Genomic DNA, 144,179 nt, shown 5'->3' on the forward strand with positions numbered 1-144,179 from the left:
GTGTTCTGTGACCCTGCAGGTGGAGACAAACATCAGCTGGGACCTTTCACTTTCTTCTTGGCTCTTGCCCATCATTTGCCATTATTGTTGTGCTGATCCTATTCTCAGCACTGTATATTTTTGAAAAGAACACTAAGCAGTGATGGTTCTGGTCACTTCTAAGGCAAGAAGAAATAGAGGGTTTGCTGCTTGTTGATTTCCAGAGCTGGTTTTTTTATTTCTTTCCAGCTCTGCACACACACAGTGCAGCAGTGCTAGGCACAGACAGTGCTGTGGAATTTGTTGCTGGTTGGGTATAAACAGCCTGTCCTGTGTATTGACCTAATGTAAACAGCCAGTAGCCTGTATAAACAACCAGCAGTTGAGCTCAGCCTAAATGAAACCCCAAAGCATGTTTGAGCAGCAAGAAATCAAATGTCAATACATGTATTTCTAACTTTGCAAGCTGTTGTTTCTGCTTGCCAGAGAGAATCATCGTTTTTGAAAATTTCTTGGAAGTTTGGCTTTGTGTTGTTTGTTTCTCCCAAAACAGGGCTGCCAGGGCATGAAGGAACAAAAGGAGCCTCAGAGGAAGCAGATTCAACCCCAAAATCACAAACGAAATTTCTGCAAGTTTCAAAACTTCGCGTTGGAAAAAATTAAGATAAAATTATGTTTTAGACCATATTTGTGTATATGAGTATCCATATCTTGAAGAACATCACTGCCCTGAAAAGTTGTTTTGTTTCTGGGAAAACTTCTCTTTCTTCAAGGCAGAAGTTTATCAGAAAGCAGCATCCATTCCAGAATTATGCACACCTCTTTTTTTTTACCTCTTTTGAGAGGCAGCTTTCTTTGAAAATCCCAGCCATTCTTACAGAAATGTATGAAATACTCTTTAAAATTCAGTTCAGAGATCAAGTTTAACCTTTACTGTAGATTTGACCACATGACTATTTTGCTGCTTTTCTCAGAGGGAGATATTGGACTGAGTTAAATTAAATGGAAATGGTGAAAGGGAAGGGAGGGGGTGAAAAGGGCAAACAGATAGAGTGGAAAGGGGGACCCTCATATAGATATACTTAGTAACAGCAGGGAAAAAATAAATAGATGCAGTTATTTTGTGTGGCTGAGAGAAACTACAGAAAGAAAACAAGCCTTTTATCTTGAAATAATCCATCTGACTTCAGCCCACCTTGGCAGATAGCTGCTTGCTCTCCAAGAAGGGAACCAGATGGTTCTCATATTTCTAATGGCTGCATATCTCCATGACAAACACCATCTCCGAGGTTAGCTGTTAGTGCTGGAAGCCTCATTGCTGTGTGTGAGGGGAGCAAGTGATTAAGGGAACATCAACACTTCCCTGTCTTTATTTTTTCCATTCTGTATTTTTGAGTGGGATTTTTTTTCACCTCCTGCTCTAAACTAGTCCAGAATAGGAAACATCCTCCCAGCACGGGCTGCACATTAGACACCCAGGCAGCATCTGCACCTTCATGGAGTGGATGGTGCTTTGAGGCTGGTTTGATGCCATTTAGCACTTTTCATTTCAACTGTACAGAGATGGTCCAGAGACAAGCTGGCTACTGCAACCATGTCTCTTGCAGGATGGTTGACTTCTTGCATCCACACCAAGAATGAAAAAATCAAGCAGAACTCAGCCTGAGGTGAACCCTGCTGGGCCATAATGCATTAGGTTTCTGTACTGCTGAACCATGTAATGAATCCCAGGGTTGGTGCTAATGCACAACTAGTGGCGATGTGCTAAATGGTTTAACTGCTCATAAAATGGTGCCTAGCCACCTGTCCAGCTTTTATTGGGCAAGGGAAGTTTAGCACTAGTAATAAAACCATACATATTAAGTTACAGTGGCTAGCTCTTTAGAAAAAGTAGAAAATAAAATTAGAAATTAATTAAAAGAATTATGTTACAAATAAGGTGTCAGAGTGGCAAGCAGGCTGATGCCTTCCCTCACTGTCCTGGACACAGGTTCTCATTTAGGTTTCACAGCAAATATGACCCCAAACTACTCTAAAGGTACCTGGAGCTCTCTTTAACTATTCATGGGAATTAATAAGAGTGAACATTAAGAACCCACTTACCCTGAAGCCCATCAGGGTAGCTGTACCATTCAGCCTTGCTTGGTGTAATAATGGTATTTTCATTACAAAAACAAGATTTTGCCTCTGTGATGTGTGAAATAAATGCTCTATGTGGCCTTTGGAAATAGAAAGCTATGACCATCCTACTTTATTTACATTTTCACAACATGGGAAGAAAAGTGCTCTAAAAAGAAACTAACTTGAATAATAACTGACTTAACCTGATTTTATCATATTCTTCACTTTGTGGCAAGAGATTTTTTTTAACCCAGAATTTCCAATGAGAGTTTTCAGCAGCATCTTGAATTTTAAATAAATGGATACAGAATTTATACAGCTATTTAAAAAAATATTACTGGTGTTCTAATTAGAATTTGTTTAAAGGGTGAACATACCATTAAGGAACTTTTCTATTATAGGAACACAGATTTCAGCCATGTGCAACAGTGTTAAAGGTTTTCTGTGGATGAAATCAATCCTTTTAAATGTCTCAGATGAACAGGGCTAGATTAATATATGTTTTATCAAGCTAAATTGTGAAACTGAAAAACTTTGAGTAATCAGCCTGGAATGATCTACTTTTACTCCTCATGTTTTATAGAAAGTCAGCATGACACTGTTTCCAAGTTTTACACCTGGGGTAGCCTTTGGGGACTATTTCAACCTGTAGTGAAGCTTCCTAACACACAGATGTCTTCCCACAGAGCCCAAGGGCTCTGAGGTGCAGAGCCCCAAGATGCAGGAGCAGGAGCTTGACCCCAAACCTCTTTGGAGCACAGGTGTGGCCATCACCCAGGGCAAAAAGTTAGCATAAATGATAAATTATTATGGGTAAAGATAATTTGCCATTGGCTTCTTGGGTTTGTGGGTGGATTACTGAACCCCAGCACTCATCTCAGTAGGATCAGTGCTTTGGCATGACTGAACAGAGACACTAAGGCCAGTCTGTCCAAGCTCACTGCAGGCTGGGGTGCTGTAATTCTCAGGTGTCCCTGGGATCTGGCAACACACGCATCACCCTAGTGATGCTCCTGGTTTCAAGAACTTTAAAATTAAAAATATTGCAATGACTAAGGAATGCATTCCACTAGAAACACAGGGGGTTGAAGATTTTCATCTCCATCTTGTGGAATAGGCTTTGTGGTTTTTTTGTGTTTGTCATTCCAACAGCTTTAGTGTGATGGATGTGCAGCAGAATGTAATGTAAAAGGAGAAGCTAAGTAACGTGAAATCAGGAATAACTGAAATTAAAGCCTGACTAGAAAAGCAAAACTTCCATAATTAAACTCATTTTGGTATGATGGATGTTTTTGATTTGAACAGACAGCTCTGTGAGCACACATCTGGGTAATACCAAACTACTGTCCAGAAAACATGTCAAATGCTTTAGATTAGGGATTATATTTTTAGTCTTTCCTTAGTTCCCTTGTTATACATATAATTTCAAGGCAATTGATTTGCCAGTTGCCATAAACCCTGTTTAAATATTCTCCATGTCTAACAATATTACCAAAGGGAAGCTGAGTACTGAAAACCACCCTGGCCCAGTGTGACCTTTTTCCCCTGGAGCGCCTGTAAAAAGCTGCTCTCACAGCAGCAGCACCTGGCTCTGGGGTGGACTTTGCTAGAGCAGTTGGATTTTTAACAATCCAAAGGGTTCAGATCTGGTCATGAACGTATTGTTTCAGAGGTTTCAATGACAGATCCAAATCTTGAAACTCTATCCTGAACATGATGCTTATCATATGGCAAAGGAGCAGAGACTTGTTTATTATTAATAGCAGCCCATATAAGCACAAGCCAAGGCCAGTCAGAGATGTTGCTCCCCACCCAGCATGGCTGCAGATGACATTTGCCTGCTGCTTTTCACATTATCATTATTCATACTCCTTCATTTCTCTCAGTTGGGAATGATGGACAGCAGCGGACAATGCACAAGGGCTCGGAGTGTGGATTTTAAAACATGTGGGAAGAATAGAAATGATATATCTATGGATACTCCCTCAGAGGTCTCAGCTCTAATACCACCAGGAGACACTCCAAGCAGTGTATCCTTTCTGCCAAGGAGGCTGAGGGAGGCAGAGATCGAGTTCTGAGCTTACACTCCTGGAGCCTCAGCAGGTTTTCCCTGGGCAGACACTCAGGGGGTCAGTACAAGTCTGGCCAATGTCACCAGCCTTCAGTGCATGGAAACAGAGATACATTTTGATCTAAAGATACACACACATATGGGTACATACATGCATGTACATATGATAAATCCATGGGTCTCCTTCTGGATAAAATATTGGTTTTCAAGCCCAGGCTTGACCCTTCTTGCTAGGCACTCTCCTTCATCCTCTGAGAGCCCAACAACTCCTCTGAAACATTTTTCTTCAAAGGACAGCATCTGAATGTGTACATATTTATGTCTCTCAATATGTATATTTATAGATGTCTCTGAGCCTCTCTCCATATAAATATATTTGAATTGTCTGAAGTGCTTACTGCCAGCTCTTTAGCTGATGTGCACCACCAACAGAGACAGTGGAAATAAATTCGTAGTATCTCATAAGGATCAGATCATTATACATGTAGCTACAAATTCATCTTACTGAATATTATTTTATAGGCCACCTATCACCTAATGATGATATATCTGAATAGATATAAAGCTTTGAGATAGTAAGGTTAAGCTACCACACTGAGGAATGCAGTATAAATCTAGATGGGTAGAAAAAACAGGATCAGATTAGTGATGTTTTACATCTTGTGGAAGACAGAAAAATATTCAACAGTAACTTCTAAAAAAGCTGTACAAAGTTTGAGGTTCAAAAACTGGCACCCCTTGCTCAATTGCCTGTCTTCTTTCAGCCTTTCTATTTATAAATGTTATTGTTGTGTTTGTCTTCATACTTTTAAGAATCTCTTTTATCCAGTGTGTTCATAAGATATTAACACAATGTGTTTAAAAACGTTTTATATTCTGGTATCCATAGGAATAGGTTGTTCTGATGGGTAATCATTTTGACCAAAGGAGGTAAATTAGAATTTGCAGAGCTGGAAAGATGCATCAAAAAATTGGGTGTTTTTGTAAACAGGCTCAGTGAAGATTTTGTACCTTAAAATTCCTTTTATTTATAGCCTGAGATTTGATTACACTGTTGGATACCAATTATTCCAAAAGTTAATGAGCTGCGTAATATCCCATAAAACAACAATCTCATGCAAAATATCTTAGTAAAGGAAACTGTAATTGGTGGGAAAAGTTTTTTTTTTCCCCTTTATTCCCTAAAATAAATGAAAGGAAATTATTTCAAAGCACTTTTTTAAAATAATACATAGTTAATAATTGACTATGCAAAACTGCTCAGCATGAGGTAGATCCTCTAAGGAATGGTAGAGTGAGGAGGAAAAAATCCTCAAAGCTGAACAGTGAATTACGTGCAGCAGAAGTTGTGGCTGGGGCTCCAAGGACTCTCCCAGGAAGAGTGGGAAGCTGTGTGGAAATGCTTTCCCCTTTCTCCCATGACCTTTTAGGCAGCAGGTCTCCAACAGCTGCAGCTCCTTCCTTCCTCTGAAAAGGAGCTACCATGTTCCCTACGTGACAGATTCAGACTGGAGTGCATCTGGCTGCTGCAGGACACGCCTTTGTCGTGCCCCAGGTGGAATGAAGTGCATCTGGGGCTCCATTTCCCCAGATTTCCTCCTGCCATGGGTGGCTCTGCACCTGCTGCCTGGCACTGGGGAGTAAACCCCATGGGCAGTGTCTGCACCCCAGCCCAGCAGCACTGGAAACAGGCTGCTCAGCATTTGTTTGGAGCACCTTACTCTGTATCTGGACAGGTTTAAGGTAGTAAATTCTACCAATCGTGGCTGCAGAGAAAAACCACCAGCTTTCTTCTCCGTGATAACTTATGGGAAGAAGCTTGAGCTGAAGATGGTCAGATGAACAGAATGTCTAGGCTAGAGAAAAGATAGTTTTTCCCATTCAAAAGGCACAGATCAAAATATTCTCTCAAACACCTAATTATTCTTCTTAAGGTAACATTTTGATTTGAAACATCTGCAGGTTCTTGAGACCTGAGTGAACCTGACATTCTCAGCCTTTGGCAACCGTGTTACGCCTGGCATGCATTTGTGCATGAGTGCCTTGGGGGAGAGGCAAGGAGGGCTGAGTGCATCCTGGTACAGAGGGATTCCTCTCCAAACTCTGCTGGGTGTAGAGCACCAGCCATGTCCCAGTGCCCTTGCTGGTGACAGTCTTGCTGTCCACACAGAGCAGGACTCGCTCCACAAGTTTGAAGAACCCATGTTATAGCTCCGAAAGGATTTCCACAGAGATCATTTCTGCCCTTTTACCCAAAGGAGGCTACCACCTCCCTTTACCTCTGCTAGGTGACAAATCCAGGCTGAAACCCATCTGGCTGCATTTCCTTCCAGAACAAAGCAGGTATCTTACCTACAGCATTCTCCTTTTCCAACGTCATGAAGATTTTCATTACAACCCAAAAAAACCCCAACCAAACAAAACCCCAACCCCACCCCCACAAAAAAAAACCCCTAAAACACAAAAACAACAAAAGCAATTAAACAACCCAAACAAAAACCCCAAATACTATAAATTAACAGCAAAACAAAAAAATTCTAACACGATAATTGAAAGCTCTACATAATAAAGACTTTTCTGAATAACTAACTAGATTATTCTCTGGTTAGCATAAAGTCATCCCTTTATCTATGGCTAGGTCTTTGTATAGAAATCTTTGAGGAGGAAAAGATATCTTCTCAACAAAAAAAAATGTTGTCAGCTCTTTAAGCTTTAGTGGGAACTGAAAATGTCAAGCTTATACCTGTTAGGCATTATTTAAATTGAAATATGGACCTTCCTCAATCTTCAAAGTACTGCACTTCAGGTGATAATGATGGATTAATGTTGAGAGAAAACGACCTAGCAGCCTGTTAGTTACTTTTTTCAATTGAGTGGGAGCACACCAAATTTTTCATCGATCTGCCAATTGGAGACAGCTGAGAAATGACGACTGTGCTCTACTACAGGGTTCGTACATAAATATTCACTGATGAGCACATTAAAATGTGGGAAAGCAGAGGAATAGTTTGTTTGAATTCTGCTGCCTTTAGTCTTGTGTTCAAGCAGCTATATATTTCTAAACAGTGAGGGTTTACAAGTTCAAAGAGCTGCCCCCTTCACAGTCAAGTTTCTTATAAGTTTCTTATAACATCACACAAATTCATTTTACAAGGCAACTCTGTTACTCCAAGATTAATTCAGTGCCCTTTAAACTGTGGGAGCTGTATTCAAATGTGGTTTAGATTAAAGTGATTTAGCATTATTCCAACATCCAGCAACACGAATGTATGTTTTCAATGGATGAATCTGAAATCAGCTGTTCTGCATTGTTAAGCCTCTTACAACAAGCTGTTTGGATTGCTGGCTGCTCAGCACCCCAAAGGGACAGATTAATCTCTGAACTCTGTGGCTGACTCGTATTTAGAGTTCTCAAGCGTCTGCTGCTCATCTGGGCAGCCCTCAGACAAATAGGACAATTTACAGGAATCAATACCAAGGAATTCCAGACATGAATTGGTGATAACTCCTGCCCTAGGCACAAGCAGAGACCATAGCTGCACCTTTTGCTTTCCAAGACCCACCCTTGAGGTTGTGGGGATCATCCTCCCCGAGCAGGGAAGAGCCATCTGGAGTACCAAGCACACACACTCTCACCAAAAAGTGAGGGCTTTGCCTGAAACATGGCATGTGCCAACGAGATGCCAGGAAGAACACATTTACTGGGAGTGCAGAAACGAGCCTGTGAATGCACTCTGTGAGACACCCCAGCAGCAGCAACAAAGCCTTCATAACATTGTTAGTCATAAGTAATAAAGTAGGAACAAAAGCCCCCTTTCATTCTGAAGGGAACAGTTAGCTTTTCCACTTCAGAGACCAGAGAGAGATGACTTTTGTTACCTGGAGCACTGAAATGTGCAGGAAATGGGGCTCTGTGGATCACTCAGGCATTAAGCCTGTGAACCTGAGATCTTTTCCAGAGAGACAAGTAAAAAGCATGAGAAAATAAATGTAATTCAATAATTCTGCAGAAGAGAAAAGCTTTGCCTCTGCTTGTCAGTGAAACACAACAGTAATAGCAGGTGCATGAAAAGCAAATTCACCACATGAATAAAGGAAAAGCAAGGACACTTCACTGATGTATTTGGGTCAAAATGTGAGAGGCAGTCCTTTAGATAATTCATAAACAAATTAACCAACCTGTTGACAAAGAAATAGTTTGAATTCAAGGAGGTTATTGTTTCAAATCATATTTATTACCTACTATCATTGTCTGCTTAGAAGAATTCCTGTTTACTAGAGCAAATGTGCACTACACAGCTGCACTCTGCAGTCCCTGTGAGTCAGAATGCACACCAGTTTGAGAATTCCAGAAAGAGATCTTTTCTGGAGGTGAGAGTTAGGGGCTTCCCCTGGGTAAGTCAGCAGTTTCACTGCTCTTGTTTTGAACCTGATGCCTTACAAAAGTTTGCTCACTGCAGACACAGGAGCTGGGACAAGGCTAATGCAGTCAGACAAAGGTGCTGGTGGCTCTGATGCAGCCTGCAATGAAATTCAGAGGCAAAATACCTGATCTACCAAAGCAGGTGGAGATGTGCTCCAATATCCAAGGCAAGGATTCCTTCTGTAGTCCTAGTTCAGCCTTTTCATGATCCAGTTCATAATTAATGGCAAACAATTTATAGTTATTAATACAAAATCAGTAGAAAATAAAAGGAGGAATGAATGTGACTTATCAGCTGGAGGGAGAAGTTTGGTACCCTGTTCCTTACTGTTATTTTTCCCAAATGATTTTTTTTTTTTCATGCAGAATGAGTGATTTCAAGTGAAATCAAGCTAAATGAAAAATACCCAAGCCATAGAAAAGACTCTCAGAATCACCAGGAGAAACCTTCTGGGGCTGATCAATGCTGAATTTCCAGAGTAGATCTCACCAGAACAGTGTGGGACAATCATTTTGGTAGGCTGGAGAAAGGTCACAATCTCAGTCAGTGATAAACTTGCCTCTGTGGCTGGGCCTGTGTTTGCATTTTTATTCTGATTTTTTACCATGACTTCCCCTCACCCCTCCCACCCCCAGGTCACTCCTCCAGCAGTTGCAACAGTAGGAGCATTTTTGTAGACCACCAAACTGTTCACAGCTGGTGCCTTATCACACAGATGCTTTCCCCACTTTTCCCATTGCTGTATTTAATGCAGCTTAAGTATAGAATTGGATATCTGCAATATACTTGGCTCTGACAAGTTTTGTAGCTCCCATGTTTTCAGCTGTCTGAGTTCTTTATGACATTACCACTTTCAAAAACCTTTGATTTCAAAATAAATGTGAAATATGGCTGGCGTAAATACTACCCTGCAACAATAAATAAAATCTGTGCAGCCATGACAATTTTGTTCCTCCCAGCTGTGTTGATATTCCTGTGGGGAGTTGAGCAGGCATAAGTCAGAATAGCCTTAAGGCAACTCTAACATGCACCTAGAACATGATGGGTCTCATGGCTGGCATAGGAACAGAGAATTTCAGGATTACCATAGTTACTGTTTACTCACCATCCCTGGCCCTACACAAAGCACAAATCATGAGGAACTACGGGTGAAAGCCAGAAACTTCAATATAGAATTAAATTATGGCTAGCAAGAAACAAGAATCAGAAGTTTGGCAATTAGTTCATCTTACATAATCTCCTCAAAGTCCAGCTGCTTAGCAGAATTATCCAAAGTAAACTGCTGTCGTATTCCTTCTTCTTAAAAAAAAAACCCAACTTTTTAAAAATAACCAAAAATAATCCCTGCATACAGACTTTGTTCCTAATTGGACTTGCATGTTTATTTTCACCCAAATAAAACTCTATTCAGTGAGAGGTTTGTCTTGGACACAGTTGTGAATTATGTACTTTTCTGTCATACATTTTAACTTATAGCACTATGTCACTCATTAAAAAATAGGCATTTGCCCTGTGCCTGAGACTTAAGTCCTTGATGTAATAACAAAATCAATATATTCTATTGCATGGAGGGCATGCAAACAAGAAGGAAATAGATTCTGAGTAAATGAATTTTTTTTTAAAGGCAAGTGTGGACAAAAGCAATGAGAAAAGTCTCAGACACATTATTCCCACTGCCCTAGATTGGCTTAGATTGTGTTACTCTTAAGTCTTAGGCTGACAAGGGGCTGGTGAACCTTGGAAGACCCAGGGCTTCTTTTAGCTTTGAATTTCAATTTGGAAGTGAAATCCGACGCTGAGCAAGTTTCACCTGGTTTCGGGTTTCCCTGGAGAAGAGGGAAACGCAGGTAGGGGTGGGGAGAGAATTCCAGGGAGAAAGGTGAGGGTGGGAGCAGCTTCCTGCAGCAAAGAGCACGGTCATGGCAGGGAAGCAAACCACCCCATCCTGTGTCAGAAAGCACAGCCAGATTCTGCCGATTTTCCCACAAATATTGTCTGCCCTGAAGCCTCATTCAAAAAGAAATTACGGGATGATGAAGTATTTGTCTGCTAGCAAGACAAATGCACAACAGCTGGAATGTGAGACCTGGCACCAGAGGGCTTTTGCCAGCAGGCCAAGGAAAAGTGTGCAAAGCAAGCAGGAATGAAATTACATGCCTTGCCTGTCCACACTGTGTGAGAGTGCAGGGCCAACTAACTGGAGTGACAGATCAGCAATTTGTCATTGTAAGGGAAGCAGTTTACAAAAGCATCAAAATCCTTGAAAGATGTGTAACACATTGATTGAATGCCCTGAATAACATCTTACCAGTTAAAAAAAAAAAAACAAAAAAACAAAAACAAACCAAAAAACCACCGAGATTTAATTATATACCCCTTCCCACAAAAAATCATTAAGCATTACAGCTGCTTCATTCCACCCTTCCCAATTACTGATTGTTATCAGCAGATTAAAATGCTTCCAGCTGAAAGACTAACTAACTGATTTCATGTTTTCTGCCTGTCCTGATCACAGGGAAGTCTAGAGCCTAGGGAAGCACAGTGGTGGGAAGGATTACTGGCAACGCTGTGTGATTCCCAATGAAAGAAAATGCATTCAGCTCTCTGTTCCACTCTCTCACATCCATGCACTCAAAAGCTGCAGTGCTGTCCTCAAACTGATAGTGCTCCTTTGTCACAAGCTCTCCTCCCCTCTGTTAAACACTTTCTCTCTTCTCTCCACATACATATCTACTCTTAGAAGAATTCAGTTGTAAACATGGAAGAGGTTGGGACCAAGCCCTGCTTTTGCACATATAAACACAAGGCAGTTTATGCTGCAGCTTCTCAGGGAACAAACTTGTGTTTATTACTATAGCACTAAAGCACTGTAGGAAGAGAATCACATCCCAGGGTCTCTGCACAACCAGCTACTGTTAGTTTTATTTTACATTTTCCAACCATTTTCCATATTTGACCACGTGAAAATCTTAATCACTGAATCAGACTAAATGCAGAGATGATACAGGTAAATTTTTCCTTCACTCTTCTCTCTACCCACTGTAAACTATCTGTGTATTTACAAAAATTATCTACAACTGTCTAATTGGATAAGAGTTCACAAATTCACACTTGAACAAAACTCCTTTCTGGCAGACATAGCACTGTGTATGTTTTGGACTAACATCTAGTTGTCTGCATGCTTTATAAGTATATATATATACACACACACATATCAGTCCAAAACATGCTCAGCCTGCATAAGAATATCATCCTGGTTTTAATTTTGAGGAATATGTTGTTCTATTTTTACTCTGGTTTCCTTCTCCTTTTTTTTCCCCTTTGTTTTTGAAACTGTTGCATTTATAACAGAACATCATCTTTTATAAAAAATGGGAAAGCTCTGCAAAAGAATACTCTGACTAAGTAAAACAAGCTTTTTATTTGAATGAAGGTCTGGTGCTTTATATACTTTAGTTCATGTAGCAGAAGGTCTGGTGAATGTGTGAAGCCAAGCATATATTTTGGTAGCTTAATATTGAAAAAGCCAGATTATTCATATATGTTGCATAGCTTTCATTGAAACAAGACCAATATTGCAATGATTCAGAATACAGTCCAAATCAATTATATACAGCCTGTCCAAACACATATATATCTGTATACACATATATAAAACAATATACATTCTTATACATGAATAAAATGGATGCTGGAATAATACTGATATGATTATTCTATATATCTGTCATTTCTGAGTTTTTCAAATTATACTGTTCAAAGCAGAGCCCAAACTTAGCCCAAACAAGAAAACACATCCTTTGACTTAAGATGTTAGTGGCACATGTTCAGTACAAGTACACATCCCTCCCAAAAATTTCCTGTTGTGCTTCAGTGCTTATCATGGGGCAGTGGGCATCCCATAAGGCTGTCCTGCTGGGGGATCAGACCACCATCAGATCACTTTCAGCAGTGTAAAAGTAGCCAGGGTCTTAGGATCCTAAGGGATCCAGGGCTCCTGAGAGCCCCAGCCCAGACATCAGCAGTGTGAGGACTGGGAGGGATGCAATGGTCTCCACAAAAAATGTACCCTGATGTACCCTGAGCACAGCTGAGGCACAGCAGCCTCACTGGTCTGCTGCCAATATTGTACAAACAAGGAAAATATTACTCCTGACACAGGTTCAATATAATCTAGAAAAAAAATCTTTAAAAAAAAGAAACAGCACAAAAAAATATAAACATTTAAAAGCCACTAGGTCTATATTTTGCCTGAAAAATAAATGTTATTTGCACTCCACTACAAGATGTCATCATGGCTGAGACACAGTACATAATGACAGAGTAACTCTGAGCTGTCATCAGAGATGATCCAAAATAAGCAGCACAATGTAAATCCACAAATAGAAAAATTAGGGCTTTCACTTACTTTTTTCCCCCCCCTCTGGACCTAGCCTAAAATTGGGCTGAAATTACCTTTATCAGCATGGCTTTGAAACCTGACTTAAACAGGTCAGTGGGAGTGAGGGGAAAGAGCAAGTCTCTCAGCATCCTTCACAGCCATTGCTCTGGGAAGGCAGCTGTTTTCAGCATGAGAGTGAAAACCAGGGAGAAGTCAAAGACCTCAAAACACCACATCTAGATCCTAATATTGCATGACAGAGTTTCAAAGCTGGATCAAAGGCAGGTCCTTGCTCACTGTCAGCCTTGGGTCCATCAGACCCACGAGGGTTTCATGGCCACACCAACCTTCACACCCACCCACTGCCCGTGGTCCCTGATGCCTCACAGGCACCAGCTACATCCAAGCCACTTCTGGGATGGGAGAACCTGTGAATGCAAAATAACTCTTTTACATCTATCTATGCCAAATGTTTTAAGTAGAAATGTCATGCAAGGACCTGAGGCCAAAATGTCAAGGGGCAATTTTTACAGTTTGGTAAGAGGTTGAATCCTGCTCATGATAAAATATGGTCCTGACCCTTAACTCCCACAAACTTCATGAGGAATTGAGTAACACATGCTGGAAAAAGTGGCAGTATCTTCTAATCAGATCCTAATGGGAGCTATTTTCTGGAAACTGCATTTAAATTCACCATAAATTCAGTTGCTGATAATACAAGGTATTTTCTTTTGTACATAGTAAAAGAGTGAAAGGTTACAAATTTGATGGTTTCCAGCCAAGCAACTCTTTTATACCTTTTCAGCTTTAAGGCTCCAGCTCTGCAGAGGCAAAGCATATGTTTAGCTTTATTGCATAGACTCCAATGTGGTTACTTACCATATCTAAAACTTAATCAATTAAATAAGGCTTTGCCTGGTTGAGATTAATTCCCACATATGTATTGTCTGGGACACAAAGTATAGTTTATTTTATGAGAAATGATTGCTATCTTAATTTGATGATTTAATTTTTTAAAATATTGACATATGTGCTTTTCAGTAAATGCAAAAATGCATCACAAGAACTTATTCTTCAGTTTTGGATTTTAGCCCTGCTAACATCAGCCATGCTACTTACATTTCCTAGTATAAGACAGGGAGGAACCAGATATAAGGCCTGAAATCTTAATTCATGTAACTGCCTGCAGTCATAGAGAAGCAAAGCACTAAAGATGAAACTTTAGTGGCGAGATCTTCTCAGCTGGATACACTGTGCTTTCTTTAAAAAAAAAAAAAAAAAAAAAAAAGTATTAAAAAAAACTATTCTTTTGCTTCCTGTGATTTTTTTTTAAAGTCTAAGTGGTGAAGCTATGCCTAATGTTTGTGTTTCATTTTGATATCACTTGGCTGTTTATTTTCATCATCCACTTCACTAGACTATTTTACCCCCCAAAAAAGGATGGTACATCAGCAGTTTTACCCCGCTCTAAAAGCAGTCAGAAGCCTGACAAAGGCAAAAAAAGATGCAAAGTACATCCAGATGACTTCTTCATCTGTCTGCCAGGTATCAGTCCTGGCATGGCACTGCCTCGAGGTGCTGTTGACCTGCACGAGCAGCAGGAGGAGGAAAAACAGGAAATCAGAGAAAAAGCAATGGCAGGGAAGCTCTTGGAGGATGACACAAATTTAAAAAGGGGTTGCAATAACCCTTAGAATTTTTTGGGCTCTTGTGCCTGCATGAGAAGAACCACTGGGAAATGCAGGTTTCAAAGGCAAGAATCACAGAATCCTAAATTCGTAGAATCATACAATCATAGAATGTTAAGGGCTTGGAATTGACCTTAAAAATCATCTAGTCCCAGCCTCCTCTTTCTTTGGGACACCTCCCACCAGACCAGGCTGCTCAAGGCCTTGTCCAACCTGGCCTTGAACACTTCCAGGGTTGGGCCATCCACAACTTCCATAGGTACCTCTAAAGCAAAGGAAGGCTACAGCTTGTGGATGCTCAGGGAAAATTCCACCATTAGGATTTTCCCAGGCTGAGGGCTTTCTCAGTCCCAGCTCAGGTTTTTTTGCCAGCCTTGAAGCTTTCTCAAAGGTAAACATAAAAAGATAAAAATTATAGCAAAAGATAAACACCTGCTGGATGCATGAGAGATGTGACAAGGGGTGTTAACTTTCCTTGCACAGATGAAATCAAGTCTTTCCTCACTTGCACTATGTAGAATATAAAGTGTGGTGATCTCTTTAATAAAGGGTTTTTGGTTTTTGCTTCTCTTCTGCAGGAAGGAAGTCTTGTTGCTGTTTTCTTTCACCACAGCACCATACAGCAACAATTGGAGGTTCCACTGAGATAGCAACAACAGTTCACCTTGGGAATAGCAAGAAGTATTTAATAGCCTGTGCCTGCTGGAGGCTGGATTAGAGGAGCTTCCTCAAGCTCCAGACAGCATCTGAAAGCTAAAGGAAGATTCCCAGAGGGGCACATAGCAGGGTTATGGTGTCCTGTGTCATCTCCTGCCAGCCCATTGTGGGCATGAAATCCCCCTCCAGGGCATGGTCTTTCACCAGCGTCCACCACCAAACCATCTTCTCTTGGGGATCAAAGCCCCAAGGAATTCCAGACCAACAGCAACTGGGCTTAGTCCTGGTATCCTAACATCTGACATTCACAGGGAAGGGTATTTACTTGTCCTAAACTGCAGTTTCAAACTCTAAGCAACCAAAGTGACCATGTTTATATGCCTGGACTTTCAAAACACAATACAGGCATGAACTTCTAGAAATTCTTGATTCCTACTGAGAATTTTAATATTTGTAAACAATAACAAAGGCTTATGAAGCAGTCCTGGAAAAAAAAGATGTTTCCAGGAGAGAGGAGGAGGTTAGGAGAGTTGACAAGCAGAGAGAAAACAGCTCCCAAAATCTTTCAGCAGAAATTAAATAAGTAAACAATAGTCTTTGATTTTTCTGGGATTTTGTGGAAAAAAAACCAAAAAATTATTTGGGTTTTTGTTTGGGCACAACAAAAAAATCCTCAACAACCTCCTAACATTTCCAGCTTTCACTTTTTTATTTCATGGAAACCTTAAAAAAATTATGTGCATACACTTCTTACAAAAAAGCATTCAAGTGAGAGCTTTGTCCATCTCTAGGGAGCATCCAGTAGATGTTTCATGTCCTTATTGCATAATGAAAAAGAATAAGTGCCAAATGTAATAAGTAAGCCCTGATTTTTGCAGGCAAAATCTTTTCTTGCCAAGTTTCACACTGGAACCAACTGCAGCTCCCTCATATATTTTCTTCCTGGGAATTTTTGCAAATTAGAAGAATAGAGTTTTCTTGCAAGTACCACCTGCTGGTTTTGCAGAAAACAGGAAAAACTCAAGTTTGACATATGACCTCCAAAAATTTTTCTTTTTATGAATAAAACAGAAAGCACTTCTCCAGCATCATCACATCCCAAGCCAATATAATTCTCAAAAAATTAGAGCATTTTTTCTTTTAACTGGAACACTCTTGGGGCTGATTCCACAAAAGCCACATGCAAGTGTTTGACAACTTTTGTCCCATACTTTCAGACAGAAGTCAAAAAAGAAGTATTTTTTCTTAATTATTTAAATGTGCTATAGGAATCAACATTTTAAAAATCCAATGTAATTACTTCTTTTACATGCTTGTACAACTAGCCAGTTGTGATAGTTAAGTTTAAAAAAAAAAAGATTAGCAGAGTGCTTAGGGTTTTCTCTTTATTATGTTAAAGCTTGGTTTAAATCTAGTAAGTGCCTTCATTTCTGGCACTCTAAAGTGGCTGCCAGAGCTCACAGCTCCCTGTAAATTTTCCTACGTATGGACACTGGCATCTGAAAGAAGAGCTGCAGTGTTTCTGCCTAACATATTAATCACCTATGCTGCTAGCAATTTATCTTTTCCAATGTCTACATAAAACAAATTAGTTGTAATGGCAACAAAAATAGCTATCAAGTATACAGCACTGTCCCACCCTGTGTTATTAAAGCCTCATTTTAACAACAGGAGAGCAGATCCTGCTGCTCTCACCTGCTCAGCTATTAGTTCCAATTTGTCTCCCAACGCTTGCCAACACACTGGGGCGTGTGAGCAGTCCCAGAAGACCTCTTTGGAAAATCTCACTCCATTCCCACACCTGACAATATTTCACTATACCTCAGGGTAATGTTAAACAATCTCTGCATTGTCCTGTGCCATCTGTTCAGCATTTTTGAGCAGAACTGCTGCGCGCTGGCGTCTCACGCGTTGTAACCAGTTTCTGTTATACCATACCATTCGTTTTTGTCATACTCCTTCCTCCTAATTAATTTCTTTTTCATCACTAGCCAGCACTGAGTATCACCAAATGCTCTGCATGACGCAGCCAGGAAGCTGAAGCAGTGGAGGGAGCGTTGCCTTCCCTTTATTACTGCCAGAAGCAGAATATTCCCAGCTCCTAGGTTGGACAGCCAGCCAGCATCACTTCCAACTGCTCCAAATAGAGGCACTGCTGCTGCCAGCTCAGCATGGACCGTCCCAGCCTGGCTGTGCCTTGTGACACGTCCAGCAGGGTGGCACTTCCAGCCAGCAGTCACCAGGCTAAAGCTTCTCCTGCCTGGGTTGGGCAGGGTTTGGTCCTCCTCTGGGGAGGACAGAGAGCCACGCTCCCTCCTGGCCCCATTAACAGCTGGCTCAGGGTCTTTAGCCCTGCCCTTAAGCACCAATAAATTACGTCAGCCTTCCCTGTCTGTAAAATGAGGATGCATATCCTTATTTGGGAAATAGTTTGGAGCTGGCAGTGAGGCTTTTGTGTAAGGGCTAAAACCATTACTATTGCACTTGCACTGCTCGAATTTGTCTCACAACTTAAATTTAAAATGTGTTTTATTTAAAACCTCCAAGCACTAAGACTTCTGTGAACAATAGTAGTGACTACTTTCCTTAATAATTCATACCTTCATATCATTTGGTATCCTAAATGAATGCATTTCTAGTGCCTGATGAATAAAAAGTTTTTATGCTAAGCTGAGATCAAAAGGCTTCTGGAAGAGATGGGAGTCCATCTGTAGTCATACTTGAATTCAAGAAAACCTTAATGTTAATTTTAAAAGCCTAAGGTTAATCTGGATATTTATGTATTGTTTATTCAGATCTAGAACAAATTATAAATTAACTGAAAATCCTATTGAATTTGCCTAATCGACATCCCAAACTGTAATTTTTGAAATCCTGGCCATATCCCAAACAAATAAGTTACTTTTTTTTTAGGGTTTGTTTTGTTTTGTTTTCATTTCTTTGCCTTCCCATACTGCTGCTCACTAACCTAAAGCCTGACCATGGCTATTTTTCCAAATGAGCACATGTGGTGACATCCATCTCCCGTAACCATTGACCTCGGCAAGTTAAGAAAACAAACGGTCTCCAAACCACACTGTGAAATACGGCTGCTAGGATGGCCAGCACATTCTTCTCATTTTTCATTAGCCTCTCCTGTAGCTGTCACAGGACAAATCATCCAGCAGGAAATGGCACCCAGCTCTCCATACAGCCAAGTCTGGTTATGCTTAAATCCATGGATAGTCTTTTTCCATAAAATCTCATGGTAGGAGTGTAAGATAGAGTGTTTGCCCTGGGCACATCCCAGTCCTGGCATTCAGAGGAAAGTGAGCAGATTTGGGGCAAAGGCTTCTGAAGGGTGTATCACCATTATCCCCCTGAGGCTGGCACCCTGCACTGCTCATGCTCACCCAGGAGCTAGGAATCACTTGGCCAACACTACCCTCAGTTCTAATGTGTGTCACATCCCTTGATCACCCCTTAGTGTTTTTTATCTCCCAGTCCCTAGCTCTGCACATGCATTACCATAGCATCAGGTGTCACATCTTTTCTTCCTCCCCAGCTTGGTACTGGGCTCTAAAGCACACACATTCTTTCACTTGCTGTGGTGCTCTCAAACTCTCCATCTCTCATAATTTAAAAAACATATAAACGTGGCGCTTAGAGACATGGCTTAGTGATGGAGTTGGCATTGGTTGGATCTCAAGGGTCTTTTCCAACCTAAATTATTCCATTTAGTGAACAACAAAGAGCAGTGAGAGGGAAGGAGCAGTTCCCTGGCAGGAGCACTGCAGGCAGCAAGGTGCACCAGCAGCTCACACCCTGCCCAGGGGCCCAACCAGGCACCACTGGGGGACAGATTTGGAGCCAGCCTAAATTACTCTGCAAGGACATAAAGGAGAACTCTGCTCACCTGCAATAGGAAGGTCAGCCTGTCCTGCAGTGTTGGATAAATGCAAAGGAACCCCCACAGATTTCAGCCACAGAGATGTCTTGCCTTGCTCCAAATAACAGAGATAACTCTGGTCTAGTGTGGCTCTGGGTACTTGTTAATTGAAGGCTTAACTGTGGCCTTAAGGCAAAAGGCTTGTGTTTGGAGTTTTTTGTGGAGATATTCATAAGGAATCTAGTGGAGTTTTTTTTTTAAAATCTGAACAGAGAGTGGCATTGTTGTTAGGTGAGTCCCACAGGAAATATCAAGACAGCAAGAAAGGATGGATCAGGGCCAGCCACTGTGGAAAATAAAGCACTTCATACCTAATGATTGTGAAGTTCACAGGCAGGATGGTTCCAGGAGCTGTACTTTTAATCCAATTCATAAGCTCAATGTAAGTGGTGGAAGGTAGGCTGTTGTTCAGATCCCTTTGAGGCCACCAGTTTATCCATAGTCAGAATTGTTTTATGCCTTGCTCAGAGTCAGGGACTAATATTCCCCTATCTGCCTGTGCTAACACTGGTGAGAGTCCTAGGTTATTAGAACTGCCACACAACTATACCTGTTCACAAGAAAAAAATGCTGAGCACAACATCATCACTATTTTAAAACATCTAACCTGAATAATGCTACTTCCACAACAAAATCCCATTTCCAGAAAATACTGCTGCCTGTTGGTTTGAAATGGAGAATTCATTTGACTGACATTAGGCTGCTCAGGACAATCAGGTGTCTGCATTTGTTTTTTATACCCAGGCTTATGAGACATGAAATGCATAAATGTGAATAATTCTGTGAAAACCCCCAGGAATAAAACATTTGTATTAGCCAACAGCATGTTTTAATAATTAGAGGACAGCAGCCAAGGAATAGCATAGTGGTATTCAGAATGTATCACAACCACTCTTTCATTCCTTTTTTCCTAAATCTCCCTTCCCCTCTCATTTCTGTCATGCTGCCTTCTCAGGACAGAAAGGAAGCATTTCTAAGCCTCTAACAGGTCCTGAGGAAAGCTCATCTCCAGCTTCCAAAGTGTCCTTCACTCTCCCCAGGTGGGAATGAGGATTCCTATGAAATGCAGCAAAATCAAATCACAGAGAAACATAACAGGCCCATTTCTGTGGGTTTGTGGGACTCCTCTTCCAGAGGCTTCTCAGAACCAGGGTAGAGAAAAGCCAAAGGATTCAAAAAATGTTGAATCAGTCTTAAAAAATTCAGGACGTTGGCCTAACTGCTCCAATGTCTCTAAGAAACAAAGCAAAGCAGCAACCATTTCTAGTTCTTTTATTTGCCTTCTAGTTTTTGTGCAATTTGTATTCACAAAGCACATTTAAGCTTTCCTCTTTAAGGTCTACATGTACTTAAAAATAAAAACAAGAATGAACAAAAATAAATCCCAAGAGAGGTTTTCATGTAATTATACATATCCAGGGACTAAGATTTTAAAAAACAGGAGAACATATGGATAGTCCAATAAAATTGTGAGCTGGCAGTAACCAGCATATAATTGTATGAAAAGAGAACATAAGCATCATTTACTTTTTATGAGGACTAATGGGCAGAATATTGGCATGTCAACAGGAGAAATCAGAGTTCTTCTTTCCCTTCTGTTGCAAAGCCAAAAGAAAATCATATTTTAATCCCTGCATGACTCATTATGCCCTTTCATTTCTTTTTATTTATTTGCTTGTATTGCAGTCTTCCTCAGGGTATGGGCTACCTCACTATGTGCCTTTACTATGTCAGCACACCAGGAAATCATTTGGAGTCAGATTTATCAACACTGCTTCATATTGCAATACCAGTACTCAGAATTAAAAAAAAAAAAAAAAAGCAAGAACAAAAAAACAAGCAAAACAAACAAATAAAAAACAAGCCACACACACAAAAAAAATCCCAACAACAACAAAAAACCCAACAAGAAAAAAATAATAACTAAAGTATGGTCCTCAGCTCCTTTTTCTCAGATTCCTGGCTGGGAGAAGCTCAGTGATAAGGAAGCCTGCACTGCAAACTGCAGAAAGTTCAAAGAGCCTGATGCAAAGCCATATTTACAACAACTCTAATCTACTTCTAATCCACCTTGCTCTGAAGACCACGACAGCATAACACAGCCTTCAGATAGCAAACAGTTACAACAATCCCTTGAGTTTTCAGAGCAACATGAGGTGCCAAAAATGCATTCAGCCCTGTGGAAAAGACCTTCACCCCTGGACAGAGCCCATCGGTGCACACCCTGTTAGCAGCTGCCAGCTCTCAGAAAATGACTTTCATCTGGCTGCAGAAAACACAGATGTAGAAGCAAGTCTGGCAGCCCCTCTCAGGGTTTTATTCACTGCAGCTTAAATGAGATAACCATCCATCACTGCACAGCACACACCAGCCCCAGGCTCCATCACACACAGCATCTGCCAAACTGAGAGGTGCTTTGAGCAGCCTACCCTTGCTGCTACCTTTTTATTAACTTTCAGGAAAATACTCATGCCTGGCACTTATTTACTTCTTGCCACAGTCTCCCTGATAACTGAGAGGGTTTTTTTCCTATTTATTTTTCTTTTATAGAATGGTCCTCAAAGTGTTCAGCTAATGTTTTCACTCATTATAAACCTCAAAGGATTGAAACTCAGCTCTTAGCACATGGAAGTAAATATAATGAGAGTAGAGAGAAAATAAGAAATTTTTGTTACTGCTGTCCTGAACAGTTGTTTAATAGTATTTGCCCTTCCTTTGCATGGCACCTGGGCAGCCCTTGAAAGAGGTGCCCACAGTGGGGCACTTGTCTCCTGTTCCTGAGCTGCCCCCAGCTCTGCATCTCACTGCCAGCTCCAACTGGACATCAGTGTTTCCTGCTCAAACAATTAAACAATTTGGCAGCTGTCTCTGATGCTTCCCTTGGGCTTTGCCCAGCATCACTTGTGACAGAGTGCTCAGGGACAGAGCTGCAGAGCCTGCCCAACAAACCTCAAGCTGCCTCTTGCTCACAGAGGTTGATGCCTTTTAGTCAGTGTCAGACCTTATTCTTGAAGCTGAGAGGGCTGAGAAAAGGCCAGAAAAATGCAAATTTTCTGGTAGGTGATGATAGCATGGAGAACTTGGTCCAGGAGATCCAATTTTCTTCTTGACAAAGTCAATAATGTCATCTTTGCCAAGCAGCCTGAAAAAAATGCTTTCATGACATGAACAGGCAAAACTATAAATTGCTACAACACTGGACTTCAAATTTCTGCATAATACTATCAATGCAACTCTGCCTTTTCTCAGTGAGGCAACTCTTTAACATAAGTAGAGGCAATGAATGCCCAACTGTTGGGTGTAATTTATTAATTGCCTAATTTGCCTGAAATGGAATGGTAAGATCAAGTCACACAGAGGAAACAGTCAGGATAGCAGCAAGAAATCTCTGAGTTCTGAGAAACTATTCACACCAGTGCCTTGGGTATTGACAGAGAAATCACTGAGGCTTGTTTAAAACAGAACTTGTTCAATAAACACACAAATAAAATTCTCTTGCAGGTGTCAGGGCTTATGCTCTTCCTCACTATCCTGATGCAGACAGAGGAGTTATTAGCTCATGACACACACCAGAAGATATTTAGTCAGCAAACATCTACCTTGCCACTATGAGTAGCTATTTTGAAGCATATCCTGATACCTTTTGTTTTCCCCTTGGAACATCAAGGGATTGTCCATAGTCCCGTATCCCAAATTTTAGGGGAGCCACCTTGAAAGAATGGAAGGTCTTTTTCATTTATCTTAACATAATCTATAGGTTACCAATAAATGCAGAATAAATAACTTATTCATAAGCTACAAGCACATATATTGTTCCTTCAACATTCATAATTCATAGAGGCAGATGAGCAGACATGAATCCTATGGATGACTAAGAAGCATTTGAGTTTGTGTGTGTGTGTGTGTATATATATATATATATATATATATATATATGTTCTGTCTTTGTAAGCTGATATTTTTGCATTTTGCAGTCTAGAGAGCTATTTTTTGAGCAACCTATGAAAGTAATCTGTCTTAAATAACCCCATGTTCATGAATGACTATTAGGACTTAGACAAACATTCTTCATAGTACTTACTCTGGCCTGGAATAATATTAATATTCTTATCTTCTTTCACACCATGTCATTCAAAAATTTCTTTACCTGTACACTGTCAGGGAAGGCATTTTTATTTTCCATGCACTAATTCCTTGGCTGCTATGTTCATTTTCTATAACCAAGTTCAATTTTCACCTGTCCAGAGAATAAATGGAGTCAATGAATGAGCATTTGACTGAGCCATTTGCCAGTGGATCCATGAAGGAGCAGCCTGTGGTGGGTAATAGTCTAATAATAAGGAATAAGGTATCTCTTTGTGTCATGGACTTTACACCCCCTGCCATTTTCTACCTCCTTAATTATACTTTAATCTTGCAATCAGGCACAATTGATAACTAATCCCTCTGGAGTGATAATAGATTTATGGCTCACTCTGAGAGATACCATGATGGAAAAGACCTAGGGACTCATGGGGAACATTCCATCTTGCACTAACAGGGAGAGTGGTAAACCAGGGGCAGGTAGATTTCCAATCTTTGTTCCTGTGGCTATCACCAGGTAGTAACAGCAATCATCACAAAGAAGATAGGACCCACTGAAGGTACATGAGAATTAAGCTCATTGTGAACTGGGATTGAATGGTTCAGATTCAGATGGAAATTAATGCAGGTTTTCAAGGCACAGCTATAGGTAAAGACCACAGTGAAATGGGATCAGTACACTTTAATACTGGCATGCAGGATGAACCAAACTTTTGATTGACAGCAGGGTTTATGCATTACACAGCTTCATCCTTCACTGTGGACCAACACAGAAAGGGTCATGGACTTGTTTCCTGTTGCCATAGTCAATGGATTAGGACACCAAAAAGAAGTAAAAAGAAAAAGGAGGTTTCCTGGCAATGCTCAGATCCTTGAAAAACCATCCCTCCAAATTTCTCTTTGATCTTAATTTTGTTTGCTTTATATGCTTTTGAAGGCTCTCTGATGTGACAAACCTCTATTCTGTGCTTGCATCCAGCTACAGCTTTGCAAAGAAAACCTTTGTTCTCCTCTCATATCAGAAGATTTGTGATTGCTGGTCTACCCCATTATTCATCTCTGAATGAAGTTATCAGACCTTATTCTTTCCTGGCTTCCTCTGATGTGCATCAGGAATATTTCCAAAGATACAACACTCTAATATTGAACTAAGCAAAAGGAGTCCCAGACCTTGCATGTTTCCTTGAAGCCACTTCAACATGAGGAAATGTTTTTTCTTCAGTTTTGATTGTCCTTCTGCAACGAATCTAAAACAAAAAATTGTTTTCCCAGGCAATTTGAGCTGGCATTCAGTTCCTACTCTACAGGGAGCTGTGGAGTGGGTAGGCAAGGTATTGTGTCACCACTGCAGATAAAAGGGTAAGAACATGGTAATATTTTTTTATATTGTTGGCTGTAAGATTTTACCGGTCTTAAAGCACCAGTGATTCAAAATGTCTTACATGCTGGCATTGCTCACTGCAATGCTCCCTAACTCATTCCTCTTGAACCACGCAGAGCAGATGACTGGAAGTGATTAAAGTCTTCATCTGCCCTCCAGCCCCAGTGGTGTCGTTCAGGCAAGAGGTTCTGAGCCCTTTCAAGCCCACCACACATTCCCCAAATTGGAGACTTTTAAGGAATAAACTCTCATTTCTAGCACAAAGCCACTGGATGCCAAGAATTGCCATTGTGCAAATGACATGCTCCAATACTCATTTCAGCATTCAGACCCCAAATCCCCCATTTCCTGTTGACTCTCATTGCTTAAGCTAATATCATTCAGCCTACTCTTTCAACTGGTTAGAAGGGCTTAGTCAAAACTCTCTGCAGTCAGAGGAACACACTGCACATGTGTAACAGTAGAAATTGTTGGCTCAGAGCATATTCATTTGTTGTGTGTAACGCAGTAATAAAAAACAAATGCAGAGACTTCATTTTATATATAATAAAAAATACAGCAATATTTTATGTGTCTCATTTTAGCAGCCTGTTTTTAAATAACAACCTTATTTTTTTCCAATTGCAAATCCTCAAACAGAGGAGCAAAACATAAAAGTATTTTTAGTTTATGGGCTAAACGTCCAGCCCAGCAGTTTGCTAGTAATATATGTATACTGATAATAACCACAACTAGCAGGGGATGCAAGGCAGCCTCAGTTATTTCTCTCTGCTCTGCAAGAACATGCTCCTCTCATTAAGAATTTAGATGTCAGCCAGGATTGCTAACTGCCTTGGTTCACACTTCCCTGAAGAGAAGCAAAATGGTAGATTGTTCTTTGAAATACCACAAAGCCTTTCTGGGCACCACAGCTCAACTCTTCAGGGAACTGAGGTAGCAGCACTGAAAGCTTAAAAAACAACTCTCTGAAGAAAAGGAATTAATCAAGAAGCAGGTTACTGTTGGAAATGTGTCATTTTGGAAAAGGTACAATTCTGAGCACACAGGATAGTTGGTCTTTATCCAGAGAATGGCAGTGATACCAAGGGGCCTCCTGAACTGGAAGAGACAGCTGAGAGGGGAGCTCCTAAGTGTGCCAGTGTCTGAAGGTGGGGTGCCAAAAGGATGGAAGCACTCAGTGCTGCTGGGCAATAGGACAATGGGCACAAAATGATGCACAGGAAGTTCCACCTGAACATGAGGAAGAATTTCCTTACTGTGCAGTGACAAGCACTGTAACAGATTGCCCAGAGAGGTTGTGGAGTCTCCCTCACTGGAGATACCCATGTACTGTGTGGGTGCAATCCTGTGCTGTGTGCTCTGGGATGACCCTGCTTGAGCAGGGAGGCTGGACCAGATGATCACTGTGGTGCCTTCCAGCCTGTCCAGGACATTTGTTTTTGTCTCCCAAGAGTCCCCTTGTCCCTGCAGAGCTCAGCATGGGTCTGGCCCAGAGCTGCTTGAGTCCCTCCAACCTGCTCCAGGCAGCGCCAGTGCACAGGGCTCATTGAGACATGGGCAGGCACATCCAGCACCACAGACATGCAGGCAAAATGTCTGTCTTGCTTTAAGCAAAATGTTGAGGGTGCTGTGCAATGAATGTATTGTGAGCTAAGTGCCAGTGGAAATGTCAGACCTGAGATGCCAAAAAATTAAGAAAATTTAATGCTAAAGTGTGCCACAGCAGCATTTTTATACTTTCAAACTGAATTTTCAATTTTAACAGACACAGTCCAAATCATCTTGATTTCATTCTGGTAAAATCTGTACTGAAATACAATATCTTTCCTGGAAGCAGATGGGCTTAACACCTTCAAAAATGAATTTTTCAGCAGGGCCAGACCCCAGCTCTCCCTAGCTTACTCCTGAATCACAAAAACTTGACATCACAATAACTTTATTCTTCACCCCTGCCCCATCTGATTATTGTAATTCAATTAAGATGTATTTTAGGATACCACAAAAATTGGAAAATAATAATCATCATCCACTAAAACAGGCACAGCACTTCAGAGAGAGGCTGAATTGGGAGAATTTCCACTGGCCAGCCCTTTTGGTTTTCCCCAGAGGGTCTGGAGTGAGCAGGATGTATTATTTCCCTCTGGTGTTTAGAGGTGAAGACAAATTAGCCTTTGCTTCTGACAAATTGGTTTCTTGTTTTCAATAACAAAGTCTCCTAATTGAAAACGTAAACCCCAATTTGAAAATCCCTTGTTTTTTCACACTTTGCTTCTATCTTATTGGAGTGTCTTCATCATCTTTGAAAAGCATTTCTGGAAAGTGAGACAGCCTCAAAGTCTCCCACTAAAATAATGATAATCACCAGTGAGAGGCATGACTTTACAGGTGGTGACAGACTAATGCATTCAGAACAGCAGACAGAAAACAGTTTTTACCACCAGCCTGACTCCTTTCCCTCTTGTGTATTTTTGGTGGCAATTCAGTTGTCCTGCTTTTACAGAGAGGGGAGTGTCCTGGAATAAAAGACTGGCCGGGCAAAGTGGGAAACACTGGTGAAAGTGGGAAACACTGGTGAAAGTGGGAAAGTACTGCCAGGCTCAGCACCCACAGGGCTCACTGCCTCTCACTTCTCTCCCCAGAGCAATGCCAGCTCCAAGCCAGCTCCTGCCTTCTGGCTGTTGCTCCAAGAAAAGGGTCTGAGAAGGCTCTGCTGAAGTCTGGTTTGCCAATAAGTGCCTGAGACATCTCCCAAAAAGAGCAAGAGAAGAGCAGTGGTTTGCTTGGTGTGGGGAGATGGGATGCTCTGAGAGAGGAGCCATGGCACATCTCCTCCTGTTTTCCTTGGGCCCTGCAAAGCTCTGACTAATTAGGCACTTGTACTGCCCCTGAGAAACAATGAACAAACAAGCCAATTAGCCCCAATTCATTCAAAGCTTGAAGTCCACCCACAGCAGCACTTTTCAAAGCAAATTTCCTTGCTGGTGACTTTATTTTGTTACCATTTTTACTGCCAACTAATTGAAGCCACTGCTGGCCAATTGCTTCATTTATCATCAAGTTTACAGGCCACACACTGCAAGACTAATTAGTGGCCAGGCATTGTGCTTCAGCCTGCCTTTGAAATACTGCTGGCATTTACATGTTATTCCAATTCATTATGTTTCAAAGACACTGAGAGAGTGGGAATGAGATTATTTCTCAGAACCAGTACTGAGATTAGGCAGGCCCAGACTGCACTCTTCCATGGCTATTTTAAGTTTATTGGGAAAGGGGGTGGAGGATAATTAGCAGTTTCCCCTCCTCCCCCCAGTTTCTGACACTACCAAGCACAAACCCAAAACCCACATAATCAATCTTGTATAAACGCCAGCAGTGAGCTCTGCTCCATGTGCAGTTCTCACCCAGCCTGATTTTCACAGGGAAGTGGTGAATTTTGCACTTGAGGTGAGAAATACTGCCCTAAGGATTTAAATCTGACAAGTGCCAAGGTCTTGTGAAGGTTCCTCTGTTTGGCCTGGAAAGAGGGGAAGGCAGATCTCAGCTTTCTCCATGCATTGGTTGAACAATAAATCACCAGAAGCCTGCAGACATTTGGCAGAGCTGCAAAGAATTGTTATTTTAACTGAAATCTGATAGATTTTTTACTTCTAAGGCATTTTCAGATAAATACCTCCAATTTGGAGCCAGCTTCACCCAGCTTGCATTGGTTTCTCTACTAGCTTCACTGGGGCTACCCTGGACTGAGGTATTCAGGACCCAGCTCTGGGCAAGGAAAAAGCTTAATTTTTGTTGTTGTTGTTTGATATTCTCATATTGCAACTATTCCCTTCTTTCCCCTCTTTAGGTCCCCTACATCCTGACGGGCTCATTTCTCCCTAAATAAACTACAAGCACAGAAGCAAAATGCATTTGTTGCCTGGGAAACACACAATTCAGAATATGAGGTGGCCATCCTGAGAGAGCCATAGACCTCCAAGGAAGTTTTTATATCAATAACTGTAACCAACCAGAAGTACCAGGTTAGTATAACATTCCCTGCTACTTGGTTGTTACTTTTTGAAATGTTTGACGAGTCCCTCATAGCCCATGATTTATTTTTGTTTTATGTGGAGCCTGGGTCTTCGTTTCAGCAATGTTTTACTCTAGCAGTGAGAGAACTTGACAGAATTTCAGGAGGGAGCAAAAAGCCCTGCCTAAGGATTACTGGTGAACTCCTCACTGTATCATCACTGTCTCATTAGCTGCACTTTTTCACTTTGATTCACCGACTGCTCTCTGTGGCACACTGCTCCTTTGAATCACTCACTTATCTCCTCAGGCATTCTACCTGCCAGTAAATATATTGCAAAAGCATCTGAGATTCTGGCACTGACATTAGGCTATCAACAGCAAACCCCTTTCTCCCAGGAAAATATTCACACCTCTGTTTTCCAAGAACAGCTACGAGGAGGGCTGTGCTTCCTTGGGGAGACTGAGCATGCTCCAAAAAACACTCCAGCTCTTCACATATGGGCTTATTTTCCAGTTAATTTATGATGACTCCTAAAGATCCCAGCAATGATCATTTTTCTTCTTGGCAAACAAGGAAACTATTATTAGCAGGGCAATAACATTATATATTTTCTGAGATATGTGTCTAGGGGCATACATTAAATTCAGTCATATATCAGTCCACTGTAGCACTAACTCTGATGCATCAGGAAGGCAAACTCTGTATCAATACATGGTTATTATATTTATCAAGGAATTCTTCCAGCTGGTTCACAGCTTGCTGTAACAAAAGCAAAGCCAAAAAGGGACAGCATTAGAGGCAGACACAAATCCTCAGACAACAGCACTAAAAACAAAAGAAAATGCTGAGAGCCTTGTCCTTGTGGTAGAGAACCTTGAAATGGTCAAAGTCAGAAGCCAGGGTAACTGTACCAAGAGCCTAGTCCCAAAATAAAGGTTACAATGGGTTTAAAAGCTGATCCAGATCTGTGGTTAAAGGATCTTGTCCTGGTTGAATGGGGCATTTTCTGAACTGGGCACAGGAGATCCTCGGGTGGTTTACAGGGCTGCCTCCATCTCTCTTTATCACTGAGCAGCTTCTCCTCTATCTTTCCTTCAAGTAAGAGCCAGCTCTTATACTTTTGGATATTTTTGTGTCTGTGTGTTAGCATTATTGCCACAAGGCCTCAGAGAGAATCTGTCTCAGCTGAAAGCAAGGCTGAGGTGACATCTACATACAGAAAAAAGAAATATTTAATGCTGTGCAGCACTCACAGATATAATGGCCAGCACAGGCAACAACATCTTTAAAACCCACAGCATTAAGCATCACCTTGTGATAGAAAAGCAGCTTTTTCAAAAATCTACTGGTCCTTGATTTTTTTGGGAGTATGTTTTCAACTGGGTTCATAAGGAAGTTTTAAAAGAAACAACCCATGGGCTTTATCAACAGAGCAGAGACTTAACCTTCCCCTCTTCCTTGAGCCTGAACAAGGTTACTGCTTTGACATTCTTCTCCAGCCTCCAAGCTCCATGCTGTAATTTGATCCCTCCAGTGACAATAAGAAAAGCAGCCTACATTGCTGCAGAAGAAAAATAAACCAGAAAAATAAACCAGCAATTAGCAAGTTCCTATATGTTTCCTGTTTATATAATACAACTCTCTTGTAGGGCAAAAGCCCGGAAGAAACTGATAGGCCTGGAAAAGATTTATAATAAAGGTTATTTGAAATACACACCAACACAACCAGACTTGTTGTTTCCTCCATTTAGAATGTAAAAGGATGGATTTAAGTGTGGAATTAAATAGCCAGGAGTGGCTAGAGATGGCAGTAGGGAGGGTTTTCTACAGCTGTCACCTGGGGGAAAGCTGTTTTGCACTACTAGGAGCAAGTAGAGATATTTCCCATCACAACTGCTTTATTTGAGAAAGATTATGTGCAAAGCCTATACACTTCATTATGCATTAGAAATTCCCATTTTTGAGCATGAGAGTAGTGAAGGAAACATTGATTGGTTGCTGCTCATTTTTTAAGGACCCTCGAGGTAATACCCTCCTCTGGCTCTCTTGCTGCACCTCCAAGATGAGAACTTGATCTTCAGTGACCACTGCCACACACATTGCCCATATTGCATTTGGCTACTGTGCTGGAGCACCTCATCAAACAAGCCAAACTGTGCTAAACAGACCACTGTGTTCCACGGCTTTCAGCGGCAGCCACTGTTAGTTACAGGTCTCAGAGCCTGGGGTTTTCCCCTCTCCCCTCCTTTTTATGGGGTCTTAGACAAAGTGCTAGCCAACAGAGACACCCTTAGTATTGGGTCCTTTCCTCCTGGCATCACCAGTCCTTTGTGTAAAACACTCCAAGAGCAAAATCTCTGCAGAAGATTCAGGCACGATCTTCTTTGTTACAATTATATTAGCAGGGGATTTGAAAATACTCTAGCCCTGGAAATGTATTTAGTTCTGTTATTCCTGGCTTGTCTGAGTTTGAGTTCAGATACTTGTAGTAATGAACAAAGTTTGTCATTATTCCAGAAAATTTAACTACTTATCAGAAGATATAAAATGTTGGTTTGTGTTTTCCAATTTTTTTTTCCCTGAACTATTAACTCAAGAACCAAAGAGTCATAAAACCACCCAAAGTTTGAAAGAGCTATGAAGTTTCATTCTGATCCTTGCTTTAAGATCAAGTTAGCCATGCAAAAAAAAAAAAAAAAAAAAAAAAAAAAAAAAAAAAAAAAAAAAAATTTTTGGGCTAGCCAACTTCTTTTTAAAACTTGAAAACCACATTAGTGGGACAAAATTTGAGGTGCATATATCAGGCAGGAGCATAGTGCAAGTTCTAGTCAAAAAGACCAAAGCCCATGCTTGAAAATGTACTTTACACATACTTCCCTGAACCTGGCCAGAGAGAGAGAAAACCTTCAGCTAAACTGAGAGGCTGTTCCCCCCAATTTCAGTAGGGCTGGGATCAGAGGCCCTACATATCTGAGTTTCCAGTTCCCCACAGCCCCCAGGTGTGGGTTCCTCCAGGGTTTGTTCCAGGACCATAGCTTCATGCATCTGCATTAAACCCCCTTTCCACCATTTAAACTTTAAGCTCCAGTTTTTCCCTAAATTGTTAAGCTTTACTTTGCAGATATGCATTCATGGGCTGCCAGATCTAGACAAAGAAGCTGCAAGCCTTAGGACAGTTCTAAGTTCACCATCCAGACTTTTCTGGAGAGATAACTCCATGGTATTGCACCATAGTAAGTACTGACTTCAGCACTGCTTCTTATCTTTCCAAAGATCTTTCATTCCACTAGATGTTTATTGTATTTACTATACATTAAGCCAGCAATTTCTCCTCTTGCAGTTTGCTTGGGACTATTATTAGCAAATGTTTAACGTATACAAAGTTTTCTCAGATGTCCAAGCCAAGTTTGCAGACTGTGCAGCAAGAAGCTTTCGAGTAAACTACTGGCAAGAAAAGGCTGGATAAATTAAAAATGGGAAGAAACATTGGCTTCACATATTCTAGTTCAAAAACTGGTGGAATAGGTTTCATTCACATTTCCCAGGACACCACTGAAGAGAATGGCTTCGTGATTGCTGAACCTTAACTGCAGATTTATGACATGAATGAGCTATAATCATCAGATTAAAGGGGTAAAATTTAGGGAAAGTGTGGGTTGAACAATCCTAAGATATATGGTCAGCCCTGTGATGTGAAGTGGGATATGGAAAAAGAATAACATAATAATAACATACATTTTTAGTATCTTTCATCCACAAGAATTTCAAAATGCTTCCCAGACCAAACATTGAAGTCCAGATTCTGATTTCTTCTGCCCTGGTGTAAATCCAAGGTGATTTGACTGAAGTTATTAGAGTCAACTCTTCATTTTCAAAATTGAGTTTGAGATCAGAGGGTTGGCCCTGCTGTAGATACACAGTAATGGCATTCATTTGTGCACTGGTCCCATTCAAACAGTTATAATTTGAAGCAAATTCATTTTCCAGCATTGGGAAAAAAAGAACTGATAAATCTGGCACTCAAATGCATACAGCAAGAAAGAAGAAAAAAGCAGTAATGCACATTTTTAATGTTCATTCGGAGATGTAAAACAGGCAAGCATTCCAGGGAATATAAAATATTATTCCTTTAATTCAGATCAGGCAAAACTTCTCCAAGAAAATACTGAAGTAAAAGAGTAGGAGGAGGCAGAATGAAGAATTATATAGAAGCACATTAAGTTAAACTACATAGATGCTTTCTGTCCAGTCCACCCAAGAAATCTTTCTTTACAGCAAAACAAGCTTTGTTTTGGTGTAGTATACCTCATTTCCAACCCAGATCTTTTCTGAAATGCATGAGCATCTATTTTCCTTAGTTCTACAATCACTATGTTTTTACTGTGCTGTGAGAACTAGAATCAAGAGATCCTTCATAACTATCAATACTTCCCAAGCTGACTTGGGAAGACAGGGCAGCTGATCTGCAAGTTTTTGGGCTTGTTTGTTTGGTAGTTTTGTGTTTGTGGATTTTGTGCTGGATTGTTTGAGGGGTTTTTTAAAAGCCTATGCCATATCCTACATTTTTGCTTTCAGGACCTATACTTGCTGATGCTCACTAAGTTTCTTTGGCAGTTCCAGTGAAGCTTGGGGATCTTCTATGACCACAGAACTGAAGTAGATTGGTTTAGGCTTCTTCACAAAAGAAAAGGTGGTTGACCCTTTTTACACACCCTGCAGAAATGCTCCCTCAACCCCTTTTCCAGGGCAAAGAACAAGGGTCAATTATCTTTCAGGGAAGGAAACATCTCAACTTTTTTCTGCCTTTTCACAAAAATGTACCCTTCCTAATCCAACTGAATGTCAGCAAAAAACCCAAAACTTCCCAGGAGAGTGTTTATCTGATCTCAGGTCAGTAAAAGTGGCTTTAGAACTTAAACTGCTGGTATGTAAAGAGCAACAAACCCTGCTGTTTATTTGAGCAGTAGGGTCAGAAAGCAAGACCAAACCTTGAGGAAAAAGTTATAAAAAAGTTCCCTTTGAATGATGAACATTCAGCTATTTGCTGTTATTTAAATAAATAAGGGTTTGCACACGGCATTGATCAAGATTGGAAAAATCCTTTTGTATTTCTGGGCTTCTGATTTCAGACAACCAAGGACCACCACTAGCACAAGTCACCATTTAGTGAGTGAGTTTGCCAGTTCTTGGCTTTCTGCAATGCATGTCAAGAAAAAAAAAAATAAAGAGATGCTGCAAATTAATGATACAACCAATATAAAGATTTAAATTATTTAGGGTCAAAAGGGAGACAGGAATAATTGACACAAGTCCTTTAAAATTTTTTCACATTAACAAAAAAAATCTTCACTAATTAATATCCCAGGAGCAATTCTCCAGTTGCACAGATATGCAACTAAGCCCTGAAACAAAGATTGTGAATTTAAGGAAAATACTTTGATTTTTATACAGGCTGTCATTGGGACTGCTAAAATTGAGCAAAATTTGTCCTTTGTGGTGACTTTGTAATGACTAATGTTAACTAAGATACAATTTCTTTGCAATGACTTAGGGAGGCCCATTATAACCTGTGTATTAAACACATGCTTGCCAACTAAAACCTCACAGAAGTGCAGAGGAATGAGATTTTTAAGAAAGCCCTTCTCTGTCTGGCCCCCGTGTTCTTTCCTGTCTGGCCCAAACACAGAGTCTGAGGGTGTATTCTATTTGAAGAAATAAAATTCTTTTATGGTCTGTTGGGCAGTAATCTTGCCACATCTCTCAGCACAGCAATCATTTGCTCAGGCAGGGACCAGTGCCTGAACATCTCTAGTGCTCTGAGGAGAGGACAGGGGACTGATTTTAACCTCCACCACTCCCTCACCAGGACTGTTCCTACCTGTCTGCCAGCCCCCAGGACACAGTGGGCACTGAGCAGCCCTGGGGAAGGAGCAGGGGAGGCACAGCCAAGCTGTGACCCTGCTCAGCAGCCACAGCCCTCTGGCCAGCTCGCAGCTTGGCCCCCATCCTGCAGCCCTGGGTGAGGCTAAAAGCAAGGTACCCTGCAAAAGAAGACTCTCCTTGATGAGAAAAAGAAAAAAAATTAATCCATCCACTTCCACTTGGTGCGTCTGGAAACACAGGATTTCCCATGAACTGCTCATAAAAATACAGGATTGCAACAAGGAGGAAAGTTTACGTTGCACAGTTTGTGAGTTTTTACTTTTTTAATGAAAATATCCTGAAAAGGCCCAAATACATCGCAAATAAAGGGAGTTAACACTAGAGACAGGTATATTCTGAATTGTAAGATAAACATCTTGAGTTCCCACTAATTTCAATTAGAGCTTCAATTATCCACTCCTCCTTCAAGTCAAACTTCTTCTGATGCAGAGCTGGGAGGTGCTCTGACCAATCTGGATAATTTTCTGAATTTGTAAAAACCCACTTCTACAACAAATACACAAATAAACCATTATAAACAGAGCAAAGGTGCTGGGACCTGAGTATGAATGGCAATGTTGCACTCTGACAGAATGGGATCTGGATAGTGATGCCTCCTCTCCTTTGCCTAAAAGGTGCCTGCTTTCAGCACATCCAAAGGGAAACATGCACCCCATGCATTTGTTTCTTTCCTTCTTTCCCAGGGCATCATCACAGGTAACAAAAGCAAAGAGGCACCAAACACCTGCCTTTGTCTTGGCTGTGTGCAATATGGAAAGGAAAACACTCCCCAGCATCCCTGTGGTAACAGTGCTGAAAGATACCAATGCACTCTCATCAAAATTCTATGCCTTTCTCAAGTACAAAATAAACAAAAAAAAAATCAGTTGTTATCCCCCTACCTTTAACTGGGTATAGGAGCAACCTATGGATAAAAGATGTGTTTGATGCAAGCCCTCATCACCTTGAAGCAGGATTTTAACTTAAAGATGAAAAATGTGTAACAGTGGATTCAAGAGTGGTTGATGAATCCCATTTTAAGAGTTATATGTGTATATTAATCCAGCTCAGACTCACTCTTTGGGAGATTTCTTCTACCAAGAAGAAATGCATGTAAACACTCATGTCAGCAGAATACTTATTTAAGATACCACGGAGTTTTTGCATTTATAGGCCCATATTTCAGGGTCTTCAGGGAAATGAGTGAAGCTGCCTGTCTCATTTGCCCTTGTTAGCAGTACTTCCCACCTGTTGCAAGTCCTAATTCACATTGGAAAGCGTTTGAGGCAGCCAGATGAAGCAAATACTAGAACTTAGCTAGTAGGGTATCAAATCAAACACTGAGCACTCTTTGGCCTAAAAAGCAGTGATGCATTTTCCAGGAAATATACTAAAGAGCTGAAGCTGAAATCTAGTGAATCAAGTCAGGAAAATGGTCTTAAAGTGAGATATTAGCTGTAGTAAGCACAAGTTTTTACAACTGCATGTATGGAAAAGATGAGATGCACCCCATCAGTATGGAGACTTACACTGCCCATTTATAAATACATTCCCTTTCTCATGCTACAGTCTCATTCTAATGGAAATTTCCATTGCTTTTGTAGTGCTTGAGTCTTACTCATTTAATTTTAAATTTGGAGGTGTGTGTCTTATGTGTTGATCTTCAAGAAGAAAATGCAATTTTTGTGAGGAGAAAGAAAGGAACATATTTTTCTGATCAGTTATTCCAGAAGCGGTCAGGTTAGCACCACTCAAACAGCATTTGGAGTGTTGGAGCAGTATCCAGCAGTCTTGGCATGCTTAATGCAGCACCACGTATCATGTCCTGCACAAGGCATAGGAGCAGGTGGCACAGAAGCCCAGCAGTGGGACTCTGGAAGCATCCTTTGTCGTGGCTGTTTCTGGAAGACAGCCTGGTGAAGTCTTCTCATGCGACACTGCAGTGCCTGCAATGTGCTGTGCATGTGCAAACACTGCAGGTGTTCCCGCGTGACAAGTGGGGTTGGATTCGACAAATGCCATGGCTAAGGAGGTCTGAATATTGCCCAGAGCTTTGTCTTGGTCTTTCCTCTCCTGCCAGACTTGCTACTAAAGTTTTCTTTGTTTTGGACAGAAGTGAAGGAAGAGTGCCACTCCATACCTCAGGGCTGCTGGTGACTAAAACATTCCTTGCATCATTGGCAAAGGAGCCATCAGTGTTTTCTTCCTCAACATAATTTTTTTTCATACCTTCTCTGTCCTCTGTTTTTCTGCTGACAAAACCAGTGACATGACAGTCCTTAAATAAATCAGCCCCTGGTTGTGTTTTATGATGTCATGGTGAGCACAGACCTGACCCTTAGTAATCAGCATCTCGGCACACCGGGAAGCTTCCTGCTCTAGCAGCCAGGCAAACCTGCCTACACTGCAGAAATTATGGGAATTACCTCACCTCTGTGTATCGTAACAACCCCTACCACACATTATGCCAAATGTTCAGCACTGAGCTGCAAGGAGCCAAAGTGCAGCAAAGCCCCAGTAATATCTAAAACAGAGTTCGAGCGGAGCTGGGTCCGTGCCAGGCTGCGGAGATCGTTCCTCATGTCAGCCTCAGATCTGACTCTTGTGCATATGAACTAAGGAAAGGGCAGGGAATAAAGCAGTGTTTGAGTTATTCTCACAGAGCAGGTACTTAATAATATCCACATTTCAAGCATTTGAACGTTATGCTTTTATTAAGCAAAAAACGACTCCCACCAAATATCCCTCAGTTACCATAAAGGCTGTGAGCATGATTTTATTTCAGCCTGTGAACAAAGCCATATGGATTTCATCTGAGGGATTTGGGGGTTTTGATTCTTATAAAAGTCATGATGTCAAACAAAACTTCAGATCAGTCCCAAAGCAGATGCAGTGTGACAGCCGACAATGGAAACTACACAATGCCATTCTTGGGCCCGGCAGCGTCTTCAGGCTCAGAGAGGAATCAGCACAAATGTGGATGGGCTTCAGCTTTACAAATCCAAATGAAAGGCTGACACTTGGATCATGCCATCCCCCAGCTGGGCATGCATTTTGATAAACTTGTTTTTCATGGCCACGAGCCATACCCAGACTTCTTAGATGATCCAGTGTTTGAAGGAGCTGCAGTCCCATGCCCCTTTTCACACAGCCTTCCCTACTTTTGAATATTCCCCCATTCAGCTGCTCAGACTGCTCTGTGCATTTTATAATGCCCATGGTTTTCACATGCTGCACAGTTCTAATCTTAGCAGGCCCTCCTTGGAGGGTCTGGGCTCGTACTCAGCATCTCCAGCACTTTCCAGTTACCTCCTTGATATTATTCCAGAAGAAAAAAAGGCCTATTCCAAAAATACATGTCAGAATCTTCACAAACCTCCTCAAGGAGGCCTCAATTTCTCTTTAGCTGTGGCTAGAGCCAGTCAGAGGGGAACTGGTGAAGCAAAATAACGACATCAAAAGAGCTTTTAATCATAGCAAAATAACTATCTATTTTTGCATCTTGAGAAGTTGCTTAGATATGTAGCAACACATTTAGGGTTATTATGCATTTAAAACAAAATTCAGGATTTGAAACGAGATCTAGATTTATTGGCTATGTGGTCTCCTGTTTAGCCCAGCCAAAAAGACAAAAAAAGTCCTGTTTAATTTTAATGCCAAAAAATTACTAAACCATTTATAACAGCTGGTCATACTACTGAACAAACCACTCAATTAATCAGCCAACTACCGTATGTTTGAAAGAGACAACACAAGCTTCCATTCCTAATAAAGTGCAAAATATTGATTAGCTCTGGGACAACACATGAATAAATTACTCGTGCTCATAATTAGGCTTTGCAGTTTCCAAAAATTCTGGGTACTTTTCACACATCATTTATCAGTATTCTTTCTTTCATTTCTCTTTGCTTTTAGCCCCGGTTTTTTAGAATGATGGCCAAAATAAGCAAAATATTTCCTTATAGTTCCCTCTCTCACTTCCTGCTTATGAAAGAATTTTCACTCATGGCCTCTAGCACTTCATGGAATCAAATTTCTTCCAGAAATCTGCAGCTAGAATGCAGTATTTTAATTATGAGTATTATTACAATCTCCCTTTCACTCCCCCATCCCACATTCCTCCTTCTCTGTCTTAATGGCTGGTCCCTCCCAAACCAGCTGTTAGAGGCAAACCTACAAATTTACTGCCTGCTTCCTTACTGTAATGTCCTCTCTATGCTGCTTTATGAGTGCTGGTCTCTCAAAAAAAAAAAAATAGAAAAAAATTTAAAGCCTCTGAAATTTGTGTCATAGCTCTTCCACGTGGTCTATTTTTAGGTGCACCTTATAGGTTGTGAAAGGCTTCACCTATCTGCATGCTGAAGTGCCACAGCTTGTGGCAGTGGCTTCCCCCAGCACATTTCCAGAGCAAATGTGAGGCTCAGGATAGGTCTCTGTGCTCACTGTGGGTTTAGCCAGGCTGAACCTTGGGATGCTGCAGCCACCAGAGAGAGTCCGTGGGTGACAAAGTGCACATGGGTCCCATAGGCACAGATTGTGTCACTAATGCCACTAGAAAAAGAGAATTCTACAACTGATTTCCAGACATGCTAACAGTGGTTGAAGGAGATTTCGTGGTCAAATGTGAATTTCCCAAAAGATGAAGAAGTTTGAAGGATTAGGGAGGGGGAATTCCTTCAGAGGACAGCAGAGCTCTGCTTCCAGAGGCACTGAAAACTAAGCTGCTGAAACCATCTGAGAACTGTCTTCAGATTGAACTTCTTGCCAAGGAAGGACTCAGATAACACTGTCTATATGAGAAAACATTCCAGGCAATATCCCATCACATTTTACATTTAAACCATAGATTTTATTTCTTCACAGTGCTGACAGCAGATGTATTTTAGCTAACAGAACCATCCAGGATGGAACTGTAGGAGACCACAGGCATAACATTTACTCTAATTTCTGGTAGTGCATAGGAAAAAGTCTATTTCTTGTGATTATTTAATTGTCTGGGCTTTTTCCCCATAGCATGAGAGTACATGTGAGCTATAGGTACATTTGTGTATGCACACATATAACAGTAAACATATTTTATATATGTCTTTGGAAGGAACTATTCCAAAACAAATCTGTGAATGACAGTAACACAGTACTCACTTTCAGCTGCAGTTCACAGAGGAGTCAGCAGAATTGAATGCAGACTTTTTTTTATCTGGCACTTGGTAAATAAGACACATTAGTTCAATTATTTAGGAAATATCTACAGATCTGGAACGAAAAAGTTGAATATATTCAGTAATGCAGTACTTTTTCTTAAGCTGCCACAGCTATTTCAGAGCTAGTTTCCTATTCAGCATATTTTTAATAAGAATGTTGCAAGTGCTCATAACTTAAAAGCCTGGAGTTAGATTGAGGAAGGGTGATAAAAATTTTGGACTCCTTGCATTAGAAAGTTACATGAAATTTGCACCAAATATGTTTTAAAAAAAAATAAGGTAGTGATTTCCTTGCAGAGATTAATATTTGTATCTGAATCTCAGAGTAATGTCTTAACCAGAACTCTTCAGTGTTCTTTGCTTCAGCAGTTAGAATGTGTCATTTCACATGCATTTTACAAACCATCAATCCTAGCACCTAGAATTATTTTAAGAATATTATAGCATTCCATTAATTTGGCAGAAGGGACAGAGACAGAAGAAAGAAAAGCACATATATTTGATACTGTTTTAATTCTGGTGTTTGAATTTTTCACTGTCTAAACACTGGCAGAGTGGGGGGGGTGCAGGGAGGGTAGGGGAGAAAAAAATTTAAAAAGTATTCCTTTATCTTTGGGGGAATTCTAGTTGCATTTCATTTTCTGCATGCTCTCAAAGAAAATACTTCTCTGTAAATATCTGTAGAATATATATCTTGGGCCAGTAGCAGAAGCTGGATTAATAAATAAATTGAATTGAATGCATAGGAAGCAGGGAAGCAGATACACTTTATAAACACATACATCATCCAGTTAACAAGTAAAATGGAGTTATGATCAATCACAAACCTTGGATAAGCAAATTCAGAGTAGCAAGTACAAACTCTGTATGTGCTGTTCCCAGATCAAATATGTTTGCAAACTTCACAGACTCAAGAATTATGAATGTCAAAAGCAGGATTATAAAGAAACTGTTCAAGAGCCAAGAAAAGGGGCTTATTGAATAAACAGTTTGCAGTGATTATTATGACCAGATTTAGCCTAAAATATGCTGTGTGATGGTGGTTGTCCTTTCAAGAGTGAGTTCGGTTGCTAGAGTTTGTTAAATTGCCTGGTACTGAACAAATGGGCGTACTTTTGAGCACAAAAATCTCTTCCTGGAGTTGAAAGAAAGAAAGAAAGAAAGAAAGAAAGAAAGAAAGAAAGAAAGAAAGAAAGAAAGAAAGAAAGAAAGAAAGAAAGAAAGAAAGAAAGAAAGAAAGAAAGAAAGAAAGAAAGAAAGAAAGAAAGAAAGAAAGAAAGAAAGAAAGAAGTCAGGTTAAATACAGCTTGGAAATAATTGCAGAATTAATGAACTTTTCTTTCTCCAGGCTACACACAGACTATTTTTCTCTACTGAGGCTGACCAGCCCTGTGTGTGTGCTCAGCCCATCACAGAGCTACAACAACAGGCTGCTACTGCTTTAAGGGCAGAGATGGCAAGAGACCAGCTCAGCATTTTTAAAGTCTAGAAAGATTTTCCATGAGCAACTGTCCTTGAAAGTTTCAGTTTGAGAAGTTTTGTTCCCTGGAAGTGTCCAAAGCCAGGTTGAATTGACCTTTGAGCAACTTGGTCTAGTGGAAGTTGTCCCAGCCCATGGCAGGGAGGCTGGAACTGGATCTTTAAAATCCCTTCCAAACCAAACCATTCTATGATTCTATGATGAATCAACTTCAGCCCAGAGAGCCAAAGCACTACCTAGCCTGGCCAAGTCAATCCATGTCACCTAAGAAAATCTTGAAGCAATCTTGATCAAAGACCATACAATTACCAAGTAAAACTGAAAAATAAATTATGAGATGAGATTAATATCTCTGCTGGCGTAAAGTAATGGAATTGGCCCTACATGACGGCTGTGTGGAATTGTACAGTCACAGAATACCCTGAGTTGGAAGGGACCCACAAGGATCATCCAGTCCAGTTCCTGGCTCTGCACAGGACAATCCCAAGAACCACAACATGTGCCTGGGAGTGTTGTCCAAACTCTGTCAGGCTTGGTGCTGTGACCACTTCCCTGGGGAGCTGTTCCAGTGCCCAAACACCCTCTGGGTGAAGAACCTTTTCCTGATATCCAACCTAAACCTGCCCTGACCCAGCTTCAGGCCATTTCCTCGGTGCTGTCACTGTCACCACAGAGCAGAGATCAGTGCCTGCCCCTCCTCTTCCCTACACAAGGAAGGTGTAACTGCAGTGAGGCGTCCCCTCAGTCTCCTCCAGGCTGAACAGACCAAGTGACCTCAGCCACTCCTTGTATGGCTTCCCCTCAAGCATTGCCCTCTTTTGAACGCTCTGTAATAGATTTATATCTTTCTTGTACTGTGTCACCCAGAGCTGCCCCCAACACTGGAGGTGAGGCTGCCCCAGCTCAGAGCAGAGCAGGACAATCCCCTCCCTTGCCCAGCTGGCCATGCTGTGCCTGATGCCCCCAGGACAGGGCTGTCCCTCCTGGCTGCCAGGGCAAACTGCAATTTCCATCTGAAACAAAGTCAAACCTGGAATGGAGATCAGCAGAAGGTCACAACACCCTAGCTTGATTAGATTAGACTTTATTTTGTAGTAATTTCTCCAACACTATTTTAGCAAGGCTGATAAAATCAATAGGTGCTTCTTCACCATATGTAGATACAGTGCTGAATTAAAAGAGACAATTGTTTTTAAAGGTGGTGGCCCTAGACATTCACACTATCTTTCATAATTTTACAGGACAATATATTCCCATCCCTCATCTTTTAATTTTGATTTTTTTCCCCCTGTTATTACACCATCTATTGTTCACTGCTTTCTTTTCCTAGTGATTGATCTTGCAAGTGCTTTCCAAACAAGGAATTCCTTTGGCTTCAATAGGAATTCTCTTATAAGTAAGGTTATTTATTATTGGGCCCTAAGCTGCACATTTTTTGAAGAAGGAAATCCTCTTTATCTGTTTAGTAAAAGATGATAAATAATAGACTGGAGGGAGACAACACTCACAAGAAGTAGATGGCTTAACAAAACCTGCATCTGGCATACATACAGATTCTTTTAGAGTCCACTGTTTTTCCCTGGTTTTTCCTTTTCCAGGGAAGGGAGGAAGAATGAAGCTTCAGGGGTGGCAAAGTTATAAAAGAAAGATACTTCTTAAAGAAGAATTTTTCCCCTCTAGATTTCTTTCCCTCATCACTAGGGTGCTGTATTTAAGACACATTTCTTTAACAATATGACCATATTGAACCATTCCCTGTTGTTTTTTGGTTTTTTTAATGGTATAAACTAAATAGCCTCAATGTAGAGAGCCTGAGGACAGGCTCTACAAATGATTTCTTGATTTCCTTCAGCATCCCCAGCTGGCAGGAGAGGTCTTCCTAGGGCTCCTCCCATGCCACCAGCCCAGCCAGCCCATGCAAGCCTCTGCCAGCACTGAAAATGTGCAAACACATGGGTAATGATCTTAGCAGAGATTCCATTCCAGAGCCTTGCACTCCAGCTGTTCTCACATTTACCCTCTTCTTTGCAATGACAAGGGTTATCAACTTTAGGGGTAGTTTTTGGTTTGGGTTTTTCGGTGGGGAGGGGTTGTTGGGTTTTTTCTTTTCTTTGGAGCTGCCAGACTGGGGTTCTTGGGAAAAGCTGTAAGACTCAGGTAAATTCACATGTCTCTAAATTATACTGCAGTGGGGTAACACAGTATATGTCCCTCATGCCATTCTGCAGTATTTGACTGCCCAAGCCTCAGAACAAACAGGGAAGGAATGAGAGAGCCCCTTCCCATTGCTCCTGTGGTGTGTGCAGCATGGCCAAACCAGGAACTGCTCCAATCAAGGGGCAATTTGTCTTGTTTTATTCAATTAAGCTTATTTGCATATCTGAGGTCAATCTTTCTTCCTGTTATTCTAGCAGCAAATGCACACCAAGATATACCCTGATACACTGAGTGGAAAATCACATGTTTGTGTATGCCTGTCACTGAAGTCAATCACAATAAAAGGTTTGACAAATTATGTGATTCCTTCTCAAAATTGAATCCTGTGATGTTTATGCAGAGCATAAGGATACTTATGCCTTTAATGCAACAAGCCTGTTTTTATTTACATAGATGAGTGAAACATTGCCCTGGCATTACACAGAGTAAAGTGTGTAAATTCTAAACCCTTCCACAGTCCCTGGATATAAGAGTGCATTCATATGTTTGTGTTTAACATGAACAAATTTATGATCTGATGTGGATTCCTCTGAGTACAGATGTATTCCAACTATTTGCTGAATCCTAATTTTGAAAGAACAAATGTGAGTGCTCTGGAAGGAAAAAAAGCTATTTTCTATGTATTTTAAAGGGCTTCAATGCAGTGCAGGCTCTTTTTTTTTTTTAATAAGAGGTGGTTTGGGGTTTGTCTGTGACAGTTTAAAGGATACAGGTAGTGAGAACCAGCATATTAGTAGAATGTCAAAACTCAGAAAGTAAATCAAACACCTTCAGATCTATTTGTGTATTTTTGAAGATAGTCCAGGTTTTTTGAACCCTGCAAACAGAAACATACACAAATCCTGTTGACACTGCCAACAGTGGTATAAAGTAATCTGCATAAATCCACAGCATTTCCCACAAAATCATTTCAGACAAAAGTGGCATGTTTTGTAATTAGGGCTTCTGTAGGAAGGCAGAGGGGGAGAAAAGAAAAGAGAATACATCCCCTGCATGTAGCCATACATCTTCCTGGTGGAGTTTCCCTATACATGAAGGAATCCCTCCAGATATTAAATCTGCTTTTATTCTTCAGTGCATATAGATGCCCAGTGCCCAAGGGCTGTGCTCACAGCCCCCTTCAGCCAGATTGTTTCCCTTGATGTTACACACAGGGAGACAAAGGGCACTGCTGCTTTCCCAGTGCCTTAGATGAGTCCTTCAGCCTTTCTGTGTTGATAGTGTGGCTGAGAGGGCTCCCTGCAGATCCCAGAGCACACATTCCACTGCGCCGCTTGTGGCTCAGGTTAGAGATAACTACATTAGAACAGAAAATGTTTTAGGCTCAGGATCAAAGTTTACATCTGAGGCCAAATCAAGGGAAAAGTCTGATGTTTCAGTAATCATGAGAAAAGTCCTAATCATACTGATATGCTCTCAGTTTCCACAGGGCCAGTAATCTCTCAGATCAATCTGATTTGCCTGAAACTTTTGCCATCTTGAAAAGTGGGAAATAAAGAAAGGCAGCTATTTGCATAGTTTTAAATCTGCTCTGGAACAAGACCCATTGGAGCAGAATTGGAAAAAAAAATTACTCTGAACATTTCTTTAAATCTAATGGGGATTGTATTCCTGGGTTTATTTCGCCCCATTTCACATGCATACAAATACATATTTTTCAATAATCAGCCATCTGCATCAAACTTACATGTCCCAGTGCTGTTTCCTTTGATATAGTTGGCCAAATTCCCACTGATTCCAGTTGGAGGGGAGTCAGGACTAATGTGCATTTCCAAAAACATGCAAACCCATATTCTGGCTGGCAATTATTTAAAGAGCTATGGAGCTTTTAGCAATTCAAAACATATAAAGTGTCTTTGATATGACTTAATTTGCTTGCATGTCAGAAAGAAAATATAAGTGATATTGTGTGCCTTCCTGAAAAAGCCTTTTGATGGAAACATTCTTTCCTTGGACAACCTTCCTTTGTGTGCAAGCCAGCAACTTCCTCCTAAAGTTTTCTCTTGGAAGCAAACACCTCAAGTCAACTGATAGAACCAAACCTAACTGAATGTTTTGTTGTCCCTGATTGTCCCCTTACTGAATCTAGAGGGGACACTGGTTTCAGGGAGCCAGACTATCACCAGCAATCGTGGTAAAGTCTAAAAAAGAAAGGTAAATGCTGCCCTCAACAAAGCCAAGGTGATGTTTTTGCAGGTGGAGCAGTAGGAGGGCTAAAACCACCTGGTGAAGCATTGAGTGGCCTCACCACCAGGTCTTTGAAACACAGAAAAGGTCACTTTGCAAGAGCAGTCCCACACTGTTACTGGGGGACAGCACCCTAGCAGCAGGTACCTGGAGCAGATACAGTCCATCCATAACAGGGCAAAGCAAACAGTGCTAAAGGTGTGCACTCCCTGCTTGCCAGAGCTGGAAACCAGAACAGCTGCTAAACACTGACTCCCCTCCATGAAAAATACAGCTGCTGGACATTGCTTGGATGGTGACCAAGAGGAAGGACAGCTAGGACACTGGTGTGGCAGTGATAGATGGCTGAGACTGATGACAGCCCTTCAATTTAAAATGTAAGGTGAAAACAGGTCAGAGAAGTCTAGAAAAGCAGCTACCTGAAGGCAATGGTGAGTTATACCAGAGATTTTTAGGCTGTGTGCCTAATTCCCATGGAGAGTAATGAGAGATAATAACCAAAGTATAGCTGTGCATTTATTGCTTACAAAGAAAAGAGTTTCCTGGTTGGAAGGTGAAACTCACATCATCTGGAAGGCAGGGCTCTTCTTTTTAGAGGTAACATACTTTATGTTTCTGGCAGCAGATGGAATTTTTCAAGCTCCTTTGTGTTTCAACTCTTTAAGTCCAATTCACTTTGCTAGTCTCTGAACACAGCATTTATAGTTACCACAAAATCTCAAATTACCTACAGCTTTGATACATATGTTACCAGATAAATCACTGCAAATACATATATATGTATTTGTGTATTACTCTTCCCTAAGGAAATGAGCCTGTGCAATCACACACTTTATCTCTTTCTAGCTTTGGAAATCTTTCCCAAATGTCAGCCACACTTGACAAAGGATTACAGGTCAGAGAGATAACTGAGTTCCTAGAAATGCAGTGATAATCAGTAGCTAGGTGAGTGCAAGAGCTGAGACAGGAGGGCAGGTAGAACTGTGCAATCCAACCCTCTGTGCAGCAGCAAACATCTGGCCAAAGAGTGTGCACAAACTGGACATTTGGGGTCTGAGTAGCTCCTAGTAGTTGTATTTTCCTCACCAAGTATCAGGAGTTTTTACAATGCAAGAAATTCAATGGACAGAAGGAAATAAATCTGAAGGCAGCTGTGCCTCACTTGACCTGTTCTTTGCAGAGCAGCTTGTTCAGGAAATGTTAATTGCTTCACACTGGAGCAATGTTAGTGCACGGGAGAACTAACTTTAATTTTGCATCTTCCTTTGTCACTGTTCTGCCTGTGCCATATCACATGCTAGAGAAAGTAACTTGATACATGCTAAAAATTTGCATGCAGTTTCATAAATGACAGACCTTCTCTTGGTAGAGTAAGCCATTTAATGCCTGGTTTGAAGGAAGGATTAAATTCTAAGGTATCATGTTCTCCACAAAATACCCTGTCTGTAATTGCATTTTAAAAAACTCTGAATTCAGAAAATAATTAAAATAGGTGATCATCTTTCCTGATCCTTCAGGTTTATGTCAAAGGTTAACGGTGTGGACCTATAATGGGTCTGACCCTAATTAATTAGCCCAGGCAAATCACTTGTGTACCAGCATAAATTATATACATACCAATAGCAAATCCTGAGGAAGTTATTTACCCTTGATTTCCCACAGAAAGATTCCTAAACACCCATTTTTGCTTAATAAAATGATGGTTCTAGATCTTGTCCTGAAATTTACAGCATCACCATTTAATAATCAGATATATTTTTCTTTACTGAAAGATGAAATAGAAGAAATCTTTCCATTTGTGACTTTTTTCTAAGATGTAAGAAGGTGGATTTAAGAGGCTCCCTACATTTTATTACACCACAGTCATGACAAACAACACAGAGGGATTATTACTGGGTCCTCAAGTTTTCCTAAAGAACAGGGAAAAGTAATTGCAAAGCAATTGCTATATTTGTCCTCAAAATAATATTATAGAAGCTTTTCAGTAAGAATATGGAAAAGAAGCATTTCTAAGGTCAGGAATAACATTAAGGAAGCAAGACATTCTGTTGGGAAATGTGTGGAAAGCTTCATCTTAACTTCACCTGGAGCCAGTTTTGGCTAAAGGCAAATTTACAAGGCACCATTAAAATTCCACTTTTCAACCTCCAGCATGTTCTCTCTCTAGAAAAATAAGTATTCCAAACATAGACATAGTAGGGAATAAACATAAATATACTAATAAATGCTTCACTGGGGTTCCACAAGACACATCTGTGCAAATTACAGAGTTTTGCTCAAGAATTTCCAGACTTAATAAATCTTTTCTCAAAGTATCCTTGAGAAGCCATTAGCTGGAATGCAGGTTACAGCCCTTGAGTTTTGAGATAATGTCCATCTTTCCTAGTTTAGTCATCTCTCCTGTCTGCATTGCAGTCACATAGTGGGTTCTGCTAGCAGAAGACATTTTCTGTAATTTCAGATGGATTCTGGTGTTTTGACTGCTAAATTAAAAGAAATGCTTTTGCACAATGAAATTCTGAATGGAGTAAGAAAATGCATGTAACATTATCCCTATGTTTTCCTGGACTGGGACTTTAGTTTTTAACAAAGAACATAAATTCATTTTCAACCTCTCTGAAGAGTAATCCAAAATTCATTGTAGTTAGCATAACTCCTTTCAGTGACTCTGCTGGGCCTGGACCTGCCCTTATCCTTGTAATTACAAAAAAGAATACCCACCTTATTTTCAATTTCTCAAGGAGTAAAAAGAAGCTGATTTATGCTATATAAAGTGTCTAATATGACTGCTACATATGTTTTGTTGCTCATGAGTGTTCTGTAGTTGAATAAATGAAATAGTGTGATAAGTGAAAGAAGAACAGTGTATCCTATGTTGAAAAGAAGGGTTTGTAGATTTTGTTGGACAAAAAAACTCTCACATATCTCCTAGGGGGGAAATGTTAAATCTACTTAATCTGGTGCATTATGCAAATTCAGCTAACCTTTGAAGCTTTCAGGCAGCTCACCCAGTTTTTCCTAACATTCCTGTATGAGGATTCAGCATCCTAGGTCTCTGAAACCACTTCTATGAGGCACAGTGTATTAAACTTTTTAAAGATTATTTGTGGAAAAATGGCTTCTTTGTCATTCAAGATGTGTTTTTAGGCCTATAATTTCCTTCAAGTGAGCACAATTCTGCTAACAGCAGTATATTATTTTGACAGTAAGTCAGTTGGCATAAGACTTCATTGTGTATGCCTTTTGTTTATATAATCCTTCCTAACAGTAACAAGGTGTTTACTGTTCAGCAAACACATTTTATTTTAACTGCCAACAGTAAAACTGTCTGATAAATTTTGATTTAGCTAAAGAAAGCAAGTTCTCATTTAGGCCAAATAAATCCATGGTGCTATAGACAGCTGTTTGGAGTTCATAATCCCCCGAGCTCTTACAGCCAGGCAGCCCTTGCTGTTGAATGAGCGAGGGAGAGCAGGCTCAGCTGTTCAGGATGTGCTCCATTAGGGCTGTAATCTATAGCACCATCCTGCCATGCTGTGAGAGCATTACTCACACTCAGCAGACTGCAGCCCATGCTCCTCTGACAGATGCTCTGCAGACTGACAGCTGACACCCTAAGCTCAGCCTATGGATTTTTCACTAAACACATCCTGCAGCCCAGATCAATGTGGTCTGGCTGTCTGCTTCCCCCTGCTCTCCTACAAAGAGATCAACACCTAATACCATTTCTGTGAGATTTTCAGCCAGTTAGCTGTCTCCAAGTGGAAAAAGTTCAGATTTCAGAGAGACAATGAACACCGACGCTTCTCAAAGTAACAGCATTTTGCTGCTTGGGAGAAAGAAGAATTCATAAGCCCAAAGACATTTGTCTTTCATTTTATGGTTGACTTTATCATGAAGAAATTTGCCAATGAAATGTGATTTTTAAGGTTGATATTACAAAAACTTTTGAGAACAGCAGGGGAGAAATAGCTGATCTGTCACATGGGGTCCAAAAATGTTGTCTATAGCAAATGCAAAGCAAAAGAGACTCCAGTATTTGCTTCCTGCCAAAATTAGAATATGTGGCAAGAGCATGGACACAGACAGAGATCAGGATGTGCAAAATAAGACAATGCTGCATTTGCATGTTCTAGGAAAAGCTATAGAACAAATCATTTTGATGTAATGACTATAGCAAACTTCTACCCTTAACCTCAAAGCACTGGTGAAGTAGTTTGCTTTTCCCCCTGCCTTTTTCTTTTTTATGACTACTTCATAAGCACTGCTCCTGCTCCCACCAAAGTCACCAGCAGAACTCCTGTGATTCACTGAGAACAGGAGCTGGCCCATAAAGCAGTTGTGGTTTGGAAAGCACTTTCCAGAATGATAATTAGTTTAAAGCCTAAATGCAGTCAATTACCTGCACTGAACATAAGGAATAAGCACAGAAAATAATGCAAGTTGGGTTTAAAGTGCATCAAGGGAGGTTTAACTATAATTTCTGTACTGGAATTTGGGGACATTTGGATTTTGTTTTGTTCTCTGCCATTATTTGTGCCATCTCAAAGAGCCTATATTCCAATATTCTAATCTTACATCAGATCTGGGAGTTTGTGGAAGGGCAACTAGCTCTGCTTCTGATTTTCATCCTGCCACAGCACATGTTGCATGGAAAGACAAACAGATGTCTCTGCCTTCTTGCAGAAAGATTGCTAGAGTAGGGTTAATTGCAAAGAACTGAAATTCCTCATTCTGAACAAGCAGTTTCATGTTTTGAAAGCACATCTTATGGCCACTTTCAACTTTCAGTGTGTTGTTCCACTCCTTGTTGTGTTGGACTTTGTCTTTAAACTCACAGTGCCTTAGAGTTTTGCAAATATGTATGTAAAAGGTAAATTCTTATGTGATTATGTGATAACTGAATGAAGCCTACTCTTTAAATTGTGGTGGTTTGTCACTGTCTGGATACCAGGTGCCTGCCAAGCTGCTCTCTCACTCCTCCTAAGCCCTATTATTTATTATTTAATAAATAAAACCATGCATTAAGCACTGCACACTCAGAAGAGAAAGTATTTATAGATAATTATCAAATCATTGCATTCCTCAAAAAAAAATTAATAAACAATAGTTCAGTGTATTCAATGGTTTGGAGAGATCTTTGTCAGAAAGGCATGCACTTGCTGAGAATAAACTAGTACGGCTCTGGTTAGACAAAATCATTAAATTGAGCTGCCTCATATAAGAAATTATTAAAATCTCATCTGTGTAGATAGTTGAGAGCAAAAATGGTGCAACTCCAAAGAAAAAATTGGCAAGGAGCAAATTTCACCTTCAAGGAGGTATGAGATGCAGATGGCCCATAACCAGATTGCCCAAGCCATGTATCTCATCACAAAACCATCCCAACAGTTCAGAGACAGTTCCTCATTTTATCTGATCCTTTTAGGATCAGAAGAAACAGGTTTTATAGGGTCCTGCTTCCCCTTTAAAGCCTGTTGTCACTGTTACTGGGGAGCAATTACATTTTTGACAGTTAGCATCACCTCCAGTGATGGTTCTCCTGCTGACACTGGCGTTAGCACACAGACACAAAACCCTGTCCATAAATGGCTTAATTCTTGCAGTTAGGCTGGTAACCAGCTGTTCCAAATAGGGAAGATGGAAATGTTTGAAGTAAACCTAGTGAGGCTCTAAAATGAGTTTTGCCTTGAGAAACACTGTGCCCATGAATCTGTTTAGATACAGGTGTAGGCTGCCTCCTAGTCATAAACACATTTGAGAAAAATTCAGGGCATTTTTTTTCCTGTTCCACAGTGACCTAATAGAAATAACAGTCCAATTTTTAAAGCAGCTTCTAGACAAGAATTCCAATGATTTTCCCAATGATGATGCCATTTTACAAAGGATGAAATAATGATGTTAAGTAGCTAAATGCTTGGAGTTAGCTTTGGCCAACCCTTGACCTTAATACAGCTGAGGCAATGGCTCATGCTGATTTTGGGAAGAAAGGAATACATTGGGAACACTTGAGTCAGACTGACCTTGAGCAGACATGAAAGCCTGTGCAATAGGCTTTGCATGTTCCTCTCTTTCTGCAGATCTTGCATAAAACATTCACCTGCATGCAGCATGTCTGCAGCAAGAGCAAGAAAACCCTCAGCTTAGTGATGTTTGCAAGCATACAGAATAAGTAAGGCTGAAATTGAACTACATATCTGAAGGACTGGCACCTACCTTTATGAAAGCTTAGACAGTTCAATTCTACTTTTGGGAGGTTGAAATATTTTGAAAACTTTGACTGCTGGTACATTGGAGGGTGATTTTTATTCTGCTGTAGTAAAATGCACAATCATTACCACCTGAGAATAGAAAAACTTGTCTCTGAATAGCTCATTTGAGGATTATTTTCTCTCAGACTTTGGAAATCCCCAAGAAATTTCTTAGAAGAATCTTTATAGCCTTCTCTATAACCATCATCACTACTATTATATTAAAGTAAATTATGTTAAAAGCTGTTAAGAACAACATACATAACTAAATAAAGCCTATGGAAATTGTGGGAAAGAAACAACAGCAAAGATAGCCTGCATGACTAAAATAATTCTTTTAGAGAGGAATCTGGGCATATCTGCTTTATGTGTGCACTGCAAACACTATATTAACTCTGGCAGTAGAAGTACATCAAACAAGAACCAGATACATCCCAGAATACTGTTCAGATTTTATATTAAATCTTGCAACAGGCTTTACATTATTGTTGTTTCAAAATCTCAGTGAGTTTTCTGGTCCTTGTCTTCAAGACTGTGCACAAGTGATTAACAGCTCTGCACAGTCAGGGAGCATGCAGATAAAACTCAGTCCTGCAGACTTTCAGGTCTGCCCATCAGCTTCCAGTTCCAGGCAGTATATCTCTAATACACACTTATTGTCATTATTGGATGCAGCATGTATGGATTCTTTGAAAAGCATTAGAAGTGGAGGAGCAGCTATGCCAAACACAAGATGTTCAGCATTTCACAATCAAGTACCTTTAAACATTTTGACATTATGGGATGGTTTTTTCATCACCCAGAACAGCAAAGTATGGGTAGATTTTAAGCTGAAACTTCACACAGGATTTTCTTGTGGAACTTGTTTCATCTGCACAGAGTAGCCAGTCAATAGCTTCCCTTTAATGCAATTTAGGACTGCAGCAAAGACTGGAAAATGACAGCCAAGTGTGTGTTCCACTTCTTCTGCTGCCAGGGCTTCAGCTGCAGAGCTTTCACTGTGAACTTCACATGTAGTCTCTCAGGGACCTGTAGATGGTACAAGAAAATGTTATTTCACATCAAAAGCTACTGTACTTGTATTTTATATACTCAAGCATGAAGAGTCATAAACCCAATTAAACCAGAGAGGGCATATGCACATCCTTAAAGAGGGAAAGCTCAGTCCTGACAGTGTTATATATTTTGACTTCAACTGTGTATATATTTATACAGGCATGTGCATGTGTGTTGTGTCATCATATGGTATCACTGAATTCAGGACAGCTGTGGCTATAAGCTTATCCTTTCTGCATATTTATGTGACAGAAATGTGGAAGCTTTCCTCTGATTAAACAGAAGTTTCACAATAATCTTCATTTCTCTCCCACCCAGAGAGAGCGTGTTTTCTGCATATCATGATCAGTACTTCAGCATTCACAACTGGATCATCTCTCCCTCTTTCTAGGCTGGGATTTTTGAGCTCTTTTTGGGGTATAGTGCATGCACCCATTTCTCCTGTACATGCCCAAGAAAGGATGAGCCATAATCTTTCCTGAGCTTGTATGGTCTCCCCTGAGAACACAAAGTCCTTGCAGTTTTCTAGGGGTTTTTTAACCCCTTTAATCAGAAGCTGTTGATCAAAACCTTTTTTTCACTTAGAATCTGCACTGTAACAGATGCTAACAAATTTCAGACACACAAGTCTGATTCCAGGAGAATGAATTTTCAGATTAAATCACCTCAGAAACCCAGGAAAGTCTTGTGACTGCTCTGCCTGGGACCACTTTTGTCTGGTACAGAGTACCCATCTTCACATTATCACAAAGCAGGAGAGCTCAGTATGCTTTTTTTTTTTTTTTTTCTCCCTAAAGCAAATGAAAACACCACTAGAAGGCAACTGGGCTAAATTCTCTGCAGTGGAAGAAAGAGGTCAACTCTGTAGACTTGAGGGAGCAGATTTGCATCTGCAATGGTAAAAAATGTGGCTGAATATTTTCCTGATCTCATTTTTTATATGTGTTTATTAGATTTCATTTTACCAGCAAATTCATGCAAGTATGATTTATATGTAATAATCCCCATATTTTTTTAATTACCTTGCCATAAAACCTGAATAACTCTCCCTACTTTGATCTCCAACACATTCTGGAGAATACTGCACCAGGCATGCCTAAATCAGTTAAGCCATGCACAGAGCTGTTCCTGCAGGGAAGCTTTCCCACATCAGAAGATTGTGTAATAAAACTTAACACAGCTCATTAATTTTCTCTCTTAACCAATGCATCTGACAAGAAGTGACTTTGAAAACCTAAAGGAATGACACCACTCTTATGCTTTGCGTGAAACATCTGTTTCCAGCTCCTTTGCTATTAAATTGACATCTTTTTATTTGAAAAGTTCCTTTTATTTCCCAACTTCCTGCAATTGGTAATGTATATATCCCAAAGAGCTTAAATTCACAGCTTTTAAAACTTGATTAACTAAATGCTGGGTTAGTCCTGTCCCAGAGGAAAAAAGCCTCTTGTGCAGACAGATTAAGTGGTACAGCTATGCTTTTTAATCAATTATTAAGAATTTGTTTATTCAGGCAATGTCAGATTTCATAAAGCATCAAAACAGACTTCAAATCCCAAAATAATGTAAACACCAGTGTGATTGCATATGAAAAATATTAGCATTCTTGGATCTGGAAAATCGATAGAAGGTGAGCATGTCACCCTGGCTCTCTCACCCATGAAGGGCACAGACAAGATCAGGTTTCCAGCTGTGAAGACCCATAATGCTACTTGCAAAAGCAGAAGTTGCAGAAGCCTTGCATGAGGAGTAAAGATGATTTTCAGCAGAAGCAAAACACCTTCATAACCCTTACTTTTCTGTTAAACTCCCATCACTTACCCCCATATTCCAATTAAATTGCTCCCTTGGATTTGCTCCCTTAGTTGCCAGTAAATTGGGAAAAAGACAAAAATAAATATCATAGCAAACTTTTTCAAGATCATTTCATATATTTCATATATCATGTATATAATATATATCATATATATCAGATATCATGCACAGTTAAATTCTGGAAGCTGATTCAATTCCAGCCTGATGAACAAGATGAATGCATTTAATTGCACATTGTGTTTGTATGGGAGCTAAGTATTGTTTGATAACTCTGGTAAACCAGCCACACCCTACCAACTAATGCAATTTTAAGACCTTTGAACTTGTTCATACACCCCCTTCACCTTCAAAAAGCTTTACTCTTCAGCATAGTTTACCAAGGAAGACTTAGCAGTGAAAAAGTGTAATAAAATGTTTGAGAATCTTTAATTTTAGAAAATTAGAGGAAAAACAGGTCCATTTTTCATACTATGAGTTCCTCCTGGTGTCTTGATTGCTCTGAAAAGATGCAATTTTTTTCTAAATAATCCAAAGTTTGTCAGTAAAGAGCCAGTCCTGGAAGACACCTAATCTTCAGACATAATTTTACATTTGATTAATTGGGCAGCACCCCAAAGTCACACCTGGCTTGGTGGGACTATGTAAATGTACAGAACTGGTGTAAATAGTGCCCACTATCAAATAAAGCATGAAGCTAGTGCCAGACTGACAATTAATGCTGTCATTTTATAGTCCCAGTTAAATAAAATGCACAGCCAGAAAAACAAAAAGAAGGAAGAGGAGGAAAAAAATATGTCCCTTCTAGCATTGCCAAGCTATGCAGTAAGTGGGAAAATAAGGCAGTAGGAGTCCAAGATGAACATAGTACACATAATTTATAGGATCAGAGGAGCTGAGAAAACAGAGTGAGTCAGAGATTCTTTACATGTATGGGGAAGACTGCACTCTTTAACCCATGCAGTTTATTTATTTTGGAAAACAAGAAGATGGCTGAAAGGTAAAATATAATATGAATCAATCCTGATATTTGCACTTTGGTACCAGCTTGGTGCATCAGTGGCACGTTCTAAAGCATGGATTAAACAGATGTGCAGGTATAAACTTGCATCTGGCAGGAGGGAGTGGACCACCTGCTCTCTCCCAGCCTGCTTTGCTCTGATAATTCTTCTCACCAAAGCTCAGAGTATTTTCCTTTTATTTTCACATATGAGTGATAGCCAACTTTGCTAATCCTAGATATTTCATACCAAAATCTGAACAAGGTGGAACATGAGAGTGACTCACCTGAGGAGCTGTTAAAGAGCAGGTCTGGGCTGCCATGCAGCCACATCCCAGGACATCTGGGTGGTATGAGCATCAGCAGCTGCAGCCACTTGTTCTGTCCCACAGAGAAGCTTCAGGTTGCCCAGAAGTACCCATACTATCCAAACACAGTACAAAGACATAATTTATATGCTTTGTGAGCTCCATCTTAATTGCTTAAACACTTCAAGAATGCTGCAGATCAGCCCTGTGAAGTAGGTGATTAACATGGCTGCTTTGAGAGTGCAGAGATAAATTACTTACCCATGCTCACATAGGAAGACCATGGCCAAACTGGTAATAAGATCCAGATTTTCTGCCTCCCACTCTGCTGCACCACAGAATTGTGACATATTTCCACAAGACAGGGGAAAGAGACAGAGAGAAGTCACAACGAACAGAAATCACCAGATAGTCTATGGCAATTCAAATCTCTCTTCTGCTGTGGTGGTTTAGTGTTTGCAGTTATTGAGGGAAATAAAGGAACTGTCCAAACTTTCCAGGAACAATTTCCATTTAGGAGGTCTGAGGAAAGAGGTTCATAACACAGATGAAATCTTTCATTCTTTGCCTTATTTTTCCTACCATATAAAAAAAATATACAAATTGCAATTTTGAGAACTAGAGGGGAGAGGGAAGTAAAGACAAGCTGAATCATGTTTAATATAAAGGTTTATAGCCATTCCTAGCAGGATTCTATCCAGCTGGCACATCACACTCCTATCAGAAGCTGCACTCAGTGAATTAGGTGGTGTGTTATTGCTCCAGCAATATCACCTGCAGACCTATTTAACCTCAATATAAGGAACCCCATTTTTTCCCTAGTAAATCTAGGCTATCACAAAGCATTGTGTAATGATTAAATTTATTTTCATATGTCCTGCTTCTACCTGAACTAGACCCAGCCTGGTTATTCATAACAGAAGAAAGTAGAATTATTAAAGTAAGGATGAAATTAGAAGTACCCAAGTGACACGACTGATGTTGAGGAGAGCAAAAGATAGAGAACAGCACTGGAAAAACTGGCACATGCAAAAACACAGCTTAAAATTTATGCCCAACTTTTTCTTTTTTCTTCACTAACATATCAAACATAACTCTGTAGCATGTAGAACTGGGTGCAAGCCCTGTACAAGAGCTTAGAGAAAATAAATTCATGTCCCAGTCTCCTTTGTACTGTGTCTTCACATTTCTTTCACCACTAGCCATTTTCTTTGTGTTCTGTTTCATCATTTTTCTCCTTCAATAGAGCAGAACTTCAAAACATGAAATACTGTGTTCTTTTAGTGTATTTTAAAGCTTCACAGTAGAAAAATTCCAGCAGTATTCATAAAGCCTCACTTATTTGAACTTTTGGTTTTTATTCATATCCAAGATATAAAAAGGAAGCACAAATATTCTGACACAAAGAAACTACAGATGATAAAATGCATAACTTACATGACTTATGAAAAAACATGTTACTGTAAAGTGTGACTATACAGAATATGCAGAACAAGATCAATTAACAGGTCAGGAATTATGACACAAAGCAAGCATATTCAAATTGGGAGCCACTCCTCAGTGGATGTCAGGAGGCATAATTAGTTCCAGCACAAAGATGTCCAACAGGTCTGAGCTTATTGGAGAAATAACTTTATTACAGGGCAACATGCATGACTTGGGCAAATTACTGCATTTACAAATGAAGCAAGACCAGCTTTGAGATCCACACGAACGGAGAGGTTTGAAAAATTGCCAATAATATGTACAGCCAGTGCCAAGTTATTCTGGAATCCATATATCTGCCAAATCAGTTGCACATACTGAGAATTAACCCGGTGATACAGGAGGGAGGCAGGATGGGTGCCATTGGAATTTTGCAGCTGCACTTGAGCTTTAATTGGAACCAGCGGCCATCACTCACCCATCTCGGGCCAATCATTCACATCCCACACACATCCCACACCCATCCTGCAGACATCCTGCACTAATTCCATGCACATCCTGCACCCATCCTACAGAAACCCTGCACCCATCCCACCCTGTTCTCACTCCCAATCACACTCCAGTCACATGCCCATCACGTATCCACAATCACCCTCTAATCAGGCACCTATCATGCAGCTTTGGAAGTGTGAGGTCCCTTAGGCTCAGGGTTGGGGGGTGAGCATCACCACAACTTGGAATTCCAGTTAATGATCCAGCAGAAAAAACTTAACTCCTTTTCACTGCATCGTAACTTTTATTTCCTGTGTGCTTATGCAAATGCAAAGTTAACTTCTCTTGCCAGCACAGTGCTGAGAGTTGTATGTTCCTGTCTAGGTTCACACTGCAAGTACAGTATGACCAACAAATATCAATAAATACCTTAAGCTGCTCCAACCAAACAGCTCTCAGTTTTTTATAGGGCTACATTAAATGAATTAACAGGAAGATGCAAGAAGCAATGGTCATTAAATGTTTTTCATGTGTTTGTTTTGCAGAAAAGCACAACAGCTTGTAAAATTCTTTTTACAGTTTTTGTGGTAACACAAATCAGGAAGAATTTTAGTGCAGCCAATTCTCTCAGAGTGGTAAGAAAAGCACCATCATTTGAACTCTTTCAGTGACCCTTTCTGCTAAGAGAAGGAGCAGTAGATCTACATCCTCCTAAGAGAAAAATGTCTGAGACAGCCATTAAAGTATCCACATTCAGCTAAATTCTGGGTTCTATCTGGTGTTTCCATTTACACCCATGAGAAGTCAGCACACACTAAATGCTGACATTTGACTGGGTGTTTTTCACAGCCACTAAGTGCACAAATGCAGGGCTCATAGGCATCAAGGAGCTAAACTGACTGCCTACATACATTGGAGGTATCATTCCTCCTTGGAACTGTTACACCTGAGTTCTCTTCTACAGGTCTCTGATATCTTAGGCAAATCACATAATCATCTCTGAATTTAATTTTGGTTTTAAAAACTAGGGATAGTACCTTCCAGTTTTGAATGTCACAAACTGATATTTTCTGGAAGAAAATATTTATTTCTACTCAAGAAATTCAACTCTACAGCTTATTAGGCATTTGTACAATTACATCCTTCTGGCAGCAATCTGCACATTTGCTTACAAACTCAGAACACTCCCATCAGTATAATTTTTACACTGGAGTGTCCTCTTTTTTTGTTTGGGTTTTTTGGTATATTTTAGAATATTCACATTAACAGTAAGTCATTCTGTCTTCCCTTTCTTCTACACCCATATATTCAGATGTTGGTATAGCTGAGTCCTGTGAAAGTCAAAAAAATTTGGGAGATTTGAGAAAATAATGAAGCCAGCAAAGGAATAATGAGCTAAAGTTGGGAGTAGGACTAGAAACCATGTAGAATAAATTTCTATATTATAAAAATTACCTTTACCTATAAGTAAAGTGTGGTGTTCTGAAATCTGACAGGAACAGTCTTTTTACTCTCATATCACTTGACCTCCTATGGTCCATTCACGAAGGAATATCCTCTACCCACAGAGACCTGCAGTTCAGTTTGAGTTAAAACCCTCAAAGCATTTCACACCAGCTCTTTTTCCTCAGTCTCTTAAGATCCAGGGCAAGAAAGATCATTTACTCCAAACAGGCAAAAAATTTTTTCCCTGTAAACAACAAATGTGAAGAAGTTTCTATAGAATATAAAATTTAATAAAGATGTACAATAATGGAGGTACTGTGATTGCTAAAAATAATTAAGTCTTTGTTATGGTTTTGAAAGCAAAACCAGTGAGAGACTCCAAGTCAGAAATACAATTTAATAGGAAAAAAAGTGAAAAATAAAATCCATGCAATAGTACAAAAGAAAAACCACTGACAGTCAGAATAAAACCTGAGACCCCACTAGTTAGGGTGGTGGTAGCTGTCCAGGTGTTGAAGAAGTGATCCTGTAGAAAGGTCTGGTAGCTCTTGTCCTCTGGAAACCAGTGGGTAAGGGCTGCCTTGGTATTCCAAATCTCAGTTTTTATTTAGGTAGGAAATGTTTGACTCCTCCCCCTGGGTGGAGCATCTCCCAATGGGATGATGTAATTTTATCAGTCATGCAGTGGGACTCAATGGCCCATTAGCAGATGATATCTCCTGGAGGAAGAGTGGGTCATGGGAAAGGTTAAGAACACTGCCCCATCTGGTTTTAAAGATGACCCATTAGCAGAGGATATCTCCACAGAGATAAGAATCACTGCCCCACCTGGTTTCACCAGATGGTGATAGAATACATACCTTTGGGCACATCTTTACATTGTAACCTAGGACAGTCTCCAAGCATGATGAGAACTAACACCAACAGGCCAATGCCCAATATCTACCAGGCTGTGGCAGAGCTGATATGGTGACAGACATGCCTGTTGTAGGACTTCTTATGTTGTTTTCTGGAACAGAAGCCCTAGTGCATCCAAGAGGGGGTTGAAAATGTTCTTTCTTCCAATTTTGCCAAGCCAGTCCTTGCACTCAAACTTTCCACGTTGGGACACAGGAAAATCCCACCCAGCCCAAGAGCTTTTCGGAGCCATCCCCTGAGGTGTCACCCACACAAACTCCCATTTGTCATTGTCGTGTTGTATCTCCTTTTGTTGGCTTTAGGCTGCAATTTTCTGCTCATGGTTTTCCGGGCTGCCAAAGGTTTTCTCTTCATTTTACTTCTCTCTGGTTTAGGATCTGCTAGGAAACATGAACATTTCATACCCAGGATGATGTTAACAATTGTGAGCATTGTTTCACTTCATTATTTTTACAGAAAACAGTGACAGCAGTAAATATGGTGTGACAGCTGAAATGATGAGAATTGCCATCCTGAAAGAGAGCTCTGTAAGGTTTATAAAGCTCACAATTTTTTTAAAGAAAAATTGGTTTTTACTACAGGCATCTTAGGATCACAAGGTAAATTACTTTGAGCAATAAAAGCACATGAGACAAGGTGAATCTCTGAGCTTGTGTTCTCCAGCTGACTTTTACTTGAAAGGGATGTTCAGAAACTGGGAACAGCTCAGAAAAGGGTTACAGGAATGGGGCTGTGGCTGGAAAAGCTGTCTTTTCCTGAAAGACTCTACAGATTCAAACTTATCCAAGGTAATTTGAATGCTTGACTTGATCATAGTTTATGAGCTCATCCATGCCAAAAATATTTCCCATCTTATAAATCATCAAGTCTGCTTTAGGCTTGGAGACAGGGATATGAAACATCCAATGGCTCGAGCAGAACAAAATCAGACTGAAAATAATGTGAATTCTTACTTGGTGGGTAAATTAGCACTAAAATTGTCTGCTTGACATAATCTATTCCCTTTCACTTGAAAATTTAAAGCAGAAGCGAATGTCTTTAAAAAAAATAAGGTTTGGTTGAATTCAGGTCTATAAGCTTGATGTGAGGATAGCTGTCAGAAATGGTTAAGACTCATTGTTAGGATCCATCCTCTCTCTTGAAATCCAGGAATCTATGCAGGATCTGCAGTTTTGTGAGGATATTTTCACACCTTTAATAGTAATTGTCCACTCATGTACAGCTTCAAATTGTTTTTACTTGTCAAAATCAGAGAAGTCCCCTGTAACATAAGGCAAAATAAAGTGATACCTCTCAATAATTTCTAACTGCAGACTGCTGTCCTTGCAAAGCCCATATGCTTCCTAGTAACTTCATGGCTTTCTCTGCTGGATTAGAGACTTAAAGATCAAGAGGGATCTTGTCTGGCAAAGCTGATTTTGCCAATCAATAATTTTCTGTCCCTGGCTTTAAACCTCTTAAGACTAATCAGGAATATAAGGTAGGAGTCCAGTGCAAGAGCCCAGGAAACAGCTCAGTAAAAGCCAGGATCATTCAACTTAAAAAAAAAAAAACAAACAACCCTGAATATCTCCCACTGACCACCCATGAATCACTACATTCTAAAATCAAGTATTTTTCTGAAAATTGTTGCTTAATAAGAAAAGCAAAAGCCAGGCTACTGTTTTATGACATATGCTTTGCTCATATATTTCAAAAAGTAGAGTTTGTTCTCATACATAATACTTTCTAAAGTATTGGGAAATGCACGTATTACATTTTCTAAAACACAAATTATTATCTGAGAAGTCACTACTTAACAGTGCTTTAAACCCTTTAAGAAACTATTGAAAATATTGGCACGTTTGGGAGCAAAATTACAGAATCACATCAAATCCCTAAATTTCTTATGCACAAGTATTTCACTTGACTTTGGTGAAAATAAAATTGATGGACTCTCTACTGTGTCGAGATTATGACTACCTGAAGAATGATTGTTCCTGTGGGTGACTCTGTGCCAGAAAGGTGCACATTTTTTTCCTCCACCTCAGCCAAAATGAAGTAGCTGGACTTTTTGGGGCACTTTGTAATGACATTCTAAAGGTCCTTTATTATGACTTTTATAACGAGTCATTTGCACACCAGAATGACATTTAAATGGGTATACATCTATGCTGTATATAAATGGAATAAATAGTATAAAACTTGCTTCAAAAACACTGCCATCTTGAAGATAATAGAATGTGATTAAAATTTATCCCCTTCTGGCTCTCTTCCCGTTGAAGAATTACAGTTTCCCCTGGTAACTCTAACCTGCAAGAACTTCAAAATATTGTGGGTTTGCCAAGTAGAACAGGACTAAAATGACACAACCAAAACATTAATAACGCATGTGTAGGAGATTTTTATGACCATCCAAGACAGGCATCACCCAGGTAGTTGTTGATTTTAGACCTTGATTTGAATATATGAAAATATATGAAATATTTCAGCTGTACAATTCTCTAGAGCAATTAAAGTATAAAAGTTCTGGAACTACACTATTAAAATTTTAACTAGACAATAAATCTCAGGCTGTAGGGGACCATCAAAAGATGTTTATTGCTCTGTTCTTGCTTTTAACTTAAGGATGATTACAAATTCACTTATTTAATTAATATTACAGTTACATATAAAACATGTAACAACACTGAAGTTCTTGATATGTAGGTGACTGTTCAATTTTCTCCAAGACATTGCTTGGAAAAAAAGCCTCCTCCTTACTGAAGTTTCATGTTTTACAAGGAAATCCAAGTGTTTTTTAAACAATAGTTACAATTTCCTAGACATATACTATTTCCTAATGGGAAAATAACCCTTGATATAATAATAGTCAGAGCCTACTGCTTGTTTAATATCTCCTTTTAGACTTCTCATAACTAGATAGAAAAGTCACAAGAAAAATGCAACTTTCATTAAACAAGCTGCAAAATATTCATCCCTGAGAAGCCACTGGGGTCCTTTTGTAGCAAATAACTCTCTACATTACTAATATGTATTTCTGGCTTTCTTACTTCTCTCTAAAGGAAACTGCTCACTACTAAAATACAGCCTTTAATTTGTGGAGGGTAAAAATTTAGTACTTAATAACCATACTTACCAAAGACTTTTAAAAAATTAATAGAAACCAAATAAATCTTGGCTATTAAAAAAAAAATCTGACACACAGGTTGAGTTATACCAGCCAGCACAAGTACACAGTAAGATTCCAGATGTGCTATTTTCCTGTACACTGACAGCTATCAAACCCACCCCTGCAATAAAAAAGTCCTGAAATGGGTTTTTAATCAGGTCTAGATTTCCATTAGCCCATGAGGACTGATGTCTGTGTGTTGTGGTTTTTATTCTTTACAGCACATGCCATTGCTCTTAATATGTGGGGAACACATATTAAGTCTAAACCTTTTTTCAGTAACCTCCTGAAATGGATTTTTTCATATCTAAATTGGAGCCAAATAAACGTTATTAACAGCTGTATTTTTACAAAGTATTTGAAGGAAGGGTTAAACTCAGCATTACTCAATTAACATTTCCCAGGCACCACATAAGGCCAGAATGGTCGATGGTTGGACAATGTTAAAAAGGCTCTGAAGTATGAAAAAATGTCAAGGGAATTCAAATAACATGACAAGTCTCAATAGAAATAAAATAAACCCCAATCTTTCTCTTTGAAAAACACTCAGAGGCTGGCTTTGTATTAATTCCCATCTTCCTGGAAACTGTTAGATAGCTATCAATTTCTTCTTATGTATTTATTGTAAACATTGGTACAAGATGTTCTGAGTGTTTCCAGGAAAATCCTGTTAGTTACAGTTGTACAGAATCAATTTCACATAAAAAACATACAGCACACTTACAGAAAAAAAGAAATCTGTATGCGTCTAGTGCAATGAACAAACCACTGTGGTTTAAATCCTCTGCAAAACTTCAGCAGAACAATTGGCATCAGTAAAAATACTGCAAAATAAAGATATTAGAAGAAGCTGTCTAGGAAAAAGCATTTAACCACAGTTAAAAGGTTAATAGAAAAAAAATAAATTTATTGCTTGTGTCCTAAAAGGATGTAATTTACCTCCATCACATCATGCAGAGCAGTATTTGAATTCATTAAGAAGCTGGTATATGTCCTTACTTTGAATAGATGTTGAGAATGTGACATTTTCAACCTTTAAAGTGCAAAGACCATTTGCAATTACTGCCAAATTAATGTTCCCACTGCATGAAAAAATGATCAGCCATGTGATGCTTCTACACCAGCCTGCCTTCTGCCTTCCCAGTCTACATGTAAATAACTCATCCTCCAAAACAAACCCAAAATATGTAAGAAAAACCTTACTTAAAATGTCAGTACAAAGGCATGGTATGAATTTAGAGCAGAGTTTAAATTGTCTGCCAGCAATTTTAACACAGATTTTATTTTTGAGGTGGCAGTGGAGAGACATGTCTGTTTGGAGTAGAGAAGGGGTTCTATTTTGCTGTTAGATGATTCCTTCTACTTTTTTCTTCAAGCCATCTTTGTATTTCATACTGGACTGAAGTGACAATATGATTTTATCTCCTTTTTTTTAATCTATGTCAGTGCTTAGTTTTTGCCATAAGGACCAGCAATCACAGTTTTCAGAGCCATGTACTAAACATAATTCAAAACAGGAAATCCTGGTCCAATTGTCTCAATGAAGTGTTTCAGGCTTGCCTTTTTTCCTCCTGCAAAAGGCAATGAACATATTGTGATACTGCACACATATTTGCCCATCACTTCACCTTTCCCCACAGCTGGGGGAATTCTGCTGTGAGCAGGAAAAATCCACTTGTGGAAATTATTCTTGGATTCACATAGAGCAATAACAACTTAGACTGGCTGAAAAGCCATCTGAGGAGGACCTGCTTGCTGCTCTTTCAGCTTCAGACCTGTTCACAGCAAAAGTCCCCATCCTGACAATATCAGAGCCATGATTCACACACACCATCTCAGCTCTGAGAGATGAGCTTTACAAGAAACAAAGAGCCAACAGCAGCAGCCCTGCTCTGTAGCCAGCATCCCCATCCAAGAAGGAGACACCTTTGCCATCACTAACCTGAGCAACCAAAGAGAGAAGCAAAAGAACAGGACCAGCCTCACCAGCCCTGCCTTTGTGTGCAGGGGATTCACACCCTGTGCCAATGCCTGGAGTCCCACTGTGATCCTGGGGTGCCACAGGGAGCCTTCTCCAATCAGAGGAGGAATCAGTTGTGCATCTCCCTCATTGTCTCACTTGCCACAATCCAGACAAAAATCACATCACAGTACACAGTGGCACCCATACTCACAGCATGAGATGGGATTTCTTCAAGTTTTCATCCAATTCAATGTTGCTTGAGTTTTAGTCAGATCCACACCTGAGTGGTTCTATAAATACCATAGAATGACTTATAATATCCATGCTCATACCAAATGAGCTCACAATGATTTATGTTTATTAGAGAAAAGAATACTGAAAGGATTATTAATGGTGCTACCACAGAGCTTTAGAAATAGTTGGTAGCACAGGCTCAGAGACTTAGGAAGTCAATTTGGAGTATGCAGAACAGACTATGAGGTTTTTCTTTTGGTAAATAGCAGTCTGTATGAATACTAAATCAAGTGGGCACTTCATTCATCTCTTAGTGATTTTTTTAAAAGGTTTTCTAAAGTATTTGTAATAAAAGTCATGCAAGCTAACTTTGAAATACTGGCCTTAAAACCCATCAGTTAATCTGTGAGTAGTTCTTACAGAGACTGAAATGACTTCTTGCCATTTTCCTAACATTCTTAGGTATTTGTTTGGTTGTAGAGCTAATCATGTCTTACTTGATCCTGGAGTTTGAATAAGCCAGAGTTACCAAAATAAGAAGAATCAGAGCAAGACTAAAATTTACAGCATTATCTAAGGCAATATTTTCCTTTGGAAAATGTTTCTTTTTTAAACAAAAAAATCCACAGAGAAATGTGAAAATATCAAGCCATTTAAACACAAGCAAGGTGAACTTCTCCTGAGGAAAGGGAGAGGGAGAGGGAGAGGAGGAGTTGAATCTCCAGAAATGGTGCCTCAGCCCTGTGAGGTGCCACCTGAATCACTACCTCAAGGATGTGCTCTCCCTTCACTGACAATATGAGAAGGGGAGGATAAGTGTAGGTCTCACTTAGGCATCATAGGTAAATTAATAACAGCAAATAACAGTTGTCCTGAATATCCTAAAAGCCATGGACTTAAAGAAAAGCCAGTTTCTCCTGGGAACATGACATGGCCACCCCAGGCTCACCTTCCAGAGCCCACTGAAGTGCATGCACACTTAGCAAATACAACAGGCTAAATAGCCTGAGCCACAGGCAAAAACAGGCACGGAAGGATCACTGAGAGCAGCAACAAAAAGTAATCTTTAGAAGAACAAGAGCCAAAGGATTCATTCTGAAACCCAAAATAAACACACCTGTATGGCATTTAGTCCCTGAGAGGCAGCTGCACAGACATTACCTTCAGCAGGACAGAGTAAATCTCTTTAGGCTACAGCCTCCTGAGGCACCTCATGATAAAACTCTCTCAAGCTGGTTTTCTTGCCTTCAGCCAGCTGTCTTTTGGACAATGTAGTAATGGGATAGCAGGGCCCCTTCAGAGCACCTCTGTCAGGTACATGGCTCCTCTGTAAGATCAGCTCTTTTCTTCCACACTTACATTTTAAATCTCAACAAACCAAGACCATCAAGTTTCCTGTCCAACAAAAGAGGACTGTGAAGCTGCCAGAGGAGAGCTGCTGCTTGGAAAGCATTTACTCTTGTAAAATACAGCACCTGGAGTAAATCAAGGAGTGGTCTTGCAGCCATTCATCATGACAGATTTATCTTCCTGAAATTCATCTCCAGTACTTTGACATTGAATGCAGTTTCTGACACTATTTTTTTCTTTATTTCCAGAAAAGTTGTTTTCCTGTTAGTGTGGTGTGCCTGGGAGAGGAAGGGATGCATTTGTACACCTGCATTTACATTTTGAGATGAAGCTGGTTGGGAAGGCACTGTATAAACTGATACACTGTGGCTAAGTCAGAGCAAAAGGAAAACAGGCTGCCTAGGTACTGAACTTTCCATTCAAACCACAAAGGTAGATGGCAAGCACTAATTCAAGAACAGGTGGCTTTTTGCTCATAATATTTTATGGCTTTCATTGCTTTACAGTGGAATGAGCTAACCCACAGCTCCCCTCTTGACCTACCCAACATCCTCAAGTTTAGTGAAAAACAGGTGTTTGGTATCTTGGCTCTCCCTGAGCAATCCCACAATCCAGGGACTTTTTCAGCAGTCTAAAAAGCTCTTACTTTCACTTCAGAATTGAAGGCAAATAGCAGAGAGTGTATAGAGTAATGGGTACACATTCAATAACCAAAAACTTTATCCACAGAAGGAACACTTGTCTTTTCTATCCTGCACAATTGAAATGCAATAAAAGGACAACCATTCAAAAACTCAGAAAAATCTCATGGCAACATCTTTAAAATTGGCCAATTGATGATGAGTCTGGGCTGCTGGGAATCACATATTCACTAAAAATGCTGAGTGTATCCACTTCTGGTACAAGGCCTCAGTTAAAAAGCTTCATTCCTAACTAGAAAATTCTAATGCAAATTTGAACAAAAATGTTGCAGCTGGCAATATTTTGTATTGCTCAGATGCAGCCCTCTATTGATATAGTTAGTATTCATAATGTCTCTTGTAGGAACTTTGAGTCTTGCTGCAAGACAAAGCCAAACTATAAAGAAGATGCAGTTTTAATGAAAAAAGTAGTTCTGCTAATGCTAAGGGGGTTAAGGGGGGAAAAAAGGAAAAAGAAAACAAAAAAGCAAAAGTAGTTTGAGACAAAATCCTAACAAGCTGATCATATCACAGAGCATGAGTCCCCATGGTCTCTCAGTGACCAGGGTTTCCATTTTCACCTGTGGTGAAAATGTGTGAAGAGACTACTCTTTAAAAAATTATCTGTTAAATCAACATGGAAAAAATCTTTTCTGAGAAGTACAGTAGCTTTTCAAAAGTCAGTTGTTTGTAATTTGAATAAATGGATGGATGGATGGATGGATGGATGGATGGATGGATGGATAGATAGATAGATAGATAGATAGATAGATAGATAGATAGATAGACAGACAGACCGACCAGTAGGTAAAGAACTTGTGGTAACTATCTACTACTCAGCAAGGCAATTTTGATACATATGATGCATATTCCATGTGGATAAAGCTATATCAATCCAACTTAGTACTTAACATGAACTAAATAGGGGCTGTTCATCTGAAGTGTCTATGACTTGTACATACAATAAACATGGTTGCAGAATGAGATGCCTACCACTATATGAAATAGGTAATTTTTGTAAAGCATTTTACTGGACTCATTACATTCAGTTTACAAACAATGTGTGACCTGAGAATGTAGTGTAAAAGAGAAGGCAGTGTAAAACTTCTGCCTTCTTGTGTTGCATCAGTCCATGGGGGTCTGTAATTTACTTTTTCAACCTTAAGTGTTCAAGAATAATGAAAGGGGAAGCCAAGTAATACTAAAAACCCTCAAACAAAATAAAAACTGAAAAATGTATATACATAAAACAGATCTGTGAAGCTGACATGAAATATTTCAGATTAACTGGCCAGTTGATTAATGAAGCCAGAAGGAAAAAGTCCAGATCAAGTTCAACATTATGTGTGTGTGTGCATGCAGACGTGTGTGTTTCATGGAGTTCAAGTAACTCATATTTATACATTCTGATTTCTCTTGCCCTCATCAGTAGCCTGCATCTTGCTAATATATAATTGATTTATTTTACTCACAGGAGAGTTTAGAGTTTCTGTTTCAGGGTTTAATTGGGGTGGGACAGTAGTTCAAACTGTTTTGCCAAGACATTTAAATGGCAGTTCCATGTCATAGGGGCATGGGAAAATGTCATAAATACCTGCAGAAACCACCCACCCTTTTTTAACTGAAATTCTTAAAATATTAAAGATCATCAGTAAAGTTATAATAACAGTCTCACTAAAAATCAAATATGAGGAATAAACAGAAACTTGTTTTCTCCAGAAATGACAAGGCTACAATATATTAGCATACTAAGGGAACCCACACTGCAACATCAAATCACACAATAAAACCTGTCACTTCCATCACTATTCCATAGATAAACATGGGAACACTGGTGCATGGGGGGCTGGAAGCTGGGGAACAATGTGAATGACAACATTACAGTATTTGTGTTTGACAGGCTGCTTTTGGCAGTGTACATGCTTGTATGGCAAAAAATAAGTGAATGGACCTATTTGTGAGAGCCAGAGGAGAAAAACATGCAGCAGGGAAATTGGTGTCTCAGACTAAGACTCAGAAGAGCTCATGAAATGAGTGTGGGTATCTCAAAAGTTCCCTAAAAATTTCCCAGGGAACCCGCAATGAGAAATAAAGACTCAAAGTCTTTTTACATTATTTTCTCATATTTTTAGTATAAACATGACTACAGACCTTTGATTCAGACAATGAACAAATGCTTGTGACAATAGGCAGGAAAAAGGATAAAAATGCCTGGAAGGAAAAAAAGGGAGAGTGCAGGGAAATAGGTAATATTTAAAATTTACTAATAAAAAGTAGGTGATAGAAAGTATCGTCTTCTCCTTTAAATTAAATATTGATTTTGTGGTCCCTAAAACAAAATATGATGAGGGATCGGGCACACTCTACAGATGAGCTCCTGGGGAACCTTCTGAATGTACAGCCTTGGCAGGAATAGAGATGTGTATGTGAGATGTCAGAAACTGCTTGAACAGGGACTCATGGAAGCCACATGGGGCTTAGCAAGGTGTATCCCATTTTTGTGATACATATTCCACATAAGTGAGCTGTGGAAAGTCAGATGAACAGAAAACAGAAATGTGGGGAAACCCACAGTTCCAAAAAGGAGCTGGGAATAAGGATTGCCATCTTTTCTTATCAGATTCAAACCTAAAGGCTTTCTAGATGTTTCTACAACACCAAATAGCCCCACTCCTCTACTTAGAAGAGCTTTATGAGGCAGAGGAGTAGAATGTTAACAGCTTCATTTTCTGGTACCAATCTAATAAAAATGCCTTGCTTTAAAATATGTCCACCTTCAAGCCACAAATCAAGCAGTATAGTATATTTCTTGCAAATATTTGTAATTACCATGAAGCAGTACAGGAGCCTTAAGAATGCCAAACAAAAAGAGGTCCTAAAGGAAAGCCTGTTGACACTGCCTCATACTTCACTGCTGCAGACACGAGGGTACAGCAGGCAGTAAAACTTCCTGCACGTGTCCAGGCTCAAGTCCTGATGCGCCTGGCAGGATAAACAAGGCCAGGAAAGTGATGTCTCAGGAACCAAAGCTCTGGGTTAAAAGGCTTTCACAGTGCTTTCAAATCCATCTACCAGGAGACAGTTTTCTTCCATTAAGGATGTATTAAAAAAAAGCTTTTCTGGAGCTGCTGTAGCTGGGTCAAGCATCAAGCACAGCCTACTCACTATTCTTTTTTTTAATGACCTCCTGATCGTTATACAATCTTGACTAATTTCTGCAATTAGGGAGGCTCATTTTCAGAGACCAAGATGCTAATGTTCTTGAATTAGTTTTTATGGTTCGGGGCTTTTAATTTGAGGTTTAAAAACCATCATAGCTCACAAAAAATCAAATAAACTGCAGCTAATGAAATTCACAGAAGTGGAGTGTTCACAGAACATTTCTCACTAGCTTTCCTGGATGATTTATTGACAGCTGGTTGTAAAAACAATTTTATTAAAGGTCATAATGTTTGGTTAGGAAAAAAAAAAGTTTAATTTATGGTGTAATTAGCCTTCCTGCAATGGGCATGATGCCAGACCCATCCCTTACGAACTTTGGCTGAAATAAGCTCGGTGGTTTTAATTATATCTTTAAGAGTGTATTCAAAGGCAAGGCCACAGTGCTGTGGTGTTACTTTATTTCTGTAGCCCCTTTATGGACATTACAATGGCCACAGGAATAGATTTACTTCCACCCATTGACAGCTACCCATGGTACAGCACTAGCCAAGGAGCACAGCAGAGCCCACACTCCCACAGATCCCTGTTTGGGATCTTCTCTCTCTCCAAGCCCAACATGAGCAGCTGGGAAAGTCTGAGATGTGCAAGAATTACCAGCCTTTCTGAGCAATTACAGCTTTTTAAAGTGCCCTTGAAATGTGCCTGTTGTGTGGCAGAAAGCCATTCAGGTTCCCTACCTGGAGGGAACTGTTGCTCTTCTGGAAAACAAGGATCATCAAGAAATGACCCACGTTTCCTCATGTTTCTCAATTTTACTCCTCAGTTTCCAAACATGTTTTGCTGTTATTTACTTCTGATTCACAACATTAAATTTGTGGGGGGGGAAAAAGGAAAGAAATAATGAGATTAAGGGAGAGTGCCTGCTGTAGGTCTCCAGTAAATCCAGAGCCCTTCCCAGATGGGGTTGAATTGTTCAGCAGGAGCAGGGACATGGATAATCATGAAGTACTTATACACAAAGTGCCACTCAGCAATTATCAACCTGGCCATGAATTTTTATTTCCTCTCCTTCACCTTGCTGCAGCATTATTCTCATGAGGTTTCCAAGACCATTAAGTTCACTTGGGGAGGTTTAGGTTGGATATTAGGTAAAAATGTCTTCTCCAAAAGGGTTGTCAAGCATTGGAACAGGCTGCCCAGGGAAGTGGTGGAGTGACCATCCCTGGTGGGATTTAAAAGACATGTAGATATGGCACTTAGGGTGGACTTGGCAGTGCTGGGTTGATCTTAGAGGTCTTTTTCAACCTAAATAGTTTTATAATCCTACATTGTTGCAGTAGAGAGCTGCAAAACCCTTGAGAGATTGCCAAATCTCAAATTTAGGGAGAGCTCCCTATTTGAGCTTTGGACAAAGATTTAACACCTGTATGTAGAGGCAAAGTCAGCGCTGGCTTTTCTTTCACTAAACTCTGGAAACAACAGTACAAATTTCCCTACTGAAGAAACATCCTGGGAGAAGCACACCTGTGAGGATGAGTCCTGTGACAATTGTTAGGAGAGCATTAAGAGGCTCACACCCTGAAGTGCCAAGTTAATTTTCCATCCTACAAGCTGTTCCACACACAGCCCACCCTTCACAGGGGATGTTGTCAAGAAATGCTTTCATGAAAGTTAAGACATTAAAATCTGCCTAACATAGTAGAAAAATTATAAATCTAATATTCAAATATCTAATATCTAAATATCCAAGAGCCTTAACTGTGTGTTGTTAGAAAACACTGCACATCAGCCATCCTGCCTGCTTTAGTCACCCATAGCCTCGTTAAAAATTGATCAATTCATCCAGCCATGTTTCCATCAATTTTAAGTGAGGCAAAAGAGAAAAAGAGCCTAAAAAACCCCCACTGTTTTTCTGCAGAAACTCTCCCAGGAGGAACTTCAATTATCTCCCAGTGGGAGTCTCAAAATGGGCAAGAAAGGAGCCATGTTAAGCCAGGAAAAAAATCAGAAATGTTAAGACAAACCAAACATTAATTCCACTTCTTGACTAAAACACTGTTGAAAAGAAAAAAGGCTCACAGCTGTGGGGCACCTGAGATCTAACATAGAGCTGTCTGATCCAATTAACATTTTTTGCATTTGTGACTACATTTGAGTTCTCTACACAAAACACCTCAGAAAGCCTTACCCATCGAACCAACACAAACATTGAGGCATTGCCTGAAGTTATTTAGCAGGGAGTGTGCACCCATGTTCAAGTTTCAAGGGAGAGCTGCATTGCTTGTGAGTAGCCTGTGCCGGAGCTGGATGCATTTCAAAGCCCACATCAAGATTTTTGTTTTCAAGAAGCCAAATTCACACTGCCAGGTCCTGCTAGACCTGATACTGCAAGTTTTAGTGGCACTGGCTAATGCCTCCTTGAAGCCCATGTCTCAGGGAGGCACTAATGAGTGAGATGGCTCTTGCTAGTTCCTCTGGGTACCATTAAGCACATAAAGCTGTGTCTAGACATGGCTGAAGCCAAAGGAAAGGCAAACACATCACTTTCTCTCTTTGTTAAGGTTTCCTTGCTTTTTTTCCCAACTCACTCAAGAACCATCACTCTCTCTCTGTTGCTCTATTTTCTAAGACACGTCATCACTTGCAAGACATGAGCAGGGCCAGGAAATGTGAAATTGTTCCAGAAAAGAACTTTCTCCCAGTGCCATAGAAAACGAGGGGCTCAGGTTGGGGGAAAGCAGTAAAACAGACAGCTGAGTAACTGCTCGTTAAAATTCTGCTCTGCCCTTCCTTAGAAAGTCTATGATCACCAATTAATTCTTCTTACTTTGCTTTTACTAAAATAATGTAATATAGGTTTACAGAATCTCATGAGAACATGAGACAGCCCCTGTAATTTAATCTGAGAAAGACACATACTTCATCAAAAGAGCAGTTGGTTTCAATGATCTACTGAGTCCCAAAGGGTTCTTTTTCTAATTTTTGAATGCAATTATTAAATATTATTTGGCAGCATTGTGCTTTTTCTGGCTCAGCTTCTTCAAAACAAATGCTTTATAATTAATTTTGTTTCAGTCCAGTTGAATGGTTTAGAGTTAATTCCAATATAATTAAATCCTTTCTTTGGAATCCTTCTTGCCCCAAGTCTCCCCCTTTTCCTTCTCAGACTTAAACTTTGCCCAGCACTGCCCTCCACAAAAAGGTCAGATAGGATTTTTTGGGGGCTCAGGTTGTTCTTCTCCTACTAATGTAAAAGAGACCTCTTAGAGGTTGAAGCTTCTAGTAAGCTTAACTCTTTCTTGGCTATTGATCAGTTTTGATTTTAGATGTGAGTGGCCTAAAAGACATATTACAAAATTAAACCAAAGGAAATAAAAACATACTGCAAATTAAATAAATATATACAGCACACTAAATTTAATTAGGAATCAGCCAATCAAGGAAATGGTATTAATTAAGGTGTCTTCTAAGGAGCATATCTAAATTACACAGACTGCTCCCTAAATCAAATGACACCTCACATCTGAGATTTCCAAATAAATAACCACCAGTTTTGGTAAAAGCTATGGAAGTAAATGCCACATTGCATGGTCTAAATGCCACATTGCAATGTCTAAATGCCATTCTTAGTGCTGCAGGCACTTCACCCTGGAGTTTGGTGCAGAGGCATCTGCCAGCCTGGCACCCCTGGAGCCTGTTCTGGACCAGGGTGTGCAGAATGAGGAGAGTCCCTTGCTGTGTGTGAATTCCTAAGAGCTGCAGCTGCATGCTGTGCTGTTTGGGTTTGCATGATGTGCTAACCTTGCACTTTTGTTTAGTGCACTAACATTAATGCCACCAGACTGCACATTTCAGATAAGGCATGTTGCAATTAAAACAGGGTAAATATTAAATAATTAAATATTAAATTAAATAATTAAAACAGGTAGGGGTAAATATTCATTAAAGCCCAAAAGACAATGCTGAAAGAGGTGGTGGTGCAATTAATACAAAATTGTCAGACTTTCCTTCTGCAAATAAGCTTCATTTCTGTACAAAGAATACCATTCTCTATCACATACTCATGCTGATCCTTTACCTTCCCTGTATCAACAGAGCTGTAGAAAACAAGCCTGAAAGTGCCCTGGCCATATGAAAACAGGATGGCTATTTTTAACTGCAAACTCTAACACACTGATAAATGTTATACTTGTTCCCAGCTTTAAAGAGTAACTTACAGTGACAAATTTATTGCTAATTGCACAAACAGTTTATTATGCAGGACCATAAGAAATCTTCAGGTCTAAAGGATGTGTACTAAGAAGTTATTTAATCTGGCAGATACTGATGAATCAAGGCCTTATTTACCCAGAATTTTTTGAGTTCAGAGCTTTATGCTCTGCAGTAATTCTGTAGGTGACTACAAAAATAAATGGGGTTTAGGTCAAAATGTTGAAACCTGGCTAGTTAATATTAGGCAAGTTAAAGTATACTCAGATTGCCAAGTAGGCTGGCAGATTTTTATACTTGGTGAGTACTTCCAGCACAGAAACCAATGACTTTTGACTTCAGCATCCAGTCTGTTCACCCTCTTCATTGACTTGTAGCTGCATTTTCTGTCCTGCTTGCCCAGCCTGGCTCCTAAGCCCTGATTGTTCCTCCTCTTCTCCATTTTAAAGTTTATAGCCCTGCCAGAGAGTTTTCTAGTTTGGCTGTTACCAGCTAACTTCTTTTTTCCATTCATCCCAGTGTCTGATGAATTTTTGAATCCAGATCCCAGATTGTGACTGATTGAGAAAATAACTAACAGGTGCCCTATCTGCAAGCCTCATGCTCTGCAAGTCTGCCTCTCTTATAAGAAATGGGTGTTTCTACCTAAAATCCCATAATGGCAATATTCTACCACTGATTTAAGAAAAGGAAAGAAACAATTATTAAAACAATATTTCAAAATATGAGCTGCAGACAGCTGTCTCCCACACTTACCAGGTTGAATTACAATATAGTTCACTTTTAAAACAAACCTTCATTTCAGGGAACCACAGAGAGTCAACTGGCACATAAATCAGCTTTCTGTAAAATGGGGAACAAACCTACAGGGGCCATAGGAAAGGTGATATGCAATGTAAATATGAAAATATCCAAAAGGCACACTCTTTCTTAGACAGATTTGGGTAACTTCTATTAGGGCAAAGACTACAGACCGTATTGCTTTAAACTGTTTATCTTGAGAGATCTCATAAGGTAGCAAGGAACATTCTTGATGAGTATTGTACAATTGGCCTTCAAAGACAAAGTCTTATGAATCAGTTGCATCTTTCCTTGTGACTAAGCATGTGCCAGTCAAATCTAGTCCTTAAAAACTATGAAGCTTAAGTGTTATTTAAAAAAATCAATGATAATCAGACACTTAAAGGAAATCTTCTTTCCTTTACAAAACATAGATTGATAATGTCAAAATATTTTACATGAACACTTGATCTCATCAGCATTTAAAATTTCATGTAATTGAACATATTCTAAATATCATTGTCAATATTTTTCTCTCTGAATAAATTTCGGAGACTGACACTTCATTTCAGCTCCAAGTGAAGTAAGTTTTGAAATTCCAGCTGCTGCCCCTGTTTAAAATTCTTTCTCTCAACCATCTCTATTCATTTCTTCTGCTGGATTAATATTAATTTAATATATTAATATTTACTTTGTTTACCAGTAGCAGTTCAGTACCAGTAACTTCAATTCCATGAGCAAAGGTAACTTCTGTATTATGCTTAATAGAAGTATCATTCTTGTCTGATTGTTTTTTCTTCCCTCCCAAATTATGCAGTGCCTGCTTTGCAAATAGTCCTTGAACACCTCGGGTCCAGTGGTACTACAGTAACAGAGTATAATTCTTCATTTTAATCAAAGGTGTGTACCTCAGGGAAACAAACTCAATGTGCTCTCTGGTGAGCACCTGTGTATTATTCCATCCTCTTACCCTGTGTGATGCTGGGTTAGCACCGGGGTGAGAGAGATGAGAACCTGGCTCTCATCTTCATCCTGTGGCAGTCAGCAGCCCCGACCTTGCTCAGAGGAGAGGAGACCTTCTGCAAAGACCACTGAAGGCAGAAGGGATGTCATTCCAATGTGCTCAGGCTCTCTTCCTGCCTCCTGATTTCTGAATGAAGTTTTTGTTATTTATCTTTCCTCACCGAGATTAAATTAACTGTTGTTTGTTCAGCACTCTGAAATACTCAGTGAAGTATTAATATTTACAGAGCATTTTTGTTCTTGGTTTGTAGTTGTCATTTTTAAAAAAATCATATTTGTTTTCCTGTTTGGCTCTTGAGTAGTCCAAAACTGCCAGTGAAACAAGAGAAGAAACACAGCTTTTTCCTTATCTTTTCCTTATTTCTACTCTATCTCTTTAAGAAACGTCCAGAGTAAATTAACATTTGCCAAGTGTGAGAAGTAGAAATGAATCTTCAATTCAGGTTTTATCCCCGACAAACTTTGTGTGAAAGCCACATTAACAGAAGTTCCTTCCTGAATGTCTGCTTGCCAGATGGAAATTTATCTTTAAAATCTGTACAGTAGTGTGACATTGCTGACATGTTATTTCTATGCAGCTTGTCTGTGCATTGCTGTTCTCTCAGGAAGGAATAATCAATCCATTTTAAACTCAAAATATAATTGCCTGTTAATATCCCCTGATGCTGCAACAACCTTTAATCATGCCTAAACATAAAATAACTCGTGCAGAAGTTTATTTTTTTTCTTCATTAATAAAGCAAATAAAAATATAGCAAGCCATTAGGCCGATGCAGTTCACTTATAAAGGCTATTGTATTTATTCATTATCTGATTGAAGACACTATTTTAAATTATGCATCTAAAACAACTAATTGACCTATTTAATCTTAATTAAATTTAACTGAATTATTATTTGCACAGATTACTTGGCCATCATAAAAATACTTCAGAATATACAGTGTTTTAAAATAGGTGAAAGTTTCAGGAAGAACATAATTTTTTTTTCACTTTCACTCAAAATACCTGCTAGAATCAAACCCAGATTCCTCATCAGATTCATCTTTTTCTTAATTTCCTTTTCTGGTACTCAGAACTTAACTTTATCCTTTTCTGTATCAGTGCACCAGCATGCAAGCATCTGCCAGAGTCATTTCTCTCCTGGAATGCTCACATCACACAAAACAGCTGAGTCTCCTTGTTCTGGTGAATAAGCCCAAGTAAGAACAAATTTCCTTCTGTTCTGGCTTTGACACAAGAAAATGGCCATGAGAATCCTGTCCCATCAGTTGGTGTACAGACAGTGGAGCCAAGGGGATTAAAGGTTCCCATTGACCCCACTGCATGAACACTGACAGAACTGCAAAATTCACCTCCTAGAAAAAGGAGAAGAGGGTCACTGGCCAGAAATTAAGGCCAGCTATTTCTTCATTTGGCCTAGCTGGATATTTAGGGCTCATGTGATGTGATGTCACCTGGTACTAAAGCAGTGGCTTCAAAGAAACCATCTATTGCTCATCAAAATCAGCAGAGACTGAAATATCATCAATCTTCTTGTTAAACTCTGGAAACATCCTGAAATAGTTTCACTAAGACAGTAAACAGTATGAGGTAGCAACAGGGTTTTTGAGAAAGAAAAATGTGGTTTCCTCTTAGCTGGATCTCACTGCTGACATAAATCTTTGCTGACATGCATCTCTGTTCAAAAAGTACCAAAGTCTACCCCAGCCTAAAACCTTGGTAATAATCTCCTGTGGTGGTTCAAGTTTCTAGATGAAGTAACAAAAAAGTTTATTTCATAGCCTTGTCTCTGAACCTTGATGTCTTTGCATATATCTTCAGGTGGGATAAGAAGAGGTAAAAGGGTCAGTATAAACAAATATAAATATTTCCCCAGGAAAGAAAGCGAAAGAGAAAAAGAGGAAACAAGATTGATTACAGTAGTTTAAATGTCAGTTTCTGACTGTTTATTGTCTCAGTTGTGTCAGGAATAAGTTTTGCCATGTTCATGCTCAGGAACCTTCCCAAATTATGTGTTGGATAAAAAAATCTCATGCTAACTCTACTCCTCTTGCTTTTTTATTTCTGGGTGTATTAGAACAGTCTCTGCCACTCATCTTTGGTGCAGATGAGCAAAGAACAGGACCTCAATACAGAAGAAAAAAAAAAAAAAGGAGAATATGCAAATGATGCTAAAACCAAAATGGGAGCATGACAATATAAAACGTGATCCCTACTGCCTCTGAGAAGGGATTTATGCCATGCCATGACTCCAACATACAAACTATCTGCTCTTAGGTGTCTCAGGAGATCTGCTGTCTCTCTTCCCAGCACAGCTCTTCCCTAAGAAATATCCACTGTCTAGCTGCCCTCTGTCAGGATGTGTTGCTGAATTTCTTTTCATCCCTTCCCTCTTCTCTCCAAGCTAAGCTCATCCACAGGGCAAATTGTAGGGACACACATGGACTGAGTCACATCTTATATGTGCCACTGCAGCAAAAGGACATGTAAAAGAGGAAATAAAATTCTGTATTTCAAGAATATGAGATTAATCCCAAACTTTTCCCAAACATTTTTCCTCTGGCATTGTTCTGCATTAGGAAAAATACCATAACCTGGCAGAAAGACAATTTCCTTGTGAAAGTTAAAATGGAGAGATTTGTGATAGAACACAGGTTAGATATTAAACTACAGGATCATTATTGTACTTGCTTAATGCACAAATCAAAGTGTTCAAGTTTTATACAAACTATAAAAATCTGCATGAGTTTCCCATCATATCCATTAACAGGCAAACCTTAGGGAAAGCATTTTCCTATTAGCCCATCAGCACTGCTCTTCTTATTATGCCAACCACAGGCTCTTTGTTTAAAGGGCACAGTAGGCATCTTCCCAAGGTTTTATGTTTACTCTTCTGCTGCCCTCCAGACTAATGAGAATGGAGCCCCTGCTCCTGCCACTTTCAGACCTCTCCTTCATTTTTTGCTGACAACCAAACCCTTCCTCCTTTCCATTTGATGTAGAATTTATATCAGCCACATGGGAAAAGGAGGAGCAGCTTCAACCACTGACTTTAATCTCCATGTGAAAGGCAAGGCAATGGATGGGGCAACAAGGAGCATTGAAGTCCTCAGCATAAATGTTGTTGCTCATTACAAGCTCCCTCTCTAGGGATTTAAAAAAATCTTCAAAGGGGAATTGCTGCAGTCTCACACAGGCCAGCTCTCCTTCTCACACACACACGCCTTTCACATCTCATACATGTGGTTTCCACGCAGGAAACAATTACTGTAATTAATAGACCCAAATAACCCCACTGTTCATTTAAAAATGCACTTTAAATTGACAGTGGCACAAAAAAAGAGTGGCTGGGTGCTTAGGTCTCATTATCCATGTGGACTAAAATCCCAGTTGTGTATATAGACTGTCAGCTCTATATTTTTCCAGACCTATCACATCAAGTTCAACTCCAGTACAAACCAAAATATGCTCATGGTTTGAATGTTCTCCAGGAGGCACTCAGACATCATTGTTCCTCCCTACAGCACCTAGGAGCTATTTCGTCTAGACTGAAATAAATGTGACTGACATTGGCAAAGGGGTTTCTTTTTCATCAAGAGGCAGAGGTTAATATTTGCTGGGGACCATAACATCTCTCAGATAGTAGGTTAAATTAAGGATTCTCATTTGTCCAATTTGGAACATTTCCCCTTGCTTAAAGTTATTGTTACTCAAAAAGAAAAAAAACCAGCAGCATATATTATAACTTTTACTATGTTTACATTCTGCTATATCAGACACAAGAACATGATTTCTTCTTTCAGCACTTTCAGTAAGAAATATAACACACTGTGATTTTGCCAGTGAATTGGTAACTATTGCTTTCATTAGTTTGAACTGGTTTTTTCCCCTGCTGCTTGACTGCAGCTGCTGCTGTATCCCTCCCACTGGCAAGGTCCAGGGCAAAACCCAGTAGGACCCTTTGCTCCTGAATGTGAGACCAGGAGTCTCTAAAGCAGTTGTACACACATGGAGAATTGCCATGGGATGGGATGGGATGGGATGGGATGGGATGGGATGGGATGGGATGGGATGGGATGGGATGGGATGGGATGGGATGGGATAACACACAGTCACAGAGCTGCAGCTGTGGAAGCACAGCTGGGCTGCCAGTGCCAGCAAAGGCTCCACACTGCTGAGCACCACCCTCTGCCCTCTGAGTGTCCAGCACTCAGCTCCTCCATGCCCAGAGGAACAAAGGCAGCAAACCTTGGCCCCACACACGTGGAGCTGAAAGCTCTCACCCTGGCACAGAGAGCTCCTCACAGAGGGTCTGCTCTGCTGTGACCCTGGGACAGGGCAGCACTTGAGTAGATGGAGTAGCACTGCAATCTATTTCTTTCACCTCTTGTTTCTTTTCTTTAGCAGTGCTGAGAAAGCCCAGGCCATATCACTGGTGCAACAGCTCGATGTGTTGCTCAGTTCACATATCTCACATGAATCATCCATTTAATTTTGAACTCTTACTTTAGCTTTTCAAAATAAAGAGTTTTGGGGTGGGTTTTTTTTAAGGCCCATGGGAAGAATATGTTAGATTTGACTTCTGGTATTTGTCTTTCATATGTTTCAGTGAAATTAGTTAGATCTGGAAAATGTTGCCCTTTACCTGGTAATTCAGGAAACCAAAGAAACTAATACATTTATCAAATGAACAGAAATGGCCCTCTGGATTTCAACAAAGTTTCCTTTTGTTGTATATACTAAATTCCAGTATAATCAATTTTCTACACATCATAATGTTTTAGAACAAAGGTTGAAATGACAATGAAACTTGATTTTTATAGCTCTTTGCCTGCAGAAGAGAGAAAAGAAAGCAACATTTTATAGTGTCAATGTACACAGAAATAAATCCAGGAGCTCTTTTTGACAAGAAAGGCCACAGTAGTTCAATTCACACAGTTAAAGGCTTTTATGTTGTTCTAGAGGGCTGTGATTGAGCAACACATTAAAAATATATATTATGAAAAGAAAAAGAACACGGGAAGGTGAAAAATTACGGTTTAATTTGCATTGAAGTGAAATGACCTCGTAATAGTGGCTGACAAAAGAATTAAAAATGTGCCTAATAATACACATAAACTCCAGCAGACATTCCTAAATCTGCCTGTCGCTTATGAGCAGGGAAGTGCTTTTTCTCTCTCATTCTCAGTTGTAATTTGGACACACATAGTGATATCTGCTGGCAAAACAGCTCTCACGCATTTGTCAAAACAGCAGATGGGGAACTAAAAGCCCTGGATGTATTTACTCATTAGGGGATCCTTTCAATCTGCCTCTTTGCTGTGGTTTCTGGGTTTCCTCGAGAAGCCTGGGTGTGCTCCCTGGAAGCTAAACACTGTTGCTTTCTGCAGGAGCATGTATTTTATATCCTGGTATAAGAGAACAGCAGCAGCACTGCCAGCTCAGTGTTATGTACAGCCTTCAGTGTTTGGTGTTTTCTTACATCTTCAGCTTCTGGAAGCAAGAACAGGTTTTCTGGTTTTGTCTTTATTGCTTGACAGGAATTTAAATTTTATCCCATATGGTAATGAGGAAAAATTACCCAAACACACTTGAAAGCATCAGAAGCAAAACAAATAAAAGGGACTGATTGTACAATATCTAGCTCTCCAAGAAAACAGCACTAAATGGGTAGTCTCATATAGTCTTACTGAATGCCTTCTTAACAGCTTTATGGCCTTCCAGCCAATTCCACCTGTATTTGAAATAAAAGAAGGGTCAGCCATAGCTTCATGTATTTATAACAGAGAGACATAGGGCTGCTAAGCCCTGTTGCTCAGGGAAGCAAGTGCTTTCACAACTCATGACTCTGTGTGTGATATCTCACAGTGGCACAGGATGTTGACAATTCTTCTGGACCATCAAGCTCTCAATCACAGAGTCCATACCATATGCCATGAGAAGGGTGGGTAAATGCACACTGGCTGGGAGTGATGGTCCTGTTCCCAGAGAAACCCTTGTGCAATGGATTCCACTGCAATGAACACTTCAGGGGCTTGGCAAAGCAACAGGTTCCTCCACATCACCCCGAGTTCCCCCTGGGAAGCACCACATTCCTCCCCAGCACCATGAGACACAGACAGTGGGAGCCCCAAAAGTGAAGGGATTGACTGCCTCAGCATGTTTGTCCAAAGGTCTGCAAGTACAGATGAGCAGCAGTGTAAAACTGATACAAGGTACAGACCCGTGCAAGTCCAGGCTCCCTGCAGCTCTGTGAGCTTAGCAGGGGAAATTCAAGCACCTCCACATATGGACAAGCCACTGTCATAAGCCTGTGGTGAAGGAATATGTAGGAACTGGACTTCAGACCATGAAGTTCCTCCTCCTTCTACAGAATTGCACTTGAAGTAGCAGCTGTTAACAATTCACTGAGCTAAAACGAAGGGAAAAGCATTTCCTTTGATATTTGTTTCTGAGCTGCTGATATTTCAATGATAAAGCTGCCATATATAAAGATGTGTGGATGTGAACAACCACAATGCCTCTGTAGACTCATCTATTGGGAAAGAACAGTATCATTTCTCTCACAGAAACTTGGATGCAAATTTCATTTTATTGCTAATTCCTGGCAGAGAACTACAACTTCATATTTATCATCTTTCCTATGTGATGTATCACTACCCACACAACTCTTTTGGTTGTGGTCTGCACTTTCAAACTCACAGGGCAAATCCAGCAACTCTACATACTAAAAACTTTTATGTTTTTACTTTAGGGTTCCCAAGTTTTTTCAAGAGACATTGATAAGCAAATTTTTAGGAATTTTCAGGAGGAGATTTTCATATATCACAACATTTACCTAAAAACATCTTCAAAAGAAACTTCCAACTTGCTGGGTCACATACCTTCTTACCTCTCTCTTCCCTTTGCAGAAAAGAGGGGAAGGAGGACTCCCTTCCCAAGAAGAATAATATTTAATCAGACTCTTGTAAAAACTTTTAGACTGAAAGAAAGAACTGCAGTGATAAAATTCAGTTTAAAACTATGGAAAGCTCATGCAGTAACAGATGATTCAGCTCACCTTCAGAGATTCTTGTTACCATGCTACTAGGTTTCTTTTCTCTGATCTGAACCCACACTTTGGCCTGAGGATGTATTTGCTGAGAAATTATGAATAACATAGGCCACTGACTTCCAAAAGTTGGTTCAGGACTTGCCAAAAAAGAGATTTGTTGGGGAAAAAATAAAAAAGAAGGTGAACTCAGGAAACCTCAGACTGGAAGAGAAAATTGTTACAGGAGAAGGTCGCCTGTTCTGAATTTAGTATCTGGATTAAAAGGCTGCTAAACAACAAGACTCAAGGAAATGAGTCAAGTTCAGAAAAAGGAGGCACAAAAGATTTAAGGTAAAAAGCTGAGCAGCCTAGATAATGCACACTCTACAAAGATAAACAGTTCCAGTGTCTGTGTATGGCTGGCTCTTTCAAATGAGTGTTGGGTATGAAAGGAAACAGGAGGCAGAGAATGGGAAGACAATGGGCACTGACTCCAAGCCCTAAGGAAACACATTCAGGGCAGAAGAGAGTCAAGCATGAGAGATGAACCTTATTCCATTTTCTCAGGCAACACTCTCACTAACATCCCAAACACTTGTCAGAGGAGCAAACTTATGAGCACTCTCATGTCCTCAGAAAGAGAGCCCTGGCTCAGCTTGAGCAGTTCCTGTGTGCAGTGGGGCAGGGAATTAAAAGAAGGAAAACTTTGGGGCAATGGCTGCCACATGCAGACTCAGATACACCAACATCTGTCTGTATGGAGGAGTGTATCAGACAGTGGGATTCACTCCCCATCTATTTACTTCCATATAAACACTTCCAGGGGCGTTTTTCACAGATCTGTTCCTGAGCTGGCACAATTTCATGCAGCAATAAATGAGCACCACTGTAGCAATTCTATGTTCAGTGTACAATGACACCAATGAACACTGGCCTATGACAAGACTTACCAGCACTGAATCTTTGGCATCAAGCTGAAAAAAAAAAAAAAAAAAAAAAAAAAAAAAAAAAAAAAAAAAAAAAAAAAAAAAAAAAAAAAAAAAAAACAGTTTCAGCAGAAGATTGAATGCTGGGCAATCAAAAGCTATGGAATAGTACTCATTCAAAATATCAGCAAAGCTTTTTCCCTAAAATATGGAACTAATAAAAATGTCTCTTAGAGGATGCATATGTCTGTGAAGTCAAAGAGAGGAAGGAAGAGATCACAGCACTTCAATATATGTCAGATCTTCAGTCAAAGTCTCTCCAGCAGTATGGAGGCATCATAAAAAAGCTGCTTTTAGGTGTTTCCCTCCACAGGGCAATGTGTGAGTGTTTATGGTAACACAAGTGGCCCCTGTCTGAAAACAGATGCATGCTGGTAAATACCTGAGACTACTTCTAGCATCCTACATCATTTCATGGAGATGACCTAAATGTCCCACAAAACTCTGGAAATACTTCCAACCTAAATGTAGATATTTTCCATCTTGTACCTGGGATTGCTGTTAAAGTGACCTCTTTGCAGACTTTCCACCATGGAAAACCTTATCATCATAGACAGGGACAAATACCTTTGCCACTCCATTTTATGCCAGGTTGAAACAAAGCTGCATGTATTATCTGATTAAGCCTTATAAAAATGTGCAAAATATGCACAATGGAGGTTTTGTGCAAAGATGAAGTCAAGGAAATAGATGTTCTTTGGGACCTCTTGAACTTTATGTTCTCTGCATGAATGGCAGAAAATATGAGTTCTGACGATTAGCTATTTTCTTCTGGGAGTTAATGATATTCAGTACTCAGCAGAATTTAATTCCTGCAATAGTTTTTATTTATGAATAGGTTACCAGCTCCTTTAGCATTCTCTAGTTCCACTAAAGAGAGCAGAATTAACTAATTTTTTCAGCCTCTACACCTACAATTTTGTCTCAGAGCCTCTTTTGTGTGGAACTAAAGGTCTGGTACTGTAGTTTTTGAGTGCCCCTTGTGCAATAATGCTACAGCCCATATTTCCCACACTCAAATGATGTGATCCCTGAGCACTCTGGAGCAGGCTGAGATTTTACACACAGTCCTGTCAACAGAGTCAGGATGCCAGAGAGGCTAGTGGACAACCTGGCCAAAAAGTCTGCAAATCTTTCCATGGCATTCCTGTGAAAATTCCACCAGAAAAAAAAAAAAAATTAGAAAAAACAAAGCTGCAGAGGCAGAGAGAGTTTTCATGGTAACTGCAGTAAAAATGAAATCATACTCTTTCTCCCATCCAGCATTGCAGAGGCAGATCATGCTAATTCTTACACATCAGAGCTCAGTTATAATCATATTATTTGCCTTGGCAAAACAGCTGGAGAAAAAACAGAGAAATATCACTGGGGGAGAAGGGGGACTTAGATCATATTCCCATGCCATTTTTCATGATTTCCATTAAAAGTATAATTCCTGCTAATAAATTGTTAAGACTTATAAAAACGATGGTAAGAAAAATCTTCAAGATAGAGAAAGAGAGCATAAAACCCTACCAGCAAAGATGGAAATTACATGTCTAAAAGGTTTAATGTTGCCATTTCTTTGCACTTTTCACCTCTTGATGTTGGAATAGTCATTATGCCTCCTTATTCTGAAAGAAATATAGATATAAATTCATATATGTAAAAGTGTGCACATAAAGATATATGTGTGTGTAAAGAATACTCTTAGATTGGATATTGGGAAAGATTCCTTCACTGAGAGGCTTGTCAAGCACAGGAACAGGCTGCCCAGGGAAGTGGTGGAGTCACCATCCCTGAAGGGATTTAAAAGATGTATGGATGTGGAACCTGGGGACATGTTTGGTGATGGACTTGGCAGTGCTGGCTTAATGGGAGTCTTTTCCAACATAAATGTTTCCATGATTCCAGTGGAAGAGTATTTTGGTACTGGGTGTGAGAGGTCTGGGGAGCATATTATAGGTCTGAAATTGGACAAATAGCAGTATGATAACACATCCCAATGTTGTTTTTATATAGCAGAGATCCAAGGACTCATATTTCATTCCAAAGGCAAAGGAAATAGAAGTTCACTCTCAGCAAAAATCCTGGGCAGCACCTACTCCCTCATGGGGGTCATGAATCATAGGTGATGTGAAACACAATGCTGCAAGAGGAAGTTTCAGTAATATTATTTTTATCATACTTATCTCAATCCTAATGTGTTATTCTTTGTACCTGACACAGGAACGTGTGTGAAAGGAGACTGTCCAAGAAAAAAAATCTTGGAATTTTTACTTACAAGACACACAAAGAGTGAAAGGACCCCCAAAAATGAAGCAACTGCCTGGATGCAGAACACAACTTCAAGCTCCTTCATGAGGAGTCCAGTGTTCTCTGCAGTGAATCATTCAGCTGTCTACAGAAGCCAACCTCTCTGAGGGTAAATCTTGTTAGTATTCCCATCCATCACTGCAGTGCTCTTTGATCAAGACAATAATAAAAGTCTTGGGGGATAGGAGAAAATGCTTGTTTTCTTGTAACAATCCTTCTAGCATTAACTCATACCATGAATGAGACCTGCATGGTTTGGTCCAAAGCTTTCTTAATTCATACATGCTCCTGCTCCAGGTTCCTTAAACTCTTGTTCAAAATGCAATCCATACTGTTTACCTAAGGATTTTACAAACAGTATTCTCAGTATGAAAAGGTTAACAATCACTGAAAATTAGCATAACTTGTTTAGAGAGCCAACTACATCTACATTCTGCTAACAGCAAACACTAATTAACAATGTCTGCTAGCCCCAACATAAATCACAACTGCCCCTTTTCCTCTTCTGGCACTGCACTGGAAAATATCAAACCAGCAAAAATATTTGGAATGTTTCTTACTTCTTTCTGGGTTTTTTTGGGGTTTTTTTTAAATTTTATTTTATTAATGATAAAATATTGGATGTCAACATGCAATGCTTTGTGCATTGCATCAGACAACTCAAACAGTAATTGTGATGAATGGGAGTGGAAGGGCCAAGGTTACAGGCATTTAAGAAGGCTCTGTGGATAGCAAATATTAGGATTGATTAAAGGTCAAATACTTTATGGATTTATCAGTGTTGTATACATTTTCTCATGACACAGAATCACTTAGACTACCTACAAAATGAAATAGGAAAGAGCTGCAAATCAGATAATTTTTGTCTTTAACCCACGTACAGGCTTAGTCATTGAGAATAATTAATGGCACAGAAATGTTTTGATTAGTCAAGCAATAAACCAGACAACACCCCCACAACCCACCCTTCAATAATTCTAGCTTCCCCCAGGTTCATAGGTAACAGGCTTTCTCAATTAATGTTTAATATTTACAAACACATAGTCTAGGAAAATATATATCTTATAGTGTTGCTTTAAATCTCCATTTATTTAAACCAACCACCCCAGAGAGGACACATCAGTGTCCAGAGAGGATCTTTAACTTAATACTTTACCCATGCCCTGCTTTCCTTGTTTTCTGGGAAAACAGAGTTTGAGATGGGTATCTCTGTAGTGCCTTTGATGCAAAGAATTTTCTAGGATCCAGACAAGCAAATAAATGACTGTCTCCATTTGTATCACACTGGATTTGAACTGAGATTCCTGAAGTCTGTATTTCAAACAGAACAGAGCAGTAGAAGCTGGAAGTGCACAAATTTGTGGGGAAAAGCCTTGGATTGGCACTTTTGTTTAAGTTCTGTGAGATGTCTCTGCTGGTCTAACCAACATCAGGACTGAGCCTTTAGCTCAAACCCTGAAACTTAGGTATAGTACTTCAGGCAGTGAAAGCAGTTTGAGGTCAGTGGCTTTGTTCTTCTCTTTCAGAACTGGTGGAGCTGCCCTGCAGAGCCTTTTGTTACCTTTGGAGCTCTGCCCCACATCCAGAGGCATCTCCATGTCCTTCCAGCACAGCTGCTGCCGCCCCCAAGTGCAAGTCCTGGCCTGGGATGTGCAATTACACTCTAGCTTTTGAAATTTACTGAAAACAATGGAAGTAGCAACTTAGAGGAATCCCACCATAGTCTTGCACCTGCATTTTAGGAGAGTTTTTGCTCTGTGTATGTCTTTCACAGTCAACAAAACAGCTGGGGAGGCTGAGCAAAGACAGAGGAAGGAGAGGGTTTTCTAAGCCAAAGATTTTCTTTTGTAGGTTATTATTTGCTCCTGTTCTGAGAGATGCCCATAAAGTTCATCTCCTCCCACACTACTGGCAGTCCCATTCACCAAAGAAACCCTCCAAGGTATCTGAGTTTCCCAAAAGATGGCATCAGTTGCAGCCTAAGTTACCACCTAAGGCTCAGGATGGAGAAACAGCCATCAGTTTAATCAAGGGATGCCAGAAGAAAGGCCCCTGTGGGATGGGTTACTGATAGCTGCACTCTGCTGTTCAACAACTGAGCAAATCTTGCTCTCAGTACCCTGAGAGGGGTGAAATCCAGCCCCAAAGGCTCTGCCCTCCGAACTGAAAGGGCTGTTTGAAGAGGCAAAATCAACAGCAGTGAGAACAGGCAGAATGTGTTGGGGGTATCCACAGACACCTCTAAGGGGGAAGAAATATTTGCATTTGAGTAACTCCAGCATTTCTCCATTTTTCTTTCTGCAAAGTAGCCTTACTGATTTCCTGAGAGTATGGACATGCATCTTCCAGTCCATAGCTTTTGGATGCTTGCTATAGAAACAAAGATTTAGTTAATAGAAAAAAGACAACCAAGCCTAAATTTTGGGCTCTACTAAATGGCAATTTGTTGCTAATTAAGTTCTTTTAAATTTGATAGCAACCTCTAATGGGTGAGAATACAAAAACTCAGACCTGTTTCCTCAGCAAGGAAGCCTTAAAGAATAACACCCATTTGGCAGCGTAACATTTGATTAAAGCAGGCTCAGATATCCCAACTGCAAAGGTTAAGCACAGACATGTGTGTCACACATGATGCAGTCAGTAAATGATGTAATGTTGATAGACCCATAACAATGAAAAACATTCCAACACCAGATTTTGGCAGAAGGTTTGGTACCATATAAAATACAATTAAATGGCTATAACTTGCATGGCGTGAGAATCAGTGTCCTGTAAAAATAACACAATGCTTATTAGAAACTTTCCAAAATATTTCTTTGCATTTCAAAACAACTGCTCTGCTTTTATAATTGCAATTCCTTAAGCAGGTTTGTAGTGTGCAAGTTGGCATTCATAGTTTCATTTTGGAGGGGTAATGCTATAAGCTGCAGGCTGCTTCTAGAACATTTCATCTTATCACTAGCATAAAAATCCCTGCTTTTGCAGCAAAGGAGGTCTAGCATGACTCTGTTTTTTTCTCAAAATGAAATTTAATTTATGTCACAGGACTCCTGCTCCACTGAGAGTTTTCAGGGGAACTGAGTCATACAGTAGTCCTGAACTTTACTAGTCCATGGGCACCAAGTAAGCCACAGATTTTTAAGAAGAAAAACATAGACTCATAGTTATATAGGAAATGTGCAACATTATTTTACCAAAGGCAGATTATCTGGACAAACCTTGTGACTTCATTTAGAAAGAAAACCAGTCTCCCAGACAGTGAAAAAACTCAGTTGTCTGTGCTTCTATACACATTCAATACCATGGTAGACAATAAATTATTATAAAAATTGGGCAAAAACAAAACCCAGCAAACACCACAGTGAAAAGGACCAGGCTAACCATGGTGAGGAGCTGAGAAGTGTGACCATGGCTACTCAGGGAGTTGGTTTCAGTCAGGACTGAGCATGTTTGCTATTTGCAGCCATGGCTTCAGCACAAAAACATGAAACTGTGCTGACAATATTTCCTGATGACCATGGTGCTGACAGCACAGAAGTGTCAGAATGACATGTCAAAATGTCCCCAGCTGAGGTCACCCAAAAGAAAGTAAATTGTTTTATATCAGATGCAATATAGTGTATTAAAGGAGAATTAACAAGAACTTCTGATGTTAGCAGTGCATTCAGCTGCCAGAAATTTGTCCTCTGGTTGTTTCTGTGGAGCCATGTTTCAAACTAATCACATAATGCTATTGAGTTGTCACTGTGATGTAACCACTCCAAAAGCTAAATGGGATGGACCCAAGGCTCAGGCACAAGGTATTTTCTACAGTGAGAATGAAAATGAGTCAGCACTTCACAAGCTGTTGCTGTGATCTGTTATGTCAAAATGTATTGAACTTGTCAACAGTGCTTAAAGAGTGTCAAAGGAGAGGTGGAGGAATGGCTGGTGGGCATGGCCTGGGAGGAAGAGTGTGTGGCATCCTATGAAATCACCTCTCACAAGGTAACAAACAGCTTCAAGGAGAGGCAGGGACTTGTCTGTCTGCTCAATGCAATGCAGGACAGAGTAGAAATTCCTTGCACTGAGTTGGGTGATCTGGCCAGAAAGCACAAACTGTCCATCACAACACCAAGATCTCAGCTGAAAAATGAAGTCTTTCCAAGCCCTTCTCAGCTGAATAATTGTTTTTGTTTATTACCAAACCAAGCTGATTTAAGGCTCAGCTGAGGTAAAAAGCTTTGTAATAATTACCCATGATTAATATCTCATTAGCTGTTAGCAACCAAAAGAAAAGGTAGATTTTGGCCATCAGTGCACTAGAGAGACAGTTTTCAAACCTTGACCTAGCAACTAAAAATTCATTGAGACAGCCCCAGAGCAGATACATCCCCTGAGAGTGTGAGTTCATGCCTGGAAATGACAATATTCTTTCTCATGTTCTTTCTCTAAGCAACCAGCAGACCCAAACTCAATTTGGCTTTGTATGAAGCCAAGTTTTTAAATTGCTTTTAATTGCTTAATGTGCACAGACCAGTTAAATGACAGGGAAGGCATCCTACTTCACAGTTCCCATGCCAGTTTACACATGCTCATAGACAGAGCTGACACACAGATGCTCATACACTGGATACACATTTAAATCTCTGTGATAATGTGAGTAAAAAACACTGACAGAGCCATCTGTGAAAGAAAAAAAAAATTAGTTCTGTTGGCTCCTTGCTTTCAAATGAAGTCTACAAAACATTCTCATTCCCAGGCAACTATGAATGATGATACCAAAATCCATAAAATGGGAATTGTGAGAAATCCACAGCATATGGCCAACAGTAGAAAAGAGATATTGGTTTACATGGAAAAACAAGGAGTTTTATTGTCCTGCTCATATCATATGAAGCATGCTTAATTCATTTATTTATTTTTTTCTAATAGTCTTATCCTTTTATATTATTACAGTGCTTCAGAAAATCTCAAGGTCTAGGGGGAAGTTTAATGTTTGCTGTTCTGGGATCATTTGAAGCCATGCATTCAAAGAGGACAAAATCACTTTTAAGTCTGCCTGTAGGAAATCTATCTTGGCAACCAGACAACTAGAATTAGTTATTAAAGGCATGTCAAATGAATAAAGACACCTCTGTAAGGAAAACCGCAAAAGCATTTACTTTTTCTAATATGAATAGTGGGCTAATACCAAATCAGCTTTCATTTTCCACTCTCCCTTCACCTCCTAGACCAGAGGTCAGATCCAATAAAGAGTAACCCAACTGAAAATCATTTTGGTTTGTTGCATCTATTACATAGCAGATGTATATTAAATAGCACTGCCTGGAAATGAAGCAAACTCACATAATCTGACGTGGCAATCTCCTTGTGGAGCTGGTTCACTGCAAGGCAAAGAGGTCTGTGGTATTATTAAAAGTCAGGAGGCACACCAAAAAGCAGGGGGCTTTCCCCTTCCAGGAGGAAAAACAAAAATAGATTAAAAAAAAGAGAGCTTTCTAGCACTGTAATGGAAATTATGATACTACAATAAACACGTTCAGGATCAACTTCTTCCTTACACTGGGAAAAATCCCTGGAAGAACTTAATCAACTGGCAAAAACAAAAATAAGCATTTTCATGGTAGTCAGAGTTTGAAGGAGTGGGAGCAATTCCTGATTTTACTGAAGATTTCCTGTGTGATACCTTCTAAATTCTGTAGATCAAGAGACTTTGGGATTTTCATCTTTACTGTGACTGCATCAGAAAGCAGGACCTCTGTGCTCTGTGACTGTTCTATCTATCCCCACAGCTTTACTTAAAAATATAAAATTTATGTACATACCTGCTCCTTCAAATCTTCCTTATCAGAATATGGTTAGATTTGCCCAAGGTCCAAAATCAAGCATAAGCTTCTGCTAGGCTTTTTTGTTAATTCCTGGCTAATATCTAATAAGAAAGAAGCCAGAAAAATCCATGAGTGGGCAAATAACTGTCCCAATCTGGTATTTGTTAAAGAAGCAACTATAGATTGTGGTTTTATCTTGATCCACTGAGTCAGGAATATTTATTTGGACTAAAGTAGCCATAAAAATCAGCTTTAGCTGTAGTTATTAAAAAAAAATACATTTTTTTGACATCAGGTAGCATATACAGTTACTAAATTTGTCAGAACTGTAATATTATCAATATCCTTCATTTTAGGAAAAGTGTACTACTTATATACAAAATAATTTACCTGCTTGATCAGACAATGAGAAACTTAAACAAAAACATGGGAAAAGGAAATCTATTTGATGGAAAAATACTGATACTACTCATAGAAGTTGTGGGTTAGCATCAGACACTTTTTCGAAGACTTTGGTAAAAGAAACCTTCCAAATCTTATCAAAAAATAAGCTCCTTTCAGTTCATGCAATTCAGTAGAACACAGCCCAAAGGAGCTGCTGTCCTGTGGCCTACAAATCACACAGAATTTCTCCAAAGTGGATAGGTACAAGTCTCTTCTTCATCCTTCCCAGAGGAGAAATTCTCAGCCTTCTTCTCTCACTCCTTGCCAAGCTCTAAAGCCAGCTCTCCTACATGTTATCACACCACTTGCACTGTCTCAGGAAGAAAACTCTTCATTCCTATAACATACCAAGTAAAACACTGGGAAAAGCCATCCCTGACTTCTCACAGCACGTGTTGACTTTTCTTCACGTTACACTCACAGCTTAGCTCTAAGGAATTTCTCTATCACTCAGACTAGATACAGCCAACAGAGTGAATCCAGCTGAAATTCCTGTTCAGATTAACTCTTTGGAGCCAGATGCAAGCACCAGGGAGGGCATTCCCTTAAGCCTCTTTCATACCTAGCCATAAACAACAAGAAAATGCCCTAAAATCCTCCAGTTTGGATTCCATGCTCTCTAAAGCAGGTAGACCACAGCACACAAAATTAACCCAGCTGCTCTGATGCTGGAATCATGCCTTTCTGATCTGCCAATAGGCATCCAGTGTCAGCTTGAGGAGGCCAAGAAATGAAGAAACCACCACTTATTTGGTATTACATGAACTCTAAATTTTGCAACAATGATCACTGGTCCTGGGGAGACTGGTAAGTGCCCAGCATGTACCTTCATCTCTACATTTCCTGGTATTGATCACATTACCCTGATGGGAGACCTGAGCTCTAGAGGCCAAACCTCAACTGTTGTCCACGTCCTGGAAAGGCACAAAGCCCAATTTCTGAGTCTTTGATAATAAAATATTCACTGTAAAAAGGATTCAGCACTTCCTCCAGCTCCCAGGCTTTCAGCAAGGACAGGGTATGTTTGTGTGTCCTCTTGGATGTACATGGAGATACAATTCTGTGGTAATCACCACAGCATATCCAAAATAGCTCTTTCACATCCTTCTTTGACTTGGATTTGGGGGAAAAGGCCCCAGAGTCTCAGCAGAGAACTATATTTAGACTAGAGTTCCTTCCTAAAATTCCATGGAGGCTATTTTGTGCCCTGGAACAGGAAGATTTAAGCCTCCTCTACCTTCAGTTCAAATATGTCTCTAATCATATGAATCTTCCAAATTTCGAAAATCTACCTCACAAAGCTTTTTATCTGTTTTGATAACTTTGCAGCACTCAAATTTCAGATGAACCATGGGCATGTAAATAAATATTATGTCCTTGGTGAACCCCTCACGGGCTTCATTGCATATTTACTTGCAAAACACAAAGTTGGCCTTGCATATTTCTGAAACACTTTGTTAAAACAGTGAAGGTCTTTTTTGCCTTGAAAGCACACACAAACAAAACCTGCTGCATGCTGGCAGACCAAATAGCTGTATGGTGCTATTTTGTTCTCTTGGCTTCAAAGCAGTCATCTTTCAGAAGATGGGTTAGTTGGGCCCACAGGAAGAAAAGTACTTTTACTAAGGAAAGAGGTGCCCCATTTAAGGAAGCCTGAAGGACATATGTCCACCGGGTGAAAAAAAAAAAAAATCAAGTTTTGTCATTGGATACTACTGGGAACCAGGGGAAAAGAAGCCTTGAAGCTTTTCCCTTCTCAAGCTCCTCAAGGACAAGAAATTATAACAATAATTAAACACCTGCAGGGTGCATGAGAGACATGTTTTTTTGCAGAAAGCATGTTTTCAAAGAGGTGTTGCCTTCTTGGACCAATAAGTATTTTTTATTTTGTTTTGCACGTACTATCCTATATATATGTGCAGTGTTTCTTTAAATAAAGCTCTCTCTCTCTTTTGCTTTTTCATGACTATGTCACATTATCCTTTTCACCACTCTCCTATAGCCTAAAATGCAACAAAGCTTCACTTGTAAAAATTAGTGAGAGTGGTGCTCTGCTCCATAGCATTTCTCTGTTTAGTGATCTTTTCATGCAATGGCCACAGTACAAGGTTTAAAAAGGTGTAGATGCAAAATTATTTTGGTTTTAGCATGCTGCCAATCACACACTTATTTTTTCTGTCAAGCTTGATTCACAACCAACCAGAGGTATCACATGAGATCAGGTAAGGAAAGAAGGCTCCCATCATTCCCCCCTTTTCCTTTCCATAGGGCACCTCATAGGGAATGGCACTCCTTCTTTCCAACAGATCACACCAAGCTTGCATTGTGATTCCAGCTCCAGCACTGAGCATATGCTTCATTTCCTGTGCATCACAGCATAGCAGGGTCTAGCAGGGCTGAGCAATACAGCCTGCAGGATTTTCTCACATACCAAGACAAAAAGGAACCCTGCAAGTTGTCCAACAGATGTCTGCTGTTAAGATATGTTTTTAATCACAGAAGGACAAATCTAATAAACAGAATTTTTATTATGCATTTCAAGTTGTTGTCTCTGGTGCCTATACTGGCATTGCATATCTGTTGGGATTTTACCTCACAGCAGTGATGCAGAAGAGACAAAATGAGTGTACCCTGAAGTCACTGCTATTCCCCTCATTAGTATTTAGTTGGTTTAGAAACAGGATAAACTATAATTCATGTGAGAGAGCATATATATGCCATATTGGATTAATAAAAACAATTTCCTAGACTTCTGAATCCCCTTAACTTTCATTGATGTGCCTCTCTCTAACAAGTTTAAACACTTCTTTTTATCACAAGCTGACCCGCAGAAAATGAATCCATGCTTGAATTTTAGACTACTCTACCTAGCTTGCTTGCCAAAATTAAAGTAAATTATACTAGAAAAAAGAATATGTGCTTGAAGCAACTTTTTCATAGTCTTACTGATTGAACATGACACCTCAGAGAAGGCAGTATGTGAAGAACTGAAACTTGGCTTTTAGTCATAAATATAAAATTGTATTCTACATCATAAGCTGCCAGACACATCAGTACAAAACTGTGTCATTGAGGAAAGAAATTGCAGCATCTTGTGTTATGAGAGCAGTACAAGACTATGTATGGACAAAAGCGTATCATTAGGGAAAGAAATTAAGAAATTGTCATATTATGCATGACCACAGCAATAAAATGAAAGTTTTACTCTGTAACTCGAAAGGAGTGTTTCTTAATAATGTGGTCTTGACACTTTTAATTATTTTTAATTATTTCTATTATTCTTAATTCAACTTTCTTATAATTTTCACTTAAAAATGAACATTTTTCTAAGCAAAACATACCTGAGTTTTTCCAAGCACAGACCTGGTTATATTTCATACCCACCAGCTCCTGTCACTGCCACTGGAAAGCACAAACTACATCTGCCAATCTGTAAACTGGAAAAGAAGCTTGTAAAGGCAGCATGAAGACAGCACTGGTACCAATGTGATACCAAAGGATTTTATATGCACAGTGGTTTTCTCACAATTTAATCATAAATTAGAACTGTGAGAGGGTGGCACTGTTAGCAAATAGCTCCGTTCTGTTAAACTTTATTTTTAAATGTTTCAGGCTCTACACAATCCCTTAGCAGAAGACCAAAAGCAAACAGTAGAGGTAAGTGCTACTGACTGCAGAAGTCCCACAGAAGCAAAATATCTACAGGTTTTAAAAACTGGTTATAAACAATCTTGCCTTTGGGTCACACAGGGGACTGTGATTCTAGTGCAGTTTAGCACACATCTAACAAGAAATTAAGTTGTGAAAAGAAATCATTATATGTTCCCCATTTGGAAGTTAGTTCTATCTGCTGAATGATGGATTTCTGTAGCCATTGCCCTCTTATGGCCAAAAGGATTTCTATCCTACTGCTGCTTCATTTTCTAAGTGGTAATTAATTCATTGATGAAATATTAAAGGCCCATATGGTAGCAGAGCATCATAAGAATTAAATTTTCCAATGTGTGGGTATTCCTAGTCTGGTAATTTCCCACAAATGCCCTACAAAACGACAGGAATTTCCATTCAACAGACTTAATGATGCTACTGGAATTTTCACAAACTTCAAACTTTTCACAGACTACCATGAGACTTTGGAAACCCAAAAAAAAAGTTAAGCTGTCCACTGCATTCTATAGTCTCCTTTATATTTTTCTATTTGTGAGGCTTATTCTTAACTGAATACTTTACTTCAGCCCTGGACCAACTGAACAGTTCTGCACTTCCACTCAAAAGGAAAAAAAAGGTGTTTATTTTGCATTTCAGCTGCCTGGTTGTGCACCAACACTTGTTGATGCTGCAGGGGGAGTGGAGGAAAGATGATTGATCTATTCAAACCATGTGACAGTCTCTAGCTGCACTGGTGCCTCTTGCTCTGCTCACCAGGCTGATTTCAGAAGACTGTTTGAAGAAGTAATGCAATCCATTTGCTGAGTTTCCAAATAACCAGAGCTGACAGCCCTGTGCTGCAATAGCTGTGCACAACACTGGTGATGAAGCTTTACTAACAGCACTCTAACCAGAGGGGAGGGGGCAGTGAGCCTTGTTTTTCAGCAGCTCCATGCTGCTGAATTCAGTTTTTCTTCCCTTGTCTGTGTTCCTTCCTCAGGAAAGTGTGAGCAGCCTGCCAAAACAAAAACATGAATAGTAGGAGGGCAGACCAGCACTGCTGGCAGAGCCAGGACAGCCACCTGTGGTACCTGAGAGCCACCAGAGCTGTTTCACAGGTCAGCTGGAGGGATGGCAGCTGTGCTTCAGCACTCAGATCACAGAGCAGATTTAAATTTGAGCAGGAACATGAAACAGAGTTAGAAGGTAAGGACTTGCACCTTAAGAGCACATGGAGGAGCACTGCCCATCAGTTGGGCAGACCCTGAGTTTTTCTCAAGACCAGGCAGGCAGCTAGCCAGGAGTCTGTGTGCATGTTCAGGCCACCAGGTAAGAGCAGACCAAAGGGACCAGGGGAAGCTTTGTGTACAGCTCCTCTTGCTAGCCAGGAAAAAATACAAATTCCCCTCCAGTGGGGACAGAATTTGGGGAACCTCTCTGGCTCCTTAATATTGTGTGTTTATTTTCTCCTGTTATAGGATTTTATTTTGAAAAATATCTATTTCCTATCTTGGCAATGTTACTTTACAGCCTACACTCATCCAAAAGAGCTTTTGTTGAAGCAATAGTATCATATGAGAAATTGCAAGTGTTGCTATGAAACAATAGTCTGGTAAAGAATGGTGAATTAATTCTAATGAGAAACTAGAAGTGTTTTAGAGGATTGAATAGTAGTGTGTTCTACCTTTGACATTTGCAACCTATGTTTTCATTAAACCCTGCAAAATACAGATATGGACTGTCCTGTTTACAATTTAGTGTTCCTGTTCCATTGAACTGCAGTATTTCTGCTTTAAGATTATGCAAAGTCACATTTATCTGGAAATACTTTTTGTTGTCCAAATAATTTAGATAAACTGCAATAACACCAGCAATCCCTAAATGTTTCCAGAGGACGTGTTGAATACTTCTCACTGCTGAAGGAACAAGGTTCATGTCTGCTTCAATAAGCCCCAGGCTTGCAGGCTGCCATCTGCCCACCACAACAGCTCATCTGGCACATCACCACTTTCTAGTCACACAAACTAATTCAGTGCTTGTTGGCTGCTCTTACCACCTTTTCCCTCACCCTCTGTGTGACAACATGCCTTGGATTTGTGGCTCAAGCAGTGCATGTGCCAGCCAGCCCTGCTGTCCGTGCAGCAAGGAGCTCTTTGGGATGGAAAGGCAGGTCTGCAGGGGGCTGCAGATGACAGAGTGGAGATTGGGCACCAGTGTCACATCCTACAGATATAGGCACTCCCAGGATTCATGCCAAAACAGCTCTGTTCAAATCTGCAGGCAAAATTATTTTCTCTGAAAAAACCTACTTGCTTTGAAATTATTTTGATAGGAACAAGGACCTCCACAATGTGCATAAATACCTGTGGAGGACACAAAGGAGGTGGGGCCAGGGTGCTTCCAGTGGTGCCCAACTGAAACAAGAGGTTCCCTCTGAATGAAGGAAACACTTTTGTCCTGTGACTTGACCAAGCACTGGCACAGGTGCCAGGAGAGGTTGTGGAGCCTCCCTCACTGGAGGTACCTGAAAGCCTTCTGGACATGGTCCTGGGCTCTGCTTGAGATGGGAAGCTGGGCCAGATGACCTCCACAGGTCCCTTCCAGCCTCAACCCTCCTGCCAATCTGCAATGAGAATCTGAAGGAAATTTTAAGCCTGTTCTTAAATCCACCCAAGACACGTACAAACTTCACAAGGAATTTGTGCAATCTTCTTGCCCATTTATTGCCTACCTAAACCAGGAGCGGGCCAAAGTGACTTGCTACATCCCAAAATAAGTTCTTCTTTTCGAAAAGGTAGAGAGAATTCCCTATTTATGCTCTTGAGGCTTGGTTCAAGCACTCAGTTCACGAAAGATGTTGCAGACAGACATAAACTATCTCTCCCTGCTCTCAGGTGAGTAGAGACACAGAGGTTATACCCACTGAGGCTTTGCTTTCATCGTGGAGCAAAGGTTTGTGTTTTACCATGGACTGTACACCTCAGCTCAGTGACTTTTGCTGCTGGGAAAATCACAAGGAGAAGGCACTGTATGGGGCTTACCTGGCTGGCAATAAAAGCTATAATTATGTTGTCTCCATCAAGATTCAGTGCAGATAGCCAAGATGCAGTGGCCCATAATTATCTGTGGGATGCTTTTTAAGTAGTGCAGGGCAAATTTACATCCTGTAGGATGGCTAGATAAAAAGACAGTCAAGGCTGCTGTGGAAATAAGCTGAAAATTAACCTTTTGCCAAGCCCCAGCTATGATGTCCTGGTAAATTAGCATCATCACCTTTGAGACTTTTGCTGGCTTTGTGTGACTTGCTGAGCAAGAGGGATCATACACCCACCTCATCTCCTGTGCCATGTGCTGATGAGAAACAAGCCTGGGATTACTGATGCTCACTGGCTCCCCATCAGTGATTCTCCTGCACAAAGACACAGCTATCCTCTGGTCACTTCCACTTCCTGCAAGAATTCTCACCTTAGCTAGATATACTAATGAAACTATTGTTTTCAAAACTGCTACTTTGAACAACTTAGAATTTCCAGGGTTTTAAAAACAGGTCATACACTGACTGAAAATCCTACTGTAACTCAGACTAAGGGAACTTCATTACCTGCAGAGTTACTACTAATTGAAAATAGTGTAAGAGGAAAGACTGGTTTCTAGCTATAATTTGAAAATGTCTCTCTTGTTGGGAAACATCAGAAAGCTGATATCAAAGAGAATTTTTTAAAATCCAGATTAGTCCTATGAAAAGATTTGCACACATTTGTCCCACTAACACTTTGATGGAGCAACTCAGACATTGCAACAGTAATGTTTTTTGACCTTTTAATCAATTCCATTTTGCAACTAGTCCATCTGAGAACCACAAATGGTATTTACAGGACTCACTCTCTGGAGTCAATGGAAACTTTGTGTCAAATAACCATCTGCAGAGAGAGACAAAACACATAGTGACAGGATAAGTTTGTGGAGAATCTGAATGGATTGAAAAAATAAATCTGGACCTGAAAGCAGATGAATTAGAACAAAGAGACCCAAGAAAAATGTAAGGCAGCAATTAGGGCTAGAAAATTAAAAATATTGAGGAATTTAATTGAACAGGACAGTCTAATCAATGAAAAGCATGCCACTTGCTCTCTGGGTAATTGCATCCCTCCCCTTTTTTGGTTGGTTGGGTTTTTTTTTGTGGTGGTAGTAACAGCCCATATTTAAGATAATTGCATTCCTATAAAACTCAGAAGTCTAGGACTACCATAATTTTCATATTTGTCACATGGGACTTCATTCTCATTCCCCTGAAGTCAACAGCAGCTGACAATCATTTCAGTGGAAGCAGGGAAAAGTGGACTTCCAGCACAAAGAGCTCCATGCTCTTCTGTGTTACTGCCTTTCCCTAGAAGAAAGAATTGGAATTGTCTGATGCCACAGACACCTGAGCAGCTCTCCCCAGCAGGGTGTACTCAGACACTCAGCACACACAGCTCCTGGGTACCACACTCCTTCTCAGCCTGCTGGGACTGCCACCTGCCCAAAAGTGGTGAGGAGGCAACAACTAAGTATAAATCTTAGGGACAAATTGGACAGAAACCTTTAAATCCACTCATTAAACAACCACATCAGTGGCTGCTATTTGCCAGTTCTTTATCTCCAGTGCATTTATCCAGAGAGGTGGATTAAATCCCTTAGAAATGCTCCTGATCTCAACATCTGAATCATCATTTAAAGGTGTGATTTTTAATCAAGTTATCTATCAATCTGACCAAAACTTAAATGCAAAAATGATAGTTTTATTTTTGTTTCTATTAGGGAAATTAGGGGAAGACACATCTATGTTGGGTAAATATATCTTAGACACTTCTAGGCTTTCTCATGTGCTAATAATTCATTATCATAATAAATAAATAAGCACTTCTGTAGTGGCACAACCACTCAAGGAGGAGCTGGACCAGCACAGGAGCAGTATTTTGTGCAGCCTTTAGCATTTCAGGTCAAGCAGTTAGAAAGAGTTGTAATTGTAATAAACCCCAGCACTCACACACTCCTGAGTGCACTGGCCAGCCTTACTGTACAACAACATCCAAATCTCCATGCCTGTGATCAAACACCCCAACAGACAATCCAGTTCTAATAACAGGGATACTGTTTGGACTTACTGTATTTTCCTGGCTGGCAGGCTAATGCCATTTTCCTGATGGAAGATTATACAGATTTAATTAAAGCCACCATGTTGCAATAATGGGCTTATTTAATAGAAAACTGCTTTGGAAAAGGACAGTCAGTCTAAATGCCAGCCTGTGTCTGGGACCTTCATCAAGTTCTTTTGTACTTAATACTTGTAGCCAAAACAACAATCAAGCCTTTGTTAATAATGTCCCTACAACAGAAGAATAGCAGTGGAACAGTAGAAGTTAACTCTTTCATTCTACAGCCTATTATTGATTCCAAATTCAATGCTTTTTTTTCAGCTGTAGTAAAATAACCTTCAGTGGATTCTCTACCTCCACAGAAAGCAGTAAGGATCTGACCATCTTAGCTAACATTTGAGTAATCAGTCCCAAACTGCTTGTAGGACTAATCATAATAGGCTAGAGAGAAAAAATTTCTACTGGCTATCTTAATTTTAAGAAATACCTGTCTTAACAACAGTATTATATCATATAATGAGTATACTGATAGGTAATTAGTAATCAGTTTGTGTAAGACTCTAATTCTTGAATAATAAGTCAATATCGTTGGGATAGAAATATGCTGAAAGTTAGGATTATTCAAAAATTCGCACCTACAACTACCTGGAGACTGACATACATATAAAAGATTCCAACATCTAGAAATTCCTCATGTCTCCTACCGACTTTCTAAAACCTGCTTGCCCCAGAACAAAGAACACTGTGCAATACCACTAAGTGAAATCTAAACAGAGTTTCAATTTCTGCTTCCTATCAACCACCAATTGTTTTTACTTCAGTGTATCTTAATTTATTTGTCTTTATTTTCTCTTTTCTTTGGCCTCCCTTTGTCTTCAATTTTCCCACCAAAAATGGAGAAGACTAATTTTGTTTTAAATTTACTTTTTAATGGAAAATTGCTTCTGTCTGCTGTTCATTCTGTTCCATTGAACCATTCACATCCTGATAGTCTGACAATATAGTTATTCCCATACACTTTCCTCATCTGGGATTGTGTTTCCAATAAGTCTCCCAAAAGCATTGTAATATTTACTAGCACAGATTTTGGCACATGTGAAATGTGTGACTGCATTTATATTCAAGTCTTTTGCACATACAAGTCTATACAAATCTTGAAAAATATTGCAAGTGTTTTTCCTAAGCTTTTTAACAATCTGACCCTTTTCGTGTTGCCTGCTTTAAACCCCAATATGACATTGTTTTCATCCATATCATTATAAAAACAGCACAGAAACCTTAAAGTAACCAGATGCAAAACCCACCAACCAAAACATTTCTCTAGTTAGTTGGAAGAAAAGCTTTGAGAGATAGATAGACAGATAGATAGATAGATAGATAGATAGATAGATAGATAGACAAACAGATACATACAGATTCTGAATTACATCTTAACTAACTTATATTACCATTCCTATTAACAGTATGATAATTTACCTTGAAAAGAAGCAAGATGATTTAGTCTCTGTCATATTTATTTATTATTATTAGCAATGTTAGCAATTATTTTAGATAAGTTTTTTAATTAGTCTCAAATATGGTCATACTGTATGTAGGATTTATGTGAGGAATGCGCTAAGAGAAAAATGTGACAATAAAATTATGTCAGTTGCATAAAATAAAAGAGCAATTTTAAGTTAAATTGAAGTTCCAGTCCAATGACTGAGTGTTCAGTCATTCTTCTTTAAATTTCAGAACAGCAGCTCTTCATAGATAGGCAGTATATGGGCATTAATATCCAGGAATATATAGACAAATTTTATGCAAAATAAATAAAAGTCAATCTCAGTGGATGCTACAATCTAAATTTTAAAAAGTACATATTTCAGAGCATCTTTTAAAGCTTCTCCAACCCAAATAAAATGTAGAGACTTGATTCCAAGACATGATAAAAGAAAGACAGCTTTAATGAATAAGCTTAAAATCAAGTTCTTAACTCATCTGACAGGTTACTGCATCCTTTGTAGGACTCTGGATAAGCAGACACCCAGAGTGGGTCATTTGGTTAGGTAAGTCTTTTAAAATGTGGTTGAAACATAAAATAAAAATACTGACACATCCTTTTAAAAAACAAGGCTGCTTGAATATAGGCAGTGCTACCATGCTATATAACAAATACACACAGAGCAGCAGAATAAACCCATTAGGAAAGCACAGCAAAAATTGTGCAAAGCAATTAGAACTGAACCTTTGCATTCTTTTCAGATTACTGAACCAGGCATAGCTATTTAATTTTTTTCAATTACAACATTGTGCAGAGCTATATGTTTTGAAGTGCTTCTCTAGGAACTAATATATAGTTCAACCAGGGTGGTATCCACAGTGTCACCACCAAGGGCAAATGGATAAAGTTACCAGAGGGAATTATTCTTTTGTGGCAGGTTGATTTAGTCTTTTTAAATGACAGCAGCTGAACAATCAACTCTTATTTGTATCTGTTACTAATAGGGAGGTGTTAGGCAGGTCAGCCTTCCAATAAAGATTTTCTGTGAGAAGAAACTGCCAGTCTTGATAACAAAATTACAACATTGATAATAGTAAATAGAGAGACCAAGCAGTCCCTGAAGGTGTTTGAATCCATCACTGAAAGTAATCTATCTGCTGTGTTTAAGGGCAGTACTTTAGTCAGCAAAACCAATGTTTACTTTCCTTGCAGTTAATCAACTCTAATAATACATTTAAATAGAGCTTGAGGTTTGAGAACAGAAACAAGGACTTCAAAAACCAAGGGAAGTGTAGCAAATGCATGTAGCACTAAAAATGAGCTCTAATAGCTAGAGACTTGAGAGAAATATCTTACCTCTATTTACATATTTGAAAAACAACCATAAAGTTGCATACAGAGCATGCAATGCTATGCCCTGCCCCTGGGACAGCAAATATCAACTGGCAGAAATGAAACTAAATTAAACTCTTAGTAGGATAATCACAAACAGATCATCAAGGCAGTGGTTGCCAGCTCATCAGCAGCTTGGGGTGAACCTTAACTCTAATTGAACTTACTGTAACCTGGAAAACCCCAGTCCCAAAGGCTGAGGTTGCTCTGCAGGGGCACCAAGGCTGGCTGTGAGCACTCCCTGTGTGGAGGGAGGGAGGCAGGGAGGAAATCCAGCTGCTCTGCTGTGGTCCAGAGTGCCTCATCCCTTCCCCCATGGACTAGGCTGCTGCTCCCACCCAGTGGGAGAGGGTGTCAGGCATTGTTTCTGTGTGGGAGCACTGTGGGGCCAGCAGGAGTTCTTCAGGTGAAACCAAGCTGATGGAAAAGCCTAAAAGCCCTGCCCAGCTCTCAGGAGCAGTCCCTGTGAGCAAGGCTGGACCTCAGAAAACATCACCCCATACTACAAATTACCCCATTTCCTTGGCCAGTGGAACCCAAAAGTGTCACCACAACACCACAGTTCACCTTCTTGGTCTGTGAGGAGCACACCTCCCACCAAAGGTGGTCCTCAGACACTTCTTACCCCACAGGGAACATTCCTGTCACCTGAAAGATGAGTTCAAAGGCTACAGCAGGGTAAGTCCCCCGTGTTTCCAGTAAGGACACCCTCTTGATGTGGTTGGCATAGTTTTGGTACAGTAAAAGATACTTTTTCCCCCAAATGCAATTGCAAATTTTGTCATCAACTTTTTACACATATATGCCAACAAACCCTCGTGTTTACATTTCACCTGCTGTTATCTCCAGACTTTCCTGAGAGCCCAATCTCTTGATCCCATCTCCACACTGTCTATACCTAAAATGGAAGTGTTCCTCTGAAACTACCCCACAAATAAGCATAGGGACATTAAACACAAAGTGGCATTTCTCAACCTGTGTTCTGCTTTGTTTAGGAGTTTTGTACCTACTTCAGACTCAGAGGAGGGTCCTGCATCCTTTATGCAGCTACACAGTTGGCTGAATAGCAGCTCTTGGCTCTGTATTCATTCCTTGCCCTGGTTATACCCCCAGCCAACACTTAGCAAACTGTTTCCAGATTAATTTATCTCCTTGCCTAGTGTTCAGTGCTCCCCTGAGGAACTCCCCTTGTTTTGTGCCACTTTTATCACTTCCCCTCCTGCCTGCTGTGCACTCTCCATGAACACTTCCAAACTCTCTCCAGATGATGGCAGTTTCTCCAGTTCCTACCCCCCCTTCCAAATGTCAGGCATCACTGAGACTCGAGGTTGCCAAAAACACAAATGACAAGCTTTGGCTTCACCTGCCTTGGCATTTTCTGCCTTTTCTTTGTAAGAATTTAGATTCACCAAAATATCCACACCAGCATCCTTTTTTTTTCTCCAGAAAATTCCTTCTGAAGTCTGCCCAGAAAATTCTGAGCATGCTTCCCTAGAACCACTTCCAGACTCCTGTTTCTCTCTCAGCTTTTCCTCAATGTGGATGCCACCTGCAATTGCTCAGGGCAAAGGAGATATTGTTACAGACCTGCTTCATTCTAGAGAGCAGTTTCTAGCTGGTTGTAAACACAACCTTTACACAGAGGGCTGAAGCAAAGGCCACCATTCCCTGCAACCACAAAATGTTCTACACACCTCAGTGACTAACAGAGTGAGGTCCTTTCCCTTTCCTGCCTTGTGAGGATAAAAGCTCCCTGCTTTCATGTCATCCCTGTGTTATATATGTCATCCCATCTAGGGTTAGTTGGAACCTGGGGAGAAGAAGTTATGGCAGACATTTAGTTAGGAGTCATGCATTCCACACACATATTTCTAAACTGTGTGCACAGAATCTATTCTGTCCTGGTATCTTCTTTTTTTCACTTTTATTAATGTAGGTGTTTTTAAAACAAAGCCTCTATTTGGGGCTTGAAAATACATGACATTTCAGTGAATCACTTGGGAATCCCAGGTCTTGTTCAGGATTACATCAGGCTGGAAAGTGCTAGATTATATTGGGTTAAAGAAAGCTATGGCAAAAATCAGTTGTGCTTAAATGGCTGGATAGAGAGAACTCCAAGAAACATGTAGTATTCACAAGCATTTAAAGAGCCTGGCCTTACTGGACAGACTTCATTCAGAGGAGTTTGAGAGGCAGGATGAACAGAGCTTAGTTATAACAAATGGCACAGGCAGCAGAGGCTGAACAGGCATGGCCAACATGGTGATCTGTCGTTGGATACTGCTGGGAACCAGGGAAAAGCAGCCTTGGAGCCTCACCTTTCTCAGCCTGCTCAAGGACAAGAAATTATAACAACGATTAAACACCTGCTGGAGACACGATGTTTTGCAGAAAGCATGTTTTCAGAGAGGTGTTGCCTTCTTGGACCAATGAGTATTTTCTATTCTGTTTTGCATAAACTATCCTATATATAAGAGCAGCATTTTTTAAATAAAACCCTCCTTTGCTTCTCCATTACAAGAGGAACTGTGCTGCATTACCCTTTTCACCATTCTCTCATAGCCCAAAGTACAACAGTGATCCACCTTTCCCTGCCTCCTGAGCTGTGAAGCAGGAGTGGCAGCACTTTTATTTAGTGGTTATAAATAAACTGGCCAAAGTGAAAGAAAACCAAAGCCAAAGGTGAAAGGGTGGGCTGAAAATAAGATATAGTGAGAGAGATTGAATACTGCAGATTTTATTGCTTGTTAATGGATGTAACAAACCCAAATATGTGACAGACTAGAGCATACCTGATGCTTAATTGTAAATCCATGTACCTTCCAAAGGGCTAGGGAAAGCCACTGTAGATTACAACACCATTGCAGTTTCTTCTTTTAAAGCAATTAAATTACACCATAAAGAAATGCTAACCCTGGAAAACTAAATGTATAGAAAGAAAAGTGTGTCAATCTAAGGGCTGAATTTACTGCAGTCTCCTAAAGGGAAGATCTCTGAAACAAACCCCAAATTTTATGTAGGTATTTCTGTCATGTTAAAGTACTTTACAAGGTGTTACCATATCCAACTGAAGTTCACATACAAATGATGTTATTTGCAGTAACACTTAAAGGAAACAACTCAAGAAATGGTTTAGGAGGCTTTTTATGAGAGCCTATGTATCAGAAATGCAGATGATAATACACTGTAATTACTGCAGACTTTTCTGAAATTCTCAAGTGTCAGTAAAACACTGAACAAGGTGTGAAAGCATAGAGAAGATATCACAGGGCAAGCTCAGGAGTAACTTTACAGTGCATTAATCATCATCTTCCCTTAAGGAAAAGAGCTTTTTGTTGTTTTTGTTGTTGTTAAAAAGAACAGAACTTTTAAGAGAGGTTAATGTGCAGACACCTAAATGCTGTTCTTACCACCCCTGATCATGGGATCATCTAATAATACTATTATCAATTCTTTTTTTTTTTTCTTTTTCAGATGTGTCTAGCATGCAATTTTAATTTTTTTTAAAGATGGCAGCATGATATTTATCCAATGTAGTGTTGTCTTTTTGAGGTCTGAAATATGAGCATTCATCCATCTCAGTTAGACATGTCACTGCAAGGACTCTTTCAGCATCACCCCAATGAAGGAGTGGTCAAATATGACTCAGAGAAAGGTTTAGCAGGCCAAGCCAAGCCAAACCTGTGAGGCACAGCTGCCTGGTCTTCCAAGAAACTCCCTGTCTGCAAAGGAAAACATCACAGATGCTTCCCAAGAAGCCTTCCTCCCACTGCAGTTCCAGAGGTGTGAGAGGGAAGGAATGAGAAGGGGGCAGAAGAAGCACTCAGGATCCTTAGGATTTACTGAACTTCAGGGTCAAAAAAGCCATAATTCCTTGATTCCAATCTCTCAATTCATATCTGTAACTTCCATCAGCAAAAAGTTTGAAACCCTTGCAGTAAGCTCTTCTGGCACATTTGGCTGTTAAATTAATTGACAAAAAACATCCAAATTGCACCAGATGCTTCCTCAACATGCAGTGAATGTTTCTGAAAGGGGACATCAACTTGCTGTGCCTTAATTTATAGAATTTTTTTCATTAACAATGTGCTTCAACAATGATAAATACATTAAATAGATACTAAATGGTCTACATTAATTAAATAAACTTCAGAAATTATATTGCTACAAGAACTGTGCAAAAGAAAAGATGCATTACTACCTTCTCTGCTTCACCAAAAAAAAAACAAAACCAAATGGGCTAAATGCCTTAAAAAGTGTAAGAAGGAATTTAATTCTAAGTCATTCAGAACCTATACAGAAAAAGGCCTTGCAAATCATCACATAAAGTACTTCAGACTATTTACATAACTATTAGCAAACTGTATATTGTTTATAGAAATAATCCTTTGCCATAGAGAACTAGCTCACAGCTAAAGGCAAACCCCCTTGTTATCTTAATTTGTCTGGGTTGCTTTTTCTTTTAGTATTGCCTTTCTTTTTATTAATAAAACAGAGCAATTCCTACTTCTGTAATTCATAAGACCTTTAGTCTGGTAATCTTAAATAGCTATCCAGAGGTTTAGAAAAAAAGGAAAATTATCTCTGTGCTACTGAAACAACACAATGTTGTGGTCTGTGATACAGCTATATTGAATGGAAACTCTCCCAAGACTAAAACATGAATTATATTTCATTTTGCTAACTAGAGTTAATAGCCAACATTGAAATAATCAAAATTAATACTCCAAATAATTATCTAGATTTAAAATAATTTAGGAGAAAAAGTTCCAAGCTGTTTGAACCTAGGTTAAACATTAGTCTGTGATGCCACACAGGCCAAACAAACCACAACTGTGAAACTTTTCACTGCTCTGATTTTTTTACTCCTAGCACAGCAGATTGGCTTCCCTGGAAAGTGCAGCACTGAGCGTGATGTTCTGCTCCTCAGAGTGAGGAAATGCTCTGATTGACTGATGATCATTTTAATGTGGCATTTTAAGCTAGTCAAACCACAAGGCTCAGGCAGAGCAGATGTTCAGTGTGTGCCTGAGCTGACAGCCCTATCTCCTTTCAGCAAAAACATAGGCACTTTTATTCCATTCCCAGAATCTCCAGATATAGGATTTGAGGACACATTGACCCAGGTTGCAGCTAGGACATGACTGCACTCCTACAAGCAATTAGATACAGTTTTCCTCATCTGGGCTTTGAAAAATCCCAAAGCAGGCATTTTGTTATAAACAAACATCTGGTCATGTCTCAGTAACAAAGAAAGATAAAGTGTTTTTGACAGAACTTTGCCCTCTGGTCAAACTTTGCTTTCCACCGGTGTCTTTCATTTATTCCTTTTTGAAGACTATTTGCACAGGCCTCTAACAGGACGTCAATAAGCAGATTCACTGATATGGAGAAAAGTGATTCAATATTCTGAATATGGTTTTAGAGCAAAGAAGGAAAATTGAGAGCCTGTAATAAACAAAAAAAAAAACCCAAAAAAAAACCATAATCAAATCCACCAGATCAAAGCTAATATGATATAGTGACAAGAGTTTTCTGGCTGCTTTCAGTGAGATCTAAACACAGATATTTTCTCTTGTACAGGACAAAGAAAAGCTACAAAGATTAGCACAGTGCAGCTAAAGTGCAATCCCTCCACTCTCTCAGCCACAAGCATCAGGAGTTTCTTTGTTAATCACAGCAAAACAGTTTAGCCCTTCAAAGTTCAGAAATGAATCCCTACTTTGCACACTGAACTTTACATCACCTTTCTGTCAGCTGGGCAGGTGTCTCAGAGGTCTGTGGTGCAGCTGAGGAAGACACACAAGACAGGGGTAGCTGCCTGCTAGGAGAGTAGCAGGAGAGTATTCTTCCACAAATTAGTCCTCACCTCTGCTGCCTGAACAGGGAATGTAAGGTAACCCTAAGCCTCTATTTTGCTAAAGAATATTCACTGATATGACAATGCAGTAAGTGCTGATATTTCACAGACACTCCTTTATTAGATAGAAACCACATCAGTAGGATCCCCTTGACAGGAAAGTCAAAAGCATACACCAATTTGTTTAACAGTATAAAACAGGAGATGCCAAGAGCTGAATCCATTGGATATTCATTAAAGTAGGCTGTCCTTAAATAAAAATCATCTTACAATCCCAGTTCTTTCAGACTTTAAGAGGAACTGAGGGAATTCATCAATTTGCACCTTCCAGATAATACCACCAATTATTTCCCACAAGAAATACTGAACTAGGAATTTTATTTTAAGTGAAGTTATTGGAGATTGGAGAGGAATAAAAGGGTTCTTGGGATACAAAAATGTGTTGGGAGGCAGCACTGACCGTGTCCTGTTGTCTCCTTAAAACTTCCTGTATGCAGAGTGGGAGGAGGAGAAGCCCATTTGATGTTAATTTATTTTTTTCCTTTCAGAGCCTTCATCACATCCTAGCAACTCTCCTCTTTACTGTTGGAAGTGTTTGGATAGAGAAAAAGAAAAAAGAGAGAGAGAAATTAGGTTTAAGGCACACATATTCTGGAGCAATCTGTAGACAGAGCATGGCTGGAAAAAATGGGATTGTGTTTTATTCAGTCTAAAAATTAAAAAAAAAATAAACAAAAAAAAGGAAAAAAAGACAGACCATTAAAAGTACACAAACTTCCCTGGTGAATATGCCTTCTTGGCTGCTTTCTTAACATCTGTCTATAAATTCAGCCCAGAAAAGCAGTCTTTTTAGTGCCAGTCCATACCCTTCATGTCCCATGGGTTTGAGATATACCACCACACTTTGTTTTCTCTTTGAGAAACAAATCAAGCACTCTGCAGCAGCAGATAGGCTAATGGTAGTAATCAATCTCTGATAGGTAATTTTTGGAAGGTAAATAGATTCTTCTCTAAACAGCAAATTATTTTCTTTGCCTACCTTTCTCCTAAGAGAAGGGATAAGAAAATTCTTGCATTGGCATGTTGCATAGATTTCTCTCCTGGGCTCTCTAAACAATACTTTATAAGAGGTTATCCACATGTAGTGCAAATACAATTGTTTTTATGACTAATCTGCTACCAGAACATAAATGATAAGCAAGTTTCTCATGTGTATTCCTGACATTTTTCTTTAGAAAAGTCAAATTTCACTAACAATGCAAACTGATATTTTAAAAAGAACAATGCAAATTGATATTTTAAAAAGAGGTCATTCAGCCTTCTGGAGCTCAGTGAACAGCTGGCTATCTATAATATTACACTGTTCTGCAAGTTGACAGCTCATATTTGAGCTGCAAGTGATGCAAAATAAAACAGTCTCCACAAACTCCCCTGCATGAACAGGAAGCAAGAAGAAAATCCACCTATCCACATAGACTGAGGTGCAGTATTTGTCCATGGAGTAATGTCCAGTCAGGATTTGGGAGTTCAGCACAATTATCCACTCCCAGAGCTGTTTAACATTAAAGCTCATACAGTAGCAAAGCAATTCAATTCCATTGCTTGGAGTTATTTCTCTCACTGAGCTAGACTTGAAGGCCATGAATGCTAATTCCACTGCAGGGATGGTCACCCTCTGCCCAGTTGTGACCTTTATCTTTGTTACCTGGCACAGCACAGAATATAGAGAGCTGACCAGGCTCAAGCAGTGGATACATGGAGAAGAAAAGCAGCTTAGATGCAGCAGCCTGGACCCCTGTGCTTGCTGCATACACCCCTGTTCTCTGGCAGACCTGGCTGAGCCCTGGGATGTGGGAATCTGACTGTGGCACATCAGGTAGCACAATTCCAGCCAGTTGTGGGAGATCCAGATTACTGCAGTGTGCAACATCCTGGATCACCTTACACCCTCTGATGCTCCCCTGATGGGCAGCAGCTGAGAGCCTCAAGCCTTGCTGTGTGAGCCCTTTTGTGTCTGTAGGTATGGAGGCAGAACACGCCTTCCATCACCACATCCTGCACAGCTGACAGCAAGTGTTATTTCCTGGCTGGAAACACAGAGCCTATCACATCAGTCAGCTAAAGCTGGAAAGCTCAGAAACTGCAGCCAGACATCCATGTGCCCTACAGAGGGTCTCAGGTGTGCAGTAACCCTCCTCCATCATTCCTGAAGCATATAAATGCATTAATCCATGGAGCTGATCCACCCTGAAATATCAATACTGCAATGCATCTGCTCTCATAAACTGCTGCAAACTGAATTAAAATGCAGCTACTTCAGAATGCTGTCTCAAAAAGAGGAATGTATTTTCAAAAGGAAAACATGTTTTTCTTTCCAAGAGTATTTTACACACATCAGAGTTGTAGCCTTGAAATTCTCCCTTTAGCTTCCTTGCTCTGCTTAGTTTTTCAGCATGGGATCATAGAGCAAGTATCAATAAACTTCAGAGCATTCCCTTGAATTATTTGCTCATATTTTCTTGGTTCATGATCACCTTTCCTAGGAGGTACCATAAATTAACCTGCTTTTCTGCATCAAACTGCAATATGCCCAACAGGGATTACCAGACCTACAGCCACCTCAGCTTGTCTGAATGGGTTTCTTTTGCCCTAAACAAAAACCCTGATGAAAGCCTTATGGGACAAAAAGTCTTCACACTCTCTAGTTCTGCCACAGCTCTACTTGGACTAAAAAACAGCACCAGGTGAGTGGGGGAAAATGGTCACTGTACCTTGCTCTTCCAAGGGCTCCTTCTCCTGCCAGGAGAGGCATCTTAATGCATTCCATCAGACCTGCCACCTGACTCACAAACTAGAATTTGAACTAATTTGTCAATCCATCTACATCAGCAACATTTATTTCATTAATTGGAAGAATTAGCCCTTTGTAGCAAGTTGACGGCTGTGAAGCCAAAATATACTGTACATTCTCCCAGGTGACCCAAAGGCCCTTGGATGAACTCTTGGGGTGACACTAAAATTAATAGTTATACAGAAAAAATAGCATTTTAATGTTTATTTAACATAGCTACCTTTCCAAAAAAAGGAACTTTCAACATTTTTGAACATCTGGTTGCCTTATTTTTTAGTTTGTTTCTCCAGTGGTATGAGCAGAACGTCTTCAATTTAGAGAAGACAAGTCTGTATTCTTAGCCACATGGACACTCTCAGATTACAGGCAGTGTGGAGGAGGAGAAGACACATAAATTCCTTTTAAAATTATTTTAGGGCTGACATATTAAATTTTAGGGGGCCAAGTCCTACTGTCCATTATACAACTGAGATCAGTGAAGCTTGTCTGGAGCTAGAGCTGTGTACACAGTACCAGTCACACCAAGTGCTGCTGCATTTTAAGCACAGAAATATTATGTGAGGCAGAGCAAGCTGAATTACAACAGCTTGACAGAAGAATTAATTTGTTCTTTTAAGTGTCTGATTTTTAAATGGATGCTATTGTAATTGAGAAGAAGGTGTGCTACCCACAAACCTCCCAAGCACACAGGCTCATATACATATGTACTTCTTTATATAAATGTTCATATATTTGCAGATAAAATTATAACACAGATTATAATATATATATTCTAACACCAATATTGTAATATATATATTGGCATATGTTACAAATACATATTGGTATATTTTATGTGTTATACATGCAACTAATATACTGTGTATTTGAGAATCTTAACTCTGTTATGACCCTTAGAGGATCCCTGGGATTTTTTTTCCCCATATTTCCTTGGTTTGTGATCCTCTTTGTTAACAGATACCAGAAATTAACTTGCTTTTCTAATAAAGAGCTCATCAGTCCTGTCTATGAGAATAATCAGCTCTCCAACCCTATACAGTGTTCTCCCACCTGCCCACACAATACTGAAGTCATGCTCCTAAAAGCAGCCTGAAAGCTCATGTTAAATTAGGTGACTACAAGGGACTTTAAAACTTTCAGGATCATCAATTTCCAGCATGCAGAAATCTTCCATGGAGGGCCCTCTTCCTCTTAAATACAGGCCTTTGTTCTCACACCTGTCTGTGATAAAATATCTGTTCCTCCAAACACACCTGTATCAAACAGTCCCCTCTGGTTTGCAAAAAGATCCTACCAGAACAAAATATCAAAATAACTTTTTTAGCAATAACTTTATAATTATTTACAAATAACTGGAAAAAGGTCAATTGTATAGCACTGGGCTAGCAATCAGCCAGACTGATTTCCTGATCAAAAAACCTTCTTTTTCTCTTACAATCATGATGATCTTTTTATAGACACTGCCTACAAAATATTTTTAATCCTTGCAATATGGAGTGCTTTTATCTCCTACTAATTATCTCAGCCTAGTTTATTAAGTGAGCAGCTGGTTGTCACATTTAATTTTGGCCACAATATATGAAATTTGATTTAAATACAATTCTCGTTGGCAGCAATTACTTTCTAATCTCTAGCTAATTGTATGACCTAAGAAGATTTAATTTTTTTTTTGTTCAGAATCAGTACCAGATTAGCCTGCCTACAGTCACACAGATAATTATGCTTATTCTCCCAAAACACAGCCTCCCACTGGATTTTTTGTTCCTTAAAATTTTTCTGATGCTTCAGAGCTAACATTTACACTGAATTCCAGTAAAATATTTAAAATGGAAGAGTATCTACATCTCTCTGAGTCCCAAGACTTAGATTTGTTGTTGTTCTGTGTAAAATTGCACAGAATTTCTCCAGGAGCCCATTCTTGCCAGATACTATGATATTTTATAGTCACCAATAAAAGAGGTGTAGAACCACCTGCTTTCTTGCTCAGTTCTATTATTTTTAGAAAATAATTAAAAATCACCATAAAATTATATATAAGGCTTAATAATTTCATATTACTATTGAAAGTTAAAAATCAGATAAATAATTTTCATTCCCTGTTGTGAAAATTAATAAGTTCTGGTGTGATTACTTAGAGTACTGTGATAAGTAAGTGACATACTGCATTGCAACTCAGCTTGCAACACAATAAATGAATTTATGGCTGGTTAAATTGCAAGGCTGGGGTATTGCAATTTAATTATTATTGCAACTGTTTGTTGTACATACAATCCATTGCCACTGACATTATACACTCATAGAGGAAAGCATTCAATAACTTTTTTTAAAAGAAGGGAAAAAAATCAATATAATTCAGGTTTGACTGTATCCTGCACTATCTGTCCTAGCTTTCCTACATTCAGGTTTTCAAAAAGAAGCACAATTTCCTGAAATAATAATATGCACACATAAAAATGGAACCCACTCCCCTATGCATGGAACAGCTTGTGGGGCCCTGAAATTCATGCAGGAAGGGAATGTGAGCCTATTGCACACTGTGTTCCTGCATCAGAGAACCACAGAATCATCTAGGCTGGAAAAGAACTCCAACATCATCAAGATCCAATATCAGCCCAGCAGTGCCAAGTCCACCACCAAGTGCCCACTTTGGATACCTTCAAAGCTACTATGAGAGAATTGCTTCTTAACTGATATAAATAATCAGAGCTAAATAGAATAATCACTCCTAAGCAGCATTTTCAGGATGTCTGCTCTTCACAGTGAGACTAGGACTGTTCTTAAGGAGGGGGACTCACTGAGCCAGGAGGGAAACTCTCCAGGTCTCTGGCTTGAGTGGGCAGGGTATGTATATAGCAAATACATTTTCTGCATCAGAGATCTGTGGTGGATGAAACAACCGCCTGCAGGTTGGCATGGCAGAAGTCGTACCATGACTTCATCTGTGCAAAGAAAATGTCATTTTACTGCTTACAGAGCAGTACAGCCCCAAGATGCACTAACTTCCTCCAGGATAAAGGCTCAGGGAAGATGTTTAGGAGCTCTGACACCATTGCCTCTGACAAGCTGTGACCCAGCTGTGTCGTTAAGTGGGAAGAGAAAAGTGAGCTGATGTTTGACTAACAAAACAAGACAACCCAAAGTATTGTGGGATATATGACCATACATAACTTTAAATATAATATATAAAGTGGGTAAAGTAAGCTATAAAAGGACATGTTTAAAAAATTATTCTTTGAAATTTTTTCCTCAATGTGAGTAACATCTGTTGGTCATTTTGTCCGCCAGCACAAGGAAGTGCAGAATATGAAAGAGGTAATGAACTGTGAGAAAAGCTCTGCTTTGCAAGAGTGTTTCTTTGATTTTCTTTGTCAGAATTGTAGTGGCCTCTGACCAGTCACAAAATAACAATCATTAATTGGGCTCTTTTTGTTCTCAGCCCAATCTTGCAACCAGCAGAAATCATGTTCTCCAGCCCATCCTCACCCACAATCAGCACAGTAAATGCTGCCTCAAGGAGAACCCACTTATAGCAGATAACTATTTAAGGCCTGTTATGATCTCTCATCTGCAGTAACAAAACCCAGGTGCTCCACACAGCAGCTGCTTGTCACCCTCTCTGATATCTTGGCAGGTCTGCAAGTGAGGAGAGATCTGAAACCTTGTGCAGACATAATACATTTCATTCCCAAGAAAATGCAACCATGCTTGGAGTTTCCCTAGGTTTTGGTTGTAACAGGAGACACAACACTGTCAACACCTGTGTGGGAGAACCATTTGATGGAAACTGGGAGCCTTTGTGTAATGCAGACCCAAGCCCCAAAAGCCAAATGTGGTCAGCCTCCTAAGAATAGAATGTTTCTTCCTCAAATCACTGTTTTTTACGGGTGCTCTACCACCTCTAAGCAATACTAAGAGATAGAGAAAATAGTGCTCACCTGTGCTAACTAATCCCACCATTTGCACAGATGCCTTGGTAGAATGGGTGAACCATCTGAAGAAAAATGGTCTTTCATAGAAAATATAGAAATATTCCTCTGTTAAAGGCCTAAGATATTCACAGTTTTCTTCTAACATTTTAACTCACCCCAGTGTCAGGGCTAGTCCTTACTGTCCACAGGAAACCTCCATGCATTAGAAACCCAAAGCAAGTTATCAAGGTCCTTCCAACCCCTCCTACCTCTGCCTCTCCTGCACATTTCTGAGCTGTCAACACAGCTCCTTGTGTGGTCCTGAAACTGATGCTGTTCAACAGCAGCCAAAAGAGAGGGGGAAATCTGCTTTTTTTATTTATATAAATCTGGCTAAGAGTTTTTATTTATTTAGAATGGACTTTAAACTGTGCTTGACTCTAAATAAATAAAACACGTTATTTTCCCTCCCTACTGGTTGCCACCAAGCCGTGAGAATTCCAGAGACCACACAGGCAGCAGTGGCTGTGTGCTAACGTGGGACTGATGCAAAGGGAGGCAGCCCACCAGGGACTGGGCTCTGCAAGGCTTGCAGGTGAGGGAAGCACTGTGAAAGGCTTGCTTTGAGAGCAGGGATAAGCACAGCTCTGAAAAAGGCATCAGCTCCTTGGGTCTTGTGCTGATGCTGACCCTTCTCCTTCCCTGTGAGCTAGTGTGTTTCTCCTTCAGGTCACTCCTGCTCCTGTGACAGTGACAATTCTCTCTGAGTAACACCAGCATGATGGTGCAGAGACAGGCAGGAAGAATGGCAGGGAAACATGTCAGGATGCAGTTAAGTGGAGAGGAAAGGAAGAAAATACCTTTAAGATTTATTCCAGGTTGTTCATTTGCTTCAGGCAGATCCCTGAAAAAATAAGTTTGGTTGGACCAGATGACCCACTGAGAACCCCTCCAACCTTATCCATTCTGTGATTCTCAGGGGGAGAATGAATTCTTTTTATTCTTCAGTCAGTCACAGGTAACACTTCTGTAACATGTATGCCTTCTTTAACCTTTAAGTCACAAATTCAATGGACCGAATGCAATTCATCTTTGGAGTAGCCCCTGGCTACTCCAGATCTGGCTTTACCAGCAGCAGTGTCAGAAGAGCAGATGAAAACTGTACCACAAACCTGCTTTGTACCTGCTTCACAGGTGAGTCTCATCTCAGGGAGCAGCAAAGACACAGGTTCCTGGTGTCCCTCTCAAACATTGCCGATTCCTCACGTGCTCAGTAAATGCTCCAGACAAGCTGACAAGTTGAGACAAGCTCCTTCAGATCTTTGGGAGGCACCAGGCTCCTGAGATATCTATCTGCCAAAGGAAGATGGTAAAACTCCCAGTGTTTGGAGGAAGGCAGAAATGCAAAAGGCAAAGTACTGACTCCTCCTTTTAGAACCCAGCTAAAACCAAATCTGTTTGCTGCTCCCACAGTACCTGTGTACAAGTGCCATAAAAAGCCATGTTTTACTGAAAACTCCCTTTTTAGATCACTAGACAAATAAAGAATTAACCCATCTGCTATTCTACTTGTTCCTGAGCTGCTGCACCATTGATTTGCATTATTTAACCTCTCCTTCCAATGCTTCTCCTTCTGAAAGCAAATACAGGGAAAAACACAAAACCCATCTCCTTTGCAGGTATCTTATTGTCATTGGCCAAGGACTTTACCATGCCAGGTTCTGCTTTGTTCTTGTGCTTTACCCACTGCTAACTGGAGAAAGAGCTGGCTGAAAAGTCATTTTTCTGGTAGATTGTGGTCTGCAGTTGATCTAAAAGGCTTAACCTTGATATCATTGATCCAACTGAGGGACCAGCATTTACCTCTAAAATTATAGTTCTATTCAGCAATACTAACCCAAACAGCCTGCCCTTGGAAGCTAAGGCAGAAGAGACTATTTCTCAGGGACTGACTGTAGAGCCTCCTTGCAAGGGCTGGATATGCCAATCTATGCTACAATGCAGTGGGCATCAGTTTTCTGAGGCAGACCTGTCCACAAAAGTTATTTTACAAGTTACAGGATAATGCTCAGCAGCAGCAGCATCTGCTGATGTGGTGTGAATAGGAACTTGTACATTCCTTATCCCTGGGGTCAACATCAAACACCAGCAGAAGGACTGGGCAATGGTTAGCAGAAGCTACTAAATTTTTTTCTTCTATTTTGAGGGCAAGGAAGAAGGATGAGAGAACTTATACAATGAAAGAAAGGGAAAAAGCTGGCAAAGACTGGCAGGGCAGAAGCAGGTCAAAGGAGAGAAGGAAACTTACTGGGAGGGCAAGCCAGCTGAAAAGCCAACGTTCTCCTCCACATAAGGCAGGCATTCAGAGTCCATAGCTTGTGAGGGAGGCACTTGGCCAAAGTCAAAGTGAGACATAGAAAACCCTACCACAAGACAGAAAAAAAAAAAAAAAAAAAAAAAAAAAAAAAAAAATAAAAAAGAAACAAAATCCTTATCTGAGCAAAGCAGCACAGTTGGCTCAGAATGCACTGCTGAAGGAAAGGTCAGCAGACAGCCCTTACTCAGTCATGACTCCTGATTATAAAGACACATAAGCAAGGAGCAGCTAAAGAAGCAGAGTTTATTAGAGTGACAGCAAACCCTTCCATCTGGGAAGGGCACTGGACAAAGCACATATCTCCCTGTGTTCCCAAGGACACTGAAAACTAGAAGCAATTCTGAGAGGGAAGACACCAGTAAGTCTATCTGGACTCTCAACCTTCTTCCAAATCCAGCTGATTCAGGTAATGAAGCAGCACAAAGAGATTTCTCTGCAGTGCAACTTGGCTTTTCCACATCCCTCTTCTACTGACATGCATGGAGAATATATTGCTGTGTGCTGGCTGCAGGTGGAATCCCACAGGAATCCAGGATCCCTGTCCCTCAGTTAACACATCTAGCTCAATTCCACCAAATCTCTTCAATATGAAAACTCCCAGTCTTTTCACCCCTTTGTTTTCCTCCTCCCCCACTCCAGCATTCTAGGTGTACACTCTAAGGATGTCCCTCAAGCCTGCAGGACTGTCTTGTCCACATCTTGCACATCAGGGGAAATGAATTTCAATGCAGCCAAAATTCAAGGACAGACCACAAGCCCCAGGTGCCCTTAATAAGTGCAGAGGACAAACACAGCCCTGAGTCCCCTGATAACCCCAACCTGCAGTCTTTGCAGAATAAAGAGTATGAATTCTTCTTCCTGAGGACAAGGATGTGGATACTCAATACACAAATCAGCAACTCCCATCTCTGCTCTTTCTGTGTTCTCATTAGATATCTCAGCAGGACGTTTCTGAACTACTCAGAGAGGTTTCAAAAAAAGTTTCAATATACTGTATTCTAACAACTGGGGTGAGGATGTGTGTTTAGACTTTCCTCTTAAAAAAAACCAAAAAAACCCCAAAACTTTATTCTGATCTCTGGGTGGCAAAAGAGAAGAGACTTAAATTCAAAATGTTTTGGAGATCCTATGGGGAAACTTTATATTTGTGTGTGGTCCTGCAGTTTTGTCAGTTGTCTGACATTTTAATTTCCTGTTACTCTCTTATGGTGAGATTCTGATTTCCTCTCTTTCTTTCTCCTTTCTCCATTACAGAAACCTAACAAGCATCTCTAGTTCTGCCATCTGTTTCCTATTCACTTTTATAAATATTGAAACAAATAATTAATTTGGTGAACAGGCATGATGTAGCCTGGCTCATCTTCAGTCAATATATAACTTCTACCAGCCCTTTCCAGTCTTTCAATCTCTTATAGACATTAGCTCCTTTGCACCACACTCTCCATGGTCTAACTCCTCAATTAAACTGGTCCAGCTTTAAATGCTCCAATGTTTTTGCTTTAGAAACAGCCATTCTGGGTACTCTGTGTCCCCACAAAATATTATGCCAACATAGTCCACTTGCAAACTAGTCTTTAATAAACTTTCTCTATTTAGGCTACAGAAAATACGAAAGAAGTATCCACTGAGTCTGATAAAACAGCTGAGCAATGCATAGTCTGTCCTCAGTGACTAAGGACACATAATCCCCGCTAGCAGGGGTAGGATGTTACTGGAAGGAGAAAGATTGGGTCTACCTTTAAAGCAGCACCAAGGTGTTCAAACCAGTATCACCCAATGCCTGTCTATTCCTGCTCCATATGCCAATGCAATTCCCTGGAACTGTACTGGGAATCTCAGCCTAGGAGATTCCTCCTGAATGTCCAGTTGCCATTTCCACAGGGCAGAGATTATCCTTTTCTTCTGTGGTTGGCTTGTGTCAGTGTGATGCTAAACTGTGACAGAGCTGTTCAGTGTCCATGCATCAAATGCAAGTCCTAACACAGGAGTGCTCCTATTGCTGCAGGAGCATACATGTCCTCAATGCCAAGGATCATTTCAATAGATTTTAATCTTCCTTTACTCCTCTGAAATGCTAAACCCTGCTTCTCAATCTACCAGAAAGGTTTTCTGTGAAAAATCATGCTAACCCTTGCTAGTCAGAGGTATTATGCAATGTTAAAAATCTCTGCTGTGTTGCAAAATACCAAAATCCCTTGAGGATGATTCACTTAATCCTCCATGTCCCAACTTGAGGAAAAATTACAGCAGCTCCAGGAGCACTCAGCATGGATGTGAGCTCCCCTGGGGATGATGGCAGGGAGCAGGGAGTGCTCAAAGAGGACAAAGAGGCAGCTCAGGGCCCGGCTGTCCTTTTATCAGTCAGTCCATCCAGACTGGCCCCAAACCTCACTCCCCTGCACCAGGGCTGTGTCACCCTGTCCCCAGGTGCCAGCAGGCACTGTGCTCTTTCTCTCTTCTGCAAACAGCCCCATGGACAAGCCAGACTAAGTCAGGCACTCACCTTTATCTCAGTGGCCAGCACAGAGCTCAGCAACCTTGCCAGACCAACTTTTGACTTGTGACCATGACTGTGAATTAATCTTCTGGATGTTTTCTCAGATGAACATGCCTGTAACTTTTCCTTGGGGCTTAAAAAACACTTTCCAACCCATTTTTCCATAACACATTCTACCCCAGAGATGTCTCTCAGGAATATGTATGGTGAGGTTACACATTCCTAATCCTCACCAGGAACAGGATTGCATAAGAACATTCCAATTATTTTAGGTTATGGAAAAAGTAACCAAGTATTTCACTCACCACTAAAATGTCATCATTTTATGCATTTCACAAAGAATTCTCTCATTATGTTAGATAGGCCTGGAGAGACTCCAGTCTCTGTGGGTTGCATGCATTCCCCCATTCTGTTTGGGAATTAAAAGCCTTACTCTGTTTCTCAAGAAAGCCAAGTCACTTGGTGCCCTGCAACTGACCCAAAACTTGATGGCTACACACCTGATTTCTCTTACAAACTGATCTGGCCTTTTCTGAATTTGTTCCTCATACAGCTGTGTGCACAGCATTTTCCCCACATCCTTTGTTAAAAATAATGTTTGCACTTTAGAAAAGAAAGCCCATAATAATAATGACATCAGCAACCACTTGAGAAATATTAATGAGTGCTGCCATTTCAGCATTGCCATTTACTGGCCCTGAATAAAGACAGAAAGTCTATAAGGCCATTAATATCCCAATTCTTAATTTAACTAGTTTTTTTTAATTATTATTTTGGCACAATGATGCAATAATACAGCACCATTATATAAACATTTTAGCATCAGCAAGAAAGGTCAGCCTTTGAGCAAAGGAGTGTGTTAGCAACACAGACTTCATGAATGCAAGTAATTCTCACTGCAGGAGAGAGGCAAAGTGTTTCCTTACCTCTTAGTCTCTTCCACATCACCACAGAGCCAACAAGTTCAGAGAGTGACTGAACCTGTGCCTGGGCACTGGACAAGCACAAGGAAGGGTGGCTCTAAATCCACATATCCTGGAAATACAGCTCTAGGGTTTCAACAGCTGCTTGAAATCCAGTGGCATGGCAGAGATAAAGGCTGAGCAGGAAATGTCTGCATTGAGAAATGCAATTGTTGTGCTTTAATGTGAACTACTACTTTGCTGGATTTTCTGTTGCAAAATGCATCTCCTGCTAATGTGCTGCAAAGCTTCTCATGTTCAGCAGGATCTTTATAAAATATCTTTCTGCAAAATCAGGAAAGTTGAAGAGAAAAACCTATTTCAGGAACAAGTATAGCACATGTTCTACATTACCTGAAGGGCCAGGGTAAGGAGTGACCCTGACTGCATCTTAGTAAAAAATGTCATTGATTTCTTTTGAAAATACATATATATTTTTGGGACAACACACATGAAGGAGGCACTAAAGCTCCCCTTCAGGATGGATAGCTGTAAGTAGTACTTTTTAGTGCAGGCATTGGTGCTTTGCTCTAGTGAATGTATGATGACAAGAGAAAGTATCAGATGTTACATCCAGTCCTACAGACTCCACCCTATGAGCAAATCTCATTGCACTGGCAGGTCACACTCTGTGCATAGCTCCCAGAAGAAGAGGTGCATAACTGAGAGCAGTTATTGAGCCCCTCTAGAGCTGCCTTTGGTGGGGAGGAGAGGAGGGAAGAAATTATGAATTATTCACAATTTTCAGTTTATCCCTAATCCCTTAATTCTGTCATTCTGAGGGTAGAGACTTTTGCTTAATGGCAGTGCCAGAAATAACAAGCTAGAATTGCATGTTTATAAAATGGGGTCTTAGTTACTTATTAGGATCAACTGAGCTTGAATCAATGTTGGCTCACATTCAAGAGGACTGAGTGGACTGAATAAGCATCACAGTTTAAAACTCATTAATGGTTGTTTGTTGTATATATTTAACACACTAGAAACATCAGGCACATTAAACTGTAGTTTTCTTATAAACATACAGATGTAGAAAAATGTGGCTAATACAGAATTAAATTCTTTGGACTTGTAGCTCTACTTACACCAGTGGTTGACAGATGAAGATAATCCTAAATTTAATAGGACATATTATGCTCCCAAATCTGAGTTGGGCTGGGGTGGACAGACACATCACCCTGTTATCAACTGAGCTTTTATCTCAGAAGATAAGTGCATATTTTACAGGTGATAAGACAAAACAGGAAAAGAGTGAAGTGTCTATAGAAATGCAAGTGTAATGCAAGTGGAGAAGGATCCAGGCCAGGTAAAGAGAGTAGCTGACACTGTAGATAGCATGGGGCTTTGAAAAATTACTGCTGAAGGCTACTGAATATGGAAAAATAAGTCCACATTTTGAACTGATGAAAAGGCAAGATTCTTGCTGCAGGTTGTCATTAGATACTGCTGGGAACCAGGGAAAAAGCAGCCTTGGAGTCTTGGGTTTCTCAGGCTATTCAAGGACAAGAAGTTATAACAATGATTAAACACCTGCTGGAGACATGATGTTTTGCAGAAAGCATGTTTTCAGAGAGGTGTTGCCTTCTTGGACCAGTGAGTATTTTCTATTCTATTTTGCACAAACTACCCTATATATAAGTGTAGCATTTCTTTAAATAAAACTCTCTTTTGCTTCTCCATTACACTAAGAACTTGTTGCATTATCCTTCTCACCACTCTCCTATGGCTCAAATGCAACACCAGGTGACCTGTATGTGATCTGAAACATGGGGTGGACAACCACTCACACAGTTTTAATGTATTTTGCACATGAATTCTTAAAGTATTTAGGCTTTGATTTTGAGGTTGGGTTTTGGTTTTTTTAGCTGTGTAAAGGTCAAAATTGCCCAAGTTTGCATGAGACCACAGCTGCATTGCTGAAGATTTAATCATGCAAGGGATATTCATATAGAGGCCAATGTCTCAGATATCACTGAGCACAAGGAATTGAGTTCAGCTCCACTAATTTTCTATTTCAAATCAGGAGCGATCTTTGGATGCAAGTGCCACCATCATCCCACTTACCATCCTTTGGTTTGCACTTCAAACAGCCTCAGGGCTCACAATCTGGGTTATGAAACTAAACTGGGGTGCATCTACTGCATTGTGACAAGTTATGAGGATGAGCCTACAGCCCAGATTGGGAACAGGAATCTGTGCTTCCATGCAGACATCAGCTCCTCAGAACCAATTACTCTGCTCACACAAGCAGAATGTGGGAGCAGAGAGATGGGACACAAAGTGTAAGCCATCAAGTTAATCCTCTAATTTAAGGCCACTCCTAAAATCTGTGCCCTTGACTATGAACCAAGCCCCTCCTGAACTCATTTCATCCCTATTGAAGGACAGCATATTACCAAATCAGAACAAAAACAAAAAACAAAACAAAAAAAAAAAAATTTTAAATTATGACCTCAAGGCAAAATGTGCTTCTGAAAATAAAATCTAAACTCACAGATTTGACTGGAAACAATGGCACTAGCAACAACACATCAATAATAATAAAATAAACATTACAGGATATGATTTTTCATCAAAATATTGGAAACAATTTAAAACACTAATCTTGCCTGAGCACAGAGGTTTTCTAATTTTGTTTGTTTGGTTGGTTGGTTGGTTTTTTGGGTTTTTTTTGTTTGGTCAAGTTTTCATTTGGGGTTTTGGTTTTGTTTTTTTTTTTAAGAAAAGTCCGATTTTTTCATCCCCAAAGTAAAGGTAAGTAAGGCCAGACTTATCTCAAGATGAGACTCATGCAGAATGAATGTAGTCCATATAGGACACAGCCCTGTCATGCATACTCTTGACTATTTTCTACCAGAAGCAGAGGAAATTCTGCCTATTCCAGGCTGCATGGCCAGAAGCTTCAGGGAAAGCAGTGTCACGTTCCTCTTCTTCTGGAAGGAAGGAAAACCTTCTACCAAAGATGGTTTCATTAGCAAAGGCTTTCAGTCAGCATCAGAAATCAGAAAAGGAGAATAAAAATCTGTATAGATTTACTCCTATGCTATAGAAAACACTGTTATGCAATGAAAATCAGGAGTTTGTGATACCTTCCCAGACACAAGTAGCTGTATTATGACTTGAAGGCTGTGCTGTCCCATTTTTTGGCTCAAAGAATTTTCTTTTCTTCAAAGAAAACAAAAGTTTCTTGTTCTCCCTGCTAGTCTTCTGTGTGCTTCAGAACTCTCACCTGAGGAGAGCAGCTGCAGAATGAAGACATTTAGAAGGATGGGAAAATGGGAAAAGCATACATCAAATTATAAATATGAAAGAATATAGTAGTTTTAAAACTAAAAGCAGGTTTAGCAAAGCAAGGAAAATAAGGGTTGCTGGAAAATCTGAAAAAGGTGATTTGGGTTGTTTTATGCAGCCAAAAAAAAAAAACAACCCAGCATCATTGAGATTTCTCATCGATTAAAAGACATGATGACAGTGAAATATAAGTGCATGCAGAAGATTGCACAGAATAATAAAAAAAGACAAACATCACCATCCTGAAGATCATTTAGAGACCTAAGGCTTTTTGGAATCAGAGTGGATGACTTATCCACTCTGCAACCTCTGAGTAAAGAAGCAGATTTCTTGTGGTTAAAGGGTTTCAGAAAGGATTCATCAGACCCAGGATCATTTTGCAACCCCCCATAACATTGATTTCTTCATAAGCTCATTTTGATTCCCTCGTGGTTCTGGCAGTAATAAATCACAGCAGTTTAAAAGAAGGTCATGTACACATTTTCATATTTCATACACGATCCTGTTGCACAAAACAAATGATCTGGAGTAATTTGCTTGAGGGCTGTAAAGTCATCAGTTCACTTCAGATTGACTTTAATATGTCTCCATGGAATATTCTCATGCTTTTCTCCTTCAGAAGGACTCTGTACACTCATTTGTTCCCTAACTACTTTCAGTAAGGTCCAAAACTCATCCAAAATTTAACAGACCACAAAACTTTCTCTTACAGGCAAGCATTGTACATGAGATCACAGGGTTCACCTCACTGCTGAATCTTAAGGGGTATCTCTAACCCTCTTTTAGGAGCCTCAGCTGCCCATGTAGTTTGTGAGGAGGTAAAAGCATCTGGGGGTAGGACACAAATGCCTAGTCCTGCACCTAGCTAGAATCCTCTGATCTCCAGTGTTAGCCCCGTGGAGCTTTCATCCTGCTGCTTCTGCATGGAACAGCCCAGCAAATCCAGCCTCGGGTGCTCAGAAAGGCTGCTCAGGCTATTATTATTATTTTATAAGAGCAGCACAACACAGAGCACAAGGAAACATGGTTTGCAGGGAACCTCATAATCCCAAAGTGACCAGGTTATGATCAGAGAGGCTCCTGTTGGACAAGAGCTGAGTTTCAGCTCTATCAGACCTGGCTCCATGCTGTCAGTCCAATACTTTCTTTCCTCTTGTGCCCTAGGGAATCTCTGTTATTCTGCTTTTCCCATCGACCATGGCACATCAGTGCTTTGTTAGGGAGAGCTGTGTGTGGTACTGCACACACAGAAATGATGTCTGGGGTTGGAAGGCAGCTCCACAAGACCACTCCAGCACAGAGCCTGAGTATCAGCATTCTGTCCCTGAAGCATTCTCATTCCTTTTTGGGTTTAATTTTAGACTTTTATCTCCAGGTTCTGTAATTGTTAATCAGAGGATATTAGTCTGCATCTTGCAGCTTACTAATAATTTTGTAGATTATAATGTAATGTACAAAATTTATTATAATCTCTCCTAGTACTAAACTAATGTACTAATAATTTTGTACATTATAATATATCGCAGAAACATCTGCTTACATTTTTATTACATTTTTAAGCCTACAAGAAAATCAAACTCAAAACAATACTGTGAATGAGCACCAGTACACAAGATAGGTACTATTTTAAAACAGAGGTTTGGATTTCATAATCCAAGTGCCCCTTTTTTTGCCAGACCAAAATACTTTACATGCTACTAACTTGAGCTACAACTTTTATTGTGGTTGAAATCCCGACCCTTCCTTGCAGCAAAACTGTCACGGTCCATGCTACAAACCCCAGAGCTAGCAAGAGATTAGGGGCCAAGGGGGCTGCTCCAGACCCATTTCCATGCTCCAGAGAAGAGTTATTGAACTATTTCTGCTACTGCTCTCTCCTCTCTCACACATGGCCGAGAACCCTCCCTGCTCCCACTCTCTCACGCCTCCAGCCAGTCAACAACTTGTAATAAAAAGCTGATGCCAAAAATTAGAATCACAACCATATATTGAAACACTCCTCTGAAGTGCTTACATCCCCAGCCCCATATGGACCCAGCAAAGGATCTCAGAGAGAGGGAGAGAGAGACGAGAGCGCCTGGCTGGGAAGCACGTGGACTCATGCTAGCAGCAGCCCAGCAAGCTGCTGGAACTGATTTACCACTAAAGCTGTTAAGCAATGACTGACTTCTTCCAATTATTGGTTTAGCAAACAATAATCAGGTTAAAATTAGCAATCTGAATGTAAAATGTTGCTTGAAGGATAGGGAGTGCTGTCCTGTGGGAGTAGGGGAAGAGGGAACGCTCAGGAAGGGGAGACATGAGAAAGCATCCTAGAGGTGGGAAATGTGTTTTGCATCAGGGCAGAGCTGCAGGACACCATACAGCACACTTTCAGCTCACTCTCTCACCTCTGGGACTGCCAAATGCCACTGTGGTGACAGCAGGGGTGAGCAGGATGCCAGAGGATGAGGCGTGGGGACATGTGCACATAAGAGAGGGAGAGAAAGAGACACACAGAGATGGAAATTTAAAGGCAGACATTAAAGTCTCAAACATATACTCCTGTTTTGCATGACTTTTCCTACTCTAGTCTCAGTTTGCAATTACAGACCAAAATTAACAACCTAGTTTACCATCTGCACATTTATTTCTTTAGATTTAACCACTGCACTGCAAGCAGCCCTGTCTGTTTTAAGAAATATAGCATCATTGAGAGCTGGTCGACCAAGAAACAGAGGTACAAAGGTATGGGATAACATTTTCAAAAGCAAGGGGGCCAGGTCCTGGCTCTGGGGTGACCATCTAGTTTATCACAAACCAGACACTTTTTTTCAAAGCTTTGGTTTTGGAGACTGTAGCCAAGTAACAAGAGAGAAAACTGGAGCCTGAGCACAAATTTCTGGCTCCTATCCTTTTCTTAGACCACCATGCTGGATTACCACCACTGCTAACAGCACTTCCACTGAGAATTGGCAGCTGGGCCCCTTGACAAAATATGGAGATATGCTGATGGGCTTTGAGCTGAATACACTGGAGTGTTCTCTCCATTTAATAAAGAAAAGCATCTAAATCTTTTAAGTTGAAAGTTCTACTGGGAAATAAGCAATAGGCATTGCTGTGTTCCAAATGTCGACTTCCATCCTTCTCCTATAAATCGTAGTCAGGGCTCAAGCACAAGGGGGGAAATTCCCAGCACAATCCTGCACACAGCACAGCTCTGGAAAAAGACAGCACTGAGGAAATGCATTATCCATAGAGTCTTCCAGCCTTTCCACATACCCAAAGAGAAAAGAGCCCACCCCAGGAAAGGAAGTGATTTTCCTTAGCATAGTAAAAATTGAGATACAAACTATGGGGAATGCTTGTACAAGAAGAATTCAGCTTCCTACACACTTGGAAGTATCACAGACTAGGAAACAATAATAGTAGCTGTTCAGAGATTGCACCATCACTCCTACTATCTTTGTGTTTCTTTCAGTCTGCGTGACTCTGTATCATTTTGAAGCCTACTAGAGGTGAAGGAAGTGAGGACCACTGACCATAAAACACAAAGGTCAAGGCACAACCCCTGCTCTGAGAAGTCTCTCCACTGCAGATTAACAGCTGCTTTGACAGTTTAACAATTAAAGCATTACTCTTCTCAGCACATCCACAATGGAGCACTGCATCCTGGACCAGAATGGAGGGCGTGGGCATTTTTCTCAGCCATTCTTGAATTTTTTGCCCCATACATATTTTTGCTGTTAGTCATATTTTCTTCCTTTTTCAGCAAGTAAAAAATTTTAAGCAGGCAAGCAACAGGAATTTCACAGCCATTATTTTTAAGAGCACATAGGAAATGAGGCTCTAAAATCCACGTTCATGTAATGAATGACTCCTAATCAGAGGAAGTCCTAGTATGGTTCCCTGATGTGCTGAAAGACAAAGATAGGCAGCACCAAGACTGCCAGACTGACCTATACTGATCCCAGACAAGAGATTTTCACATCAGGCTTCTTGCCCACAGTGTCACCACTTCCTTCTCTTCTATGTTCCACAATATAGGATATTTCATTAGATTTGCAACCTCAAGCTCATTTCCATGGCAACTCATTGTCCAACAAAACAAGACATTAAGCACCATACTCAGATTTCATCAAGTGAGAAGGAACTGTGGGCTGTGAGCTGACATAATTGTACAATTCACAAATAAATAAGAGCAACAGAAGAAGCCAAGTGCCACAGCATGCTAAAGCAGCCTGGGGATAAAGGGGATGCAAACCATGCTGCACAGATCCCCATCAGATCAGGATCTTAGCTGCCCCACTGCTTGGCATCATTAAGAGTCAGTGCTTCAGCCTTTGGCTCTGGGACTCAGGGAAGAATCTGTGCTCCAGAGAGAGGATCAGACCTGAGTCACAATGAGGCTCAGGCTCAACTCACTCAGAGTTCAACCAACACAAATTTTCTCCTAATTGCACCTCTACTGGAAATGTTTCCTTATCTGAAGCCCCAGCTGAAAGATGTCTTTTGAGGGCATGTGAAAGAGACTGCTTATTCTTATGCTTTACTCCTCTGAATGTTTTCATTTCCACTGATAATACCATTTTATTGCCTGGCTTTTCTCTCCCTCTGAGAGAAATCTGCATCAGCACTAGAATTTTACTGATGATGTCAGCCTGCCTTCAGCTGGACTTCTCTTCAAAACATTTTCAGAGTAAAAAGACATTGCAAGACTCACATGTAAGTATTTTTTTGCAAGGATTCAAGTTTGTAAACTTGCATCCAACGTTCTAGTTTCAAGAGAAAGGAGTAATCATTTTCTGGATGACAAAAATATTGATATTAAGACAGAAACAGAGGAGCAATACATATTTAGATAAACCAGAAAGGTTTCAGACAGTGAACATTTAAATCAATTTTATGCCTACAGCTTGAGCTAAGACTAGGAGTTTGATCTGTGGGAAAAGCCCCAAAGCAGTCTTTGATCATAAAAAATTCACTTTGCTATACCCTTCAAGTAAGTATAATTCCCCAGGTTCAGATCTCCTCAGACCTTGTGTACAGAGGCTCATTTCCTTTGATCTGCTGTATAAACACAGTTGCACATTTGGGTTTAAATACATCTAGGAGGTATTCCTGTATCCTGGTGTGGACATTTCTAAGCCATTCCCTGCAGTGGATTTGTTCATTAATACATTTCTCTCTCTTAGAGTTCCAGTGCATTCAGTAGGAAAAAAAAAAAAAATTCCAATAGGAGCTGAATGAGGTTTAGACAGTGGTTTTTTTTTTCAAGCATACTCTCCAGGAGGCAATATTTTAGAAAGGTGGAGTGCAATGTGAAACAAGGTATGCCAGGTTGGAAAACTCCATTCACAAGGACTGATGAAAATCAGTCCTGAATTACAGCTTTCAGAACTTTATATCTATGAACTTCATGCATACTCAGAGAAGAATAGAACACTAGCCAAATTTCAAAAACTTGGAAATCCCATAAAATTACTGAATCCCACATAGGTTCTGTTCAAAAGTGTAAAGTAACTGCAATTGGTTTGAGAATCCTGTCAAAAATCTGTGAACAAGTCTAGTCTGAACTTAGCAAGAGACACTTCCTGTGCCTGAAGGACCTAACAGCAACCCCTGAAGTTTTGAAAGTGTCTCAACATGCAGCTGCTCCATGGAGAGAAGCTGATGAGAGCAGCACAGCCCTGCTGAATGCCAAGTCCTGTGGAAAACCCAGGAGCTCAAACACAGCATGGTTGGTTTCCAAATTCCCTTGAAAAATAAAATGAGCCCTTCTGAATTTCCCCTGCAGTGACAGGCAGCTCCAGAGCCATAAATGATTGCTGATGTGGTAAGAAAGTCACAGTGATTTCACAAACATTGGAAGCACAACTTGGGGAGGCATTTGGGAAGCAATCTTTGCCATGCAGCACACTGCCTCCCCAGACTTCCAACCAGAGCACTTGTCTGCCAGCTCCCCAAATGAAATTCAGTTCTGCATTTTCTAGCAATTCATCCTCTTGCATCTGGAAGGACACTGTAACGCTATATACACTCTGTTTTCACCACACCTGGGTGTCAATGCAAGAGCACAGTTATTCCTGATACAGTCTCACCAGGGCAGAAGACACAAGAGCTAGACCTGTACAAGAATATTGTGTTTGACCCAGTGATAACTGGTGAGGATGATAGGATATGTGTGGATAGTTTGACAAAGTGGAGGGAAGTCCTGACTCCGTTCCTCACTTTGCTATGGGTTTCCTACATAAATTCCTACTAGCAAAATCCTGCAGCAAGAAAAATCAGCTAGTGCCTTGCCTTTGACATCAGGAAAGGTATGATGTTATCTTTGGTATTATAGAAAATTCTTTTCTGTAGAATACAGATTATGAAGTGCTCTTCTGTTTCCCAGAGGTCTCCATAGACATCAAGATGCTGTGATTATACAGTCAGACAAGGAAAATGTTACTATAGTCACTTGACAGAATGAACATTACACACTCACCTATGTGGTTTTTTAATGAGTTTTTCTTTTCTTTTTATGGCTTTGCCTATAGTAGTTCAATAATTTTGCTTCTAGTGCTTTATCCCTAAGTTATCTTCATGTGACACAAAAGATATTGCTAAAGACAATGCCAGGCTGGAAACAGTTTTTTAGCTAAATCTTCCAAAGACAGCAACCAGAAACTGGGATGTATAGCAGCTGAAACTGTAATGGTGCATACAATGTTTAATTGTGCATGTGTGATACACACTATTTAGCTTTCTCACTGTTCCATGCAGCACAAAGAAACTCCCAGGAGGCTGAGAAGGGTCATATCCATGGCTGAATGAGAAAATAACATTAAAATTATCATTATAGGCCTTCCTCCCTCTGACTAGCTGGGTGAACCCTAGAAGATTTGGAGTTCAGGTTCAGTTCAGATAAACATCCAAAAGTTCACAGGTTTACCCAAACTATCTGAATCTCTAGAGCTCCAAAATAAGCTGGAAATCTCAAGAACTGCCTTTCTTGAGGGATTTCCTGCACTTCCAGTTTTGGAGAAAAATCAGAAATGAAAAAAAAAAAAAAAAAAATGAAAAACACACAACATGAACCAAATATTGCAGAATCTCAGCAAAACTCATTTAAGATGCACTCAGAAATCTCATAGATCTATCAAGTGTTTTGATTTTTTTTTTTTAATTATCAGCTTTTGTGGCTAAATCAGAGCATATTTACATTTTCACCTGACTTCTCCCAGTCTATTCTATTCATTTTTACAATCAGATTTTTGTGAGTGGAACCCAGAGCAAGTGGTAAAGGGGGGCTCTGTTCTTCTACACATTCACTGTATACCTACACAGCACATTTAGGTTTTTCAGAGAGTATCTCTCCATCTAAAATATATATTAAAGCAGAGACTAAGAGTTAAAGAGAAGAGACAAGGGACAAGGGGTATAGTGAAGTAGTTTACAAAGCACTGACATTGGTAACAGATATCCCTCCCATTGGCACATGAGCTGCTGGTTTGCCTCTTTGACACTGATATGGAGAAAACATCAGCAGCCACACTATCAGCAAGAACATGACCCTCTGATCAGCCCTTGCTCACTTTCCCAGAGCAGACTCCCGTCTCCCAAATTAACTGTGGCCAGTCATTTTCTGGGGTGTAAAAATGTGGTTTGAATCACTTCAGACAGATGATCTGTATCAAACAAAGAGCACATTGCTCTGTAGTACTTTCCATTATCCTCTCCACTTGTGCAGCCAGAGGGGAACATGGGCACCCTTGCTGCATGCCTGGCTCCCCTGGCAGGCTGTGCAGAGCCTTCCTCCTCCCATTCACTCAGTGATGTGTTGTACCACTTGCACAAGGCCAACAAGAAGCAATTTCTTATTCTTCCTAGTGGGGAAAAAACATATCTCATAATTTGGCACTACCATCTGAGCCAATCAAAGGCCTACAGAGTTCAGTCTAAAAACACCTATGAGAAAAAGGGGTATATAAGAGTAATTCTTTCTCTGCTGTATCCATCCAGCTCCCAGGAAGGCACCAGCTTAGGGGCTTCCTGAGCTGAGAGTTGGCACTGCACCATCATGTTTGGGAGGTGTTTACAAACCCATCCTCCCATGATTTCCCTGATCCCTTTCTGAACCTGCTGATGCTTTTGTCCAGGACAAGATGTGCCAAGAAGATTCATAACATCACTGCATTTCCTTTTCCTTGTTCATAGTCCTTGTTTAGTGAGAAACAATGAATATGGAAATAGTTCCTGATTTACTTTCTTTGTCCTTCATTCACTCCTGTGGCTTTTGAAATTAACAATAATCTTTACCCCCACAGTCACTCTTTTCCAGCCTAGGAAATCCATCAAGCCCTTTGTCATGTAGAAATCATTCCATACCATCCTTATGATCCATATATTTTCTTTTTTCCTCAAAATCCTTAAGATTTTTAAATTAAGTGTTTTCAGGGTTTCACATAGAAGATCAGGTGTGAATGATCTGTGACAGGATGCTCTTGTTCTGTACTTTGATTTCCCCTCCTACCAAATCCTAGCATTCTAGATGACTCTGCCATCATTTCGAGGTGACATTCTCAGAGACAGCCATAATGACACCTGAGGTGTTGCCTCCTAGGTGGGAGTAGCTGATTCCTGCTAGTCATGGCATATATATAGTTTATGCTAGTTTCACCACTCCATTAATTAAAAGATTAGAAAACACCTGAGAAAAGAGTCATTCAGCATCCTAATAGTATCTACAATTCTCCAGGGTTGATTTGAGTTTAGGTTTTCCTGAATAGTTTTTTGTCATTAGCAAATCTTGTCCTTTTACTGCTTATCCCCACTTTTAGATCAGGAATAATTTGGATAATATGGAACAGATTTTTTTAAGTAACCTTCCACTCCTGTGGCTGTCTTTCCTTCTCTTGCATCATTGTGATATTCTAGGTAATTGAGGAAGTGTTTTCTACATTGTTTTCACCCATTTCTTGGAGGCTTTCCACATCCATCCCCATGAAAGTGTGAAATAGCTCTTAACTGATGTGAGAGTTATGAGTTAACATCTTTCTCCTTCTTGCATCTTGCTACGTGTCCATCAATGCTATGATAAATTAGCTCTTCAAAAGAAGGACCTGTTATAAGAAGCTCAGTTTCCTATACATATATTTTGTTTTTCTTGTTTGTTTATTTGGTTTTGGGAAGGAGTTTTTTTTCAGTTCAGTGTTGACCTCACCAGCCTCCTACCAGCATTGGCTCAAATGCCTGAAATTATTTAACAATGCAGAAATGTTCTCAGGTTTTTGGTCCTGTCTCTCCTCCTGCACAGCAAACCTTGAGGCTGATATAATTTCAAACCCTCCTGAAAAAAACCTCCCAGTCAATCAGGCAGCTAAGCTCCTGTTTGCTGCACTCTCCAGAGAAATGTGTGTTTGCTGTACTCTCCAGAGAAATGTGTCTCAGGGGTCTGTGCAGCCCCCGATGAAAGGAGCAGGTTTAAGCATGAAACCCAGCGTGGCTGTGGCAGCAGGTGGGAGTGGCTGTCCCGGTGTGCTGATGCTGGGAAGAGGAGGGGCACACCACACATGAATAGCCAGGCACACACGGGACATCTTCTCGCCAGATGGTGCATCAGACCTGCTGGAGCTCAACTCTTAATTAAACTAAGAACTAAGGGCCCCACTCAGTCACAGCATCAGTTTCCTCCCAACCAGATGTCAGCAAGACACCACAAAAATTGCATTCAGTGCAAGCCCAAACCCAGGCTGAGGGTGGCCACTGCCCAAGCCTCACGTACAGTCTCTGTCAGGATGAGAAGTTTTCTCCAGCAGTGAACTGACAGCCCCTTTGTTCTGGGTCATCATCCCTGAAAGCCCCCTCTATCCTCCATGCAAACCTGAAACCAGCACTCCTGCAGCACAGCTCTGTTTCTGACCAGGTGTAGAAAACAGCCTGAAGCAGAGCAGGAAATTGTCTGTAGGGTTTACTCAAAGCTTCCCAAAGCACCCAGCTACACTAATTTTTCTAGCAGACCATCACACTGACCACACTGACATCACTATGTGATGTGCTGAAATCTCAGAGGTTCACCTAGCTAAGAGCAAACTGGCAGCAGATGTCTCAATGGATAACCTTACTAGACACTTGGAAAACACAGATAAGTCTATGAAGCCTTCAAAAGCCTCTGGATAGCATTTTCAGTAGGTGAGGGAAGAGAAATGAAAAGAGACCCAGGCCAAGCTGCATGGCAGCCCTACATCTGTGCTCTGGATCACCTTCAGTGCAATACAATGATTTTAGGGAAGTGAGGTCCATAAGGCCCCAAAGAAGCAATAATGATTTAATTTATTTGGGTAAAACCTGAAGTCAGCAGCCTATCTGCAATTTTATTTGTCAAGCAACGGTAACAGAGTAGTACAGATTTTTATATCCTGGGCATTGACTCAGTGTCAAATATTTAATGAAAAAACCCCAAGAAAAATAAAAAGTAGCTGATCCAAGGACTAGCAGTGACTATACTCAAAGATCCAATCCCTCTCTTACCTCCAGTTCCCTCCTCTCACTTCACCCCAACTTTTCCTTCCCTCTCTGCCTTTCTCACTTGGAAGATGTTATTGTTTAACATGGCACATTCCCAAGCTGCTTAGACCAGGACAGTAAAATTATTCACTGACTTTACTGTACTCTTCCACCAGTCACTCATTTTTTAAGCTTTCAGCTCTCCTTCCCTCCACCCCCACCTCCTCCATCCCCCCAATGAAATTTGCTTTTTCCCTTCTCTCCCTCCCTTTTTGCTAGGCAGAATCTGGAAAAAAGAAGTCAAGGCCAAACTCAACAAAACTACTGCTGCGTAAGAGCAGTCCTTTTTCACACACAGATGGTCAGTCAGAAGAATGAGCGCTTTATAAGACAGACATCGTGCTGGTCTCTGCAATCCTGTTCCCCCAGACCTCAGCAGGAGTTTTTCATCACCAAAGTGGATAATAACTCTGTCAGACACCTCATACACACAGGTATTAATAAAAAAAAAAAAAAAAAAAAAAAAAAAGAAAATACTGCAGTGAGTGATTTTACAAGAATCTGGGAATCTTAACTTGATGGTTAAAAAACGCGCGCCGTGATTACGCACAACCAATGGCTGCGTCAACAGGGGTTTATGGCAGGTTGCTAATCAGCAGGGGAATGCACTTATGCACACAGCCATGGTTTTGCACTTTGTGGACAACCTTTCTGTGGCCAAAGTCCGTGTGCCATTGCACAGCCATAAACATGCACACCCTCTGAGCTTGTAAACGCCCGAGTGTCCATAGATTTTCCATGTTTGCATATGGAAAACCCATTTTCATGGGTAACAGCAGCTTACAGCATCACTGCTGGATGCACCATGAGGTGTCTTTATTTCTCAAATTTGGCCTAATCTACAAATAGGCTTAAACATATTATTTTAAAGGAAAATTTAATTTTCCCCAAACTGAGTTTTGATGCCAAACAAGGTAGATTTCCATCACTGTTAATCAGATGCCAGACCCTCAACTTTTCTTGTGATAGATACAGTGTCAAGACCACATCTGTGAGGCAGCACCAGCATTGGCTAACCCAAAAACACAGGTCCCTTTGTTTAAAACAGAAAAATATTTTTAGAATCTCTGCATTTCCCTACAACAAAAGAAGTAACGCTAAAGAAAATCCCTGCAGGAAGCTTCAAGTAGAAGCTCTGTTCTAATAGTTATCTTTCTTCCACAAATGTAAATTCATAACACTTTTGTAACCCAGCATTTTCAAATTCAAATAGAATGAAATTGCATGTGAACTCTTGCACTGTTGCTTCATTAGTCATTCCCTTCATTAGTCAAATGAGAAATGCAGCAGTTAATGCTTCTGCTCATGACAAGAGTACTCACAATAACATATTTCAGAGTGCCTTAGGTTGGAATGCAGGATATGATCAAAAGTATATATTCTACCACCATCTGTTGAAGCCTGGTGGGGAAGTGACCCTTATCTCCGTGGGAAATATCCTCTGCTAATGGACCATCTGTAAAACCAACTGGGGCAATCATCTTTATCTTCTCCACAACCCATCCTCCCTCCAGGAAGATATCATCTGCTAATGGGCCATTGAGTCCCACTGTATGACTGATAAAATTACATCATCCCACTGGGAGATGCTCCACCCAGGGGGAGGAGCCAAACATTTCCTACCTAGATAAAAACTGAGATTTTGAACACAAAATTCTTTCCACTGGATTCCAGAGGAATGCTGGACCTTCCCACATCATACTGGGACCTTCAGAGGAAAACTGCACCTTCTACAGGAGCACTGCTTCAACTGAATCACATCTGCCACTGCAGGGGGACTGCAGCCACCATTTAATGGGACTGCTACCAACACCCTGACTGACTGACGGGGTGTCAGGTTGCATTCTGACTCTGTCAGTGTTTTGGGTTTGTTCTTTGTAATACTGTATTTCTATTTTAATTTTCCTAGTAAAGAACTGTTATTCCTATTTCCCATATCTTTTCCTGAGAGCCCCTTAATTTCAAAATTATAATAATTTGGAGGGTGGGGGTTTGCATTCTCCATTTCAAAGAGAAGCTTCTGCCTTTCTTAGAAGACACTTGTCCTTCAAATCAATTCAGAGAGCTATTCTGACATTAAAATTTAAAAAGTGTGTTCTGTATTTAACGTGATTCAATACAGATAAACAAGAGAGATGCTGTCATCTGAGAACCTTTAAGATGGTTGCGTTCCCAAGCAGAAGTTCATGTGTGACATCCTTTTGTCACCAGCTGACCACTGCTCACAAAGCACTAAACAGTTACAGTGTATATGGAGGTCCAAGCCCCTGCTAAGGACCTGTGCTTTCCACAGGCTAAGCAGCACCCAGTCTCCAAGCCTCCATCTCCATTTTTTCTCGAACACAGAGGTAGGAAATACCCTCTTTTCCTGCTTTGACTACCCTATTTCTCCTGCTCCTGCCTTCACCAGTCTCTGTTTCAGAACCATTTCTTCACACTGCTGAAGTTTCTGAGAAATAAACTCTATGAACAACACCACACTGATGATTTGTGCTCTCCCCAGGGTTCAAAATTAATCCAGGATTTTGTTCAGGAGCTGCCAAAGATCAGCACATTACTTATCATTAAAGAGATGCATGGACAAAGCCACGAGTGAAGATTGCCAAGAAATGGGCTTTGCTGTGCCCACCTCAGTTTGGTGCTGTCAAACCTTCAGCTTCATTTTCCCAACATAATGCAACAAATTAAGTCAGCCTTTTCAGCATCAATCTCATCCATCATAAATTAATTTTTAGGGGCATTTTCCCATGGATTCAATCCAAGTGACCTGGATTCCATGCCTCTCTTTTACACAAATCATAAAAATTAACAATAAGTGTTCAAAATGAGATCTCATACATATGGAGCATAGAATAAGATTTAGAAAAGTAAGGTTAAAAGAAACTTGGGAAAAAGAGTTTAAACAGCAAGTCTCTGAAAGTAACAAAGTTACTTGAAGCAAATTTATATTAACACAGCACAAATAGATTAGGTATTAACTCTGAATGCACAAAACCCACACATAGTCCTGTTTTCAATCAGTCTTTTCAAACTTGTAGACACTATTTTTTTAATTATTATTAATGACAAGTTCTCAGACTGCACCACAACAACTTTTATTAAAGCGGGTGAGAGGAAAGGAGAAACTTACCATAAAGACAGGTTTTTCAGTAACACATAACTCAATGACTCCCAAAACCTTCTCTGGCATGGATGGTGCTGATCTCTGTGAAATAGAAGGTAGAATTGGTAGAATTGGTCTGGGGAGGAGGTCACCAGGTCAGTTCCTACAGTAAGCAAATAAACATTTTAATTGAGGATCTTAAACCAGGCAAGAAAAAATAAAAATAAATAAATAAAAAAAAAAAAAAAAAAAAAAAAACTTCAATAACAAATTTTCCTCTATAGGAAAATACATGGTGAAAAGGAAAATGTGTATTTCAATGTATATTCTCACTTTCTTTCTCTGCATGCATCAGTCTGACATTCTAAGTTTCTCCTCCTAAGAGCATCAGCTGCAATGATTACCACAGCAGCAATCTGTTGATGGCTAAAGGGGAGGAAAGTCTAAAACAGATAGGGACCTCATCCTCAATCTCCCATGTGCATCAAGCCAACTTTGGAGACTTTTGTAACACAAGATGGGCTCCAGAGTGTTTAACAAGGACTTCTGTGTTTTCTTTGAGAATTTCGCTTTTCCCAGGTTGGGTTTCAAAATTTTTCCATCTTAGCATGAAAATAAGGGAGGGTATAAACCAACCCTGCAGTGCTCTGGCAACCTGGTGCAAGTCAGAAAGGAATGGCTGTGAATGATCTGACAGGGGCTGAAACCCAGGCTTGTAAAACCAACCAACAGAATACAGTGCTCTCAGTGGAGGCAGGATTGATCCCTGGCAATCCAGGATTATTAGGGCTGTATTTTCTTAAGCAGAACAGGGAATGTATTTCAGCTGGATTTTAACTCAAGAAAACTCTTCTGATTGTCGTGGCATTACTACTTTTCTAGCTTCCCCCTCACTCCCTCCCTGCTTAGTCCCCCTGCCAGCAGCTCCCCACCTTGTCCTCCAACACACAAAGCCCTTTCTCCATCTCAGCCTCATCACATAAATTGCTCTGAAAGGCAGAATCCCCAGGCTCTCACGAAGCTCCTGCTGAAATTAATGAGACTTGGCACCAGATCATCTTATAGAGAATGATTTGCAAGAGCAACACCTTGCTATTGGAGACAACACAAAAATCACTTCTCCACTGACAGTTTTGTCCTCAGCTCTAACTTTTACCCAAGTCAGGAATATTTTTTGCTATATATCTGACTTGACAGTTGCTAATACTACTGTGAGAATGCACCACCTGACTTTATATGATTTAGAAAGAGGAGAGAGAGCAAAGATAATAGTTTCATTATAAGTTTTAAGTCTCTGTAAATCTCTCTGCATCGAGCCATTCCTGATCTCCCGAGAGGGACTCTCCAAACACTGAAGCCATGCCTATTTGGCAAGAACTACAGACAGGGATTTCTTTTTTAGTCTCCTTCGTCTCTACAGAGGGCAAAAAACTTGGATAGAAAACCTTGGCCCAGAAGCCTTTTCTTTGCTTGCAGCAGTTAGAGGCACAGTGATGGTTTTAATAGAGTTCAGTAACGACTCTATTCCTACTTTTTATGACTATTTCTTGGAGCAATAAAGTGGCAGAGGCAATGATATTGAATCACTAACTTTTCTGCAGTGAAGAAGAGAGCATAATTAGTCCATGAAGTCATTTTCATTCAAAGACCAAATGCATTTCTGGCTCCTGCAAAACACAGTAAAAATTTTTTTCTCACCTGTGTGCTCCCCCTAGTCAACACCAGAAGGGGAGTTCATGCTGCCCAGATACTTGAGGAGTAACTTGAAAGTCCCCTTCACTTCTGTTTTGTGGTATCAGAGTGCCTGTGACAGAGCCTATCAACTCTCCCTGGGCCACCCAAGGGTCTCATGCTCTCCAGGGAATCACAGCAGTGATGGGCAGCTCCCCAGCCCGGCTTCTCCCACCTGGGCAGGTACAAGGCAGCTCCCTTCTGAATCACATCCAGAGGATAAATCAGGTCCCAGGTGGGATGAATTGCCTCCTCTCTCTTCACTGGCCTTGGAAAGGGTTAAGGCTCCTAAGTTAGGTGCTTTGATTTGATGACAAAAGCAGGAGAGGATGTTCTGCTTGCTCAGTAGTTTTTTAATGACATGGACCTGTAATATAAAGTGAACAGTGTTTCACCACAAATCTTTATAAAGGTGCAGACTGAGGCTGAGAGACCTGTACCAGGGATGTAGGGTAAAACTCAAGTTCCACTGAAGAAAACTGAGAGTTTTTAATCAAATATTTCAATGGCACTGGAATTTCTCCTACTTATGCCCAAATAGGTAAGTTTATTAGCCTGAGATCCCCCTATCTATTCAATAGAACATTTATTAACTTCACTTTTAGTGTATCTAAAATCACTATCTAAGCCAGTCACAGCTGAGTACTTGATTCTCATTAACCAAAACCAAATGAGCTTCCTCTACAGTTCAGCTCTTGCTGCAGCTGTAGCTGTGACGTGGTTCTGTGCTATGCTGTTCTCTAGTAAGGCATGTCAAAAACACAAACCAAAGGGGAAAATTATTTCATTTCCAAAATAAATAAATGCCTTTGATCAGTACTAATGCATGAAAGGCAGGTATTAAAAGTTAAGGGACATGTGGGAAATTGGTTCCTCACAAAGCTTCAATTAGCTTTCAAATTTTCTCTCACACAGTGTGTACAAATACTCCTAACCAAACTTCACTGAAAAATGGATTCTCAATACGTTTATTTACCTAATAGTTAACACAAGGATAACAACACACATGCAAATTTAAAATAAAAACATATGTGAGGATCTTTTGCCTCAATTAAGAATTTGAAACAGATGTGCTCTTTTAACTGTATTTCTTCACCCAATGCTTTTCTCTGCACTGTTTGTATCTTTAAAGTGTTTTTTTTTTCAAAGGTACATAATAATTTATTCCCCCTTTTATCTGACAAGCATGACTTTCAAATAATATATTCTATCTTTATTTCTTGCTGGCATAACTCATCCATATCAATTGGTGTTTTGCACAAAGGGAGCTGACTGCAGTTCAACTGTAAGCTGGGATACTATTTTCATTAGAACTGCATTTAAAAATCAACATAACAATGTTGTAGGATAAAAACATTGTAATATTCAACATTGTTTCCACAAGTTTTGTGTCCTTAAAGCTTCCATTAAACTCATGTTTTTATTGGACACTTCCATTCTACTTCTCTCTGTATGTTTTCAATAGCAGTGCCTAATGTTTAGAGGGATAAATTAGCTACAGCAGCTTTTCAGTCCCAGAACCAGAAAATATTGGAAAATATACCTGATATCTCTTTTTCTCCTCAAAACTTTAATTGTAGCTTTTGCAGAGAAGCATTAAAAACTCAGTAAAGCAAAATTCCCTGGAGCAGCCAAACACAACAATCAGCTTTCAACCCAACGGACCAAATCTGAATGGGTTCTGCAAGACTCAGATTTCAGGCTATGCTCACCTACACTGAAAGCTAGGAAATGCTCCTAAATTTCTACTGGGCTGAAATGGCAGGGTGTGAGTAGCCAGGGAATGCAGAGACTCTGTTGGAAGGAGTCCAGGGCTGGTCACCACGAGGTCCTGCTTATTCCAGCATC

At 40.1% G+C, this 144,179-nt stretch overlaps 1 long non-coding RNA gene across 11 annotated transcripts; it reads right to left on the reverse strand.

Moving 5' to 3' along the window:
* Positions 1 to 52,299: 52,299 nt before the first annotated feature.
* Positions 52,300 to 118,210, reverse strand: LOC130251113 (uncharacterized). 11 transcript variants are annotated; one of them, XR_008840094.1, is made up of 8 exons: positions 118,110 to 118,210; positions 111,542 to 111,663; positions 98,120 to 98,223; positions 93,114 to 93,217; positions 86,546 to 86,624; positions 56,421 to 56,487; positions 56,139 to 56,274; positions 52,300 to 53,012 (listed from the first exon to the last, which is right to left on the reverse strand). It is a non-coding gene; the product is annotated as an uncharacterized LOC130251113 (long non-coding RNA). The 11 variants fall into 11 exon arrangements; XR_008840095.1 differs by lacking the exon at positions 56,421 to 56,487; XR_008840100.1 differs by lacking the exons at positions 52,300 to 53,012; positions 56,139 to 56,274; positions 56,421 to 56,487 and adding exons at positions 60,039 to 60,817; positions 92,635 to 92,672.
* Between the last annotated feature and the right edge of the window lie 25,969 nt (positions 118,211 to 144,179).

The sequence above is a fragment of the Oenanthe melanoleuca genome, chromosome 3 (genome assembly GCF_029582105.1).
Source record: "Oenanthe melanoleuca isolate GR-GAL-2019-014 chromosome 3, OMel1.0, whole genome shotgun sequence".
NCBI classification, from domain to species: domain Eukaryota; kingdom Metazoa; phylum Chordata; class Aves; order Passeriformes; family Muscicapidae; genus Oenanthe; species Oenanthe melanoleuca.